Here is a 144179-nt window from a genome sequence, read left to right as displayed (position 1 = left end):
GGATTTTCTTGGCTTTTGCTTCTTTGGGATGTAGTTGGAGTCCACATTGAGTTGATGACATATGAATTCTAGATCCACCCCTAGGGCCTTGTACAGGTTCTAGGCCAAAACATCTACATTGCTCACAATAAAAATAGAAGCAGTTGTACCTTCTCTTGGATAGTGAGGCTTTTGCCGACCTACATATACTTATCCCCGACATCTATATACACCTTGTCCAGTTGTTCACACTGCTTCTTCGATAGCGATTAAACATTGACGGGATGGGTTTTGATCCCCCCTCAACTCACAAATTCCTTGATTTGTGGGGAACTTCACCTTTTGGTGTAAAGAGGATGGCACAGCCCCCATAGAATGGATCTAGGGGCGGTCGAGCATAGCTGTGTACGGGGAGTAGGAATGCACAACTATAAAGTCTACACATTCCTTTCTTCCCCCAATCTCTACTGGAAGCCATATTTTCCCCGTTGGAATCACCATGGATCCATTAAATGCCACTAAGGGGGTGTCATACTTGGATAGACTGGCTTAGGTGAGCCCCAAACCTTTGTACAAATCAGGGTACATAATTTCAGTTCCACTCTCTTGGTCTATCATGACTCTTTCACATCAAAACCGGCAATCCTCATAGTTACCACCAAAGCATTTTATGGGGCTTTATGGTCACTTCTTTGTCTTTCCCTAAGAAACCTAAGAAATCCTCTTCCCATTTAGCTTTTTTAGCCAGCTTCAAACCCATCTCCACCTTTGAAGTGGGTGTGATAGCTAGAATCCTTGGTACTACTGGCCCAAGTCCACTTATGATTTTAATGGCATGCATCACCTCAATGAGGCCCAAAAGAGGAGCTGAGGCCTGTGACTTGTTCGGCCCTTAATCTCCTTAAGCTCGGGGGCGATCATGAGACATGAACTCCTTCAACTGCCTGGCCTTTTCCAATTGATTCAGGTGATCTTTTAAAGTCCTATAGTCCTTTGTGGTGTGTCTTCTTTCTTGGTGGTAGGAAAGATATAGACTTTGGTTTCTCCGAGAGGCGTCCTTGCTCATTTTCCTTGGCTAGCAGAAATAAAGCTCGTTCTTGATCTTGTCCACAATTTGATGAATGAGTATCATGTACAGTGTGTTAACTGCCTTGGGTCTTTGACGTAGCCCTTTTGGGTAAAAATCCCTTCTAGGCCAAGGATGGGGGTTTATCTTGGCTTCTCTCCTTTCTACTACGGGCATTTTGGACTTGGATATGGCCTACAGTTGGTCATTCTCAAGTCTGTTTTACTCCTCCACCCTCTCTATCAGTTTCTGCATGTCGGTAACGAGTCTTAGCGTAAGTGAGATCCTTAGCTTGAAATCAATAAGGAGTCCCACTTTGAAGGCATTGGAAGCTATCTCTCCATTATTTCCTCGGATCTCATTATATAGCTCCCACTAACTCAGAATATGCCCTGATAGTCTCCCTTTCCTTCATAAACATGGTAATCAGTGAGTCAAAAGGTTTTGGGACATTGTTGCACATTACGAATTTAACACCAAATGCTTAGATTAGCTCATCGTATGTAGCTATAGATGAAGTTTTTCTCCAAGCCATCAAACCATCTCATGGCCATAGGCCTAAGGCTGGAAGGAAAAATCTTACAAATCAATGCCTCATTCTTAGAGTAGATAGCCATGCTCTGATTATAATGACTGACATGCTCCATGGGGTCTGACTTTCCATCATAGTTTGTAAACAATGGTTTGACAAACCTCCGTGCAGGTTGGAGTTCTCAATTTCAATAGAGAATGGGGAGCAGGATATTTGATGTAACGCCCTGATCATCATGTCATTCCCCATGTTTTGTGGGGTTGAGAGTTCCTTGCGCTCTCTCACTACCATTCCTTGAAGGGAAGGCCTCCTTCTACTCCCTTCCTTTCGCGGAGGAGACTCAAACCTTCTGTGCCTCCGGGGTGGTGTGATCGATCTTTCACTGTATATCTGTGATGGAGAATTACTCCCATCTTCCTCTCTTTGAAGACTACCCACACTACTCTCTCCTCTTTGGGAGTAATCTTGTATAGGGCTAACAATCCTACAGTCATGATGCTCTTCTTGCCTCAGGGCCTCTCACTGTAAGGCCAATACCTGCTTCCTTAACCTGTCCATTTCTCGATCCCTACTAGAGAGAGAAGGTCTTGCGGAGTTGGCGACCGATCTTTCCCGATGGGAAGGGGATTGCAGCTCCTTGTCATACTTCTACGTGGATTGCTCTCAGATTTCCCTTCTTACCTCAAACTGCAGCTATCTATTCTTATGGACCAATTCTTCCGAGACACTTGGATGAGAAGGGTGGGGAGCCCCATTCCTTACTTGGTTCACCATCTTTCTATTTCAACTAGCTTTTAATCCTTTTGCTTGGTGGAATTTCCCACAGGCAGTGCCAATTCTGGGGGTAAAAAACAAGCAACATAAGAACAGTGAAGTTAATGTTTGATCTACACAACTAATTTCTAAAACATGGGAGGAAAACAACAATGAGAGGTTTAAGCAGTGAATGGAAGAAAAATAATACTAAATCAAGCTTTCAAACGTGAGGGAACAATGTTTCCGAGGTACAAAAGAGGGTTTCAAAGGCAAGAAACTCTAATCACAAACTCTTTAACTTCTCTTTCTCTCTCTAGTTCTTGTTTAGACTTTTTCTCTCTAATTTTCTCAACCCCCTTCCTTGTTGTCCCTCTCCTCCTTTTATAGCCCTCTTTCCCCCTTCTCTCCCCCTCTAGTTGGATCGACCCCAGCTATATTTAGGGGATACATGTCTCATCAACCCCTTGCATTGCCATCTTTTAATCATGTGGTAGGACTTTTGGGGGTGATTTCATTGTTCAAGCTAGTCATTCAACATTTTATGTGGCTGACATTAGGTGAGGGGTATCATTAATGCATAGGTGATTGCTTTATTGGGTTCTGCATTTTCCATGTTGTGTCGGGGCAAGCTTGGAAAGTGGAAGATCTCGGCTGAATTAAGGAGGTTTTATTCTAGACCCCTTCACCATCTTGGGGAGAAGGCTCTAGTTGTTACCTTGGTAATGAGCCTCGGGAAAGGAAGTCATTACGGATCTCCATGGTCTTAGGCCTTCATCCACGGGAACTTGCATTCATCCCTCCACAGTTACTTTGCCCCTAAATCCACTAAAAGTTACTAAAATTACTTGTTCGTTAATAAGTTAGTTCCCCTTCCCATCTTAAATTTTGAAAATTTTCTTCTTATTATTATTTTTTCATAGATTTGATTTATGTATTTTATGTCATATAAGCAATATAAAAATATTTCATATCTAATTTATTTCTTTTAAAGGGTTCAAAACCTATAGATGACAACAAGGGTTGGAAAAAAAATATTAATAAATAAAGAAGCAAGAGTTTTAATCCAAAAAAGGAAATAAAATATTATTTTAAGTTTAAAGTGATAAAAATGATAAACGAAGCTCAAATTCTTAATGTAATAATTTAATATTCTCCAAGAAATTTTGTGTATAAGTAATAAAATATAAGAATAATTATATATAAACTTTTAATTTTAATATCATTTTCAAGTTATACTTTGAAATTTCAAGTGCTTAATTGCAAATATGTTCAAAATTACTTATTCACTAGATTAGATTTCATGCATATGCATATATACGGGTGTGGGGAGTAAAAGGACCCAAGTGGGCCTATGGGCCTTTTAAACTCTTACAGCCAAGGGAGAGTTTCACCTCGGACAGATCCAAGAGAACTCAAGATTTTATTATAAAGGTCAAGGCACAACTCTGGAAAGACTAATGGATAAAAGGGGACATCCTGAATCTTCTAGATGCACCAGTATTAAAGAAAATATCAAGAGTAAAGGCTGCCACCTCCGCATTAAAGGCTCTGCACCTACCTCCCTGGCCGCATTAATGGGGAGGTGACCCCTGAACAGTGAGGTGGAAACTTCTAGTAACTGTTCAAAAAGTATCAAGGAAGGAAGTATAAAAGGGGGGTAAAGGCCAAAGAAAGGAGGGCGGTAGTTAAGAAAGAAATTGAGAAATTGTAATCTTTAAGGAAGAAAGAGAAATAATAAAGAAGTAGTCCTCGGCTCGAGTCCGAGGAGACCCATTGCAATTATTGTTCGTTATTTACCTGTATTTGTTTATAAAAGCCTGTTATCAAGCTCCCAGTACTTCTAACCTAGGTTTCAAGCCCACACTCTACAAATTTTATTGTTTAAGGCTCATTGGGCCTGAGCCCGTGATTGTCTTTGGGTCCAGGTGCAATTGTGCACTTACAATTGGCGCCGTCTGTGGGGAATCTAGTCTAGAAGAGGTAAGGATATTATGGCAGGCTTAGGTGCTCACCATGCAGAGTCACAGGGATCACAACCGGAGGATCATTTCGAGCGTCTTGAGTGTTGAAGGGATCGTGAGGGAAGCGTCCACACAGAATATCCAGGGGCTAGCCATACTCATGGTGGGGGTAGCACTACCCACGAGGAGGGTTCTAAGTCCATGCAGAGGGAAATCAATCGTTTGAAGAGGAAGTTACGCCGTGCTAAACGTAGGTTTTCACCGTCCTCGTCTAATCCTTCCTCAGAGGAGGATAGGGGAGGTGGCTACAGCTCAAGGTCGCGCTCCCCCACCAGTGCAACGTCCTCCGGTGAGGAGGACGACCAGCCAACCCGCAGACGTAAGAAGCTTCTTTCTAGGGGCTTAGACAACGATGCTATGAGTAGGGCGTTGCACCAACTCTCCAAATCTCTGTTTACACGGAGGATTGAGAAAGGAAGGCTTCCCAGAAGGTTTACCCAGCCCACTTTTACCATCTATAATGGCCGGACTGATCCGGTGGAGCACGTGAGTCACTTTAACCAGAGGATGGCGGTGCACTCTCACAACGAGACCCTGATGTGTAAAGTTTTCCCCTCTAGCCTGGGACCTGTTGCTATGAGGTGGTTCAATGGCCTTAAATCGGGGTCCATAGGTTCATTTGGGGAGCTTACTAGAGCATTCGCTTCGCGGTTCATTACGTGTAGCAGAGTACCTCGGCCATTGGACTCGCTGTTATCCATGACCATGAGGGAAGGGGAGACATTGAAAGCATACTCCGACCGTTACTGGGAGATGTTTAATGAAATAGATGGCGACTTTGATGAGGTGGCGCTTAATACCTTTAAGGTAGGCCTTCCTACTGATCACGACCTGAGGAAGTCTTTGACTAAAAAGCCCGTCCGCAGTGTACGTCGCCTCATGGACCGTATTGACGAGTACAAGAGAGTGGAGGAAGATCAACAACAAGGAAAGGGAAAGGAGAAGGTTATCCCGTAAGAGAGAAGGGATTTCAGGTCGGACATGTACCACAATAACAGGCCGAGGAGAGATTACGTTGGGCAGTCCGGCTCAGCAGCACCTCAGGCCGTGAGCACTGTGTTCCGAGAACCAGTGCATCAGTTGTTGGAGAAAGTTCGTAAGGAGCCCTTTTTCAAATGGTCTGGTAAGATGTCAGGGGACCCTACGAAGAGGAATCAGAACCTCTTTTGTCAGTACCATCAGGATGTGGGCCACATTACCGAGAACTGTCGGACCCTTTGGAACCATTTGGAGCAGCTTGTCAGTGAAGGAAAACTGAAGCAGCACTTGTGTCAACCTACTGGGCAGGGCAGCCAGTCCGGCTCAAACAATCAGAGGAACAATTCGTCTCGGCCGGCATTGGGAACAATCAATGTTATCTTCACTGCACCTGGTAGGACCGGCTCAGGTCCCACTAGGGTGATGGCGGTTTCCCATTCTCAGGCCGAGGATGCGGGCAGTAGGCCGAAGAGGTTGAAGGGCACTTTGCCCGTCTTAGGATTCTCTGACGAGGATAAGGTAGGGACTATCCAGCCCCATGACGATGCCCTTGTAGTTACGCTTAGGATAGAGAATTATGATGTGAGGAGGGTGATGATAGATCAGGGCAGCGGTGCAGATATCATGTACCCTGATCTATTTAAGGGGTTAAGGTTGAAGTTGGAAGATCTTACTCCTTATGATTCGCCGCTTATAAGCTTTGAAGGGAGAGCCGTTGTGCCGAAGGGACAGATCCGTTTGCCCGTTCAATCCGGCTCAGAAACGGTTGAGGTGGATTTCATTGTGGTTGACGCGTACTCTCCATATACGGTTGAGGTGGATTTCATTGTGGTTGAAATCTTTATTGATTGTCTATAGCAAAATTAATTCTTTGTTGCCAAATGTGGTGCAATACACGCCATTATAAATTCTAATTGTGTATTGTCTATATTGAAATATATTGAAAGCTCCTTTCAACATTGAGTATCATTTTCTTTCCATCCTCACACACACACACACACACACACAATCAATTTTGCTACATTTTGCTACTCAATCATTGCCTTCCCTCTTTGTATACACCTACGGTTACACTTCCTCCAACTTTTCCCTTCTCTCTTTGACTCTACCTCTCCCAGACTCCCACTTTTCTCTACTTCACCGTTAAACTTCCTTTATCCTTTTCTCTTTTTTATAACTTGATTCTTCTTCTTCCCATTTTATTTGTATGAATTTGATATTTTTTTTCCCATTCAATCCATATTTTTTCCACACAAAAAACTGTGAGTACTCTCTCTCTCTTTACTTTCTTTTAGTGAATTGTTTTTCTTTTTTATAACTCTAATTAAGATGGATGGTTTTTTTTAATATGTGTTTTTTTATTGTGCTTTTTTTTTATTTAAAATTCCCCATTACAAAGTCTTCTCTCTCCCTTTTTTAGCTTTGGTTGAATTTTGGTTTGGGTTTATACTTAGTTTTTTTTTTTTTGAAAATAGGAATTTGAGTTTATATCAAAACACAATTTACATGGCTATGAATTTGAATGTGCCTACCAATTGTTTAAATAATAAATTATGATAAAGTTTATCTTTTATTTTTTTTGGTTTTATTTTAATTTTGGTTAAGATAAATTTTTAATTTTGTGATGAGTTTTGATTATTATGATATCTACTTATTCCTTTAGATAGTTGAAACTTGTAAAGTTTAGTTGTATATTAGGTTAATATAACACAATACAACAAAAATTAGAAAGATATGGTTCACCTTAAAAAATATATTAATCAAACAAAAAAAAAATAATAGAATGATATATTTTGTAGAGATAAAAAGATAAAAGATACTTGCAAAAATCTTTGAAAAAAATTGACAATACTTGAAGTGTTACTTTTTATATATTACATTCTACTATATAATATTTATATATAATCTCACTTATTGCGTTGGTCTGCGACTAGTATATTATAAAAGTTGGATTCTCAAATTGAAAGACGCACACAATGGTGACACGTGTCCTTTAAAAATGTATAAAACAATAACACATACAACAATGGAAGATACACCACGTACAGACAATTATTGGTACATGTCAATTTTTATTGCCATGTGTCAGCAATAAATTCCACCATTGTAATAAATATCCACTGCAAGCTTCTTTAAATACACATTATAAATTGCACCTTTATAATAAATTCTTAAATAATATGTAGTCAAATATTCACTATTAGCTCCTTTAAATACTCCATCAATTTTTTTTTTTCCTTTTTTCCCTTGGAAAAAACTTTACAAAGAATTTTTTAATATATAAGTAACCTAAATGGCATTTTGGGGGGGGGGGGGGGGGTGTTGATACTATTGAGTAAATTAAAAGGAAAGTCTTAAAAATTAATTTGAGTAAAAGTGTAAATGAAAAAAAAAGCATAGATGTCTTTCTCTCTCTCTATATATATCTGTATGTATGTATGTATATATATAATTACACTTCTCATTTGAGTTTTAGGGAAAAAAAACTAAATTATTAACATTTTTATTAAAGTGGGAATTACTATTACACATCATTTAGGGGGATTCTAGATTTAGATGCACTACTCTTACATTTTTGTGTGACACACACCTATACATTACCATTTCTATTTAAGTTTTAGGAGAAAAAATGAATAAAAAATAAAAAAATACAGTGCTTTACGTCTTTTTGAGTTCAAAAGGAAAAAAAAAATGATTTACATGTTAAAAATTTTAAACATAATACATGAATTAATACAATACGTGGATACAATATAACTCATAGCCATAGGTATAGTTAATGATGGGTAGTTATATACAACCAAAAAAGTTAGAGGGTTATTATATCATCATTTGTAACTCATAACTCTTTGATTTCTTACATCTGTGTAACTTATAGCTACTCATCTCCTATATATATATGTGTGTGTGTGTGTGTGTGTGGTAGGACGAGAATTTGAGGATGTGAATCGGTGGACCAAGGACAATGTTAGGAATACGGACCTTGGAAGACACTGACAGTAAATCCTCGGGAAGATATGAGTAGCCCTTTGTAGGTGTAGAGAGATTATAACACCTAAGGACCCGAGGATGCCAACATGTCCTTGGGGGCCAGGAACCAATATTAAGGGCCTCTGGACGTAAATTGAGGATGAGAAGGAAAGTTTGTCATCAAGGTAGGAAGGGAAGAAGACAAATAAAGCATCTATCACCTCTGTATTCAGTACTCTGAATTTACTTAGTTGGCCATATTTATGAGGAAATGACCTCTGAACAGTGCTAGCACAAGTTATAGCTTAATGTAGAAACCTTCTAGTAAGGCTTCGATGGGACAAGTATCAAGGAATTTGAACCTTGACCCTCCAAATGTAGGGCTAGGATACAACTTAGATGTGACTATATAAGGCAAAGAGAGCCCTGGAGAAAAGTGATCAATCTTAGAGAACTCAAAACAAATTGTAATCACTACCTTGGATTAAACCCAATGAGCTCAATACAGATCCTTTGAGACTATTTCTTATCCATAATCGTACATTTGCACTTAAAACTAATTCTATCAACTCCAAATTAACAATTTTCATCAAATTAGGGTATTCAAGGTTGATTAAGCATCCCAACTCTTCAAATTAATTGTGTGAGCAAAAGTAGCAAGTTTTGACTTATAATTGACTTGTCCTACTATTTGCTCGCCACAATATATTCTAAATTTCATTAATAAATTATAATTGCACCATATATAACAAGCTACATTATGAATTCCACTTGCAACAAAAGTATTCACACAAAGGTACGACAACTTATATCTTTTGTCAACTTTTCCTCTCTCTCTCTTTTTTTTTTTTCAAGTTATTTAATCATTTCTCTGTATTTTACCACTCTTCTTTTCATTTTGAAGTTATTTTTCTATTTTATTTGATGAAGAAAATAAATAGAAAGTAGCTAATCTCAAGGTTTTTGTTAATGATGTTCTTCATATATAGAAAATCACCAAGAAATTAAACAAATCCTGAAGTCAGGTAACAGAGAGAGACACGAAAATTGTGGGATTTCAATTCTCTTGATGTGGATGAAATTCTATTATTTGTTGATGCTCTCAATAGATAAACTTTCAAGCACTTTTTTTTTTGGGGGTTAAGTAGCAAATTTGATGCAATTGATGTTATTAACTATCGGTATATACACTATCAGTATCTCAAATTCTTTATTCTTCTAATTTTAGATCTATAATTAGATATATGATTGAGTTTCTATGGTTCATTTATATTGGACTCCTTGTATTTTGCAATGAATTAACTCACTTGATATAGAAATTAAAAAGTTTAAATGAGACACATGTTACAAAATTATATTCCAATTGAATTCCAACTTGGATTCTAATTAGATTTTCTCTCATTTTTGACTTTATATATATATATATATATATATATATATATATATATATATATATATATATATATATATTGCGTAAATGAACCTCTAATAGATAAACATAATATAACGAGTATGTCATTTTTTTTTTTATGGATTTTCTTGTATTAAAATATTATTTCATATTCATATGAATGATTTTTTTTTTTAAATGGTCTCAAGTACTTACGTGTATGTGTGTGCATGTATAAGAGCATTAGCATCTGAAGTTCTAAAAAAAATACTCATTTTACACTGTAATAAAACTACTTAATCTATTTTAACAACTCGTTTAACAATACACCCAACATCTTATTTCTTATTTTAATATACAACTCAATAAAATAATACAATAATTTACTCAATCAAATAATGTAAACAACCAATCTCTCTCTTCCCTCTCTTCCTTTCTGTCTCTCTATCCATAGCAAACCCACAACCGCTGGCAATCATCTACCATTGAAACTCAGCCACCATTAAAACACCACTGCAACCATTAAAAAAAAATAAAAAAGAAAAAGAAAAAAGCCACCAATAAACACCAATGCAACTGTGCAAAAAATGCATAATTGGCTCACAATCACACATTTAGACTTTGATTGGTTCACGAAATGCTTTTGCTCTCAAAAAACAAATATACACAATCACATGAACAAACACAAACACAATCTTCCATTTTTAAACACAACCACAACCTATAGATCCATATGACACAATTATGGCCTTAGTGTCGTACATAGATTAAGTGAGCGTTTGAATTCTGCTGAACGTTTTGCGTCTGGCGTTTATACTTTGTGGGACCCATGCCCAAGATTGAAAAAATGTGTCTGTCAGTGGGCCCCGTGCACTGTTCATAGGACCCACAAGCCTCTTTTTTCAGCAAAATTTTCATTAAAAATGGGTCCTATTGTACTATTTACACATTTAAAAATTATTTTGTTACAGTGTTTTCAGTTTATAGTTTTCATCAATAAGCGGTATCCAAACATACCCTAAGTGTAAGCTTATCAATGTGTTTATAAGCTCTTAGGTACCCTTCCTTTGCAAGTCGAGTTTCAAGGGTTACCATCAAGTCTGTATCGCTAAAGTGAGCCATCATGGACGACGGCTACAGAGCGTGGTGGTATATATGTTATGATCCTAGTGTCCCACATGGATTAAGTGTAAGTAAGCTCTTGGGCACAAACCAGTTTTCAAGCACTTGCAATTCACAATTATAATTTTATAATATATTATAATTATAAAAAGCAACTAAAATAAAATAAAAATACTCCATTTAGTTAAATTAATAAATTATAACAATAAAAAAATTACATCATATGACATAAAGTTAGAGAATATAAAAATAAACACATCATTCACATGAATCATCCAATAACTAAGTTATGTAGTCCAAAAGTCTTGAAATAACATATCTCATAGAAATTCAAAATAAAATTTTAGCTCAATCATTAAACCCTATAGCATAACAAAATTATTTAAATATCCAAATATATTTGATAACTTGAAAGTTCAGTGACTTAAAGTAGTTTAGTGAAGTCTTTCTGAGTTTTTTCACATATACACACGGTATATTTTTTTCTTTTATCCGTAGGTTAAAAAGATTAACCCATGCAACTTATCAGTTTACAATGTTTGATAATGGGTCATTGCATATCTGGTATTTTACATCAAGTTATTCTGGATAATGCTTTAGTTCACGAGTTTCACGGTTTAACCGGTGGTTTGGTATGGATTCAATAACTATGCTAAATACAATTCAACTATATTGTACAATAGTTTTTAAAAATATTTGTAAGACAATAACCATTGAATGCATAAACAAATATAATTAAATAACTTTTTTTTGAGAAAGAAATATAATTAAATAACTAATCATACATTTTTTTCAAATTAATAATAACTTATTATATTTATATGTAATATCAATTAAATAAAAATGTATATAATAAAGAAGAAAATAGTAACACACCTAGGAGTAGGATTGAGAGTAAATGTGAAATTAAGAAAAAAAAATAGTAACTAATATAAGTTTTCACTTTTGAAATATATGAATTTTAAACATACAGGTGTTCACTCTATTCTTTCTAAAAAAAAAAGATTTTCACTCTATTGGAATTGGAGCAAACTCTAAAAGATTTCTTGGACTTGAAAATCTATAGCACATTTATCAAACTACTTCATTACATAGAGAAAAACTAAGAAAACATAGAAGAGAGAAAGAAAGATAGAGAGAATGAAGAAAGAATCATGGATATAGATATAGATTTATCGGTTGTAACCATGGTGTATTTTTTTGCAGATGAAGAAGAAAAGTTTAGGAAAAAAAAACCAGTTTCATTTCTTTGTCAACGGCAACGTAAGTCAAAGTCTCAAAAGAAGGTTTATTTATTTATTTATTTTAGTGAACGAGCAAAAATTTGAATTTTTATCCTTATAAAATTAAATATTTTTTAGAGTAGTGCTATTTACACAACACTTTCACAAACATTTCACAACAAAATTTAGGTGGCAAGTTGTTAAAGGTAGGTAATTAAAGTGATATCAATTATGGATCCAAATTAAAACCATATACAACTTGCCATATAACCTTTATTGTGAAAATATTGTGAAAATGACATTAAGATGATCAAATTCAAGCTTATTTAAGTAGGGTTTTAACAAAATTTAGGGTCAAGGTGTTCAAATTTTTTACATTAGGGGGTCAAAAAAATTATTTATTTTTGGCCAGGTCAGGAGGTCCTCGCCTGAATGTAACGCCACCCCTGGCAATTGATAAATCTATCACTTTTTGATAAATTTAACACTTTAATTTTATTTCTATCCTTTATAATATATAATTTTTTTATAAAAAGAAAAAAAAATTTAGTTATAAAGGCATTAATTGCATTTTATGCGTTCACCAATCAAAAAATACATATTTGTTTTGGTTACTTGAAGAAACCAAGATCTCCAATTTTAATAAATAAACTAGTTATTGGCCCTTGCTTTGCACAATTTTTTTAATTTATAAATATTATAAGTAGATTTGTTATAAAAAAGTATTCTTCATTTAAAAGAAAATATATTATTATTATTATTATTATTATATTATTATTATTATTATTATTAACTACTTTCTATTTTTTTTCGTCAAATAAAAAAAATTCAAAAATGAAAAGAAGATTGATAGTGTAAGTGCACAATTGCACCTGGACCCAACGACAGTCACGGGCTCAGGCCCAATGAGCCTTAAACAATAAAATTTGTAAAGTGTGGGCTTGAAACCTAGGTTAGAAGTGTTGGGAGCTTGATAACAGGCTTTTATAAACAAACACAAGTAAATAACGTACGATAATGACAAATGGATCTCCTCGGACTCGAGCCAAGGACTACTTCTTTATTATTTCTCTTTCCTTCTTCAAGATTACAATTTCTTAATTTCTTTCTTAGTTTTTCGATCCCCCTTTTCTTTGGCCTTTACCCCCCTTTTATACTTCCTTCCCTGATACTTTTTGAACAGTGACTAGAAGTTTCCACCTCACTGTTCAGGGGTCACCTCCCCATTAATGCGGCCAGGGAGGTAGGTGCAGAGCCTTTAATGCGGAGGTGGCAGCCTTTACTTTTGATATTTTCTTTAATACTGGTGTATCTAGAAGATTCAGGATGTCCCCTTTTAACCACTAGTCTTTCCAGAGTTGTGCTTTGACCTTCATAATGAAACTTTGAATTCTCTAGGGCTTGTCCGAGGAGAAGCTCGTCCCCTACCGTATCCTCGTACCCTCTGCCGTATGGGCCAACCCATAGAGTTTAATCCTGGAGCAAGTCGGCCCTCCATGTTACAGCCCAAATGCCCATATGCCCACTTGGGTCCTTTTACTCCCCACAATAGCCCCTCAAAACTCTATTTTTCATCATCCGAGGAGAAAAATAGGGTTTTGATCCAACGAACACCTCCTCCACACTTTCTGTAAATAACCACACGTGTGAAAACCGTTCCGCGTTCCGGAGGGTGACACTTGGCGGTTTTATTTTCAAAAACGCGCGCATTTATTACTATAAGTTATACCTTGTCCCCCACGTTCAACGGTGAGATGGGCATCCAACGGTCCTCGTTATTTCACGAAAATTTGGGCGGGACAAATATAATTTCGAGGCCGCTTCCCACACGTGATGACGCTTCGAGAACCTGCGCCTTCATTTAATTCATCAGGGACTAATCCCATCAAAATATCAGCAATCACCTTTTGTCTGCACAAATCCGTGGAAACTCGCACAACTTCAAGTCTGTAAGTTCTTATTCCTTTTTTTCTCTTGACCCTTTCTCCTCGGACACTGTCCTCGGCTCCCCTTATAATCATTCCCCCTTTTAGAATTTAGCCTTTCGTTCCTTTCTGATGGGAAAGTTCAAGTGTCAAGTTGATACCGCCGCTGAGATGGAAGGCTTTAGAGCCAAGTATAGGATTCCCAGCGACGTAGGTTTAGAATACTGTCCGGTGGAAGCCGTGGCCGGTTCTAGGAAGGCCGGAGAGGTCATCATCCCAATGGTAGCCTTTGTAGAAGGTGGGATGACCCTCCCAATGAAGCCTGTAACCAGGGAGTACCTCCGCAACCACTGGTTGTGTCCCGATTAGTGCGCCCCAAACGTTTTTAGAGTTTTGGGTAGCGTCGACGCTCTGAACGAGCAAATGGGTCTGAACCTCACCTGGCATGATGTCGTCTTTATGTACGAATGTCACAAACTCACTGGGGTCGGTTATTACATCAAATCCCGCTCCAGCGTAGTTAGGTTGATCTCCTGTTTGCCCAAGTCCAACAAAGGCATGAAGGATGACTACCTGATCGTCTTTGGGAACTGGCACGACGGCCCCCATTGCCCAGTTGAGTGGGGAGATCCAGGTGCGACACCTTAGGATTAACCCCCCCACCGCACAACTTCCTCTAACACTCACAAAAATGCGTATTCACATGTATTCATGTTTATTTAAGTTTATTATATGTTGTATGAATCTGACCATGATTGTCTGTTTGGATGTTTTTCTTTGCAGATAAGCAAAACGTACGCCCGCGCTTAAGCCACTGCAACGTTGCAGACTTGAATAGGGTGCTGCGGTCCGAGGTGTTTGTTAGCAGAGACCTACAGCTTAGAGCGGCCCACTTGATTTTGGGATACGATCCCGTCTCCTTGGACTTCCAGGAGATTGAGAACGCCATAATCGCGGGTGACCGAAGGCGTAGGAAAATCAACGTAGCCAGACGTCACTTCTTGGACGATCACGACATCCCTGACGCCCCTCACACCGTCTTGTACACACAGCCCATAGCTGCAGTTCCTCTCGCTGTGCACTCTCAGGCTATTGACGTCCCAGAGGAGCGAGTGTCTTCCTCTAACACATTGGATGAGGAGATAGACCAGTTTCAGCTCGAGGACTCCTCACGACCTTACGGAAACCCATTTGTCATCCTTTCGGACGAGGAAGAAGAAGAAGCCGAGGCCTCTGGGATCGCGGGTCTAGTGATAGCGCGTCCAGACGACAGTTCCATTGAAGAAGATATGGACAAGCTAAAGGATCTTATGACCGACAGAGGCGCCCGAGTGGCAAAGAAAGGGACACGGGGGTCCCAGATTCCCCCGGCTTTACCACTACCTCCTCCTCCTCCAGCTGACCCTAAGCCTCCAGCCGAAGATCCCAAGAAGAAAAGGAAAGCGGAGGTTGAGGGGGCTGGAGGTGAAAAGCAAAAGAAGATGAAACAGCCCGCGCCGGCCCAGCAGAAGAAGTTGGACAAGGGCAAAGGGCGCGCCCGCTTAGTTGAAAACGGGGAGATCAAAGACGAGGCCGAGGTGCGTCGAGCACCAACTACCTGGTCTCCTGACTTGAGACTGGACGGCGCTCCCATTTCCTGCCACTCCAGTATTAGGGCGGTCCAGCAAGGCCACGCTCACCACTTAGCCGAGGTGCTGGAGCGCCCTCTTGTGCTGCCCAGGGACATGGAGTCCTTGGAGAAGATGGGCCAGCCGCAGCTGTTCCTCTCGTTAAAAAGGGGCTTAGCTCTGGTAAGTTCCACCTTACATTTATATTCTATATTTATTTGTAAGCAACTTCACTGTTTTTAACCTCCTAGCATATTTGCAGTCCATACAAGAGGTTTTCGCGGCCGAGAAGTTCGTGGAGGATTCTCAGAAGCGCGCTGGGATGGAGCAAGAGCTAAGACAGGAGACAGAAAGATCCCTAGGCCAGGCCTTAGCAGAGAACGGGAAGATCACGTCAGAGCTGGCCGACTTGAAAAGAGAAAGAGATGGTGACAAGGCCGGCTTGAAGACGATGACAACCCCAAGTGGAGGCGGCGTAAGCTTATTCGTCAAAAGGATGACGAGCTTGCCCAAGTCCAACAGTGCACGCTCTCGACTTGGAAAAGGAGCTTACGCGGGCTAAGGAGGAGGCTCGCGCCCATCGCATGCACTAGAGGCCGCGAAGAAGGCCGGAGATCGGAGGGTGACCAGGAATGCAAGAAGAGCCGACGAGAGGCTTTCGTGGCCTTATGCCGAGAGTACGTCGCAGTGTCCGGGGAGAGGCCATGAATGCGGTAGGGTTCCTCAAGCTTCGAGGCCGAGGAAGCCCGAGAACATCTCGGGCTTCCCCTAGACATACAGAAATTGAAGACCCTCCCGTTGCTACCTCTCCGCCCTTCCTCTTGTAGTGGAAGAGCTCGTTCTTGCTCTCCTATAGAACCCGAAGGTTCCCACAAAGAGAAGGACGAGTGTGGTGGTGCCGAGAAGGAGCGAGATCCAAAGCTGGAGCTCCCCATGCCTTCAACAGACAAAGGGAAACAAGCCTTGTCCACCTTGAGCCGAATTGAAGAGTACCGAGGCTTGGCGCTCCCTTCAAGACCCCCCTTCCCTAGTTTAGGGCCTAGTATAGGAATTTTCTGTACTCCCCTTCTTTGTATATGATTAACGAAGAAGATTTTTATTCAATTTTTGTTCACATTGTCTTGGTTTTACTTTATTCTTTTTGTGCTTGCCATGAAAGCTTTTAATAACAAACAGTTAAAGGGGAAGCAGAATAAATAAGTACAACTCCACCATGCAATTAACTATGACTTCCAAACTGCCGCATAACTTAATTTAGACATTAAATAATACCAAAGTTAGACAACTCATATGACAGTTAGGCCTTTGTAATCTGATATATTGCTTTCAGCAGGATGTAAGGTCCGAAGACCATTCCTTGCAAAAATTTTGCTTAACACTTAAAAATGAAGAACTTGAGACCCAAATTAATAAATGATGAGATAATGATTTCCATAAAAAGGGTGATAAGAATAAGAACAGTGACAAAATATTAAGAATAGTGACAAGGTTTGGTCCGAGGACTATACTTAACCAAGTTTCTATTTGATTTTTAAGAAGAGTAACTTCAAGTGTTAATTTCCCCAAAGTAGGAGGTCCGAGGACCCGGCATAACTAAGGTTCTGTTTAACAAATGACAAGACATCAATTTCCATAAGGTTTGTGGTCCGAGGACTGCACTTAACCAAGTTTCTGTTTGATTCTTAAGAAGAGTAGTTTCAAATGTTAATTTCCCCAAAGTAGGAGGTCCGAGGACCCGGCGTAACTAAGGTTCTGTTTAACAAATGACAAGACATCAATTTCCACAAGGTTTGTGGTCCGAGGACTGCACTTAACCAAGTTTCTGTTTGATTCTTAAGAACAGTAGCTTCAAATGTTAATTTCCCCGAAGTAGGAGGTCCGAGGACCCGGCATAACTAAGGTTCTGTTTAACAAATGACAAGACATCAATTTTCACAAGGTTTGTGGTCCAAGGACTGCACTTAACCAAGTTTCTGTTTGATTCTTAAGAACAGTAGCTTCAAATGTTAATTTCCCCAAAGTAGGAGGTCCGAGGACCCGGCGTAACTAAGGTTCTGTTTAACAAATGACAAGACATCAATTTACACAAGGTTTGTGGTCCGAGGACTGCACTTAACCAAGTTTCTGTTTGATTCTTAAGAACGTAGCTTCAAATGTTAATTTCCTCGAAGTAGAGGTCCGAGGACCCGGCGTAACTAAGGTTCTCCGTTTAACAAACGACAAGACATCAATTTCCACAAGGTTTGTGGTCCGAGGACTGCACTTAACCAAGTTTCTGTTTGATTCTTAAGAACAGTAGCTTCAAATGTTAATTTCCCCAAAGTAGGAGGTCCGAGGACCCGGAGTAACGAAGGTTCAGTTTAACAAACGACAAGACATCAATTTTCACAAGGTTTGTGGTCCGAGGATCCGCACTTAACCAAGTTTCGTTTGATTCTTAAGAACAGAATCGCAAGCGCGTAGATACTCATAACTTTAAAATGTTAACTCGACAAAGGCACATTTTATTAATAATAATACCTTCTAAGATTATTTACATTCCATGGGCGTGGTACAATTCTTTCATCTAGGTCGGCTAGCCGATATGACCCTATGCACACTCTTCAAACAATTCGATAGGGGCCTTCCCGCCGGGTCCTAGCTTACCCCAAGCCCCGGGTTCTTAGAAGTGCCTACAACTTTCCTTAGTATAAGATCACCGTGTGCAAGTGGCCTTAGCTTCACGTGGGCATCATATCCCCGTTTTAGCTTTCGTTGATAATAAGCCATTTGGACCATGGTCGCCTCGCGTCGTTCCTCGAGTAAATCAAGACCTTTCTCCAGGAGTCCATTGTTATTCTCCGGGCTAAAAGAACTTGTCTTCGGGGTGGGAAAACCGGATTCCGAGGTATCACCGCCTCGGCTCCATAAGTCATAGAGAGTGGCGTTTCTCCCGTGGACTGCGCGGTGTGGTCCGATACGTCCATAGAACATGAGAGCTCTTCTACCCATCTGCCTTTCGCATCATCCAACCTTTTCTTAAACCCACGACTATGACCTTGTTAACGGTCTCGGCTTGCCCATTTCCCTGAGGATAAGCTGGGGTGGAGTATCTGTTTATGATACCCATGTCACCACAATATTGCCTAAAGGCCTTGCTGTCAAATTGAACGCCATTGTCGGAGATAAGCGTGTGTGGTATACCGAATCTGGTGACAATATTTTTCCAGACAAACTTCTTGGAATCAATATCTCTGATATTTGCTAAGGGCTCGGCCTCAACCCATTTGGTGAAATAGTCTGTTCCCACAAGAAGCCATCTTTTATTTCCTGCTGCTCTCGGAAATGGCCCCACTATGTCCAATCCCCATTGCGCAAAAGGCCAAGAACTAGAGAGAGGGTTAAGAACACCACCAGGTTGATGAATATTAGGGGCGAACCTCTGGCATTGATCACATTTTCTGGCATAGTCCTGAGCCTCTCTCTGCATATTGGGCCACCAATAACCCTGAGTTAGAGCTCTATGGACTAAGGACCTTCCCCCAGTGTGGCTTCCACAAATCCCTTCATGCAGTTCTTCGAGAAGTGCTTCCGTTGATTCAGGGTGCACGCACAATAAGTACGGTCCTGAGAAGGATCGTTTGTACAGTTTCTGATCCTCGGATAGCCAAAAATGTGGCGCCTTCCGACGCACCTTCTCTGCTTCAGACTTGTCCTCAGGAAGGATGTCGTTCTTAAGAAAATATACGACTGGGTCCATCCAACTAGGTCCAAGCCTTATTAGATGGACGCGAGCCGCCCTGGCGGGGATAAGAGTTGGCTCCAGCAAATCCTCCACAAGGATAATCTTGGGCAAGTCCTGAGCCGAGGACGTTGCTAACGTAGCCAAGGAATCGGCATGAGTGTTCCCACTCCTAGAGATGTGAGCTAAGACAAAGGAGTCAAATTCTGCTTGCTGACGCCTGACCTAGGCCAAATATTCTTGCATTCTTGGATCCCTGGCCTCCATGGTCCCCATGACCTGGCCGACCACTAACTGAGAGTCCGAGAATGCATGGAATTCCTTTCCACCCATCTTATGTAGCATGTTCATGCCTACCAGAACTGCTTCGTATTCGACTTCATTATTAGTAGCCGAGAATGATAGCCTTAGAGATTTTTCAAAGATAATTCCCTCTGGGGATATCAGAACAAGTTCCACACCAGACCCTCTCTGATTAGCTGCCCCATCCACATACATTTTCCAAGTCGAAGGCCCTGCGGCCGTGATCACACCAACTGATTTTCCATCCATGCGTGCTTCCTTGCAGTCTCTTCGGCAATGGTTCGTAAACTCTGCCACCAAGTCAGCGAGGACCTGGCCCTTCACCGAGGTGCGAGGTTTGTATTTAACGTCAAAAGCTCCTAATATGGTTCCCCACTTTGCCACCCTACCAGTGTAGTCGGCGCTGCGTAACACTGCCTTGAGAGGCAATTGGCATGAACTATGGCCGGAAGCGCTTTCTCCAAGAGCAAGTAGCGTACCTCGGCCTCATTCAAAGACTTACTAACATAGTAGACCGGTCTTTGCACCCCACTTTCATTCCTGATAAGGACCAGGCTGACCGCGTGTACGGCCACTGCCAGATAAGCAAACAAGACCTCGTCCGCCTCGGGGCGAGACAAAATGGGTGGCCGAGAAAGGTATTGTTTAAGCTGTTGGAAAGCTAACACGCAGTCCTCAGTCCATTGAAACCCTTTCCACTTATTCAACAATTGGAAGAAGGGACGGCATCGGTCAGCTGACCGAGAGATAAACCTATTCAATGCGGCAATCATCTCGGTCAATTTCTGGATTTCTTTTGGGTTGCGAGGAGGCTGCAAGTCCTGAATAGCCTTTACCTGTGCTGGGTTTACCTCTATGCCTCTATGAGTGATCATGTACCCCAAAAACTTTCCAGACCCAATGCCGAAGGAGCATTTTGAGGCATTAAGGCGCAGCTTGAACTTTCTTAACACCTGAAAGGTGTCAGCCAGGTCTCTCACGTGTGAAGGTATCGTTTTGCTCTTTACCACCATATCGTCTACATACACCTCAATAGTCTTCCCCAATTGCTGTTCGAACATCCTGGTCATCATTCTTTGGTAAGTAGCCCCAGCATTTTTCAAACCAAATGGCATGACCTTATAATGATAATTCCCCGTCGGAGTAATGAAGGCAGTCTTCTCTTGATCCTCCAATGCCAAGGGAATTTGGTGGTAACCCTGGAAGGCGTCCAAAAAACTCATTCGAGGATGTCCGACAGTGGCATCCACCAGTTGATCAATACGCGGCATGGGAACGAATCTTTGGGACAGGCCTTGTTTAGATCAAGAAAGTCCACACACACCCTCCACGTTCCATTATTCTTTTTAACAACAACCGCGCGGGCCAACCACTCGGGGTAGAAAACTTCTTTGATAGCCCCGCCCTTCTTGAGTTTAAGCACCTCTTCCTTCAGCCTCGGAATGTTCTCCCTCGGAAGAGCGCCGAGGTGGTTGCCTTCTCGGAACAATAGCTGGGTTGACATTTAAATGATGACAAATGAAGCTCGGATCGACACCTCGGAGCTTCGTAAGGATCCCACGCAAAAACATCAATATTGTCCTTCGTAAAGTCTAACAATTCGATCTTCTCTTGGTGTGGCAAAAGTATGCCGACTTGGAAGAACCTCTCGGGTTATCGGCTACCGGAAACTTCTCTAACTCCTCACAATGTGTCTCCTCTCCCGTCACCATCCTGCATGAACCGTGAGCCGTTAACCGCTATAAGTCTTTGGTGATTAAAGCCGAAGACTCGGCTTCGTCCGATGCGCATCAGCAGCCGATATGCATTGCCTGGCCACCGATTGGCTGCCGAGAACTTCCTCAACATATTCCCCTGAGGGGAATTTAACTTTAACATGCAAACTAGAGGAGACAGCTCCCAGAGCGTGCAGCCAAGGTCTGGCAAGGATGGCCGTGTATGGAGAGTACGCGTCAACTACGATGAAGTCCACTTCAACCGTTTCTGAGCCGGATTGAACGGGCAAACGAATCTGTCCCTTCGGCACAACAGACCTCCCTTCGAAGCTTATAAGTGGCGAGTCGTAAGGAGTAAGATCTTCCAGCTTCAATCTTAACCCCTTAAATAGATCAGGGTACATGATATCTGCACCGCTGCCCTGATCTATCATCACCCTCCTCACATCATAATTCCCTATCCTAAGCGTAACTACAAGGCATCGTCACGGGGTTGGATAGTCCCTACTTTATCCTCCTCGAAAATCCCAAGACGAGCAAATTGAGCTTCAACCTCTTCGGCTCGGCACCGCCTCCTCGGCCCGAGAATGGGAAACTGCCATCACCCTAGTGGGAGTCGAACCGGTCCTACCAGGTGCAGCAAAAATAACATTAATTGTTCCTAAAGCCGGCCGAGATGAATTATTCCTCGATTGTTTGAACCAGATCAATCGCCCGCCCGCTAGGTTGGCACAGTGCCGCTTCGCTTTTCCTTCACCGACAAGCCGCTCCAAGTGGTTCCAAAGGGTCGGACAGTTCTCCTCGTATGGCCCACATCCCGGTGGTACCGGCAAAAGAGGTTTTGATTCCTCTTCGCAGGTCTCCTCGCCATCTTATCGTGCCATTTGAAGAAGGGTTCCTTACGAACTTTCTCCGAAATCGATGTAATCGGTTCTCGGAACACAGGTGTTCACGGCCCGAGGTGCTGCCGAGGTGGACCGCCCAATGTAATCTCTCCTCGGCCTGTTATTGTGGTACCTGTCCGACCTGAAATCCCTTCTCTCCTGCGGGATAACCTTCTCCTTACCCTTTCCTTGCTGTTGGTCTTCCTCCACTCTCTTATACTCGTCAATACGGTCCATGAGGCGACGTACACTGCAGACGAGCTTTTTAGTCAAAGACTTTCTCAGGTCGTGATCAGTAGGAAGACCTACCTTAAAGGTATTAAGCGCCACCTCATCAAAGTCGCCATCTATTTCATTAAACATCTCCCAGTAACGGTCGGAGTATGCTTTCAATGTCTCCCCCTCCCTCATGGTCATGGATAACAGCGAGTCTAATGGCCGAGGGACTCTGCTACACGTAATGAACCGCGAAGCGAATGCTCTAGTAAGCTCCCCAAACGAACCTATAGACCCCGATTTAAGGCCGTTAAACCACCTCATAGCAACAGGTCCCCGGGCTGGAGGGAAAACTTTACACATCGTGGTCTCGTTGTGAGTAGCACCGCCATCCTCTCGGTTAAAGTGACTCACGTGCTCCATCCGGATCGTCCGGCCATTGTAGATGGTAAAAGTGGGCCGGGTAAACCTCGGGAAGCCTTCCTTTCTCAATCCTCCGTGTAAATGGAGATTTGGAGAGTTGGTGCAACGCCCTACTCATAGCATCGTTGCCTAAGCCCCTAGAATGAAGCTTCTTACGTCTGCGCGAGTTGGCTGGTCGTCCTCACCGGAGGACGTTGCCTTGGTGGGGAGCGCGACCTCGAGCCGTAACCACCTCCCCTATCCTCCTCCGAGGAAGGATTAGATGAGGACGGTGAAAACCTACGTTTAGCACGACGTAACTTTCTCTTCAAACGATTGATTTCCTTCGCATGGATTTAGAACCCTCCTCGTGATGGTGCTACCCCCACCACGAGTATGGCTAGCGTCGGGTATTCCGTATGGACACTTCCCTCACGATCCTCTCGACGCTCAAGGCGCTCGAAACGATTCTCCGGTTGTGATCCCCGTGACTCGCATGGTGAGAACCTAGGCTCGCCATGGTATCCCAACCTTTCTAAACCAGGTTTCACAGACGGCGCCATTGTAAGTGCACAATTGCACCTGGACCCAACGACAGTCACGGGCTCAGGCCCAATGAGCCTTAAACAATAAAATTTGTAGAGTGTGGACTTGAAACCTAGGTTAGAAGTGTTGGGAGCTTGATAACAGGCTTTTATAAACAAACATAAGTAAATAACGTACGATAATGACAAATGGATCTCCTCGGACTCAAGCCGAGGACTACTTCTTTATTATTTCTCTTTCCTTCTTCAAGATTACAATTTCTTAATTTCTTTCTTAGTTTTTCGATCCCCCTTTTCTTTGGCCTTTACCCCCCTTTTATACTTCCTTCCCTGATACTTTTTAAACAGTGACTAAAAGTTTCCACCTCACTGTTCAGGGGTCACCTCCCCATTAATGCGGCCAGGGAGGTAGGTGCAGAGCCTTTAATGCGGAGGTAGCAGCCTTTACTCTTGATATTTTCTTTAATACTGGTGCATCTAGAAGATTCAGGATATCCCCTTTTAACTACTAGTCTTTCCAGAGTTGTGCTTTGACCTTCATAATGAAACTTTGAATTCTCTAGGGCTTGTCCGAGGAGAAGCTCGTCCTCGGCTGTATCCTCAGACCCTCGGCGTATGAGCCAACCCATAGAGTTTAATCTTGGAGCAGGTCGGCCCTCCATGTTACAGCCCAAAAGCCCATATGCCCACTTGGGTCCTTTTACTCCCCACAGATAGAATACAGAGAAAAGAATAAATAGCTTTAAAAAAAGAAAAAAACAAAGTTGACAAAAGATATAAGTTGTCGTACCTTTGTGAGAATATTTTTGTTGCAATTGGAATTTTTAGTTTGTTATATATAGTGCAATTATCATTTATTAATGAATTTTTTTTTTTTTAAAAAGTATAGGAGATGAGTAGCTATAAATAATGAGTTAGAAATGATGAGTTACGCAGATGTAAGAAATCGAAAAGTTATGAGTTACAAATGATGATATAATAACTCACTAAAATAAACATTACTGTATGTTTTGAAAATCTAACTGTTGAATTACGTGTTCTTTACGATTTTAATACATGTGTCAAATTTTGTATTAATTGAATATTTTTACTATAGATTATCAAAAAAAAAAGATAATATTTTTATTATATGATCTATAAACTTATAGTTTATGTTTAATTTTAAATTACAAGAACTTGTAATTTAAACTATTTATTAATGATACAGATATTAACCTTTAATTTTCTAAAAATTTTACAAGCATAGAGGATATAAGAAGAAGATGTAATTCAATGGTGAATTTGTCAAAATTTATTTTTAATAAAAAGATATAGAGGAAGGTTATTGCCTAAGGCTACAACTAATTTTGGCTACAGCTTTAAGCTACAACCAATTTTGTAACTAAACTTTTTTCTTTAACTAATTCTATTCCAAATTAATGTATTTGAATCAGTAAAAGATATCCCTATTTTTATTGATTCCATGTTAATCAAAATATGTTAGATTCGTAACAGTGAACAATAGATTTGCTTACTGTAACTTGTCCTTTTATTGTAGTTAAGAGAGTCAGCCTTCACGATGAAGTCTTGAGTAATGCTCTAATTAGCGCCTTTGCTAAACAGATTTGCTTCATCCTTCATATCAAAACCTTCTCATCATTACCATTTGAGCACTCGCAGTAGTTCTATTTGAATCCAAACTGTTAGCAACTCCGTAGGTACTTTTTAACTATGAAGTCTTCGTAGTGTGAAGATTTATCTTTGTACTTTGTCCCTCTATCTTCATAATGAAGATCCTAAAGTCCATGCGGGCCTAAATGAGCTTCTCAAAGTCTTATAAATATCCTTTGCAAAAAGTGGCATTCCTCCATTAATTGGAGCACGACATATGATTTATTCTTGGCCCCCCATCTGCAGATAGACACACCATGAATATTCGTTTCTCTATCTTCCTGCTTCAGCTGGGATGACAGATTTTGTCCACATAAAAGAAATAAATATGGGGAGACAGGATCACCTTACCTTATAGCCTTCTGGTTGGTTTGATGAAGCATTTTGGTTTTATATTAATCATAATAGAGGTCGAGTCTTGTTGCTGTGATGATAAGTGTCCTTTACCAAAGCACAACAAGTTGTGGGTTTAAGTATAAGAATCAGCCTCTTCAAACAAAATTAGGATAAGATTTCCTACTATAAACTTTCTCAGACCTAACATAAATGAGAGTTTTATGCATTGAATACAACATTTTAAAATAGAATATGTACCAAGGATATGTAGTCCAATGAAATTCATCTCTCGTTAAACCCCATGTTTCTCATTATTAATTTGTTTTTGAATAAACCAACCCCACCTAGTCATAAGCTTTTCTTTCTAGTATCTAATTCAACATCATATGGCTCATTTTCCCTCTCTTTTTGTTCTTATATTTCCGAGAGTAATGATAAGATCTCCCACTTTTTCTTTTTCTTTTTTTTCCTTTCTTGTATTTCCTAGAGTAATGATAAGATCTCGTAAGCGTCCCCCCTACCCTCTCTGCGCGTGATTGAATGGGCACACCAAATTATTCAGAAATTCACTGTTTGAAATTTGGATGTATTTCTTTGGTTCTTATAACCATCATTTTTAAAATGAAAGTTTTAAACTTCTATATTTGTTAAAGAAACCATAATGGCTCGTGGGAAGACATTATTCTGCATCTGCTTGTCACTTTCCAATCTCCGCTGCAGGACATGTACCTCGTGTTATAAATTATTGTGCATCCACTGAAAGAAAATGTAAATTGGCCCCTACTTTGTAAAAAATTGCAACCATCTCATATCTCGGGCCTGAGGTAAGGGGAGAGAAAATTTAGAAAGGAACAAGACGACGACGGAGCATGATAGTAGAGAGAGAGAGAGAGAGAGAGGGACAAGATTCTTCCCATACGTCACTCACCAATAATAATAATAATAATAATAATAATGTAACCCCACCAGTACCAGCAGCAACACCAAGCCACCAACCAGTCTCTCACATGAATGAATGCAGTAAGTAGGTTTTGAACAATGTTGTTTTTTTAATTCAGAGCACAATGAGAGGCAGCATCATCAAAAGCTGATTGAAAGATGCATTGTCTTACGTGTTGCTAAAGAAGCCAAAGATTAACCGTGCACAACATAGTAAAATGATAAAGGATGAGACAAAACATGAAGAGAGGGAAACGGGTCATGTTTATTCCACAGTTTTTCAAAGTTCCATCAGTACAAGTATTGACAAAGGAGAGGGAAGGAGAAATACAGTACCAAAAAAAAAAAAGTAAATTTTCTGTACCACATAGACTCTACTTACTGACCTAGTTGGCTGGCTGAACAACCCTAACCCCTACAGCTTACAAATCCACTTTCCCTTCCCCTCTTCATATTCAGATGATCTGTTAGACAAAGGACCTTGATTTGTATTTGTTGTGTTACTTGTGTAACTCACAAAGTCATTACCTCTGTTATGTTACAGACCATTAGTCTACCCATATCTTTGAAAGTCCTACTTCTTTTCTTTACAAGTAAGATTGGGGTGATGAAAAATGGAAATAAAACCATCACCATTCCAACTAAAACTAATTCCTCCTGCTAATTCAAAATCCTAAGCTCCAAGATCAACTGAGACTGTGCAGGAAAAGAAACTCTGATGGAACACTGATATCTTCTAAGGGTCCAATTTCTCCCATTCATATCGCCCTGGGAGCGGCTTATCACTGACCGGATCAAAGTTGTACCTGCAGAGAAAACCCAAATTGATGAACATTATTTTATATCCGCTCACGGGATGTAAATGGATCTTGAATTTTACAAGCAAGAGAACTTATTTAAATTTTTTTTTAAAACCCGGAGGACAAAATGTAGCATACTTCTCAACAAATTGTCTTTGCTGCTCTTCTTCAGCACCTGCAAAAAACTCATTGATTTCATGTGATGTTGGGATATGCCTCTGCGTTGCATTCTGTGTTCTGCGGTTAGTCTCAGTTGAGCAAGTGGGCCTGGTAGTGGAACCAGGGGTTCTTATGTTATCTGGATCCCTAATCAGACTGCAAGGTGTGGATTCTCTAGTGCTCCTGTCACAATAGAGATTAATTTTAATAAATACAACATAAATAAAACACTACCAGCAACATACACCTGTTGTTAGCATTAAGATTACAGAAAACTCAAAGGCATGGTTTTATATCACAAAAGGTGGCACCTAAAGCTGAGAGTTGAGTTGGACTTTATGATAAAAAAATATCCACATGAAAAAGAATATACCGTAAGTAAGGAATAGTATCTACTATTATTTTTGTGTGTCATCACACTGTTGGTTTTTTTTTTTTTTAATCTTCTGCTCCCCTGCACCAATTTATGAAAGATATAGCCCGCATACATTTCCCAATTGTAATAAGACCCCACCAATCATATACAGGATAGCAACAGAACACAAAGAAGCAAACGTTAAGACGATTTTCTCTCTAAAAAAAAAATCTAGACATGGTTCAGTCACCAAAATTCCATAGAAGACTGCAATTCTGTGGTGCAATTAAATTCTTTTAATTAATTATGTTTATTTTTTGAGCTTTTATTCTATGATGTTTTTAAATGGGTGTTTCCTCTAGTATCAAATAATAGTTTTCTCTTACGTCCGTGTATCACCAGCCTACAGGTTAGTTTGAGTCTAACAAGTTACGGCCAAAGAAAGGCACTGCACAAAAAATTTTGTTCCTTCCAATTAAGTATAATGCAATGGGATCAATATCCTCAAAATATAGGATATATTTCATTTCGAAGCCTATGTGTCAGTACCATCTGAATTTTAGAAACAAATAAAAACATCATTAAGAAGCACAAAGCAGCCTATAAACATTCAAATTAGAACAATCAAATTAGAAACAAACAAACAAACAAACAAACAGTAGCAGCTATTCTTCTCTACTAGCCAGAATATATAATGAAGAAAGCAGCAGTAAATAATAATAGATTTCTGATATTAATACGTTCTTCAAATTTCAGAAAGCCAGTTTTGAACGTTTCACTCAAAAAAAAAAAATAGCGGTTTTTTGTTTCCAGGCAGGTAAAACATTAAAACACAAACGTAGCTTTTTTTTCTTTTAATTTGGGATTATGCTTGGTGGCCCTCATCCACTACTCTTGTTCTTATTACTTAGCAAAGAATTGGGGAAAAAAAACACTACAAACAGACCTTTGAAAGAAAACACTAATAAAAAATGGGAAAAAATCAAAATAAACAGAGAGTAGCTTTTAAAAAATATTGAACAATCAAAACAAATTTTGAATAAACTCCCAAATAAAATAAAATGAAGAAAATTCAAATATTGCTATCTTCAGTTCTGTTAATTTGATTCTCCCCCAATATGAAAAAAGTGTACAATTGTTGCAGTAATTAACTATCAATCACATTCTTCTCAAACCAAAACACATTCAAAAGCCCAACTTCTACTATGCTTTGAAAACCCTATAAGATGCTTCAAGACGTAGAATTTCAAAATTTTGTACTACTAGTTGTATTAATATTCAATTAAGAAGATGAAAACACCCAAGATTAAAATTTTCAAACTCCTCATAATTCCCCACCATTTTTTACAACACCAAACAGCTTAGGAAAAAAAAAACCCAAAATAATTGCTACCAAACCCAGGAAAACGAACTAAATTCAGAAAGTCCCTCCTCCCTTTCTCTTAACCCCAATGAAATAAAAATAAAAACAAGAAAAACCCCATGATTCAAAATCAATTTTCCCAGATTTTCCCTCTTTTTCTCAGAAAATAATAGACATTGAAAAAAAAAACAAAAACAAAAAAGAGGTATCAGATTAACCGAAAAAACAAAAACAAAAAAGAAAAGAAGAAAACCCCATCTCTCTCTGTCTTCAAGCTTAAACATAAAACGAACATAATCTAGAAATTCCCTCCCCTGCGAATAAGATTTTATAATAATAAAAAAAAAAAAAAAAGAAAGGAAAAAGAAACCCTATGATTCAATAATCCAATTTGACAGATTTTTCGCTCGTTTCCTCAGCGCAAACAACAGAGATTAAAATAAAATAAAAAGAGAAAAGAAGAAGAAGAAGAAGAAAGAAAGACCCACCTCTCTCTAGCTTCAAAGTCCAAAACATTTTCTCCGAAAGAAGCTTCTTGAACCCCAAAATCAGTTTTATTAATAAGGTTGTCTTCTTGTTGATTAGTGTCCACCTCACCCACACCCACACCCACAATCTCATCGTGATTCTGGATATGAGACTCTTTACCGTTGTTGTCGTTAGCGGTGGGAGTGGCGGTGGCGGCGGTGGCGTTAGAGCTCTTGTGGCGCTTAGAGTCGTGGTGGTGGTGGTGAGTACCATTCGCAACAACGTTTGGTTGGGGCTTTTGGAGGCGGCGGCTACGAAGCTGTAAATAAGAGTTAGAGTTAGAGTTAGAATTCTGAAGGGCTAGGGTTTTGGCGCGTGTACGGACCCCGAGAGAGGACTGAGATACTTCCATCACTGCTAACTCTCCTCTTGTTTTAGCTTTCCTTATGTACTTCCCCATCTCTCTCTCTCTCTCTCTCAAACCTATTCTATTATCTATTCTATGCTCTCCTCCCTCCTCCTCCTCCTCCTCCTTTTTCTTCTTCTTCTTCTTCTTCTTCTCCTCTCAACTTATTACTGAAGAAACTCTCTCTCTCTCTCTCTCAAAGAGAGAAATTGTTGAAAGAGAGAATTTTAGGGGGACGGTGCTATTTGTAGTGCCCCCAGCCCACAAATGTATATATATATTTTTAATTATCTATCTATATCTATTTTGTGGTATGGTGGTAGGGTTTCGGGAAGTCAGGGCCACTGTACTTTTTTTTTTTTTTTTTTTTTTTCAATGAGAGGGCCACTGTACTTTCATTTCAACTTCTCACGTTTTTCTCCATTTTCTCTCCCTTTTATTTTATTTGAATTTATCATTTAATGCACAATTTCAATATTTTTTATCCAAAAATAAAAATCAAGACAAGAGAGACGAAATTGGTGTTTCTTTGGACTAGGCCACAAATTTCAAAAAAAAAAAAAAATTATAACATATAATGATAAGTTATGATTTTTTTTTTATAGTCTTAATAATAATAGAATGTGTTTAGTATATTAGTATCATTTTACACTCATCAGAATTTATCACTCACTCCCACAAAAGACAAATTATAAAATTTGTTGTGCTTTAACATTATTATTTTATCTTTTGTCCTATAATTAAAATTCCTATTTCTTTATTTAATTATAACCGTTTTAAAATCCTTAGAAAGTAAGGACAAAGAGAATCTTTTGCTCGAGAGAGAGAGAGAGAGAGAGAGAAGACAATCATTATATGAGCAATTATTCAAAAATGAAAGTTTAAATTTCAACCTCCAATACAGGAATATTTAATATTTTTGAGTCAAGGGATGTATTAAAATAAAGGCTCGTTTGGATGGAGAAGAGAAGAAGAGAGAGTGAAGCAGAGTAGATTAAAATTGGTTGAAAATAAACTAATTTTGAGTTAAATTTATTCTACTCTACTCTCCCTCAATCCAAACGGAATATAAATTAATTTACTTGAAAGAAAGATAATTATTTGTAAGGAACATAATAATGAACTATTTGATTATCTCTTATTTAAGAATTTACTATATAACCTACCATTACTGATTACTCCACCACCCCTATCAACTGTGACATTGTTAATGTATAATTGACTTTAATTAAATGATGATATGACGACCATTTCTTGTTCTATCTCTATTAATGGGAAAGGTTGTGGGTGCATATCGCATTTGTTAAGTGGATATGCAAATTAATTACTCAATTGGGTAGGAATTTAATGCTTGCCGTGTCAATAGATAAGGAAACCCTTCTCTAACACTAATACCTATTCTAAAGGTTCATCATAGGGCCACAAAGACAGGGAAGATACACAATGAAAAACATGACTTTCAAATTTCTAAGCACACACAAAGACAATTCTCTAAAAATGAATTTTGCTTATTTTTTTAATTATGTATGATTAAGTAAGTTGATGATATAATTAAACAATACAAATATCACATTATGAGAGAGAGAGAGAGCATTATGAGAGAGAGAGAGAGAGAGAGAGAGAGAGAGAGAGAGAGAGAGAGAGAGAGAGAATTTTAAAAAATTTCTGAACTTTATAAAAAAAAAAAAAACTAAATAAAAACATGAATTGTCATGCTTTTTTGCTATGCTTTAATTTTGTTTGAAATTATGGATTCCTATTAACTTAATAGGTCAATTCTTTTGTCATCGTATAAGAAATATGAGTTTAAACTTTTCCTACATTAAAAATTAATTAATGTCTTAGTTTGACGATTTAAATATATCATGATAAAGTAGACACCATAGATTGATACTCTATAATATTTATTAATTTTTTTTAAAATTATAACCTATTTTCAAGCTAGATTCCCAAAAAATTATACTCATTTTACTTTGGTAGTTATTTATATTCTTAATTTTTAATGAGATCTTAAAAATAATAAAGTTAACATTATTTTATTGGAATAAAGTTTTGCTATTAATACTTTAGAAAATATCATTTTATCAATTTGATGGGTAAAAAGTAGTCAAATTTGACTTTGGATACTTGTCCCATCACTGCCTTACTGGTGGTAGTAGAACAAGGTATGAAAGTTGTGCAGGAGTTGTTCAAGGGTCATTCTTTATTTAATGCAGTAGGGTGGTTTGGCAGGGAGTATTGAATGTGGAGGTGATGGGTGCTTCTTCAAGAAAATAGCTCCTGCTTTTACTTGCCTTGCGTTACATCCTTCCTCGGCAATTGCCTGATTGGCTTTGAGGCTAGACCCCGATCTCCCAAGTAGGGCATGCTCCTAGGGCTCCTCGGGTGAGTCATTCTCTACTCGGTTTATGGTGTCTTGCTACCTCACCTGGGTTGGACCCAAACCGATGAATAGTAAGACCCATCTAACTTCTCGAAAAGCTTATTCACGATGCCCTTTTGCCCTTGGGTTACTCCCTCCCACACTAGCCCCCCGAAACCTCCCCCAACCAAGGGGGGAGGGGAGTTTTGGTGTGACATGAGGAGTTGGCATGCTTTGGCTGCATTCCCACATGAGAACAACTTTTCAATTGTCTCAGACAAGCTCCTGACACTTTGAAAACCACAACGCTACAGTTAATGCTGAAGGCGGCTGCTTGTTCCCCATGTTCTATGGCCATAATTTCCCTAGTAAATAGGAGGGGAAAATTCCGCCCTTTTTTCACCCCATATAAAAGGAGGTGGGGATCATTCCTTTCACTTAAAAAAATTATCACCCCTTAATCAAACGAGCCTGCTTGAGGAGTCTAGCTTCATTTCCCTATAAGTTCTCCCCTTCTTAATGTAGTATTCCTCTTTAAATTCATTTTTTAGAATGGGTAGGTTCGTGGTCAAGTAAAAACCCCGAGAATAGGGAGGCCTTCAAGGCTAAGTATGGCATCCCAGTTGGGGTAACCATAAAGCACTGCGAACTTGGCGAGTTGTATACAAAGAAAGCTATCGGGGAGGTAGTTGTCCCCATGATTGCCTTCATTGAAGGAGGCACGACAATCCCTATGGGCAGGGTCATGAGGGACTTCCCCATTCTCTTCAGACTCTACCCTACTCAGTACTCCCTTAATCTCTTTAGGATACTAGGTAGCGTTGACCGGTTGAAAGAAAAGATGGGTGTTAATTTATCCCATCACGATGTCAATTAGGTATATAGTTGCCAGGATAGTAAGGACACAAGGTTTTACATTAGAATTAGGTCCCTATTGTTAGACTAATTTCTTGTCTTCTTGAGACCAACAAGGGTATGGACGATGATTTCTTAATTATCTCGGGCGACTGGCATGATGGGATACACTATCCTACTCGAGAGGGAACACTTAGTGGGAGATCTTAGAGGCCTAGGAGTTTTAGACCTTTGTGTGTTGTTTAATTGTTTTTTTTTTTTCTATTTATCCCCCTGACTTTCTTCCCTTGATTTTATTGTAGACAAAGATTAACTTACTAAGAGACGAAGCTTGGGGAATTTTGAAGACCTCAACCATATATTAAAGTCTGAGATCTTCCTACACACAGACGGTCAGCTTCGAGCAACTCATGTCATCCTCGAACCATATCAACCTGCTACCAGTCCCCAAAGCACGTCATCAAAGCCCAGGATCCTTGGCTAGCTCGAATTGACGTAGCAGTAGAGGGATTCCTCCAAAGTCCTCTGCCTAAAGGAACCCAACTAGTCGAGCTCTTTGCCCAGCAAGTTGCCCAACTTATAGAAGCTGAGGAGGAACCCATACCATTTGAACAGGAGGCCGAGGCAAAGGAAAATGAGCCCCATTTTATAGACCTTGAGGAAGATTTCGAGGTTTTTTATCGGCCTGACTCGACCTAGAACACTGCGACCAGCTCAAAACAGGTCGTAGTTGAAGTAAGTACCAACCAAGAGGCCACCAACATACCGGAGGGAATGGTGATTCCGAAAAAGACTCCTAACCTCCTAGCATTGTTAGAGTCCCATGCTAGGAAGGCTATGCCTAAGATCCTAATTGTTCCGAGGCCGCCAACTCCTTTCCCCCTCAGTCTTCTCCTTCCGATTCAGTTGACGAAAAGAGAAAAAGGGAGAAAATACCTGGCAAGGAGGTTGTGGAGGAGGGAGAGATTCAGGGCCACCCGCCTCAAGAATAGGCTAAGGGATCCAAGTCTACCAAAAGCCAACAAAAGAGAATTGCCAGCGAAAGCACGGGCTCCGAGGTGGCCGTTACATGTTGGCCTAGGATCCATGCCTGGAATCCCTTCTTGGTCTTGGACAGATCCCCCCTCTCCTCAGACTCCTCCATTAGGGACTTCAATGACAGAAGAGATGGTTTTATGGTTGACATAGTGGAGCAGGCACTCCTCCTCCCTTAAGGCATGGTCGAGCTTTAGAACCTTAAAAAGCACGAAGTGTTCCTATCCTTTAAGAGGATCTTAGCCATGGTATGGTTTGCGAATATCTTCTACTCTTCTTCACTGCATTGTTTATTTTTTATTTTTTTATATTTCTTTTATCATCTCCTACAAGCCTTGCTCACTTTCCTTTGTTTTATTTTTACTAGGCTATGTAGGCATTCTACGTCGCTAAGGAGTGGGTGGACCAAACTATGTCTGAGTGTAAGGAGGAGGAGGTCAAATGACTCGCGGCTATCAAGGCCCAAGCCTAGGCCGAGAAAGAGGCAAATGAGACCTTAGCAAGCTGGACGAGTGTAATAAAGTAAGGAAGAGTGCCAAGAAAGCCATTGTCGGGTTTGAGAATCAAGTACAAGAGCAACTCAGTCATCTCCGAAAGGATAAGGAGCAGTTGGGAGAAGATTAAGTACCAAAAGAAAGAGTTGGAAGCAAATGAGGAGGAGATAATAAAGGTCGAGTAGGTGGCCTACAAACTTGGGCAATTAGAGATCGAGGCACACCTCAAGTGTAAGCTCAAAAAGGTGTGCCGAGGATTCTGTCTTGAGGTCTGGACCGAAGATTTGAACGTTGCTGAAGTAGACCCCTCCTCTGAGTTGAGGGATCCAAGGAATGTCATCTTTCCTCCTACTCTTAAGGGTATGGCCAGTTCATCCGCTTCGGGGGTCTACTTTACGGCTCCTACTTTTCAGGCTTAAACTAAAGGCGAGAATCCCAGGGAGGCAGCTAACAAGGAGGGCGAGGCTGAGAATTAGGAGTTAGGTGAATAGGACAAGACCTTACGTACTTTTTTTAATAGGAATTTTAGTTCTGTATTTAACCTTATTTGTAGGGTTACTTAATCTGCATCTCCTTTCACCATGATTAATGAAAAGAAGACTTCCCTTTTACATATTGTGTGCATTCGTAAGTGCCCTTCTGTTTATAATTAACATTTTCCTATGATATGCATACTCGTATCTTCTCGACTGTACATTTATCCATTATTGCCATTTTTATACATATATGATATATATATGATATATATATATATATATATATATATATATATATATATATATATATATATTAAAGAAAGAATGTCATGTGACTTGAGAAGTCGAACCTAATTAAGGCACTATTTAACCCTTAGATTTTAGGTGTTAATTTATCAAAGGCAGGTAATCCGAGGAATTGAACCTAGTGGAGGCTCTATTTAACCCTTATATTTTAGGTGTTAATTTACCCAAGGTAGGTGATTTGGGGAAATGAACCTAGCTAAGGTTTTGTTTAACCCTTAGATTTTAGGTGTTAATTTACCTAAGGCAGGTGATTCAAGAAATTGAACCTAACCGAGGTTTTGTTTAACCCTTAGATTTTAGGTGGAGGGGATGGCCCCTAACCCTTTAGATTTTCCTTTTTATGTTGATGCGTTTGTTGACAATGGTAATAAATGATTACTTGGATAATTTAAATAGGATTGGAAATGAACGGCATCAATGCTTCTCATTAATAGTAATATCTTTTTAAATTATTTACTCCACAGGCGAAGGAACAAATTTATGTCCAGGTCTTTAAGATGGTAGGCCCCAATTCCTCTACTAATGTAACCCGATAAAGCCCTTCCCAATTAGGTCCTAGTTTCTCCCATGCGAGATTCTTCACGCTTCCAACAACCCTTTTTAGTACCAGGTTTTCCCGCATAAAGGATCTTTCCTTGATGCTTTTATCGTGTCCCTATTTGAGCCTTTGTTGGTAATAAGCCAATATGATGTTAGCAACCTCCCTCTTTTCCTTAACCAAGTCCAGGCTAGTCGAGAGAAGCTACCATTTCTACTTTCATCAAACTGATTGGATCTCATCGTCAAGAATTTGGTCTTTAAAGGGATTACTATCTCAGATCCATATGTCATAGAAAAAGGCATTTCGCCGGTTAATCTCGTTGGTGTGGTGCGGTACACCCATAGGACATGGGGTAACTCATCTACCCGTTTTCCCTTTGCCTTGTTCAATCTTTTCTTCAAACCATCCACTATAACCTTATTAGTGGCCCCGACCTGTCCATTGCTTTGACGATAGGCATGAGTAGAGTATCTATTCTTTATTTCTAACTCATAACAGTATCTTTGGAAGACCTTACTATCAAACTGGAGGCCATTGTTTGATATGAGGATATGCTGGACACCAAATTTGGTAACAATGTTCTACCAAATGATTTTCTTCACATCCTGGTCTTAGATATTGGAGAGAAGCTCTGTTTTGACCCACTTGGTGAAATAATCAATCCTGACGAGGAGCTATCGTCAGTTTCCAGTTACCCTTGGGAACGAACCGACTATTTCCAATCCTCATTGCGCAAAAGGCCAGGGGCTAGAGAGGGTTAAGGATCCCTCCTGGCTGATGAATGTTCAAGGCATACCTCTAGCATTAGTCACACTTCTTTGCAAAATTCTAAGCAAACTTTTGCATGCTAGGCCACCAGTACCCTTGAGTAAAGGCTTTATGTGATAAAGACCTCCCATCGATGTGGCTACCACAGACTCCCTTATGAAGCTCCTCTAATAGGGCCTATACTATTTCGGGTGTATGCACAACAGATAGGGACCCGAGTAGGATCGTTTATATAGTTTTTTTTCCCTCTAGGAGCCAATATTGTGGGGCTTTTCTTTGGACCTTTTTGGCCTCGATTCGGTCTTTGGGCAACGTCCCATTCTTGATAAATGTCACCATTGGGTCCATCCAACTTTGGCTGACATGTACTGCATTTATCCTAACTAGGACTTGGTTGTCGTAACTCGGGGTTGCTAGGTTTTCCACCATTATGATCCTCAGAAGGCTTTCGCCTGGCCAGGGTTGCCAATGAGTTAGCTTGAGTATTCTTAATCTGAGTATTTGTTCTCTGGAGAACGCTTCAAAGTGGGATTGCAGTTGCTTTATCTGGCCTAGATACCAATGCATCTTATGATATTTGGCCACAAACTCTCCTTGGACTTGTCTTATTACTAGTCTTAAGTCACAAAAGACTTTGACAAATCCATATCCTAGCTTCTTTATAGCATTCAGCCCAGCCTTAATAGTTTCACATTCTTCCTCGTTGTTTGTACCTGAGAAGTTCAACCTTAAAGATTTCTTAATAGTTATGCATTTTGATGAGATTATGACTATTCCGACTCACGAGCCTTTTTGATTGGTTGCCCTATCTATGAACAATTCCCAACATGGCAGGGGGTCGCCATGATGGCCACAACCCCTTTGCTAGGCATCCAATGTTCCCCTCTATTCTCCTTTTATGCTTCTTTAGTGAATTCAGCCACCAGGTCAACTGGTATTTGTCCTTTTATAGATGTCCAAGAAAGGTACTAGATACCAAAAGCCCCTGAGATAGTTCCATATTTCTCCATTCTTCTAGTAAAATATGATTTTCGGAGCAAAGCTTGCAAGGGAAATTGAGTAAGAATTGTGACAGTGTGGGCCTGGAAGTAATGGGGGAGCTTTTTCGTGGCATGTATGATAGCTAAGATTGCTTTCTTTAAGGGAAGATATCGAGTCTCTACATCCTGTAGTGATTTGCTAACATAGTAGGCTGGATTCTACATTCCTTCCTCTGTTCAGATCAGGACCAAGCTAACTGCATGGGCTATGATTGTTATATAGGAGTACAAGACTTCTTTCCTAGGCCGAGACAAAATTGGGGGGGGGGGGGTTAAGCCACCTACATCTTTAGATCCTTGAAGGCCTTATCATACTCCTTTGTCCACATGAAATCCTTCCATTTATGTAACAATTGGAAGAAATGCTGACACTAATCAGTCGACCAAGAAATGAATCTATTTAAGGAGGTTGCCATTCCTATTAGGCACTGTACCTCTTTCGGATTTTGGGGTGGGTGCAAACCTTGGATGGTCCTAATGTGGTCGAGATTTACTTCTATTCCTCGATGGGTAATCTTAGAAATTCCTAGATCCTACTCCAAAGGAGTGTTTTGATGCATTTAAGCGTAACTTATGCTTTCTTAAGACTAAGAATACCTCCTCAAGGTCCCCCAAGTGCTCAGATGTTTTTTTGCTCTTCATCACCATGTTATCTATTTATGCCTCCACATTTCTGCCTAACTGGGTTTCAAACATTCTTGTTACCATCCTTTGATAAGTGGATCTGGCATTCTTTAGTCCAATGGGCATTACCCGGTAATGGTAATTCCTAGTCAGAGTGAGGAAGGCAGTCTTCTCTTAGTTGGACAGGGCCAAAGGGATTTGGTGATAGCCTTGGAAGGCATCTAGAAAGCTCATTTGAGGATGCCCAAAGGTTGAATTGACGAGCTAGTCGATCTATGGGACTGGGAATGGGTCCTTAGGGCAAGCTTTATTAAGATTGGTGAAATTCACGTAGATTCTCCATTTTCCCGTCTTTTTCTTAACCACGGCGGTGTTGGCCAACCACTTGGGGTAAAAGACTTCTTTGATAGCCTTGGCCTTTTAAAGCTTATTTACCTCTTCTTTTACTGCATCAATATGCTCTTAAGAGGAATGTAAGGGTTGTTGCTTCCTCGAAATTGCAGTTAGGTTAACATTGAGGTGATGACAAATTAAACCTGGGTCAATCCCCTGGGCCTTGTATGCGTCCTAAGTGAAAACATCTATATTGGTTCTTAAGAAGACCAAAGGTTGAGTCTTCTCTACCAGTGGTAGTTGTGATTCAACTTGGAAATATTTCCCCTCATCCTCCTTGATGAACACTTTTTCTTGCTCCTCACAATGCATGCCCACTCATATTATCTTGTCTAGAGCCCTAGGGTCATCAATTGATAATTTCTATGCGGGGACTTGGATCCGAATGCCTAATCTGCAATGTTTAATGCCTCACCACGGCGACCATGCACTACCTTGCCATGTCTTGACATCCTTGCAACTCCCCTATATGCCATTTAGTCAAGAATATAACCTTCATATGCAAGGTAGAGGACACTGCTCCCATTGCATGGAGCAAGGTTCTAGCCAGAATGACCGTATATGAGGAATAGGTGTCCACTAGGATAAAGTCCAACTTGACTACCTCCTTCCCCACCTGTATTGGCAATCTGATCATTCTTTTAGGAATAACGGCTCTCCCATCAAATCCCACTAAAGGGATATCATATTTACTAAGATCTTCGGGCTTTAATCCCATCCCTTTATACAGGTCTGGATACATGATCCTGGCCCCACTTCCCTTGTCCACCATAACTCTTTTTACATCATAGCCCCCAATTCAAAGCGTGACTACTAGAGCGTTGTCATGAGGTTGGATAGTGCCCATCTTATCAACCTTAGAGAAGCCTAGGATCGGCTCTCACTCTACCCTTCTTCACTTGGGTTCTTGGTATTCATCCCCTGTCATCACCTAAGGAGAGATAGCCATTATTCTAGACGACAGGCTTGCCTCCCTCCTTAGGGTAGCAAAGATGATGTTGATAGTCCCTAGGAGGGGCGAGGTGTTGAGTTTGTTGTTTTTTTCTCCATGACCAGACGGTTGAGGTATAAATTGCTTGAGCTTTTCGGCCTTAGCTAATTGGTCCAAAAAGTCATAGAGGGTCTTGCAATCTTGTTCGGCCGTTTAAAATATGGCTCATTCATGATCTTCTCCAACACCTTATACATGGGCTCCTTAAACGTTGAGTGAATTGCTTGGGGGATGTTTTGGGGGGCTTGGTTGAAAAATTCCCTTCTCGCCCGATTGGGCCCAAAGTGATCCAGTCGAGGGTCCCTTTGCTCGGGTGTAAAGGCCTTCGCTTTCCCTTTACTTTAGGCCTAGTCATCTTGGACCCTTTTGTACTCTTCAATGCTGATAGGCCAAGAATGTATTGGCCCCCTTTTGTAACTTAATCAATTAATTTAGCCAAATGAAGTTAATTATATTCAATTACATGCAATAAGCGTGGTGGCACAAACAAATCACCAAATAGCTAAATGCAGCAAAAAGTAAATTTGACATGAGTGATTTGTTTATGAATGAGGAAAACCACTGAGGCAAAACCCCACTGGGTGAATTTAAGGTCACCACTCCCGAGAATCTACTATTATCAAAACAAGCAGTTACAAGTAAATGAATCCCAATACCTTATACCAACCTACAGTTGAACCCTTACCCCAATACACAATTGGACTTGTAATGTAGTGAGAATCTTTCCTTTCAATGCACAACTCCAAGTACATGACTAACCAATTGATGCATGGATCCCAATACACGACTTACTCTTTTGCACGAATCCAAGTACGTGACTAACACACCGACTTGAAGAAGATGTTGGCTGCAAAGTTATTCAGTTCATCCAACGATGAAGATCAAGAAGCTCCTTGGTTACAAAACCCTTGGAGCAAAGACGCAGTAGCTTCTTTAAGTAATATGATGAACTAGGTCAACTTTTGTCTCCGGTCACACAATACATGAAGGGATGCTCTCATTCCTTTGTGTGACGGCCTTTAAAATAATCCTTATATATGTCCAGGATTGTGAGGAAGAAAGCCTACACAAATACACTTGGATATGAGTGAAAACAGATTTGGAAATATAAATTTTGTAATTCTTGATAGATACTGTTTCTGTCGAGCTGCTGTCGAGCAAACGCATTAAACCTCGATAGATATTATCTGTTGAGCTATTTGTCGAGCTTTAATGAACAACACTTTCTTCACTTGTTTCTTGGACAGTTTTGCATGGCTTCAATAATAGACTTGAACTCTTGTTCTTTGAAGTATTAAACCCATCCTAGATCTACCCAAATACAAGTAAAGTGCGTTTTGTCAAAGGATTAGCCAATATACAATAACATATGTTCTAACAAGTTCAACATATGTCCTAACAAATGCGATCCATCAGTTGATGCATGTCCCGAGCAGGTTTCATGGTTAGGGACTTCCTTAGGTCCGAGTTCATAGAAAGCCCCACTTTGAAGGTTTGGATAGCCACATCCTCAAAATCTCTATCAATCTGATTAAAAGAGTTCCTAGTAGGTTTTCAAGGACTTTCCCTCCCTCATAGCCGTTGAAAGCAAGGAATCTAAAGGTCTAGGAACCCTGCTATTGGTGACAAACCTAGCACCAAAAGCCCTTGTTAACTCCTCATAAGATTTGATAGAATCCTCCTTTAACCCGTCAAACCATCCCATGGCAGTGGGTCGAGGCTTGATGGGAAGACCTTGCACATAAGGGCTTCATTTTTGGAGTGGATGACCATCCTTTGATTGAAATGACTCACGTGCTCAATTGGGTCTATTCAGCCATTATAAATTGTGAAAGCTAGTAGTGCAAAGCGATGTTAGAGCGCAACGTCTTTAATATAGCCGAAAAAAGGTGATCGAGAGATTTGGCATATGGCCTTACTCATGGCATCATCTCCCATATTCCCTTAGAAGGGTGTTCTGCTTCTTTGGTGAGGACGCCTTTCTCCCCTAAACGAGTGAGAGGGTGCCCCATAGGTACTACTTCGAGGACTCTTGGTCCTTCGTCTATAACTCCACTCCCCTTCCAAGCTGGAGCTTAGACTTGGCAAAGGCATTCTACGCTCTCTTATATGCACCCTTCGGTGAAATTGCCACCGTAGATTGCCAACTTCCATCCTAGGATTATGCATCTCCTGGTCAGGTGAGGGTTGCCTCATGGACTGGGAATGGCTTCGACTTATGTGGTTCGAATGAATGGACACGACCCTTACGTTGGTAGATTGGGCTAGCTCACGATCCCTTCTCCGCTCCAAGTTTATGAACTCATCTCTTTGCGTGGATCTAATGAACTCTTGTCCTTTACTTTGAGCAACAGTTGTACCTCTTGAATTTGCCATCTCTTGATTGCTTAGGACCATAAGTGAAGATGGGTGATGACTGTTCCCATAGACGACACTAATTGTAGAGGGTAAAAACTACTGACGACAAGCCCAACCCAATGAGTTAAGGGGTAAGCCCAATACAATTAATTTGGAAGAGGTGGATGGTCAAAGTCAACAGCCTAAGCCTATATTGAGGGAAGAAATGAAAGATAAAGCTAAGGAATGATTTTTGTATATTAAAGGTCTTCCTCAGTCTGTCCGAGGAGCCGAGTTCTAATACAAATGTTCAAAAATTACTATTCTCTCTTTCTCTCACTCTATCTCTCTCTAGGAACTCTTCATGCACTTTTTTCTAAGCCACTTTCATGGGGGACTTGCCTCTCTCTCTCTCTCTCTCTCTCTCTCTCTCTCAACCATTTGACTTCTCAAGAAGCCCATTCACTATGCCCTTCTACCCTCGAGTTACCCCCTCCCAAAATAACAATTTAAATGAAGTTTTCTCTCATTGAAATAAACTTTTGTTTTATTTTATATATAAGTAGCTATTTTATATTTTCAAATATACAAACATTAAATATATTATATATAAACTTGATAAAATTTTAATACACATTTAGTTATATTTATTTGTGAATGTATCTCGTGTATTTGTACGAGATTACAAGTTAGTTATTACAAAGGTTGAAGAGCTAATCCAAATACCTAACTAATAATGGGCATTTCTATCTTTCAAGTCCAGAAAAATAGGCAATGCTTAATTTTGTGTCAACTATGCCGCAAGTACTACCATGAGTGAAAAACATCTAAATGAGACTAAATTTACTTCGTAGATCCAAATTTATGATAATGATTTAATTTTGCAGTCAAGGACCAAGAATCATTTTTTTATTCTTTTTCTTTGAGCCTTACCGTCATTGCAGCCTAAACCAACCTCTAATGTTTGTGCTCAAGTTAAGGGGCAAGGAGATTCAAGAAAGCTTTTGTAGTTCATGAACCAGAAACTACAAATTCCAAATCAGCAATAGCAACCACAAATCCATGAAGTAGAGCCTCTAGTGACTTTAGAACAAATCGTATAATTTGCTAAGGAGGCAACTTACCACCACGTCTACGGAAGTAAGAAGAAGCCTACTTCATCATCACAGAGAAGAGCCAAGGTGGGAGCCAAATATCAAAATAGACCTACCATAATTCAAAGGGAGTTTGAACCCTGGGAGAGTTTGTGGACCGGTTGTAGGGGCCTTTTTTGTTCTGTCTGTGGACTTGGGATAAGGCTGCTTTGCTTTGAGGGAGTTGGGACTGGTTCTCTCCGCAAGATGTGGGCCTTGTAAATCAGTCTGTGCATAAAATAACACACTCTAAAACATCAAAAAACAATAAAGAAATAGCCCAATGATTGTTAGCTCAAGTACTGTTAGCCCAAATATTTAGAGGAAGCAAATAAATACTTGTAGGCATATGAATACATGTAACGCGCACACACACACTTATAAGATGCACTCAGTAGAAAATGGATTAAAAAGATCTCAACCCGACTCACACAGTCTTACTACCTACGGTGAGCACAAAACTATGGAGTTTGAGATATGAATCATCAGGTAGTCATTTTAAGCATTAGGAAGTTTGCAAGAAGTAAATTATTTGCAAGAGAGCGAAAGATACCCTAGAAGTGCCCACTAGCATCTCTATTATTTTATCCGTTAATACTCCAAACGTTTCTAAAATGTCACTTTCTACTTTCTTTCTTTTCTCTTCCTTTTTTATCTTTCAACTTTATGCAAGCATTGTACAAGCAATCACATACTTTAAGGCATCACAACAATGTTGTTGATCACATTGAGTTATTTTACCAGTTAGTGGCATGAGTGGATCTCAATGAACGTGAAGAACAAATGGTAGCAAGGTTTTTGTGTGGTCTGAAAACAACAATTCAAGATGCACTGTCATTGCATTCAATCTAATCAGTATTTGGTGCATACAACTGTAGACGCCGCATTTTATACCCTTTATGACTCGGGCCCTTGTCCCTCAATGATGCTAAAATTCTAAGACCCAAGGTTGGTTTGGGGTCCAATCAGATTATTATTGACTTGAGAGATGTTAAAATGGAAAATATAACTTTTTATAAGCAAATAAATCTATTTTTGGAAAATAAAAGGCCAAGAAAACCCTAGGCCTGTGAACGCAAGCCAAAACTTGCGTATGTAGGTATGATGCATGCGTACGTAGGCATGAACCTACGCACGCAGTTAGAGTTTCAGAAACCTATGAAAGACAAATTTTTTGCATTAATATTGAGGTTTGGAACGAATCCCATATCATCTAAGAGCCGTTCCAAACCCCTATTTTCTCACTTTATAAAGCTATATATGATACATTTTCAAAACACACAGAAAATCCTAAGAGAAAACCTAAGATTCACTAGAAATAGTGAATCAAAGAGGGAGCTTTCACAAAACATCCTTAAGTCAATTTTATTTGATTGAGACCTTTTCTGGTATTGTTAGAATATGGTTTTATAATCTCTCTATAAAAAAGTGGTAATCTTGTTAGATATTACTTTTGCCATAGTATTGCATCTGGGGTATGCGATGTTCTATAGTTTTTCTAGCAAAGTTATATTTTCTAGACTAAATTGTTGGAACAATTGATGAATATAATCAACCAAAGAGAGTTCTATTAATAAAGCTTATTTCTAAATCTTCTAATTGAATAGTTTATGTGTTTACTTACCCAATTGTGTACTAAATTGAATTGGTAGTGGATGCTTAACAATATTCGTGGACAAACCCTAATGCCCTAGTGATTTTAATTATTGAATTTACCAAACTTTATTTTTCCTAAGTTTCAATCATATTTTTCTACATATTATTGATGCTTTTGACGTGTTCTTGTTTTCCTTTTCTCAGTGGAACGACAACCTTAGCTACACTACAATTTCTGTTACAAACTTGAACGACATCATTTCCTTAAAAACTCAATTTTACCCTTCTATCTTAACCACAAAACAGATCCCAATCTTAGAAAATCCGTGTTACTGGTGACCAAACTGTTTGCAGGACTTGCCACGCCTCACTCTTCAACGAAATCTTCTATCTCGCCTCCTTGTGCATTGCCTGAAACGTCATTTTTGCCGCCTAACACCTCACCAAACATGCCAATGGAATTTCTCTCTCTCTCTCTCTCTCTCTCTCTCTCTCTCTGACAGTGAAATAGAGAGAGAACTCTCTTGAATGTCCCCACCCTTAAATAAGCTTTTTAATTATGGAAAGAAAAGAATATATATCAATTGGCCTCTGAAGATTAGGGATGTGTTTATGATGGAAAATAGAGAAAAGAAGAAGATCAAACTTGAAAGAAGATGAAGGTTGGTAAGATAATATAAAAGGTGGATGAAATGAAATGTGTGGACGATAAATTAGAGAAGTAAGAAAAAAAGAAGAATTGGGTTATGTGTGGACAACAATTATTTTTGAATTTTAATAAAAAATTATTATAATATAATCTTATGAGAAATGTTATGTCCATGATATTTTCACAATACTTCTATAATATTATTATTACTTTAAAAATTGATTATAATTATGATTTTTTTATGAAGATTATAATTATGCTTGATTTCAACAACAACAACAACAATAATAAAATAATAAGTATTATTATTATTATTATTATTATTATTATTATCAATAAGAAGAAGGTAACTCATAAGTCATAAGTATCAAAGAATTCTAGTATATATATTTTTTCATTTCTGGTAATTTACCATCAAATTGAAATTTTGATTAATACTAACCAAATACTCAGGTTTTTTTAAAAAGAACTTTTTAACAATTTTTACAAAACACCCTGCTTTATAAAAAGAGCCAATTCCAAACTGCACTTATTAAAACCGCCACTTTTTAAAAAAGCACGATCTCAAAATACTGAACCAAACTCACCCGAAGACTATTCGGTGTATGATCTTTGCACCGAAGAAATTGTTGGATGTGACTTAAAAGTAAAAGAAAGGGTTGCCTTAGTTATGAAGACCAGGAAGACCAAGAAGATTGGTTGCAAAGTAACATTTTCCCATGGTTTAAAAACTATAATTGTTAAAGAATTGAAAAAAGAGACCGGTTCTCGGTTTTTACCATTTTGACCATTTTTTTGCCGGTTTTTGACCGATCCAATTTCGGGTCTGGTTCTCGGTTTAATTGGCTAGTACAGTCTGGTTTTTAATCAGTGCATTTTCCACACTACTGCAACATTGGTGGAGTGGTATGAAACTTGGTGATTGATGGAGGCAGCTGCAAAAATGTTGTTTCATGGGAGGTTGTGGATAAGTTAGGCCTTAAAATTACAAAACTTTGTCATCCTTACAAGCTTACATGGCAGGGATGGAGACAGACTTGGGCTTTGGGGGGCAATGCCCCCCACCCCCAAAAGGTTTTTTATATATAAAACTACTAGATATATATATATATATATAAACACTACATTTTGTACCCCTTATGACACGAGCTCCTATTACCCAATGATGCTGAAATTCTAAGGCTCGAGGTTGGTTTAGGGCACAATCAGATTACAAATTGATTTAAGAGGTGTCAAAATGGAAAATATAACTTTTTATGAGAAAATGAATCTATTTCTGGAAAATAAAAGGCTAAGGAAACCCTCGGCACGCATATACAGGTTTGATGCATGGGTACGCAAGCACGAACCTGCACACGCAGCTAGAGTTTTAGAAACCTATGAAATGCAAGTTTTCTGCATTAAAGACTAAGGTTTGGAATAAATCTCACATCATCTGGAGCTGTTCCAAACCCTCATTTTTCAACTATATAAAGCCTTACATGGTATATTTTAAAAACACACAAAAAATCCTAAGGGAAAACCTAAGATTCACTAGAAATAGTGAATCAAAGAGGGAGTTTTTTACAAAATATCCTCAAGTCAATTTTATTTTGATTGGGACCTTTTTTGGTCTTGATCCTCGAATTTTGAAGTTTACTAATCATTTTTGTTTGATTGTGAATAGATTTGACTAAGGAGAACAGTGAAAATCAAGCTAAAAGAGCTTTTGTTTTGAGGTATATGTTCTAACCTATTTTCTTTCATTTATGCCTTTAATCTTGCTTTTAATATTGTTTCTTTGTTTTGTTTATGTGTTAACATGTTTGTTTAGTTTAGGTTTTAGTTGTTTTCTATTTTAAAGCATGCTAGGTTGCTAGATTTGTTTTTCTTTTAGTTTCTATCCTTGCTTTTTGGGTTATGGTTTCTGGGCACAAGTATGTGTACACATACAATTGGCTTGCGTATGCAAGCCTATGTATGCGCAATCATACTCATGCCCTGAAACCCTAATTCAGGTTTTTTGCTTTTGCTTCTTTGTTTTTTTTTTTCACATAATATTCCTCTGTTTTGTTCCTTTTATGCTTTTTAAGTCTCTGTTCGTTTGTTTAATTACTTGTTTGCTTTTAATGTGCTAGATTAGAGTTTCTTTTCTTTTCTTTCTTTAATACCATGAACACGCATTCATATGTCCATCCATTGATGTATGAGTGCCAAGATGCAGCAAGATAAGTGAGATAAGTCATGTGAAAGTTCATTTAGACTCCTTAAACAAATAGTTTAACCTAATTTATTATCCAGGCGATTACTTAGGTTAATTATTCAGATCTAGGTTAAACAATAATAAATCATATCATGCAAAGATGCGGAAAAGTAAATAACACCACGATACGATTACTCAGGAAAACCAATGAAACTAACCGATTCAAGGTAAAAACCTGGAGAGGATTTGACCTAACTATCCTCAAAGTAAACCAAATCCACTATAAGAAAATTGAAATTTTTACAAAAAATTTAACCCTAAATCTAATGCTACCTCGAGTTGTAACTTACTGACATGACCACATGCAAGCTCCGAATCCACGGACTCCTCTCTTCTTGGATTTACAGCAACATAAGCCTCTTTGCTTGTGACTTTGAGACTCCACTCAATGGTCTCAAATCACCTTCACTTGTTGATCTTGATGCAGCAACTAGTTTTACTAATCCTTGATTGTAATTTTAGCTCTGGTAGATTCTTGTGTAGTTAGAAGGTACAGAACCTCTTAAATCTCACAAAGAGTAACACAAATCTTCTTCAACACACCCAAAACGTGACTAGGGTTTCCCTTTTATATGTGGAGAAGTTTAAGTGAAACCCTAAACGTTTTCGCGGGCTTAGACTTGTTTAAAAATTCTACAGAAAAATTGTGCCTTCAATTTTCGATCGGTCGAGCCTAATTCTCGATCGGTTGAGAAAGTCAGAACCTCACTTTTATTTTCTGTAAATAGCTAGACTTCAAAACTTAAAACACCCCTATTTAAGCATTGCCTAAACACCTAGACTAGACATGTTTCGATCTCGGTTTGCCAACACAATACAATAATTATTCTAAATATTTAATTCTTAAATCTTTAGAACCTAACATCATGCATTCACATGAACATGCATTGGGTATATGTTTGATGATGAATTTGAACATGTTTGCTTGGATGATTTATTCTTTATGCAATCACATGTGTATTTGGATCTTGCCATGTTTGTGCTTCTGCCATGTATACTTGCTGCCTTGTTTTGTTTGCTTCCTTGAATGAGATGTTTATCATGATAGATGTATGTTAGGGTTTGTGATGAGATGATTGCCATGATAGATGTATGTTAGGGTTTGGGATAAAATGTCATGTTGTATACTTAGGTGTAAGCTAGTGTGTGTGTGTGTGTGTGTGTGTGTGTGTGTGTGTGTGTGTGTGTGTTTAAGATACAATGTTGAATGTGCCTTTAATAGGATTAAGACATAGGACACAATGAGTGGAAGTTGACCCACAGGTTAGGCGGTTTTGGGTGCCTAACACCTTTCCAAAATTATACCTAAACTCCGAACCCATACTCTAATAGTAAGACTAGTCATTCCATATAAGGACGCTATATTCATGGTTCTTAAACAATAAAACTAGGTGGTGGTTCCTTGTTTTTCCATCCCGGTCCACTTGGCCGAGGCGTACTCCCCAAATAAGAAAAAGCGGCACCGACCGTGCATTACACCCACAATATATAGTTACTACTTTTAGTAATATTGTTCCATAAAATTACATTTTGCCCTCCCGCCCCTAAACAATATCATTGATTCTTTCAATAATAATGCTACAATCACAAACTTTTTTACAATATTTTTACAAATTATTGAGGTACAAATTATCACTAGTTCATCTGAGCCTCCATTTACATCAATTTTCTACTTACCAATAATCACTCACAATTTCAGTAATTTGCAAAAAAATTTGTAGCTCTAATATTTTTTCTCATTTTAAAGGCCATAAAAAAATTTATACATCTAAAATCTAAAATAAAATATACAGGTCCAAAACAATTAGCTCAACAAAAAAAATTGCCAATAGCAAATATCCAATTTGCCCACTAATCACAAACAACATTTAACACTATTTGAACATTTCCCTACTTCTCCCGCTTCCTTTTCTATCTTTAGTTGTTATTTATCTACCACTGATTACCTATACACCCCCTAAAGCATATAATTACAATAATGTTATGACATGTGCAGTCCAAACTATTATACCACGCCCGCATCAGTCACAAACCCACCACCGCCAGGAACCCACATAACTCACCGATCTCCACCGCTAGAAACCCATATCGCTAGCCGATCTCCACCGCCAGAAACCACAAAAAAAAACCCAGAAATGAGACCAACTGAGAGAGAAAGGCCTGAGATTAAAGGGATTGGAGATGGGTAGGTGAATCGGTAGACATGGTGAGAGAGAAGAGAGAGGCTTGGCGTGGGTTTGAGTTGTTTCAGCAATGGAGAGAGACGAGAGACGAGAGACAGTGGAGAGAAGGAATAATATTTTACAAATAAAATATTAATATAATTTTTACAATTGAGCTACAGTGTGATTCTACATTTAGAATCACACTGTAGCTCAATTGCAAATTTTTTTTGCAATACTCTCATTTTACCAGTTTCGTTGGAGTGGCTTTTTTGAGCTTCTTTTAGACTTCAATTGTAAAAGGGCTTAGATATAGCATATCCAACATTCACTGCGGATGCTCTTAGAAGGAAATAGAAAAAGTTTACCTTTTATACCAAAGAAACTTGGGGCAATCGACTCTGGGGTTTGGGTTTAGTAAAAATAGTTAAAATACCCTTGATTTTAAATATTGATTTTAAAGAAATTTATCTCAAACCATTTTAGGCTTGTAGCAAAAAATAAATAAATAAAAAGAAAAAAAAATGAGAGACATGCGAAGTTGCAATTTTGTCACAAAGATTTAAAAGAAAAGGAAACATGTAATCTTATTAATTACTCTGCTAGTATAATTATTAACTACTGCATGATTCTATTTTTAGGCGATTACCAGAATATAGAAAAAGAAAATGAAGGAAGCTATTATTTCGAGATATATGAATAGAAACGCGAGATATCGTGACTTAATCTAGAAGGCGAAGTCATTGGATTCCTTCATTCAGTGGCCAGGTGGAAAGCCCATTTTGATTTCTTTCTTATTTTCCTTTGCTATTTCCAATTTTTTCTTGGCTAAGGAGCATCCCCCACTGCTCTTCAATGGAAACTGTTCTCACGCGCTCTTAGACTTTTAACATAAAAAAAAAAATTTTGAGGTAACACAAACGATTTCATAATTTCTTTGTCTCAATTTTATATACTTTTTGTCTCAATTGTGAGGTGGCATAGTGTAATTGGCAGAAACAAAATATGGTAAGTCTATGGGTAAGTAATAGACAATTACTTATAATTTTTCAACAAAAATTATAGTAAAGGAGTTTGACTTACTTTTAGTATCTTTTTAACTAGAATCTCTTTTTATTTTAATGAGAAACTGTTATATCATTTACTAATTAAATAAAATAGGGAGATTAAAGCTCACTACTACTTGCCATTACGTATTTAAAATAAAAAGAGACCTCTAGTTAAAAAAATACTAGAAGTAAGTCAAACTTACAGTAAAGAAATTATAAAATAACAGACTGTCAGTCATAATCTGCCAAATAAAATAGTTATGAAAAAGAGTGCGACAAAAAATAGATCCTTGGTAATAGGACCTTTTGATGAGTATAAAGTCTACAAAAAATTTAAAATAAAAAATTATTGGTAAATAATTAGCAATAAGTAAAAATTCAAATAAAAATTAGTAAAATCTCATGTAACTGTGGACAATGTCTTAAGTTTCTGTAGGTAGCATTCCTATTTGAAGAGTATAGGTAGTCTCCTTGAAAAGAGAGTGGCTTCTTCTTACTTTTTCTGTGAATTGAATGACCCTGGTGGCAGTCCATCAAATAGGAAAGTCATTGAATTTTGGTGGAGACAGTTTCTTAGAAGAATCCCATGAGCATGAGCATCTGATCATCTAGGAGTCTTAAGTCACAATCAGAAGTCCTAATAATGTATTGTATTGTTTGGGTAAAACCACTGGTGCGTCAAAATAATTGCAGATTTTGAAATTGTTGAGGAACCACAACTAGCATAGCTAAGTCAAGGGGGTGGCTAGCACCGTAGGACTAGGACTAGAGTCCTCTTGTGGACAGAACAGACTCTCAATATTTTTGGTAGATCACTGAATATGAATATGGCTGCAAAGCAATTTTATAGGATTATCTTCCTGACGTTGCTTGGAAGTTGGAATATTTTCTTCCCTTTGGTAAGAGGTTGGATGATTATCCCCGTGAACCACGATCACGTATCTTTTTGCTTTTGCCTAAGGCGCAAGGACTAGCATCTGAATCTTCAAAACTTTTTTTTAGCCAAATTGAATAGCACTTTATAAAGAATCATCAACAAATGTCTTATATTCGGCCCTCTTAACACTTTATAAAGTTTCTATAAGATATTACAATGCCGTAAACCCAAAAACCAGTGGACTTGAAAGACCTATAGTAGAATTCCCAAAGTTTCATCCACAATACTATTCATCAATGGAGTTTTTAGAATTTTTCATAAATAGAAATTAGCAATAGTCTAGTCAAAAATTCAGTTTATTGATGTAATTCTTGTAATCAAATAGAATTCTTGGTAAATAATAATCAAGAAGAGTCAGAAAACAATTAGACAAGATTAGTTAGTTAGCAGTAAGGTTACAAAAGGTGTCGGTCAGTTAAGATTGCAAGAACTGTTCAAGAAGTGGCCGAATTGGTTACAAGCTTTAGTTGGTTATTTTGGCCAATAAGTCTTGAAAGTTGTTTCAGAGCGCAAACTATTTCCATTGAGCTCTTCACTAAGATACTACAAGACATGATTTTATGCAAGGTTCATAATTTTATGTATTGACAGGACTTTATGTGAGGGACATATTTTTATGTATTGGCATATTTGAGATCAAAACGCACTTTATTTGTAATTGAGTATTAGTTTATAATGAGTTCAAGAAGTACAACAAGTGTTAATAAGTGGTATTATTGAAGACACAAGAATGCTAAAAAAAAAAGATGAAACTGTAAGTCTCGATATATGGCTTAACACTTGTCAACCTATCTAGAATAACGAAATCTCAATACTAGACTTGATATCTCTTAATCTATCGAGTTATAAGAAAACTAAAAAGTAATTTTCTGTTTCAACCCATGATGACTTGATCTTTATAAGGAATCATGCGTTGGGGTTCCAAAGTATATAAAAAACATATTTTATGTCTATCATCATAGACACAGAGAGTTACATGCATAACAGGAGTTGCTAAGACGTTTGTGCGCCTAAGATTTTGTACCAAGATGCTACTGCCTACCAATTCATCAAAGCGAGAATCAAAGAACTTTACAAAGTTACAACAATTAAAAGGGTTGTTGCTGTTAGTCATAAATAGGAGATTTGTGCAAATGAGAAGTTTGTTACAAGAAGTAGTCCAATTGGGGATTGGAGTTGAGCTTCCTTATAGATCAGTTAGTTCCACTGTAGGTAGATACTTTGGGATATGACAAGATTCCTTGTACTTGTTAGCGGATTCTTCAGGAGTGGTGACATGAAATTTATTTGGTAGGATTTTGTCTGCAAGGGTTTTTTCCATCTTGATCAAATCATTGTGTCAAATTTATTTTCCGCTACACTTAATTTAATTTGGTAATTTGATTGTGCCTTAATTGAATTTTCATGTAATTTAATCTAAATAATCAACTTAAGTAATTAGATAATTAGTTCAAGTCAATCTATAACCCAACACTTTGCACCAAAAAGATGGGCTTTGCCACTACCTAAACCAATAGGACTTTCAAAAGTACAAATTAACCAAGAACAAAGGAACAAAACAACATATAAATATTATTATTGATATTGTAATGAGTTACAAATATCAAATTTCAAGATCTCAGCCTCAGGGTGCTTGTACTGGGCTCGACTGGGTGTGCTCCCCAGTTCGAGTCTTGCTACCTGCACTTTGAAACGAATTTCCTGGGCCAGTGCTTTACCCCTTCGCAGGGCTCTCCCGGCACGAACAGTGATTAGTCTCTGGTTGAAAGCCTTGAGGATACACTGTGGGCAACCAAAAAAACCAAAAAAAAAAAAAAACAAGTACAAAACCAAAATTAAGTTACAATACTTCTAAGTTCTGTTACAAACCTACTTCAAGATAATTCATGAGAGGCGGTGCACACTTACAAGCATAAAATTATCTTTCCGTTGATTGGGAATGAAATCTGGTTTATCAGATTATGTGTGTGTTTGTGAAAGAAAAACTGATTCCTATTTATACCCAATCCTTGATAGTTATTGCATCATCAAACAAATTGAAACAAACAAATTCTTTTATGAATAACTGCACACATGCCCATGTGCTCAAATAATTGCTCGCACACTAACATGCCTTTTACGTGCTCAAATTATTGCTTGCATGACAATGTGCTCTCTCCTACTCAAATGACTGCTCACACATTCACCTGCTTCTCATGTGCTTGAATGCTTGAATAATTGCTTGCATATTTATATTCTTTAAATTGGTTTTGCGATCTGTCACACTTTTTAACTAACGAAGGGTTAATTCCCTAATATTTATGGTGACACTTATATTCTCCTAAAGGCTTCATTTTATTGGAACATATCCAATCTGTTTATTATGACATATGAACATTACATTATATATATATATATATATAAAATTAAACTTTGGCCTCCACGTGTCATTATTTTATTTATTGGCTCAATAGAGGTAACTTGTACGAATACTTGTAATCCATTTGAGTTCATAATTGAAGAAATAAGACATAACTATTTCACTTTGGTCTCTCAAATTCTGTTTCTCAATTCCCTCTTTCTATTCTTTTTCTTGGAGCAAGACAGCTTCGAATTAAGTGAAATTCTTTTCATTCCTATTCATTACCCCTTGAAAACCAAATGGATTCATTACAGTTGATATCAGAGTAGTCAACCTAGAGATTGAAAGGAACAAGAGTTTCTCAAATTAACTAAGTCTCTGTAAGTATAAGGTAACAACAAGGCGCTTACCAATGGATAACAAAGGGTTCAAGAACCCAACATAGAGATGGACAACAATAACATCATCATTTTGTGGACAATACGCTTTTAAGGAGAGGGTATAAAAAGAAGTGGAGCGAATTCAGTTAAAATTGCAAGTAGTATTGTTCAAGAAGTGGAGCTAGATTGGTTACACATTGTTTGTCGGTTATTTTGGCCAATAAACCTTGTAAGTAACTTGTATAAATAATTGTAATACATAGCATTTCATAATTGAAGAAATAAAACATAACTTTCTCACTTTTTTTCTCTCATGTTCTCTCTCCCTCAATTCTTCCTTTCTATTATTCTTCACTTTTTTTCTCTCAAAGTTCTCTCTCCCTCAATTCGCCCTTTCTATTATTCTTCTAGATGGTGTTTATCTCAAACTAAGTCAAATTCCTTTTATTCCCCTTAAAAACTAGATGGATTTGTTACAAGAGAGCACAATAGTGTTTTGTAAAAATATTTCATCCTCTCTCTCTCTCTCTCTCTCTCTCTCTCTCTCATGTATAAAGAAATAAAGAGTGGGATGTATAGACTATGGCGTATTAAGAAGTGGTAGATAAAATATATAAAAGAAAAAAATGGTCTTTTTACTTTAAAATTTAGCAAAAGTTTGCAAAACCGAATGTAAATTCTCTAGCTTGATTTGCAATACATATAATTGAAAATAAAAATGGCTTTTACGCCGATAGTGCCATTCATTTTTTTGATCCAATTTCATTTTACTAGGATCCATTTCATTGGACATTTAAGAAAAAAATACATTTCTTAAAAAGCATCTAAGAGTACTTCAATGATTTTTTGGTTAATTTGTGAAGCAATTTGAAAATTTCAGACAATTTTTAAAAATCAACCAAATTTGAACTTAATCATACTAACCTTCACTCACAAAAGAACTAATACATGAAAAATCTAAACATACAATATAGTCGCAGCTTTTTAATATTATCAGAAAACTTCCACCCTAGCACATTTGACCCTATCTACCCTAATAAAATTTCATAATTAAATTAGCATGCATCTTTTTTGTTATTTATTAGAAACAATTATCCACGACTTTAAAAGGGCTTTTTATTTTAGACCATGCTTTGTTAAGTTGAAAAGACAAAAGAGAGTAGCTTCTTCTTATAATTTGCCATTTATATTTTGCACAGTGAGTGTACCTATGTGATAAAGTAATATTTTGGCTAACAAAATTTCTAATGCTTTTAACCCATCGGGTTGGAGATGTCCTTTGGGTTCCTTAGACCCTTTAGGATTAAAGTCTCCTTTGGTCCCATTTTACCCTTTGGGTTTGGTTTGCCTGTTGGTAGATTTTCTACCCGTCGGATATTGGGTCCCCTTTGGGTTAACTACGATGCAACGTCAAATGGGCTCTCAACTCACATTCACAATCAGGACCCATCGGGTTACCAAATACCTATGATTGATTACACTTAGTCCCACACTATTTGTGTGCTCTCCACTCATGCATCCCTATACGGAAAGAACTTGCACACCGTGTTCAAAGATCCTTCTACATATTTGTATCCTTCTAGTATGGGAAGTAAAACCCTAAGATCTCAGAACATTATTTTTGTATCTTCCATACAAGGAAAGATCTTACGTTCATGGGATCTCGATCAGCCCTACTCCACTATATAAGCATCAAGTTTCCTCTTTTCCAAAGTATATGCAATTTCTTAGCTCGTACACTTTAGAGTTATTGGAGATTCTTCTATTATTGATTTAATATTTGGATGGTTTTTGGCCGGTATCCCACATGTGCTCTCTATAGGTTCTCTACTCTTTTTTGTTCTTCAAATATCCTAATTGGCGTGCATGTGGACAATCAACTCATTGAAGATTTTGAGCATCTATCACTATGAAACAAGTTGTTTATGCTTTATAGCATATTCCCTCAAATCAGTACCCATAACTTTCACTAGAAATTTTACTCCTTCGGGAGTAAAGAGTTACTTGCTGAAAAAGATAGATAGATTCATAAAAGTCAAAAACCTTGTGGATTGTTTTTATCAATAAGTTGCCTCTATGATCTCCTTGTTGGGAAATTTAGACTCCAGTTGATATAATTAACAAGTTTTAAACCTAAGTTGTTAATTAGATTTATTATGAATAAACCTTGTTAAAACAAACAAACATCAATATCATGCACAGTAAAAAATTAAATAAGACAAGATATGATGACCCAAGAAAACTAATGAAACAAACTAGTTTCACAGTAAAAAAAAACCTGGGGGGAAACCTTCTCGAAAAGCAATTCACTATAATAAAGAGAAGTTTCAAATCTAGTACAAAAATTTTATCCCTAGACTCTACAATCCCTCTAGATGAACTTACAGCAGAAACCTTCTACCGGTTTAGAACCTTTGAACTCTTCAATATATGAATGCTACCCTTTTGCAAGATCCCAGTATGTGACTAACCAATAATACACGGCTCCCAGTACGTAACTAACTCACCAACTTGAAGAAGATGTTAGCTGCAAAGTTCTTCACTTCATCAATAATAAAGATCAAGAACCACTTGGTTACAAAACCCTAAGGCGCAAAGACGCAATAGCTTCTTTTAGAGAGAATAAGGCATTCGGTCACTTTTGCATGTGTTCTCCTTGTATTCTCTTATGTGATGGCCTTTAAAATAAGTCTTATATACGTTTAGAGTTGTGAGAAAAGAAACCTTACACATACATGTCAACATGGGCCAAAAATCAGATCTAAAAATATGAATTTTATAATTCTCGATAGATACTGTAGCTGTCAACAGCTGTCGAGACCTCGATAGATAGCTATCTGTCAAGAGTTGTTGAGCTTTAATGAATCAACACTTCTTCACTTGTTTCATAGACAAACTTGCATGGTTTTAACACTTAAACTTGAAACTTTGTTCCTTAAAGTATTAAACACATCCTAGATCTACCCAATTACAAGTAAAATGCGTTTTGTCAAAGGATTTGTCAATTCTAAATGACATATGTTCCTAACAAGATTCACATATGTCCTAACAAGATTCACATATGTCCTAACAATCTCCCCATTTGGCAATCTGTGACAAAACTACAACAAACAAATGAACATATGAGAGAAGTCATAAATCACTTAACTCATATTCACTTGTTGAATAAAATAAAATCTATCCTAACACAAACTCTTGAAATACTTTGCAAGAAGAGAATTCATGGCAAGGAAGACTTTGACAACCTTTATTTTTGAAACACTTTAAGCAAAACTCATTATGGCATCTTAGTGTGAAACAAAAATAATAGATTGCATACAAGATTGGGACCTTTTCTGATTCTAATCCTTTTAGTTTAACGTTGCTAATCACTATTATTGAATTATGATATATTTGACTGAAGGGGACGGTAAAAAATCTAGGAGCTTTTTTGCTTTAAGGTATTCTCTCCAGCTTTTCTTTGTATTTTCTATCTTTCTTTTTCTATTTTAATCTTGTTTTTGGTTTGGTTTATGTCTATGCATGTTTACCTAGATTAGTATATAGCTTTCTTTATGTTCTGAGCATGCTAGGTTGTTAGAATTAGGGGTTTCTTGCTTGTACTTTGTTTTCCACTTTGTGTTTCTGGGTTAGGGATCTAAGTAAGTCCCACACATGCATGCCATAAGCATGCGTATGTAGGTTAAATCTTGCATACGCAGGCTTTTGGTTGCGTGCTTGCCCAGAAACCCCAATCCAGATTTCTTGTTTGTTTGATTTGTTTGTTTCACATGTTTTGTCCCTTTTCCTTTAAAGTCTTTTTCCATATGTTTATATGTTTATGCCATTGCCTTATATGCTTGTTGTCTTTAACATGTTTACATTAGGGTTTCATGTTCGTTACTTGCTTTGATGGCATGCCATTCATTCACATGTCCATGCATCAATGTCATGGGTGCTATGTTGCTGAAAAGTAAGTAAAGGGTAAGTCATGCATTAAAGATGTTCATGAATTTGTGTTTTGTTTTACTTTGATGATATGATGGAACATGCTTAGGTGTATGATTTGAGTTTGTAATATGTTGAGGTCTTGCTGCCATGTTTAAGTTGCTGCCTTGTTTTAGATGTATGATGGAGTTTTCATATGCTAGATGAATGTTAGGGTTTCTTGTGCGTGTTTGGCTCCATTTTGCTTTAGGATAGATATGTATATGTTTTGGGATGAAAGATGTCATGTTGTATGTTAGATGCATGTTAGTGTCTGCGTGTGAGTCTAGAATATAAGTGTTGAGTTAGTTTTTAATAGGGTTAAGACATAAGACACAATGATAGGAGGCCAACCTTAGGGTTGGGCAATCTTGGATTCCTAACACCTTCACAAGAGCATACCTAAACTCCGAACCCATACTTTGGTAGTAAGATCAAAAGGTCCTTTCTCGAAAGAACGCTATATATATGGTTTCAAGACCATTGCAAAAACTAGGTGACAAGTCCCCCCTTGTGTCCACAATAGGCATGGCAAAAATTCCTCAAAGGACGTCATGGACAAAAATTACATGGCATGGAAAAAAGAAAAGAAAAAGAAAAAGAAGAATAATTACTATAAACAAAGATAATAAATGAATGGTTCTCTCATTGCTCAAATTGAAAGATAATAAATTGTTTCATAGGGGATTTGGAACGTTCCAATCCTTTCTTAATTCATAAGAAAAGACATGAGAATCATAAAGTGCAAAAAAGTAAAATTTGGAGCATATCAAAATGGTCAGTCAGTCCTTCTTTCTTTTGATTGGACTTTTGTAAGCTTTCTCAGTTATGTCAACCGACTTCATGACAGCCTCTTAAGTCATTTCTTATACCCTAAAGTTTGATGAAACAATTGGAGCCTCTCATAAGGCCATATCTAAAAAAGAAAATAGAGAAGGAGAGAAAGCATAATTAAAAGGAAAAGAGAGAGCAAAATAAATAAATAAATATACAAGAGTTCAAAGACAATATAAAGAGCCTCGATGGGTTGAAAACCGAAGGGAAATTCATGCAAAAGTTAGAGGAATCTTGCTAGGTCAAGGACCTAGGCAAAAATTAGGGATTAGGTGTTTTAGCCAAAATCATACCGAGTAGAAATCCAAAAGCTGGCAACAGTATGAAAGAAAGGTTCATCCACCTTGATTTGATGGTATAGAAAGATGCAAGAAAGACTGAAAGGGATGAGGGCCTCTTTGAAACTAAGGTCAAGCTTCTTGATCCATTCCAAGACCTCTAAAGGAGAGAGTTTTGCCATTGTAAAGCTTTGAGAATTGTTTTCCAAGTTTAGAATGTGTTTGGTGAAGGTTTGGAGGCCCCAATAGTTATTTTAGACTTGAATAAATCCAATTAGGGTTTTTGGCCCTCGATACACGCACATAGAGTCAAGACTGCACACACATGGTCAAGACCTGTGTACGCAGGCTCATCTCTACACATGTAGAAAGGAAGGCAGGGACATATCTTTTTCCTGTTTTGAGTGTGGTTTCTTCCCAAAGCTTCCCCCTTGATTGCTACAACCCAAAAAACTACTCAAGGCACAATTCAAGCTCAGAATTTCAAATATCAAAGATCAAGAATAGTAGAACTGCATAAGTTTCCACAAGTTTGTAATTTAAGTACATATCCCAAATGAAAGCATAAATTTGAAAGATTTTCTTCAACACAACCCAATGTCTCAAATCAATTCCATAGTCCAAGAATGTATGCTAAAAAGAGAAAATAAATAAAAAATGAAATATTGTATGCTATGCAGTCTATGTTTGTGTCTATGTCTGTCTGTCTCTCTGTCTGCAGAATCGCCGAAAGCACCTCTTCCTCAGCTAATGGCTTGGAGTCAACTCTGAACCTCCATCGCCATCACCACCATCATCAACATCATCTTCATCATTACCAACACCTTCACCGTTGTATAGCTGCTTGGAATACTCTGTCACCGCTAGCTCGAGGTTCCCCACAAGCCAAACAAGCTTTTCATGCTCCTGCAAAGTAGGCTGATTTGAAAAAGGACAGTGTTAGGGCAAGGGTTGTGAGATGCAAGAAAATTAAAGGAAGAATAAAAGAGAAATCATAGCCCTTGTACCCTTAAGAAAGGGGTAACCCATGACATTTGTATTACGGCCCGCTGGATGCTTTAAGCAAAGCTGTCAAGACCATAAGCATAGACTGACTAGGGCAAACAAGAAGGGTAGATAGGAGTACCAACAGCAAGGCTAGCTTGACGCAAGTATTCCATTTGAATATCACCGATGTACAAGAGTGCAAAATGATGAATGATTGAAAGAAGATGAGAGAAGCAATAACACATACCACAGCAGTAAGGGAAGGCATAAGGCGAGTTTTGCTAAACTCGTCATAGTCCAACTCATCAGTGAATCACTCAGTGTGGGGGATGCCTTGCCTCCATAGGCCGTACTCCACAGTTGTCTTGGAACGAGGGGCAAGCATGAACTCAAAGGGGCACATCGGAACCTGGGACACATCCACACCCACCAACTGGCAGCACACCCTCTCTGCCAAATAAAGCACCCTCAATCCTGCACATTTAAGGGCCTAGGTGATCCCAAAAGTGATAATAGTAGCTGCCTTTAAATTTGGGTCCACAATAGGATCAACACTGGCCTGGGGACTCCATACAACATGTGACAATACATAGGATTAGAAAGAAAACCCTAAGAAGCATGCAGGGAAAAAATGGGAAGTAATATGTTCCTTACTTACATCATTAGGAGAAAGCCTGTTGAAATGGGTCTAGTTCGAGGTGACGGTCTTGAAATCCACCACAGCTCCTCGAGCAATAAGACCACACTCCACGGTCTAGCACTAAAATGAAGACAATTCGCAAGATAACAGTTTACAAGAGAACATGGTATAGTTTGCAAGAGAACATGATAGTTTGCAAGATATGGATATGACAGTTTGCAAGATGACAGTTTGCAAGAGGATATGCTATAGTTTGCAAGAGAACATGACAGTTTGCAAGATAAAGATATGACAATTTGCAAGATGACAGTTCGCAAGATGTTATGGCATAGTTTGCAAGGTATAGATATGGCAATTTGCAAGATGTGGATATGAATGCAGTTTGCAAGAATATGATACATAGTCTTAGCCTAAATGACATAGGGGTATATGTAATCACAAGGGTTGAGAACACGTGAGCTACAAGAGAAAAGGAAGACAAACTAACCTCGAGAAGCTTCCAAGGAGGAATAAAAATAGTTCAAGCATGCCTGTCCCTTGTTAGCATCCTACGCCCTCTCAAAGTCTCGAAAAAGGGCTAGCCACCTTAAGGACACCATATGTCCCCAGTTGGCGAAAAAGTACACCTCTAGTAGGTACAGAAAAAAGACCTCAGCCATCCTGACACACTTCTCGGCCGTCACTTGTGGACGACGCATGAAATCCGCCTCAAGGTAGGTATAACGGATCATCCTCTTCTCTAAAGCATGTATTAGGGTCCCCCTCGATGTACCCCCTTTATTTTCCTACTCCTTGCTTGGGCTGCATTCCCTAGGTATGGCAATGTCTGTTTTATATTTCTTGTACCTTTCTAGGCCTTACCCTTGAAACGTTGGAAATGTTTGATTTAGTTTCTCGCTCGGTGTGGTTGAATTGTGCATAATGTATGTATATCTATATCTTCTTGTATATGGGTGATTGTGCACTTTGTATGATGGACTCTCATGGCTACGTGAGTGACCATATCTTGTCATGAGAGCTCTTGACCTTGTAGTGTGAGTATGTGCTCAAGGCGATTGTCATAGTTGCATATTCATGCTATATTGTGTGCATGATCATCACACTGTGATTTTCTTGATTCATGTCGCCAAGTGACAGTAGTTTTCCCATGTATGCGACACGCATCAACATGGTTAATGCTTTGGAGGGCTTCGGTTCGTCATAGTACAAGCATGTCGATACGCGCCGTATACATAGATGTGAAATCCTGCCAGTGCGCCATAAAGCACCCTACACAAAACTCTGTCGGATTTTCACCGTGAAAACATCTCCATTGCTGTATTCTCACATCAAAGTTTAATGAGAATAATGTTTGATGTACTATGACGCATCTGAGGTGAAACACAACTGAATTTTCGCCACGAAAATTAGGTGAAATGCTGTTAGATTTTTATCGCAAAAATTTGGCAACGATTCCAAACATACTTGGAAAGCATCGATCAGGACCACACCCATTCCAAATTCAAACCTCAAAGCCCAATACATTTAAAGCCCCAAAATCTAACACCAATAGCTTGTTTTCAACTGCCAATGTCCAAAAATAAAGGTTTTACCAAAACAAAGGATTGTCCTCAGACAGGCGTTATAGGGTGCCTAACACCTTCCCCTCACATAACCAAACTTCTAAACTTAAGAATCAAGATTTTTTCTCATCCACATTGGATTAGGAAAAAAAATCTTTTTCTTAGCCTAGGATTGGTAATAAAATCAAATAGAGTCAGGTAACCAATCTCACCTTAGAAAAAATCCAATCATTGGTGTCGACTTCACTTACCCATGGTAATTTCCTTAAAATCGACTTAAATTCCAGTCATACACCTGAGGTACAACACACCTCCATACCATTCTCAAGACCGAGAGATGGAAAGGCGTGTGAGCTTTGCCATGATGGGTGGTCGAGCAGCCGCGAGGAATTGACACAAGTGACATTTGTTTCCCTATGTATGCAACACGCATCAATATGCTTGATGCTTTGAGGGGCTCCGGCTCGTCCTAGCATGAGCATGTTGGCACTCACCGTATACACATGCATGAAACCCTGCCGGTGCGCCATAGAGCACCAAAAGTGAAACTTTACCAGGATTTTTGCCCTGAAAATGGGGCATCCCTATTGCTGTATTCTCATGGCGAAAGCTTGGTGAGGATAACGTTTTATGTGTTATGACACACCTGTGGCGAATCGCTGCCAGATTTCTACCACAAAAATAAGGCGAAATATTGTCGGGTTTCACCTTGGAAATTTGGCACCGATTCCAAACACACTAATGAAGCATCGATGGAAACCACACCCTTTCCGAAACCAAACCTCAAAGCCCAATTCGTTTAAAGCTCCAAAAGCAAATGCCAATAGTTCATCTTTAATTGCCAATGTTAGAAAATTATGATTTTATCAAAACAAAGGACTGTCTACAGATAGGCGTTGTGGAGTGCCTAACACCTTCCCCACATGTAACCAGACTTCTGAACTCAAGAATCAAGATTTTTTTATCCATCCGCATTAGATTAGGAAAAAAAACATTTTTTTTAGCCTAGGATCAGTAATAAAATCAAATAGAGTCAGGTGACCAAACATACCTTAGAGAAAATCCAATGATTGGTAGTGACTTCACTTACCTTTTGGTAAATCCGATAAAATTGACACATTTTTTAGTCACACACACACCAGTGGTACAACCCTCTTCCACAGCACCCAAGCTCTAGGGCTGGCAATTCCGCAGGCACAAGCGTTGCCGCAGTGGGTGGTCAAACCACCACTAGGCATCGATAGGAAAATTTGAACAAGAATTTTCCCATTCAACTCTTTGTTGGCTGAGCTCTCATTTTGTTTCCCTTCTTTTTTTGGTGATTTTGTATTAGCATGTAACCCATGCAATGCAGGGATTTGTTAAATGTTATTAATTGTGAGAGACAGGGACTTTTGGTGCTCTCAATCAAAGGAGATAGGCATCAACACCTCTCTTTTGGGGTTATGTGAAGTTGTCACTTATTTTTTTATATTACAAAAAATAAGAAAAATTACAAGATACAAAACACATATCTGAATAACCTCAAGTTTTATTGATTGAATGTGTAAATACAATTTGGTAGAAGAACATTACAAGGCTTTGGTCCTAAATACAATCTGTAAAAAAAAAATACAAAGCTTTGGCCCTAAATAAAATCTACCAAAAAAAGGATAAAGCACTATTCTACGAACCAAAATCTATGGTTCGGGGCTAGATTACAAAATGGAAAGGTGTTAGGCACCCATCTAGCCTAGAGAAAATCCAGTCTTCTAGAATCTAATGATCATTTAAATACCTAGTGATATGTAATGATGAATTGCAACATGTATTTACACGATAAATCTAAAATGAATTCAAGAAGTTCACTTTTATGAATCTACTCTCTTTAAGAAGAAAATTCAAATCTATTTTTTAGTTATTGAGAAAACATGAGATTAAATAAAAAAGTTTAGATATGTTTTTATTTATTAAAAAAGCATGATATTTTAATAAAAGATTCAGATTTGGTTTTATTTATATAAAAAAATAACAATTTTAAGAAGAAGATTCAGATCTATTTTTTTAATAAGAAAAATATGAGGTTTGGTAGAAAGAGAATTTAGAGATTCATAAAGGAAGTTCATAAATTATCTTAGATCAATTATGCATGAATCATATGAACATATGAATATATTAAACATGAAAGAAAGACATGAATAATCATGAACATATATGCAAACAAACATGTGAATCATGAAAATATGGAAAGAAGAAGACATAAGACTAAGAACTTGCTTGCATGAATTTATTTTATGAGAAGGGATTACTTTAGAGACCAGAGAGAATGAATATCTCTAAGATCTAAAGTAGGATCACTTAACAGAAAAGAAATTCCAAAAGCAGAGCTTAGGGGTCTAAATGTTGGGTGCCGAATGTTAGGTGCTCTCCTCTATTTTTAGAGGTGCTAGTTGCTTAGAAAATTAGCTAGCGTCACTTAAAAATTAAGTCAAATCAGCTTAAAAATAAGCAAAACACATATGGAAAAAATCCTGAAAAAAAAAAAAAGATTTGGATAAGAGTAAGCATATTTTTTAGATCTGAATACGATTCAGTATTTTGATCATATCTTTCTACTCAAAATTCGTATTAAGCTGAAATTTTGATAGCTGAAGGGAAATTTGATTCTATACAATTTTGACAAAAATAGCCTAGTCCAGTTTTCAACGTTTACTATGCCAAAAATGCCCTAGAACGTGAATCTGGAAATTGCTACTTGATTAACACGTTTTTGAAGTGTTTTCCAAGTCTAATACTGTATTTTGACGAATTTTAGAGTTATTTTCATGATAAAATTCATCCCAAAGTGATAATTAGGATTTTTAAAATAATTATTTTGAATATAATTATCCCAAAATTCTAATTATCTACGGCCTTTAAATTATTAGCTTAATTATTTTAATCCCATGCAAAAAATCTCACTTTAAAAAAATAATTAACCAATCACAAAAATTCATTTAATTAATTTTAATTATTAACCAATCAAAATTGATTTCAATTAATCACATGTGATCAGTTCCACCCAAATGAATGCATGTAGACCGTTAAAACTTGATCTTGTGATATCTTTCAATCTGATGGTCCGACTTGGGAACCGGGCAAATCGTCACTATCGTTATAATCTCAAAATCATTTTTATGTTTTGTGATGAGTAATTTAATGCATAAAATGCAATTATGATTTTTGGGTACTTAGAATGATTATTTTGGTCATCTTCCAAGGTTAAATTATGGGTGCATAATTGAGTGTCTATAGAATGCCCCTTATTGATAGAGCTTGAAAAGTGAATGCCAATGTTTTTTTTTTTTTTTTTTTAATAAAAAAGACACTAATTTTAGCAACCATGATATAATTGAGGTTGAGTTTTCAAAAATTCCTAGCCCTAGAACATAGAACCTTGGGACATAGTATTAGTGCTTTATTGTCTAACAAAAAATGAGAAATGTTGACATCTAGTCTACTTAATGATTGATGAACCTGTGTAGAGGCTTGAATGCCAATGATTAAGAAATATATCTGCTCAATCTAAAATCTGGCACGATTGAGAACTATATTCGCTCAATTTGGAATCTGGAAGACGACTGAGAATTGTATTCACTAAATCCAAAATTGTGGAAGCAAGGGTCGAAATGGAGTCACCACCTAGTTTTTGCAATGGCCTAGGAACCATATATATACTATCCTTTCAAGGAATGACATTTTGATCTTACTACCAGAGATATGGGTTTGGAGTTAAACTATGGTCTTGGAAAGGTGTTAGGCACCCAAAACCACCCAACCCTAAGGTTGGCTTCTCGTCACTATGTCTTATGTCTTGACCCTATTAAAGGCACACTCAATACTTGTATCTAACTCACACACACACACACACACAAACACACACATGAATCTAAACAAATAACATGGCATCAAACATCCCGAACCATACATCTATCATGCCCACAAACAAAGCCTACCATACATCTAATCATGCATCAACATATCATCATAAACCCTAGCATTCATCTAATCATGGCATCAAGGAATCATCATAAACCCTAGCATTCATCTAATCATGGCATCAAGGCATCATCATGAACCCTAACATTCATCTAAGCATGCTTCATCATATTATCATCATCAAACAACAACATATGAATCATCAAACCACAGCAAGGATTTAGGCAACAAGCACATCATATCATCATTAAAAGCATTGCATGTACACTTTGGTGACACTTAACCAAACAAGCATGTTCATTTCTATCATCAAAGTAAGATCATATTACAAATGCATGAACATTACAAATGTATGACTTACCTTGCAGCAACTTAACACCTATAGCATCATGCATGAGCATGTGAATGAATGATAATTGCATTGAAACAAGGAAAACATAAAATAAACCCTAATTCTAACATATGAGACAAACCAAGCAATTAACCATGTGAAATATCGACGTTGAAAGCATAAAAACATGGGAAAAGAATCTAAACAAACAAACATGAGAAAGCAAAAGCAAAACAAACAAAATAAAATATTATGGTTTTTGGGTAGTAGCTTGTGCGTGCAAAAACAAGCTTGCATGCGCACAATCAAGTCTGCGTGCGCAGGCAAGATTGTGCATATGCAAATCTTGCCTAGAAAACCCTAAAAAAACAAAAACAGGGCAGAAGCTCAAGACAGAAATTCTAACAACCTAACATGCATTTAAAACATACAACTACATAAACCTAACATAGATAGACATATTATAACATATTATAAGAAACAAACAAAGCAAACATGAAGATTTAAAGTAGAAAATAAAAGAAAAGAAAAAGAAAGGTTTAAACTTAATACCTCAGATAAAAGCTCTTCAAGTTTGAATTTTTACCGTTCCCCTCACTCAAAACTATTCACAATTTAATAAAACAGTGATTAGTAATCTTATACTCAAAGGCCAAAAAATGCCCTAATCAAAACAAAATTGACTTAAGGGTGTTTAGTGAAAAACTCCCTCTTTGATTCACTAATTCTAGTGAATCTTAGTGTTTTCCCATGTGATTTCTGTGTGTTTCAAAAATATACCATGTAAGACTTTTTATAGTGTGAAAAAAGGGTTTGGAATGATACCCAGACAATGTGGAATTCATTCCAAACCTCAACATAAATGCAGAAAACTTGCCTTGTATAGCTTTTCTACCATAGACCAAAGAGTAGGGGTTGCCCCAATTCATGCACGGATAGAAATTTTGTAACCCCATTAGGCAAATGGGAGCTTCTTGGCCCAGTCTTTGTATATCACTACCATCTTGGCTAGAATGTTCTTGATATTTTTATTGGCTGCTTCTACGCTCCATTGGTATGTGGTCAATATAGCGAAGACTTGTGATGCTCAATGTTGTATGGTTCCATGATTGTTCTAACCTTTCCCTCAAAGTGCAAACCATTATCAGAGATGATCTCTTAGGGTGCCCTATATCGACAAATGATGTTATTCTCTATGAATTGAGTCACATGCTTCTCTTTTAACACGGAGTAAGAGGTCGCTTCCACCCACTTGGTGAAGTAGTCAATTGCCATTAGGATGTATTCATGTCCATTTGAGGCCTTAGGGGCTATCCTTCCAATCACATCTATGCCCCAAACTAAGAAAGGGTCAATCTCCATCATGTTCTAGTAGTACCCTATCTTTAAGATCTTCTTGGCTTACATTCTCCCATTCATATGAGGACCACAAATCCCTTGATGAATTTCTTCCATAACTTTCTCGGCTTCTTTCTTTAGACAATGAAGGTGTATACCATCATAAGATCTCCTATAGAGTTGACCTCCACATAAGATGTATTGCATTGCCATCTTCCTAATCGAACAATGCTCTCTCTTGTCGGCACCATCTGGATATACCCCCAATTCCAAAAATCTCATGATGTCATAATACCAAGGAACTCCTTCCTCCTCTATAACCAAGACTGTAGCTTCGGCTTTCTCTTTGTGTACCGTCCCATAACTTTACTCAATCTCTAAGGGTCATGTCCATACTCCTTCAGGTATTTCAACCATGGAAGCTAAAGTAGCTAAGGCGTCAACAAACTGATTCTGACCTCTAGGGATGATCATGTATTCAATTTTGTCAAAAGTTTTGGTCAAATCCTCTAGATACTATTGATAAGGTTTTAAGTGGTCCTCCTTCACTTTCCACAACCTTTGTGCTTGAGCTATAACCAAAGTCGAATCTCCAAAGACCTCGGCCTCCTTAACTCCCAATTCTTGGAATGCTTCCATTCCGGTGATACAAGACTTATATTCTACCATGTTATTGGTTGCCTTAAAGTTCAACTTAACTGCTAAAGGTATGTGAGATCCTTCGCGAAGGATGGTAGAGTACTCCTATCCCATTTCCATATTGGTTCATGGCATTATCGAAATACATCTTCCATGCCCCTAGCACAATATCCAAAATATCCTCATTCGGAAAGTCTTCTCTACCATCCTCTTCCTCTATGGGGTTCTCGGCACAAAAATTTGATACGATACTCCCTTTGATAGTTTTCCTTGCTACATACTTCAAATCAAATTCGACTAATAAGATCAACCATCTTGACAGTCTTCCACTCAAAGCTGGTTACCTAAACAAGTACCATAATGGATCCATCCAAGCTACTACCCAAATCTAGAAAGGTAGGATGATATGTCTCAAATAGTATACAGCTTTCTCATTCTTATCATCGTCCTCTTGTGCAAGCATACTTCCAACCGCATCTTCTATTATAGAGAGGTAGAGGAGTAATGGTTTCCCATGAATCGGGGGTACCAAGATAGGTGGATGGAGAAGATAAACCTTAATGAGCTCAAAAACTTTCTGACATTCAACATTCCATTCGTGGAGTTCATTCTTCCTTAGGAACTTGAAGATGGGTTCACAAGTGGAAATGAGTTTGGCAATGAATTGGCTAATGTACTGTAATCGGCCAAAAAATCCCCTTGTCTCCCTTTCACTTTTAGGTGGAGGCATTTCTAATATGGCTTTAATCTTTGATAAGTCAACTTCTATCCCTCTATCACTTACCAAAAAGTCTAACAACTTTTTTGCGATTACTCCAAACTTGCATTTCTGTGGGTTTAATTTCAGCCTATATTCCATAATCCTCTCGAAGAACTTCTTCAAGTTAACGATGTGACCCTCTCTCTCCTTGGACTTCACAATCATATCATCAACATACACTTCAACACCATTGTTCATCATATCATGTAACAAGACTGTGGCCATTCTTTGGTAGGTCGCACCCGCATTCTTGAGCCCAAATGACATCATGGTGTAACAATAAATTCCACATTTTGTAGTGAAAGTTGTCTTGGCTATATCCCTAGGATCCATCTTGATTTAGTTGTATCCTTAGAAACCATTCATGAAGGATATCAAGGCACTACCGACCGTGTTATCCACTAAGACATCTATGTAAGGAAGAGGGAATTCATCCTTAGGGCAAGCCTTGTTAAAACCCTAAAATCCACACACATTCTCACCTTCCCTCTTTCTTAGGTACGGGTACAACATTGTCTATCCACTCGGCTTAGTGTATGAGTTTGATGAACCCTACCTTTAATTGCTTGGTGACCACTTCTTTGATCTTTAGAAGCCATTCAGTTTTCATACGCCCCAACTTTTGTTTGACAGGTATCATGTGAGCATGGGTGTCAATGTGATGTTGAGCTATCTTGGGATCAATACCAGGCATATCTACATAGGACCATACAAATACCTCTTAAAATTCGGTGAGCAGCTCCTTGAGATATTTTCTTTCTTTTTCATTTAGGGTTAAGCCAATTTTAATTAAACGTGGATTCTCATCATTGCCAAAATTAAGAGTTTCAAAAGTTGGTTCCATAGGTTTAATTTTCTTTTCCAATTGTTTATTGATTTCATTTAAGTGCAGAATTTCAATATTATGGGACACATCAAAATAAGCTAAATTAAAATTCATCTTATTAAAAATGTTGAAGAGTACATTGGGACTTGCATTACACACTTTCTTTCCCACATTTTCAAAAAACCCAACCCAAGTCCAATTATTAAGTTGCCCCACAATAGGCATGATGAATTCTGCCTTCTTTCTTCTCCAAGGCTTGTTGTTCTTCTCCTCATCCTCCTTCAGCTCAATGAACCAATCCTCCCCTTTTAGAGGTTCCCATACGTGCATAGCTTTGGTTATGTCATATAGAACCTCACCCTCATTAGGGAAATCTCTTCCCACCTCGTCGAAGAACCAGTTGCTGTCATTTTCCCTCCAATAACTTATCACTTCATCATCTCCTTCCTCTTCTTCTTCATTTTGAGTTAGCATGAGGTATTGGTCATCATCAGAAGAAAGGGTCCATGTCGTGTTCAAGCATGAAGCAAGTTGGGGTGACTTGAGTTGCCCACACCTTCGAGGTCCATTCTGGTCAATCATGATCTTCCCACAATCCTGCGTCTCCCAATTTAAAGTAGTCATTAACATGGGCCCTCTTGAAAGTCCATGGTTAAGGAGTTCTCTTCAATTATGGCGTAAAATTGGGTAGAAGTAAGTGGACCTTCCCTTCTGTTGTCATGCGGTCAACGACTTCTTGAGTCAACTCGCTTTGCCCATAGCTAGGCTTGTCTTCTTCATTTTCCTCTTCTTCTATCTTTGAGGGGTGGCTTATTATCTTCTTAAGATCTTCAATTTGCGCTTCCACACACTCGAGTATCTTTTGCAAGAGGACTTTTTCACTTGAAGCATCCATCTTTCCCTCTTGAGGGTTTCCCCTATGAATGTCTCGCCTTCCATTGGACTTGAAGTGGGGACGTGTTCTCTTGAACTTTGATAGTACAATGATGTCTGAAAAGAAGTCTCATTTTATTAAGTCCATGTCCCAATTAAAAGGTTCCTTTTGTTTTAGGTGTCGTTAGAAAAATTCTTTAAATCCATTTTAATGAAGGCCCAAGTACAAAGTCACTCCCTTTCCTCTCATGGACTTTGCCTCTTGTTTTATTGGGTTTTGGTCCATTTACAATAAATTCTCTCATCTTACTCTCATGGGCTTTCACTAGAACGTACTTAGAGATTTTCAACCTTTTGTCTCAAACATGAGCTTACAATATATTCATCACCTTTGGGCTCTTCCTTTTTTCATTTCATTATTCTTTTTGAAGTAGCCCATAAGCTAGAATATATTGTAACCTTCCTTCCAAGGTCCATGAAGTTCTTATCATTTTGGGCCTAGGCATACAACAAAAAGGTCCAAGATTAGGGAAGTTCATATTGACTTTGTAGGATTTTGATGCTAAGTCCACAGCATACTTGTTACCTTAGGCCCAAAGTCCTCTTTTTCAAAAGGGCTTTTTTATTTAAGCTTATGATAGCAATTAGGTTATGGTCTTATGAACCTTTCAAGTCAAGACATACCTTTGGATTTAAGGACAAGCCTCTTATATGTGAGAACTTCTTTTCTTTTACCCCAATTGTCTTAGGGTATGCCATAACTTTAGGGTCATCCTTCTATTATTTACATCTTTTATTTGTCCTTTAGAATTAGGTGAGCACAAGATATATGGTTGAACAAACAAGAGATATATATAGGGTACCCTCTTTTGATAGGATCTAGGATCTCTCTAAGTGTGGGTAGGCCTTCCTATGGCGAAAGTGATATATAAGTAGGTCACTCACAACTAGGTGGGTTTGTTTCCAACCGAGGGCCTAAGTGGACTTTTATGGCTTGGTGGCAAATTGTTAACGAACTTAAAGCCCATCATAGGCAATGGCACACATTGTGAGTTGGTGGGATGAACTTCGAAAGTCTTGGGCCTAAATGGAGCATTCCATCTTCCCACTCATCTCCAACCAAGGTTAAGGGACAAAAGAACCACGTGAATGTGTGTGCTAAAAAATATTGAATAAGTCTTTATTAAGGTTAAGACATAGGACACATAGGAATTAAACTCAAAATTCCTAGTGGAGTCGCCACTGTGGACGCAAGGGTCAAAATGGGTCGCCACCTAGTTTTCACAATGGCCTAGAAACCATATATATACTGTCCTTTTGAGGAAGGACCTTTTGATTTTACTACCAGTTATATGAGCTCGGAGTTAAAGTACAGTCTTGGGAAGGTGTTAAGCACCCAAAACCGCCTAACCCTAAGGTTGGCTTCCCATCATTGTGTCTTATTTCTTAACCCTATTAAGGGCACACTCAATACTTGTATGTAACTCACACTTACACTAACATGCATCTTAGCAAACAACATGGCATCAAACATCCCCAACCATACATCTATCATGCTCACAAACAAAGCCTACCATACATCTAAGATTTTGATAAGTTTTTAAGTTTCGGGATATTTTGTTCATTTTTAAGGTTTCAGGGGTATTTCAATCATTTTTAGGTTTCAGGGGTATTTCAGTCATTTTTTAGGTTTTGGGGGTATTTCGATCAATTTTTAGGTTTTGGGATTATTTTAGTCAATTTTTAGGTTTCGGTAGTGTTTTGGTTAATTTTTAGTTTTCAGGTGTATTTTGGTAATTTTAGGTATTGAGTTTCAGTCATTTTTTAGATTTAAGGGGTATTTTGGTAATTTTTAGGTTTTATGAGTATTTTGGTCATTTTTTAGATTTCAGAGGTATTTTGGTCATTTTTAGGTTTAATGAGTATTTTGGTCATTTTTTAGATTTCAGAGGTATTTTGGTCATTTTTAGGTTTTAGGGGGTATTTTGGCTATTTTTTAGGTTTAGATGGTATTTTGGTCAATTTTTAGGTTTTTGGTGTATTTTGGTAATTTTTTAGGTTTAGGGGGGTATTTTGGTAAATTTTAGGTTATGGGATATTTTGATAATTTTTTAATTTTTGGGGATATTTCGGTCATTTTAAGGTTTATGGGGTATTTTGGTCAATTTTTAGGTTTCAAAGGTATTTTGGCCATTTTTAGGTTCGGGGGTATTTTGGTCATTTTGTGGTTTTTGAGCATATTTTGTCTTTTTTAGGGTTAGAGGGTATTTTGGTAATTTTAAAGGATTTTAGGAGTACTTTGGTCATTTTCAAGTTTTAGAGGCATTTTGATAATTTAGATTATTGGGTGAGTTGAGGTTTACCCATAATAATTGAGTTGGGCTAGAAATAATTAGTTAAATGAGTAATAAATTGGTAAATAAGTTTTATGTACCCCACCCAATTGTGCTCACCCCAAACTCACCCATTTGACACCCCTAGTTGAAATCTAGATAATACGTAGATTAAAAGTACAATGAACATAACAAGAAGATCAGATAGAGCAAAATAAAAGCCCTAAAAGTGTTCCCTTCCATCTCTCTCTCACTCTCACAATATATCTTTCTTGTATTCAAATGGTTTTCACACCCACCAACCCTGCCATCACTAAGATCCCTCACTATAAAAAAAAAAAAAAAAATTACTCAAGTCTCACATACAATCGAAAAAGCCAAATCTCACCCAAAATGCTCAGCAGAATAGTGCACCAAAAAGCTAGAGACTCATTAGAGAGAGAAATTGTTCCCACATGAATCAAGCCTATTGTATTTATGAATTTCTTCAAAATTTCAAACCTTATATTACAAATATTCCTGTGAGATATGCGTCAATTATAGAAACTAACTTGTAACCTCATGCATATGCATGGATACACTTAAAGATATACAATAAGATACATAACATAATTCTTATATATATATATATAATTGAAATACTATTAGAAGTCATTTTTATATTTTGTTAACTCTTTAAAAAAATTTGTGAAGATATTATTAGGTATAAAATATAAATTGTTCATTTATTATTATTATTATTATTATTATTATTATTATTATTATTATTATTGTGAAGCACTTTTTTTTTTTTTTTACGATTCATTTATTCTAGCATAATCTAAGTATATAAGTGTGTGAAGCTCCCTCTTGAAGACTTGAACTCCGGCCCTTACCCCCCACATCCCACAAGCATTTATACTTGTAGAATGACCACTGCACTAAGAGTGCGCGGTGGTTTAATTCTAGAATCTTTAGTTTTTGTACTTAATAACTCACTTGAATAAATATTTATGATATGGTTCTACATTTGATTCTAAAATTAAGAAATAAAACTTTTTGACAATAAATAATTTAGAACACATAGTGCAAAATTAGAACTCTAATTTAGAATTCTAATTTAAATTTATTTCAACTTCACCTATTTTATATATATATATATATATATATATATATATATATATATATATATATATATATGTATATATTGGATCTTTTTGCTTGTAATCATTACAAATCCCTATGTCTTGCATTAATGAAGCCCAAAACCATCATTTGTTTAAGATCTTGAGACAAACACTACAATTTTTATAAACACTGCTTTTTTTATCCTGATTTCTCTAATTTTGTTTCGTGCTTTTTTTTTTTTCCCCCTTTAACATTTTTAATAATGAAAACAATGACCGCTTAACAAAGCCAATCTTAAGTAGGTAAAATAACAATTTTCAAAGTACAAATAGGCAAAGTAAATTCGAGTCTAACATAACAATTTTTATAAACACTTTGTTTTTTTTATTATCATGATTTCTCTAATTTTGTTTCGTGCATTTTTTTTTTCCTTTAACATTTTTAATAATGAAAACAATAACCACTTAACAAAGCCAACCTTAAGTAGGTAAAGTAACAATTTTCAAAGTACAAATAAGCAAAGTAGATTCGAGTCTAACTTCAATTGGATAATTTGTAATAATCCCTTCAATTTTTGCTCTTAAAATTTGTTGTAGATCTTAAAATTTTGCCAAAAGATCCTAGACCAAAATAGGTATCTTAATATTCTAAAAACAACAACAACAACAATAATAATAATATAAGGTATCTTAACAACATGCAACATCCTTTTACAAGTGTGGGATCCAAGCCCATGTGAGATATAAAAAATACTTAAGTACTTTCGGAGTATGGTGAAATTGTGTTCTCTCCTCTCACATTCATGATAGACCACAATATGAATTTAATGAGTAGACTCTACCATAAATACGAGAGGAGAGAACACCATTCACTGTGCTCCAGTTGTACTTAAGAATTAATTGCAAGATATGTCATATGTAACTGTTACATCCAATACCATTTCTGCCTTAATTGCATTGCACATGTTTCCAGTTAGGTTAGATTGGAATTACATTTCTATCAAACGGCGTACATGACCATAGGCATGAAAACATTGGCTGCACCAAAAAAGTATGCCATTCCTCAATGGGGTCCTTGAAATGAGGAAATGGTGATATTTTGATGAGTGTCATAGAGGCTTAACCGTTAAGTAGATGTATTTATACGAATTATTCCACCTAAAAATACAGTACCTCAACCACTTAATCACAACTACCAGGGTACCAAAACCTCACGAAAGAAGTTTTCAAAACCCAACAAATGCAATACGGCCAAATTAACTACCAAATGAGACCACAGGGAAACCTACATTCCCTTTATTACATATATAATAAAATAAAAAAGATAAATAATGAAAGTGAAATAAAAAAGAAAAATAAATAAGTACAAGGTGTAAATTTTTCTCTCCTTTTTCTTTCTTCTTTATTCAGACTTTTACTGCATCTGGAATGAAAGGGCTGATAGACTTTGATAGTGGGAAATTTGTATAAACCAAAAGGCAGTTAACTTACTTCCAAATCTTAACAGATTTGTCGTGACTGGCGGAGGCAACCATCCCTGTTAGTGGTGACTGCGCCAAAGCTGCTATCACACAATCATGAGCTGCAATTGTCATACACTTATTCTCAGCCAGGTTCCAAAGCTCCAAAGACTGCAGAACGATCAGTATGAATAATGTCAGCAATCTACAAGATCTGCTGGAAATCAATTCAGTCCCAACTGTTGACCAATTATAGCCATTTAAGAATTTCCTTTATTTATTTATTTATTGGTAATAAACTGGGAGGCAAAAAAATTCAACAAGGAAAATGCATGTATCATCACAAGGAAATGAAAATACTGGTATACAACAATAACAAAGCAAAAATATCACCTGGTAGCCTCCAATGACCAAGAGAGTGGAGTAGCTTGGATGGAAAACACAAGAATGGTACATGTTTCCACTGGAGCTGAGCTCGTGAATGCAGTCTCCAGAGGCTAAAGACCATACCCTGACAGACTCTTGACTGGCAGATGCCAAATAATCTCCATTTGTGTCCCAACAAATAGAGTGGACATCTGTAGTGTGCCCCTGAAATTCATAAGACCGCACATTAGAATTACTAACTGCATATTAGAATGTGTGAAATCCAATTTTAGAAAACACAGAGAGAGAGAGAGAGAGAGAGAGAGAGAGAGGAGGCGGGGGAAGGGGGGGGGGATGCCTGTTTGAAATGGCAATGTCCTATGCAAAAGAAACAAAGAAAGTGACTAAGTGAACATTTGAAAGAGAAGTTATAATGGACTCCCAACTTTTTCTGAATCTGACAAAGATATCATACCCGTAATGAGTGTGTCTGCCTATCAGTCTCGACATCAAAGATGGACACAACTTTTTCTGCTGCGGCAGCCAGAAGTTGTCCAATTCTTGGCTGAAATCTCACCTGTGCTGAACCTCCCTGATCATGAAACTACAAAGATTCAGAAGGAAAAACAAACCAAATCCAATCAATCTTCAAATATTTAAACAGTACAACAGATAATGAGAAAGCTCCAAAACTAGCCTTGAAAGCACGGGTGCAAGAATACTGATTAATATTCCAGAAACGAATCTCGCTGTTAGCATCGCAAGAGCAGAGAATTTCATTATTTTTAGGGCTGAAATCAAGGGACATTACATGCGAAGCGTGCCCTGTAAATGGCTGTGAGACATAACTTGGCTGCAACAATAAACTGAAGTAAGTGCCCATGATATGTAAACCATAATCTTCATTGATAATTAAATGCCAGAAGGTACAATAGGTAAAGAAATGGCTTCACATCATAAAGTCCAGTAATTTATTCCTACTGTATTTTGGTCTGATGGTATTGACAAGAGTTTAAAATAAAAATACATGGCAAGTAGGCTCTTAACATAAACAGGACGAACACCTCTAGAAATGAATTGCAAATCACCCTCAAAAGGTAATCCAAAATGACAATGTTTGCCCTTACATGTCTCTGAAGGACAGGTAATCAGTGGTGTGTGAAGAGTAAAATCACCTTTTCTCTTCCCCACTTACCTTAGTTTGGACTGGGCATTTGATAGTAATAGTTCAGCCTGGTGGTATAGAAGAGTACCAATGCCTTTTGTCTAAACCATTTTGAATCTAGGTACTCAATAATGTAAAAGTCTAAAGCTATCATTGCTAATAAATGAATAAAAAAAATCATTTTCTTATGTTGAATTATTAACAAAATTTATCATTCATAAGTGATTATTTAGTTTTGATGAAGTCAAATTGCATGAGGCAGCAACAAGACGGTAAAAATGCAGCAACCAGTTGCAGCCATCATACTGAGTATTACTATGAAGATTACAATTGGAGGGGCAACAATATAAATTTCTTAGCAACTACTAACTAATTTAAATAAATTCCTGAAGAGTGTAGAATTTACTTTTGCAGCATCCCAAAGTCGCACGGTAGTATCAAATGAAGATGTTGCCAGCTGTGTTGAATTTGGTCTGAAGCGTACATCAGTAATTATCATACTGTGTTCCTCTGGAGTACTCTCAGTCTGTAGTGTCTCCATGTTCCAAAGAACAACCTACTGACACGAAAAATGATAAGCATACAAATCTGTTTCTTTTTTCTTTTTTTTGGTGGGTGTGGTTGGGGGGGGGGGGGGGGTGCATGTGTGGGGTCAGGGAGGACTGTAATTATATAAAATCTAATTGTTGCAGTTGTCCGCTGAAATGAAACATGTCGATGAGAGCTCAATTACAAAAGTCTGTGACTAGCTAAAATTAACAAACACACACACTCATGTAGGCAAAATAAACAATTAGTTATATATTTAAAACCTAAAATATAGATCTTCAAGTAATAATGCCAAAACAAATGAAATCCACTCGAAACTCCAGAAAATTAACATTTGTGAAGTTTTTATAAGACTAGAAGAAGCTTCAGCTTTAGACACATCTCTCAAAAGATTCTAACCATTGGTAGAGATGTTTTTAGATACTAAAATTAAAAATTCAGTTTTGTCAACCTCTGAAATATATGCTAGATGAAAGCTATTTAAGATTAATATGCAAGGAAAACATTTGCTATGTCACAGGTCTTAGGGCACATCGAACGACCTCTTGGTATTACACCATATCTTACCAGGATGGTGTAGTGGTGGCCTCAATATTCTGATTCGTACTTTTATTTTATATGTAAAAATATTCAGATTCATACTAATGATATTTATAGCTTTTCATAGAATCTTTACCATTATGGGCACTTTCACCATTTTTCACTGTCACCACCACACTTTTGAGCAAAAAGCTAATGAGAAAAAACTGCAAACCATTTATCCAATTCAAAAAGAAAAAAAAAAAAAAAAAAAAGAAAAAGAAAAAAAGAAGAAGAAGCAAAACTAGCATGGAGAAGATAAAGGTAAGAGATGACTGCAGTCTTTCCTATCCAATCATGTAAAATAAACATGATAATTTAAATTTTAGGGTTTAACAAAGTAAATCATATAAGGGAAATGTGCAATATTTTTACTTTGTCATGAATTCTCTTTTTAGAAACATTAAGCAATGTGTTGTGCACACATCGGACGTGCCTAAATACTAGTACTCAGTAAAATCAAAACATCATCTACGAAAATAAATATATTCCAAGGAAGGGCAATAGATTTTAAATAGTTCATTTTTTTGTATTTTTCTTTTTCTTATTTTTTATTTTTTATTTTTTAAATTTTGATAAGTTCTTTAAAAAAAAAAAAATTAAGCAACATGTGCACACACATCATGCGTTCCCAACTCCCAGGATTATATAAATCAAATTATAATCCAAGAAAAAAAAATCATGCATCTACCTAAGACCTACCCTAAGAAATGTGTAATCAAAGTATAATATTAAATCGGAAGCAAAGAGCATTTCCTGAAATTATTATGTAACTGCAATTTTCATCTTTCAAAACAACAGTTAACTACTCAACAGGGAAGTTGACTAAAGACAGTGACACAAGGGGAGAACTGTGACCAAGTAGACGTTATGATATGGGAGAGACTGCAAACTCCAAATAATTTTTTTTTTTTTTTTTTCTGAACAACTCCAAATAATTATTAAAGCATAGGAAGTCATGTTTGTGTTTCAACTTTTGCTACATGTATTCCACAATATCCATACTTAAGATTCTAAGTATGGGCATTGTGGAACACAGCAAAACTTGAAATGCAAACATGACTTTTACATGTTTCAATCTTAAAACTTGGAATTCATTCCCTTGCCTGCTAAAATGCCTTATACCTTCTTGTCATGCCCAGCACTGGCCAATAACTTCCCATCTGATGAGAAATGACAGCAGACAACTTTGCTGTTGCTTTTACACATGGAACCAACTTCATTGAAAGAAAAACCTAATATGGAGGAGACACATTGTTGGCTTCAGTCAATTTGAATAATCATCACTGCTCAAACCATGAGATCATAGATTACCTTTCGAAGTTTCTGCATGATGTTCGGAAGGGTTTCGTTTCATTGCACCAAACAAATCCCTTCCATCCCCATCGTCATGTGAGAGAAAAGATTCCACATTGTCATCTAAAGAGCCAACATCTCCGAAATGATCCATGTCATCCTGTAATTAGGGACAAAGTCATGAACACACCTTTAAAGAGTAACTCATCATGCACCATTTTGGCTATTTTCAGAAAGGATACTATACAACATAACACAACTGAATGGGCGCAACATTTTCTTATCTTTTTCTTTTCCCTTAAACTATGGAAGTATGGAGGGAGAGGATAAGAGGGGAAGATAGAGGAGAGGAGAGGAGAGGAGTGGAAAAGGGGAGTAAGTACCCCTCCATCTTATTTGGATGTTTCAAAAATTAAAAGGGCAGAGAAGAGAGTAGATGTGCCGCCCCTTATTTTATTGTAGGGTTAGAAGGCGAGGAAAGAATCATGTATAGATAATTTGGCAATTATACCCTTCTTTTATTAAACTCTACTTTCAAGAAATATTAATGGGCATGGCAAAGTAGAACGTACATATAAATTCATTAAACTTGAGTCCCTTCCCCTCCAAATTCCTCCAAAGTGGAGGAACTGATAAATAAATAAAATAAAATAAAAGAAGAAGAAGAAGAGAAGGGAAGTGGGTTCCCCCTCAATCCTTTCCCATCTCCTTCTAAAACTATATAAAACAGGTAGAATTTAATCCCCACCCCTATTCCCCTCTACTAAACTCTCCCCCCATCCAAAAAATAATGTTAAGCAAGGATCTAAAAGTATCCAAACCAAACGAATGACTGACGTGAGCAATATAAATAGCAGTCATGTGGAACCAAACCAGCTATGCCAGTTCATTCTAGATTCTAAATATTTTTTTTAGAAAAAAGTATTCCACATTTTGGAATGTGCTATCCAAATCAGTTGTAGCTCTATTAGACATTCCTCCCTCCGTAAAAAATTGGGGTGGAGAGTTGACATCATGGGTTCAAGACCCAAGGCCACTTGTGAAAAACATATTAACTTAAATCGCAAGCAATGCACGCAAATACATGTTTTGTTGAACCCTGAGTATGCATATTTAAAATTTTCCCATCAGGTGTGTAGTATGCAGGTTGGAGTTTCTCAAAAGTTAATATACCAGCTGGTTTGTGGATGATGCAAGAGCACCTGCTCCATCTGCACCATACATCATTAAACCTTTTGACACGCTACCAACATTCTGCAGATTACCCGCCATAGCAACTCCATCACCAGGAGTATGAGTAGATGGAGTTGATGGTTGAGAGTTTGGCGAAGGACCAATTGTATTTCCTGTTCCAGTACTGTTAGCAGCTCCAGAAGATGAGGGCCCTTTCCGTTTTCGGTTATTCTATTACATAACAAATAACCAAGTCACTAATTGCAAGCAATAACAAATAAAACATTTATAAAAAATATATATACTGTAGGATATAAATTTTTTAACATAACTGCAGCTAGAGTTAATGGTAAAATATGAAACTTCTTGTAACTAAGAACTGGATTCCATTGAAATTTATAATTTTAATGGTGATGAAAATAAGTCTTAATAGCCTTATGTCAACAGAAGTGAGCATAACCTGTTGCACTTGCTGTGGATGCAGAGGATCCTGTTGTTGCTGAGAAGAAGACTGTTGCATCTGTGGCATGTTAATCTGCTTTGAACAAGCCAAAGTTTCACACAAATGTCACCAAAGAGACATCCAAATGATATGCAGAAATAGCAATAGAACCCAGCCACTACTAAAACCAGAGAGTTTCTGAGTAAAGAGGACCATTCAGGATCTTCTCAAGCTGGCCATGGGGTTTTGTTTTAAAATCTACCATGCCAAAGTAGTGGTAAACAGCAATGCAGAATTAGGCAGTATTCTTTCACAATAGGAACTAATTTCACTTTTCGAACCCACTAAACAGCATCCAGCATAGTTCAGCCAGCTGTACGATTTTAGCCTGACTGTTTTGAGATTGTCACCTTCATTTAAAAGAACTTAAATGGTGCACATACATATAAGGATTTGTTGCAACTTGTAAAATAGACCAAATCAATTTGAAATTGAAAAAAAAAATTTGTGCATATGACAGTAACTTTTCACTTTTCGTACAGAAATGAGAAATCTCATCAAAATTCATAAAACTGATGCTCTGATAATAATTAAAATTGACATTTTGACAAAGTTGGAGCAGTAAGACAGGCAATTCTCATATCACAGGAAATTTTCAAAGGGCTACACCCTAATTCACAAGATGTATATTATAGCCTAGAGGGAAACCACTGCGGTAAAGTACAACTTATGCATGAAAATTCAACAGACCTAGAAACTTAATAAAACTTGATGAAGTAACTGGAAACACAGCTTTGATCCATTCATGGAATCCTTAAAAAGAAAAACCTTTTTTTCAATTTCCTTTATTTTGTTACAAATATAATAAATTCCTGTATTTTGGTAGCAAACAAATGAAGTTTCACTAGTATACTTCTCAATTTTCCATTCCTCCAACTTTAATTGCTCATTTTAACTAATACTTTATCTTTCATATTTATTCACATTCTTCAATGTCAATTCAAGGGTTGTGGTAGACTAGTGACCCAAAAAAAGGGACGGTTGCAATAGGTTGACAACCAACATAAAATTTTGTCACTTTATTATTAATCGGAACCTTTACACACACAAGTTGGGATGTTTTCTTATATACATGGGGCTGACCCTGATTAGTTCTTGAGAATCCATTGGCAACCCCAAAAATTTCAAGACCAATTGCTACATTTTTATTGCCTCAAAGAGGAGTTTGAGGGTGACTGAGAGGGTATTGATAGTGGAGATGCTATCGATGGAAATTTGAAGGTTTTCGAGTTGAGATTATTGTCATTGTGGGGTTGACATCGGTCAGATAAAAGGGTGGAGAAGTATTTAGAGCGGTGAGCATGAAGGAGAGGTGGTGTTTTAGGAGAGATCTAAAAGTTTTAGTATTGGTTGCTGTTTAAAAAAGGAGTCATCTAGAATGTTGTTAGGTGGAAAAGGGAGGGTTTGATGAAGAGGCAGGGGATTACATCAACGGTGCAAAGAGTTATTTAGAATGCGGTGGTGCCAAATGAGAAGACAAACATTGAAGAGGTTTGTTCAGTAGCTAGGGTTTAATAAGGGAGGGAAAAAACTGGAAAGTGATAATATACATACATATATATAATATTATTTGGATTTTAATATAAATAAAATATTATATATTTTTTAATTGACAAGCTACACAAGCAACAAATGGTTTGAACTCAAGACTTCACCCTTTAACTCATTATTATTATTATTATTATTATTATTATTATTATTATTACTATTACTATTATAATCCCCTTCATCCCACTATTATGGGAAGAGCAAGTGTCATTTGAGCTAAAGCTCAGATGCTTAAAAATTTGAATATTTCAAATATATTTTTAATATATATGGGTCGGGTTCGAGGTGGGGGAACTAATTCATAGCTCAAACCATTGTGGGTGGAAAATGGAAAACCTGCTCCCACCCCATGGAAGATGCTTTGACCCTTAAATCTGCAAGTAGGCAGAGCAGGTACCCATGGGCGAAGCCCTAGACTACTCCACCACAATGATTAAGCTTGAAATTGAGCAGCCTTTAAATTTCAACTGAATAGTACTTCAGATGGATAACCTACAGGTATCCATTTAATACATACTTTAAATGGGTAATAAATGGGGTTGTAACCGTTAATCCCAGTATCTAAATGGGTTGGTTATTACTCACCTATATTGAGACGGATAGGGTGGTTTAATGAGCTTGTTTTAAATGTTTGCCACCCTAATTGGAACTAAAAACAGAACTCTTAATCATGCAAGAAAGAATACAATGAATTATAGCATTTTTACAACATGTATCATGAAGGCTATCCTATTCTCATAGGTGGTGGGAAGAAAATCTTACCTTAGATGAAGTTGATTGCATTGGAGAACCTATAGATCCATCATTTGCAATCGGTTGGCCATCTTTTGCATTCAAAGTTCCCCTGGATAATCCTCTAAATCTTTGAGGATCCATATCTCCATAGATAGGTGAACTACCAAGATTTCCTTGTGCTTGCACCTGTGCTAAGAGTTGTTGCTGTGGCAAAAGCTGAAACTGATTTGTATTCTGTAGGAAAGGCTTTTGAACTTGTGCACCAAAACCTGGTCGAATTTGGTCAATGCCCTGAATATTTTGGCAAATACCTCAGTTAGGAACTGTGAACCAACGAAAATCTGCATGAAGCTCTAGGGCATGTGTGGTCCAGTGGACAACTTACAGTTAAAGGCCACCCCTTCAATGGAAGACCACCAACTCCAGGGTTCAATCCTACTAAAAGCAAAGAAAGGTACAAATTATAAAAATTACTAAGAGAATGACTTGAAGTAAAATGGAGCCTAAATTTCCTAGGTATCATTTCTTAAGGTAATCCAATTTGATAAATACAGAACATCGTCTATAAAGCAGTAATCAGTTTGTCTATCTGGGGTTACCACACAGTTTAATGGCACAAAACTTCCCCAGCTGAGCCAAAATTTTAGTTACTCCAGCCCATCTCGCTAAGATACTGCCGTTGGTGTATAGTGAACCATCTATCCCAGAAGCTTACGTCATTGGTAAGCAGGACAACAACGCATATCATGCATACACTACCTTTTCTCTCACACAAGCCCAAATTTAAATGTGAAATCCGAAATAAAAAAAAAGGAGGCCGAGGTAACTCCAAAACTTAATTAAAATGAGTTCAAGATTTAAACACAAGATATGCTAGAAAAATCTGGCTCTAATACCATGTTAGTAAATCCATCCATCCATCAGTGCCTTTTCCATGAGGAAGTGGGCAAACAACGCATATCATGCAAACATTAACACTTACAATTACTAACTTATAGACGATAAAAAAGGAGACCTTTCTAAAGAAGTAGTGCTCTTTTTTCTTCACAATCATTCAATGGGGCTCCTTTGTAATACAAATGTGTTTTTTTTTTATCATATACATTTTCAACTTTCTTAACTTGAGGCAAAGTGAAGAAACATTGTACAAAATGCAATATGAAACTCGTCTCTCAGAAAATTGTATAAACATTGCACATCATTGCTCACGATAGTCATGTGACTCATGCATGGCATGTTATACATGTTTCCGGACTCAACATCAATTCTTGGATCCACCACCCTTTTCTCCAAATTGGTTGATTATAATAGACATATATATGAGATGACAAAGGTTTAGAATAACGAAATAATACCTAACTGAAGTTTCTTTACCATGATGGGAATTAACAGAAAAATAGTGATGCAAACATGGAATGAAATTTTAAAGCCTAAGAATACCAAACTCAATCAAGATACCCTCCTAATTTTGAAGAAAGCCTTAATCATCCTCAATGGAAGAAAATTGTGACACCCAAAAATGGAGTCTCTAAAGAATAATGGCACATGAAAATTAAGCATGCTACCAAGAGGTAAATGTACGGGTGGGCAGAAACACAAAGCTGAGGGCTCTACCAAGAACGCTCATATTCTGGCAAAAAGGTTTCATTTGAATCTATAGCACCAATTATCTCAAAAAACTTGCACCTGTGGTAAAACTAACACCCCCCCCCCCCCCCCCCAAAGGTATCCTTTCTAGTACTTACTAGTTGAACTGCCACCCTATAGAAACTCAAATCTGTCAAAAGTTCTTTTTATTTTTATTTTTAATTGTGGTATTTGTGCTGTGAATGTTTATCCTCTCATACCGGGTCAGGTAATCATACCTGTATTTCCAATTCCAGGTTTTGACTGCATGATTCCCTGGGCATACATTGGAGAAGGATCCATAGGCAAGGATCTTTGAGTAGCACCAATGTTAACTTCACTTTTGATATCCTAAATGCACAAAATGAATCAATGACTCAACCAGCACAAAAAGAATTAATAGCCCAACCAAATTACAAAAGAAAAAGAAAGGAATAAAAGAGGACAGAAATGTAGCATCATCTAATCCAAGTAATTACGGCTGTCTGTTGAGTTCGTGCCTGGATTTGCTGCAATGCTGCATTCACACTTCCAGAGTTTCCTTGGACCAACTGACTGTTTCAGAAGGGTAAGCCAAGAGAGATTTAAACTACCCATATGTAAAATATCAATTGAATATTTTATTTAAATAATATCTACAGGTAAAATTTACCCAGGATGATTTGTTGTTGATTTCAAAAGGGCCATCCTAGCATCAAGAAGTGGTTGGGATGTTTCCGAATCCATTGGATTACTATGCTTCAAGCGTTCCTCATACATTTTGGCAGCCAATGCGCTAGCAGTCGACTGCCCAAGCATTCCTTCAGAATTGATAGCATTTCCCGGGCTACCAAGAGGAGGATGGCTAGGATCCCTTCTTTGCAACTGAGCTTGACGCATTAGTTGCAACTGATGCATTTGCAGTTGCTCTTTTGTTTTAACTTGTTGCCCCTGCAAACCAGCCCCATGGTTAAGGAAAATGAACAAAAAGGAGATAGGCATCAGATGCAGAACAAAGAGAGTTTATAAGTATAATATATATATTAAAGAGCCACCTCTATGTAAGCTGCAGCGGTGTCAGAATGTTTGTCATTCGTTCTGGAGATAAAAATGTCCCAGAAAACAGACCACCATTCAAAAAGAAACCCCCCAGGAGCATCAATTGCTGCATATTGAACCTAATAGTTATATACCCTTAAAACATTCCAATCCATTTCTCAACTCACAATCTAAATCAAAGAAGCTAAATTCTGTACTTTCTAATAAAATCACACAAAAAAACTAAACTTCCATTACCTACGGGGTCCGGCGCAACCTTCCCTTCAGTCATGAAGGATTTCGCTGTGGCGTGCAATTTTTTCTTCATCAAATAATCATATATATAAACATCAAGCCTAGCCATTTTTAGCCAAAATAACAAACCAATTATCAGAACAATCTTACACAAAAAAAACAACAACTAACATAATAGTAATAGTAAGCAAATCAATCATACATTTTATCCGCTTCCCAATTACTCTGCGCCATTGTTTTCTGCTCCAAAACAAGCCCAAACTGCCTAGAACCAAAAGATCTCAATTCAATTTCTCAATAACCACCTCCGAACTAAATCAAAAATCAAATTGAATTCACAAGCAACCTCGAAAGTAAACGGATCAAATCCAACATTACAATTCTGAACTTTCAATGTAAAATTCAATTAAAAAGTTTACAATTTTTGAAGTAAATTTGATTTGAAAACTAATAAAAATTTCGAAGAATAAAGATATAATTCTACTAAAATAAAAATTAGTAATTGGATTGAAAGTAAACGGAGAAATGGATCAAATCAAAGATTACCAATACTGAAATTTGAATGAAAAATTCAACTTTTGAAGTATATTTGATTTGAAAACTAATAAAAATTTCAAAAGAACAAGGATATAATAATTCTACTAAAATATAAACAACAACAACAACAACAACAAAATAAAAAAGTAATTCAATTGAAAATGAGAAATGAATCAAATCGTACATTACCGGTCTTGGCCTTGGTGCGGAACGAAACGCTTACCAATGAACAATTTTTAACTCAATTTTGAAAACTAATCAAATGTGTTGCCAATTTGGTGCTATTAATTTTTGAAAGACTAATAAGGTCTCTGTGATCAGAAGGCTGTGGAGTCCGAACTTTGAAAGGTTCGCAAGCAGAACAGAGCACGAAGCTTAGGTTCGGAGCCGGAGGCTGAGCTTTGTACGGGTGCGCAGCTGAGGTTCGGAATGTGGGGTTAATTTGAGTAACAAAGTTTACGTGGCGGTTTAAAAGGAGTCCCTATGTTAACCTAGTGTATCACTGCACTTCGCTTCTCTTCTCTACGTATTAAGAGTATTCAAAAAATTAATTACGGTTCAAGAAAATGTAAAACATACTCCTAATTTAATTAGATAATTTTTAAAAAATAAAAAATGTGAATAAATCAATTTAAAAATAAATAGGAGAGTGGTTATATATTTTAGGCAATATTTTAGTGAGAATTAGAATTGTATTTTTACCAAATTGTCTTTTAAATTGTCTCTACTTAAACATAGGACTTTAGGGGACTTTTTGAACTAAAAAATAAGGAATTCAAATAGGGGAAGCCTCTTAAATAGAGGTGGTAAAATTGGACACGACCCGTGAACCTAACACAACACGTCGCGAAATTAGCAAGTTAAGAGTTAAGGTTTAATGAGTTCATGTTATATTCGAGTCAACATAACTGATCCGTTTAATAAATGGGTTAGGTTAGTGTTCAATATATAGAACCCGTTTGACCCGTTTAATTAAATGACATTTTACTAATATAGCTATCAAACCCAAAGTACATAAACTTATTAGTTGTTGTGGTTTATTTTTTTTTGACATATTGTGATTGATTAATTGTGATATTTAGATATGTTTTAGTTTTGAATCATTATTGGTGATGCAATTACTCGTTAATTCTGAATTTTATATTAAAAATATTTATTTGTTTGTTTTTCATAATTTTTTTTTCATTTTGATAAAATTTGATAAATAGGTCAACATGACTGACCAATTTAATAAATAGGTCGTGTTAAGGTTGAGGAATCTTGACCTGTTTAATAAACATGTCGAGTTAGTGTTGACCTATATAGTCAGATACTCAAGAGTTGACACGACACAAACCCGACACGCAAACACAAATTGTCAATCCTACTCTTAAATAGTAATATAGATATAGAAGTAGTATAGATATATCTCACTTAAATTTGATAAATTTTTTTCCTAAAAACTAGCACACACTAAATCTAACATTTTACTTCATTTCAAATTCTAAATCTTAATTTCTTAAAAAATCTTTCTAGTATAACTTCACTAACAATAGTTTAATTCAAATTAGAAAAAGTATGTTAAACTAAAAAAAATAGAGCCTCATTGCACGTGCTTAAACAAAACTAAGTCACATTATTATTATTATTATTACAAAATAAAATAATCATGTGAGTAAAATAAAATTAACCGTACGTAAATAAATTGAATAATTGTAAGAAAGGATAGGAGATGGAGAGGATAACTCTAACTCCAAATTTATATGGAGATGATAAATATTTTCTTAATTTTTTTTTTGAGATAAATATATTTTCTTAATTTGATATCTGATTCTAAGAGTTCGAGTTTGAGTGTGGTGATTGGAAGAATCAATCAGGGACGTGCAATTTATGCTATGGTTTAAAAAAAAAAAAAAACAAAAACAAACAAACAAACAATTGGACAGCTCACAGCTCACAAGAAGTCGTAACTTGTACTCGGTAGTGTACTATTGCCATACTGTTGGATGAGAAAGTAACAGATCCGATGAGCCCTACAAGATAGCTGGGCCGAATCGCCCCAATGCGGAAGAGCCTGTGATCATCTAAACAGGCTTGGCCTCATATTTCTTTGTTTTTTCTTTTTTTTTTCCTCCTATGATAGAAAGGGAATATATATATACACACAAACCTTTGAGCATGCACTCACACACGTGCTCAAAATTTTTTCTATTTTTTAGGTAAAAATTAATAATTTATAACAATTAGAATTAAAAATTATTGCATTTTTCAATCACAAATTTAATATTAAAAAAAAAAACTAGAGCTATGATGAGTAGTTTGCATTTGTGGGTGATATAATTTTTTCATCATACTGCTAGGTTTTTTTTTTTGGTAATTGGCAAAAGTAGTAATTTCAAATTATAATTATTGCAAATTATTAACTTTTACCCAAAAAAATAAAAGAGACTAGTATGAAATTATTTATAATCTTAAAAGATAGTCACTTAGTAAAAATAATCCATTAAAATAACTAAAAATGAATAAATAATTAAAATTGTATTAAAATTTTTAAAACACCTTGAATATGGAAAGTGTAAGGCCACAATTCAAATTCCCAAACCACAACTAGGAGGAAAATGGGCTTAAAAGGCCTTTCTTCACAATGAATTTGTAGAGGATGGGTTTATAATTTAGATTTTAAGGATGGCTTTAGACAATCACAAAAAGAACGGGCTTTGGGCCCAATGGAACAAAACAAAGAATCGTTTGCAAAGAGTAATATTGAGAATTCCTCCTCGGACTGTTTCCGAGGACCGTTTCTAATAGTATTTCTCAAGTGTGGATACAAATAATGTTTATCATACACTTTTTCTTTTTCAAAAGGCCTCCTTTCTTCTTCGTATGCCTTCCCTCCTATTTATATTCCTCCTCTTCTCTTCATCATCTTCCACTTTATGGCCGCGACCCTCATTTTTTGGATACTTGTCCCATCCATTCTTCCCTAAAGCCCGCTGGGATTTGGGACCAAGTTCCAAGCTCTATGCTCGTGTCCCATCCTTCCATCTCTATTGCCGCCGTATTATTTACAGTGGTCTTTAATATATGGGCGGTGGTAGCAGCTTTACTTTAGACATTCCACCGCTCTTTCTGCTGTCCTCCACGTATACTGTGTATCCTCGGCTTAACATTCCGAGGACAAATCGACTCCTCGGACGGTATGGGACACTTAAACACTCCACGATCATTTTGATGTTTTCGGATTTGGGTTTCTAGCCCAAAAGACCTTTGTTGGGCCGTCCATTATAAATTACTGGGCCCAATACCCCTACAATAGCCCCTCGAGATTCTTTATTTTTCTCTCACCTCGGGAGGAAAATAGGATCTCGATTTAAAAGACCTTTTCACCCCCGCAGATTCTCGGAATATTTACTAACGGAAATAACTTCTGAATTACCCACCGCGTGTTCCCGATGCTTCGGTATGCGAAACGCCCCCGAATTTATTATTGGCGCTTCTATGTCCCCCACGTTTCATTGATATGACATATATCCAACGGTCGAGATCGATTCCCGTGTTGAGGCGGGAATTTGCCCGCTTCAAAACACCTTTTGACATATAAATACTAATTTTCTTCAAACTTCCTCACACTACAGAAACCTGATAACGTACCTGCCACACTTTCCATCTCCCCGTACTCTCTCTTTCTATCGAGTACTCTGTCCGAGGTGACGTGCTTTCTTCTTTTAAAAGTAAGTTCTTCAATACTCTTTCCCCTCCTTATCAGCTTTTTGTTTCTTTTCCTTCCTGTCTTCTCCTTTCACTGTGTCTTTCATCCTCGGCGTAGTTAGTTTTCTTCCCACCTCCCCTTTTTTTTTAAAAAGAATGGGTAGGTTCGCGTCCCTGGTAGATTCGAACGAAAAAATAGAGCAGTTTAAGGCTAAGTACAAAATTCCCTCGGATGTATCCATTACGTACTGTAACGAGGAAGAGTATTATACAAAAAGAAAAACGGGGGAAGTCGTAATCCCGATGATTGCGTTCATCGAAGGGGGAATGAAAATCCCCATGGGAACCGTGACTAGGGATTATTTTAGGGCCTTTAGATTAGCTCCCACCCAGTGCGCCCCAAATGTCTTTAGGATCCTAGGTTCCATAGATGCCTTAAATGAGAAGATGAACTTAGGGCTCACTCACCACGACGTGAACTGGGTTTACAACCTCCATTACCTAAGCAAAAAAGATGAGTATTACCTAAAATCTAGATACCCCGAGGTTAGGCTAATTCAATGTCTGCCCGAATCAAATAAGGGCCTAAAAAACGACTTCCCGATCATATCAGAAATTGGCACGACGGCCTCCCCCGTCCGACAAGGGAAGGGACTCCAGGTGAAATTTCTTTTACATACTATTATCCTCTCGTCTTTTTACTTATTCTTACCCTCTCTTATTTGGACAACTCTACGTATCCACACGCCGCGGATCGTCATCCCAATCTCGTTGACTTCGGACGGTTGGATAGGATCCTACAAGCCGAGGTTTTTGTGCATACCGACGGTCAACTCCGAGCAGCTCATCCGATCCTCGGCTACAATCCAATATCCAAAGCCTTTCGTGCGCCGAAGTGCGTGATCAAAGCCCACGATCCTCGTCTTCCTCGGACGTTGTTGCCGTCGAGGGTTTTTTGCTACCGGAGGGGACCGCCATTCCTCAAGGCACCTTGGTCACCCAACCAATCCAACCACCACCATTCGTTCCGGTTGGGATTCCCACAAGTGCCTCTCTCCACAAATTTAACATTTGGGGAAGCCGCGCCCTCTCACTCCACCGTAAAGGAAGAAGAAGAAGAAATAGTTGAGGTATCGCATTCCGAGGACGATTTTGAGGTTTTTAATCAACCCTACTCTCCCGAAGATTCAACTTCCATCCTCGGCACCTCTACCCATATCTCAAAGGCTACCACCGAAGAACTTGACACTATGGGCATCCAACGAAAGACTAAGCCCAGTTTGAAGGATGTCCTTGAGGGCACCGATAAGGCCCCCGAGTCCAAGAACCACCAAAAGAGGTGCGCCCTCGGACTCAAGAAAAGGGTGCCGACAAAGGCCCCGAAGCTAGGCTTCCTCCTCCTCCCCCATCCTCCCAAACCCAACGCACCAACATAGCCGATCTCAAAAGAAAAAGAGATCAGCCGAAAGGAAAGGAAGTGGTGGAGGCAGGGAAGGGCTCGTCTCCAAGGAGACCGAGGTGGAAAAGGGTGCAAAGCAGCCCGCACCATACGTACTAGGTCGGAAGAAGAACCGACCAACAGCGGTCGTACGCGCCCCGTATGGCTTCCCGACCTTTCTATGGACGACGAGGTCATTACCGTGGATGCGTCCATTAGAAATTCGATGAAGGGACAGCGGCATGCGTCGCGTATGCTTTGGAGCAGTAATCGTTGCTCCCCGAGGATATGATTGAGCTGAGAAAGAAAAGGGACCACACCGTATTCATGACTTTGAAGAAGGAGCTTGCAATGGTGAGTTTTCTTTAAAACCTTGACTTTTGTTTTTATTTCCTATATATATCCATATGTCTAAGTTTTATATGTTTTGTTCGTAGGCCGTTCAATCTGCCCACAGGGCAGAAGAGATTGCCATTAATTCCTACAAGTCTCTGAGGGCCGAGGAGTCCAGGCGTGAAACTGCTCAAAAGATCTCGGACCTTCATAAGAAGAAACTGCAGGAGGTCACAGCAAAATTGGCTAAGGCTGAGAGTGCCAAGGCGGGCTTAGAGGCTGATCTGAAAACGACGACTAAACAGGCCGAGGATTAATGCCTAATGCTTCGCCAAGCTGAGGATAACCTCTTAGTAGCACGAAGGCTCGTAGAGGATCTTAAGAAAGATCTGAACGAGTCTGAGAAGGCCAAAGAAGAAGCCATCAAGGGCAAAGAAGAGGCCATTGAGGAGAAGAAAAAGGCTGAGAAAGCAAAAGAAGAGGCCGAGAACTCGAGGGACCAAGCCGAACAAGACGGTTATAATATAGGCGTGAAGGAGGTCACTGAAACCTTCAAGGCTCAGGTTCCCGAGGTATGTAGGCACTACTGCCTCCAAGTGTGGAATGAGGCACTTTCCCAAGCTGGGGTTGATGCCTCTTCCACTCTTTGGAAAGTAGAGAGTGTCTACTATCCTCCCGCAATTCGCGCTTCTTCCATTCCCGACACCGCACAAGAAGCCGCCTGTGGATCATCCGAGGATAAGGGGGTGATTTGGCCGAAGACTCAACTCTTCCCGAAGATGCCCCCGAACAACTTGACCCTGCACAAGAAAAGGCAATTGAAGACGTACAGCCTTCAAGTGATCTTCGGGAATCTTCAAAGGATGAGTTGGGTGATCAAGCTAACCCAATAACCTTGATAGATGATCCCAAAGGCAAAGGAATTGCCGTTGAGTCCTCGGCTCAGCTTCCATCTCCTCAAGACCCCAAAGGCCCTCTCAAGATTAAGCCGAAATGTTGACTTGCTTGTTGTCTTTCCTTTCTTTATTTTTATTTTGTCTCCAAGTGTAATACCTAAGTATAGGTGCAAAAGTACTATTTTGGAATTTAATACAAGAATGAATGTTTGTTTTTAGATGATTCTTATACATATATTTTTTTTTTGTTTTTATGCTGATCATATCATTCCATAAATATCATCTTTTTGTCTTTTACCAAAGTTATTAGCAACAACTTGAATTGAAATTTGATACTCCAAGGAAGGCTTAATTATGCCGAGAACTGCATTAAGTGATGCAATTTTGTTTCTTCGTTTTGGATCTCTAGTTTGAACTATGTAAAGATAAGGCATATAGTCTATGCAAATATCTGATGTATTAATTTTTCTCAAGTAAATGATCCGAGGATCCAACAATACCAAGCTTCAGCTTGATACTTTAGACAAATAAATTTAAAATGTTAATTTTCCCAAAGTAGGTGATCTGAGGACCAAACGTAACTTAGGTTCTGTTTAACATTTTAGTAAAGAACATCAATTTAGACGAGGTATGTGGTCCGAGGATCCAGGCATACCAAGTTTTCAGCTTGATACTTAGGCGAATAAATTTAAAATGTTAATTTTCCCAAAGTAGGTGATCCAAGGACCAGACGTAACTTAGGTTCTGTTTAACACTTTGTAAAGAATATCAATTTAGACGAGGTATGTGGTCCGAGGATCCAGGCATACCAAGTTTCAGCTTGATACTTAGGCGAATAAATTAAAAATGTTAAATTTCCCAAAGTAGGTGATCCGAGGACCAGACGTAACTTAGGTTCTGTTTAACACTTTGTAAAGAATATCAATTTAGACGAGGTATGTGGTCCGAGGATCCGTGCATACCAAGTTTCAGCTTGATACTTAGGCGAATAAATTTAAAATGTTAATTTTCCCAAAGTAGGTGATCCGAGGACCGTACGTAACTTAGGTTCTGTTTAACACTTTGTAAAGAATATCAATTTAGACGAGGTATGTGATCCGAGGATCCGTGCATACCAAGTTTCAAATTGATACTTAGGCGAATAAATTAAAAATGTTAATTTTCCCAAAGTAGGTGATCCGAGGACCGTACGTAACTTAGGTTCCGTTTAACACTTTGTAAAGAATATCAATTTAGACGAGGTATGTGGTCCGAGGATCCGTGCATACCAAGTTTCAGCTTGATACTTAGGCGAATAAATTAAAAATGTTAATTTTCCTAAAGTAGGTGATCCGAGGACCAGACGTAACTTAGGTTCTGTTTAACACTTTGTAAATAATATCAATTTAGACGAGGTATGTGGTCCGAGGATCCAGGCATACCAAGTTTCACTTGATACTTAGGCGAATAAATTTAAAATGTTAATTTTCCCAAAGTAGGTGATCCGAGGACCGTACGTAACTTAGGTTCTCGTTTAACACTTTAATAAAGAATATCAATTTAGACGAGGTATGTGGTCCGAGGATCCAGGCATACCAAGTTTCAGCTTTATATTTCGACGAATGAAGATAACGAATATAATGTATTTTACAACAAAGAACGGCCGAAGTGCCTTTTATTTTGTAATATTACCTTCGTAGATTATTTACATTCCGTGGACGTTGTACAACATTTTCGTCCAAATCCTCCAGATTGTAGGCCCCTATTCCCGCTACCGAAGTAATACGATAAGGTCCTTCCCGCTGGGCCCCAATTTTCCCCACGCAGGTTCTTCATCGTGCCCAAAACTTTCCTTAGTACTAAGTCACCCGGTCCAAGAGGTCGAAGTTTCACATGAGAATCATACCCCGCTTGAGCTTATGTTGATAATAAGCTAGTTGAACCATGGCGCTTTCTCGCCGTTCCTCAACTAAGTCTAAGTTTCTCATTACCGCATCATCATTGCTATCCGGAATAAAGGAGTTTTTCTTCGTGGTTGGGAACCCGCTTCTAAGGGGATTATCGCCTCGGCCCCATAAGTCATGGCGAAGGGTGTTTCTCCCGTGGATCTTCGTGGTGTAGTTCTATACGTCCACAAGACATGTGGCGCTTCTTCCACCCACCTCCCCTTGGCGTCACCCAACCTCTTTTTAAGTCCGCTTACTATTACTTTGTTGACAGCCTCGGCTTGCCCATTTCCTTGGGGATAAGCCGGAGTGGAATATCTATTCGTAATGCCAAGATCACAAAGAAGATTTCCGAAAGGCTTTGCTATCAAATTGTAAACCGTTATCCGAAATGAGAGTATGAGGAATGCCGAACCCGGTAACGATATTCTTCCATACAAACTTTTTTGCTTCCGTGTCTCCGATGTTTGATAATGGCTCGCCTTCAACCCATTTGGTGAAGTAACTGTTGCCACGAGAAGCCACCGTCCGTTTCCCGTTGCTTTGGGGAAGGGTCCAACAATGTCCAAGCCCCATTGGGCAAAAGGCCATGGGCTAGATAGAGGATTCAGACTCCACCCGGTTGATGTATATTTGGAGCGAACCTTTGACATTGGTCACATTTCTTTGCATAATCTTGCGCTTCTCTCTCGCATATTTGGCCACCAATAGCCCCGAGTAAGGGCCCCGTGAGCTAAAGACCTTCCTCCCGTGTGACTTCCACAAATCCCTTCGTGTAACTCTTCCAAAAGTAGCTCCGTTGCCTCGGGGTGTATGCATAGCAAATATGGTCCCGAAAAGGAACGTTTGTACAATTTTTGGTCCTCGGATAACCGAAACGAGTGGCTTTCCCGCGAACTTTATCCGCTTCACCTTTTCTCCAGCAGGATGTCATTCCCGAGAAATGTTACTATTTGATCCATCCAACTAGGCCCCGTCCTAATTTGAAGAATTTGAGTGGAGTTACTATCCGTCCCGGTGGGTTTCAACAGATCTTCAACGAGGATAACTCGTGGTAGACTTTGTGCCGAGGACGTCGCGAGCGTGGCTAATGAGTCGGCATGGGTGTTGCCACATCCGGATACATGCAATAGTAGAAATGACTCAAATTTAGATTGCATATACCGACCCGGGTTAGGTATTCTCGCATTCGGAATCCCTTGCTTCTAGCTTGCCTTCTACTTGGCCTACCACCAATAGTGAATCCGAGAACATCCGCACCGTCTTTCCTCCCATTTTATGAACCATGTTCATCCCCGCGAGGACGGCTTCATACTCGCTTCGTTGTTGGTGGCCGAGAATCCCAATCTCAAAGATTTCTTAAAAGTAATTCCCTCCGGGGATATCAAAACTAGTCCGATACCCGATCCCCTCTCGATTTGCCGCTCCATCAACATGGACTTTCCATAATGGAGGCCCTTCACACGAAATCATGCCTACCGATTTTTTACCCATGCCTTCTTGATAGTCTTCCAACGAAGGCTCGCAAATTCCGCCACAAGGTCCGCGATGACCGTCCCTTTATAGAGGTGCGGGGCATATACTTGATATCGAAAGCTCCTAGGACAGCTTCCCCATTTGGCAATTCTTCCCATATAATCTCGCACTTCGCAGAATTGATTTAAGAGGGAGTTGTGTAAGAACAACAACCGTATGAGACCGGAAGTAATGGGGAAGTCTTCGTGTAGCATGTACCACCGCCAAGATAGCTTTCTCCAAAGTGGCAAATAACTCGGCTCGGCCTCATGCAGAGATTTGCTTACATAATAAACCGGTCTCTCGGATGTTATTGTCATCTCGGATAAGAACCAAACTAACACGCATGGTTAGCCACCGCAATATATGCAAACGTAATCTCATCAACCTCTCGGTCGAGACATAACCGGTGGTCGCGAGAGATATTCTTTTAGCCGTTGGAAAGCTACCGCGCACTCCTCGGTCCATTCGAAACCCTTCCATTTATTTAATAATTGAAAGAAAGGCCCGCATCCGTCCGCGGACCGAGATATAAATCGGTTGAGAGCAAGAATCATACCGTTAGCCTTTGCACTTCTTTAGGATTCCGAGGTGGGTGTAAGCCGTTTATCGCCTTAACTCCGAGCAGGATTCACTTCAATTCCCGGTGAGTCACCATATATCCTAGAAACTTGCCCGACCCCACACCGAAAGAGCCTTTAGAGGAATTGAGCAGCAATTTATCCTCTCTTAGCTTCGAAAAGTGTTGCTCGCATCTTCCGTATGTGCAGAAACTTCTTTACTCTTTACCACCATATCGTCCACGTATACCTCAATATTTTTTCCTAGCTGTGCCTCAAACATCCTCGTCATCATCCTTTGGTAGGTAGCCCCTGCGTTTTTCAAACCAAAAGGCATTACCTTATAGTGGTAATTTCCCGTAGGAGTGACGAATGCAGTCTTCTCCTGGTCCTCAACGGCTAAAGGTATCTGGTGATAACCTTGGAAAGCATCAAGAAAACTCATCCGAGGATGTCCAACAGTAGCATCAACCAATTGATCAATTCGAGGCATCGGGAATGAGTCCTTTGGGCAAGCTTTGTTTAAATCTGTGAAGTCTACACAAACTCTCCACTTCCCATTCTTCTTTTTCACCACCACCGTGTGGGCTAACCATTCAGATAGAACACTTCTTTGATAGCCCCCGCCGCTTTGAGTTTGAGCACTTCCTCCTTTACGGCTTCGGAATGTTCCTTCGAGGACCTCCGAGGAGGTTGCCTCCTCGGCACTACGGTTGGATTGACCCTTAAATGATGACATATGAAGTTCGGATCAACCCTGGGCCTCATACGCGTTCCAAGCGAACACATCCATAATTTTCTTTAAAAATAAAATCAGCTCTGTCTTCTCTTCCCGTGGCAATTGAACTCCAACTTGGAAGAACCTTTCGTGATCATTGTCTATGATAATTTTCTCCAATTCTTCACATACTGCCTCATCTACCTCGGCTATGGGAAGAGACATTGATTGCTATGCTTCACCGATAGCCGAGGACGGGAGTCCGGTTCGGTCGACGCAGAATTGCGTCGTGACACACCGTCGAGCCACGTACCGACTCCCAAGTAACTCCACCACCTGGTCTCCCGTAATGAAATTTGATTTTGACATGCAAGGTTGAGGAAACAGCCCCTAACGCATGCAGCCAAGGTCTTGCCACAATAGCCGTATAGGGAGAATAAGCATCGACCACGATGAAATCTACGTCTACCACCTCCGACCTGATTGCACAGTGCGTCTAATCTGTACCTTTGGAACGACGTCTCTCCCTTCGAAGCTTATCAAGGGTGAGTCATATGGCATAAGATCTTCAACTCTTAACTTCAAGCCTCTAAATAGGTCAGGGTACATGATATCTGCACCACTACCTTGATCAACCATTACCCTCTTTACATCATAGTTCCCTATTCTGAGAGTTACCACTAAGGCATCATCATGAGGCCGGATGGTCCCCATCTTGTCCTCTTCAGAGAAACTTAGGACTCGGCAGGATACTTGCCTTAATCCTCTTCGGCCGATCCCGTGACTCCTCGGCAAATGTTCGAGCAACCGACATTACCCCGAAAGGAGCCGAGCCGATCCTACTGTGTGCCGCAAAAATGACATTGATAGTACCTAGAGGAGGTCCGGATGAAGGACCATCGTGGTTTGCCACTCCCGATTGGTTTCCTCGCCCGTTGGGTTGGTACGAAACCGCTTCAAGCTTTCCCTCTTTAACCAATTGTTCCGTATGATTCCACAAAGTGCGATAGTCCTCGGTGGTGTGACCTCTCTCCCGGTGATAATGGCAGTGGAGATTTTGGTTGCGTCTCAAAGGGTCTCCTGCCATTTTATTCGGCCATTTGAAAAAAGGTTCATGCCTTATTTTCTCCAACGGCCGCACCGGCTCCCCGAAGACGGTGTTGACCACTTGTGGGGGTATGTGACCGGCACACTGGAAAAATCCCGCGTAGGCCTGTTGTTGTTGTATCGGTCCGACCCGAAATCCCTCCTTTCTTGTGGGATAACCTTCGCCTTGCCTTTTCCCTCCTCGCCGATCTTCCTCAACCCTTTTGTACTCGTCGATGCGATCCATCGGTCGACGTACGCTTCTTACAGTGCTTCTTCGTCAAGGATTTCCTCAAGTCATGCTCCGTTGGTAGGCCGACCTTGAAGGTCCTTATGGCTACATCGTCAAAGTCTCCGTCGATTTCGTTGAACATTTCCCAATATCGGTCCGAATACGTTTTCGTGGTTTCCCCTTCCCTCATGGCCATAGATAGTAAAGAATCCAATGGACGAGGAACTCTACCGCACGTGATAAAGCGAGAACCGAATGCTCTAGTAAGCTCTTTGAAAGAATCAATGGAGCCTCGCCCTTAAGCCGTCAAACCATCTCATGGCTACGGGCCCTAGGCTAGAAGGAAAAATCTTGCATAACAAAGTTTCATTCCTGGAATGCACTGCCATTCTCTGGCTGAAATGACTCACGTGCTCCACAGGATCCGTCCGACCATTGTAAAGAGTGAAGGCCGGTTGTGTGAAGCGCCGAGGTAACCTCCCTTCCTCCAATCTGCGCGCGAAGGGTGATCTGGAGATTTGGTGTAACGCTCTTCCCATTGCGTCATTTCCCAAGCCCCTGGGGGGGTAGTCTCTGCCACGCCTTCCATGCATATTGTCTTCCTCGGAAGAGACATATCCACCTGGGGGAGTTCTGGATCTCCGCTCGTAATTGTCATCCTCGGATCCTTCCGAAGAGGGGTCAGAGACCGGAGGAGTTCTCCTTCTCCTCTCGTGACGCAGTCTCCTCTTTAGGCCGTCAATCTCTTTCTGCATGGCCCTGGCATTCCTCTCGTAAGGAACTCTACTTCCTCCTTGCGAATGACTAGCACTTCTGATGGTGTGTGTAGTATGTACACTTCCTTCTCGGTTCTCTCCATGATCAGGACGTAAGGAGTGATCCTCACGCTGGGAGCCAACGGACTCTGCACTGCGTGGTGGTTCCGATCCTACCATGATGCTCTAAACTTCCTTAAAAACTAAATTCCCACAGACGGCGCCAATTGTAAGGCCACAATTCAAATTCCCAAACCACGACTAGGAGGAAAATGGGCTTAAAAGGCCTTTCTTCACAATGAATTTGTAGAGGATGGGTTTATAATTTAGATTTTAAGGATGGCTTTAGACAATCACAAAAAGAACGGGCTTTGGGCCCAATGGAACAAAACAAAGAATCGTTTGCAAAGAGTAATATTGAGAATTCCTCCTCGGACTGTTTCCGAGGACCGTTTCTAATAGTATTTCTCAAGTGTGGATACAAATAATGTTTATCATACACTTTTTCTTTTTCAAAAGGCCTCCTTTCTTCTTCGTATGCCTTCCCTCCTATTTATATTCCTCCTCTTCTCTTCATCATCTTCCACTTTATGGCCGCGACCCTCATTTTTTGGATACTTGTCCCATCCATTCTTCCCTAAAGCCCGCTGGGATTTGGGACCAAGTTCCAAGCTCTATGCTCAGGTCCCATCCTTCCATCTCTATTGCCAGCGTATTATTTACAGGGTCTTTAATATATGGGCGGTGGTAGCAGCTTTACTTTAGACATTCCACCGCTCTTTCTGCTGTCCTCCACGTATACTGTGTATCCTCGGCTTAACATTCCGAGGACAAATCGACTCCTCGGACGGTATGGGACACTTAAACACTCCACGATCATTTTGATGTTTTCGGATTTGGGTTTCTAGCCCAAAAGACCTTTGTTGGGCCGTCCATTATAAATTACTGGGCCCAATACCCCTACAGAAAGATTAGTAGCTTTTGAATACACTAACTTGTAACCTTATGCATATCTATTGATACACTTAAAGATATACAATAAGATGTATAATATAATTTAAATATTATTGATAGTCATTTTTATATTTTGTTAACTCGTTAAAAAAATTTGTAAGAATATTATTAGGCATAAAATATAAATTGTTCATATTGTTATTGTTGTTATTGTTATTGTTATTATTATTATTATTATTATTATTATTATTATTATTATTATTATTATATAAAACCGAAGCTTTTGAAACTTCCATAATTTTCCACGTCATCATTATTTTTGCAACATTAACATTATAAAACAAAAATTTTGAATTTAATAACTATTTCTCTCTGATACTCTCCTTCCTTATAAAAACCCGATCAATTCTTTCTCCTCTCAACTTCGTCTGTATCACAAGCGCAGCACAATCCAAAACCAAACCAAAACAATTAACATGAGCACAAACCCAAACCAAAAGTTTCTAAAAAAAAAAAAAAAAAAACCAAAATAATCCCATCTCCCTCTTCGTCATTGTCCTCCTTATTCCATAAATTTCTTCAAACACAGTACAAGATCAATGTTTTAAATACCGTTCTATTCCAGTTGGAATTTTTTGTTCCGGTATAGGTAACCCCACTATTCTATTTCGTTCCAAAATTCGGGTTGTACCAGCGTTCCGGCTGAAATTTTGTCATTCCAAACAGAATATGAATTTTTGAGTTAAATGAAAAATGTGTTTTCACTGAGTAACTTCTTTTGGATTTGATGGTGTGGAAATTAGAAAAGAAAACTGATTTAAAAAAAAAAAAATTTGAGTGAAGAAGATGAGACGAAGGAGGAGTGTTATAGATTTGCAGATGCTTGAGTAGTTTGAGAAGAGGAATGAAAAGAGTTTTAAAAAAATGAGATGACATTTATGACACTTGGGAGAGGTAGAAAGGAATTTTCTAGGAAGGTGCTTCCTTTACAATGCCATCACATGCCTTTTTATTCACAAAACTGGCATTACATCATTTTATAAAAATATTTCTTTTAAATGAATAATCAGATAATCATTTTTAAATATTTTAGCTTAACAATAATAGTAAATAAATTCCAATATAAAAAAATAGTAAACAAAAAACTTTATTTCAATTTGGGAAAAAAAAAAACTTATTTTAGCCCAAAAATAGTAGAAGTAATAACCATAGTATTATTGTCTAAAGTCTAACTAAAATGCACCAAAAAAAAAAAATTTGCATAGGTGATAGCTTAAACTCTTCATTCATTGTTTTTTTTTTTGTTTTTTTTAAAGTAATAGCTTAAATTCTTCATTCATTATTGGATTTTTTTTTCATAATCAATAGTTTTCTTGTGCATCGCATGGGTTAGCGACTAGTTATTATTATTATTATTGTTGTTGTTGTTGTAAGAGCATGAAATCTGAGTTAGTCAAGCTCACTTAGAATAGTGAGATTGATGTTCCCAAACCTAGCCCAAATTAATAAATATTTGTAAAGAGAGTGGAATGAACAAGTTGGGCCTCGCTTGAGGACAAAGATAGAGAAGGAGGAGGCAAAAGTCTGAGATTTAAATGTGTAGATGGATTCTTACAAGCTTGCCTGAGGACAATGTTCTTGGGTTGTTACAGGCACTATTCACTCTCATTCTCTCAATTCCTGCTCTGGCTCTGGCCCCTTTTCCTTAATTATTTCCGGATCCCTTTTATTTGAGAATCCCTTTCTTTTATATACTCTATGGCTTCTTGCATCCTAGCCCTCCATTTTCAATCCTCCTATATCCCCTTAGGACATTTGTCACACTAGACTTCTGATGAAGGTGGTGGAAGGAGCTGTTGAGCTGTGGATCTACTGTTCAGGTCACTTCTTCATTGATGCAGCTGATAAAGCTGTTGCTAGCCATTTAATGCAAAGGAGTAGGTGAGACTTTACAAGAAACCTCTTACAAATATCTTGTTCATCCCCTAAGGCATCCACCTTCACCTCTTACAACCCCCATGGACACTCTGTCACTCCCCATTCTCTCTTCGATCAACCATACTCATCGGGTCATGGATGCTTCTTCATGAGGAACAACTGAAGGCTACAATGGTGCTTCCAATCTTTGGTCCTCGGGTCCCCACAATTATTATTACTAGCTTTTAAACCCATGCAAATGCACGAGAATTACATAAGTACATATATTTTCAGGTTCTTGGAAAAAAATACTTCTATTTTCAACAAAATAGAAATAAAAATATTGAAAATTTTGTAAGAGTCCACAAATAAATTTTTGTACATAAAAATAATTAGAATCTGAGAAAGCAAATATATTCAAATAATTTTAGGTAAATATTTGGAGAAACATTTTTTTTCAAAAGTCATACTTAAATAAATTTAATTAAATAAGTATATGTAGCTAATGCAATTGAATATATAAATTTTAAAAAATAACACTTGGTATGAATTTCAAGTTTAAAATGTATATAACACTTAGTATGCTATCCATAAAAATGTGTTGTCTTACAAGTAGATTTTCTCTTAAGCCTACTCTAAACAACTAAAACTGTAACATCCACTATGATAGAGAGAAAAATATTTCTAGCAATTGAAAAAAAAATCCAGCTAAAGAGAATGGTGTGTTCATCCTTCCTTGGAAGCAAATTGGTGGAGAAGCAAGATTGTTGTCCATTTCACATCCTTCGTCTTAATACTTCTTCAGCTAAATAAATTGAACCCATGAACCTAAGTTTAACAGGAAAAAAAAAAATCAAAGAGACTTAGACATCAAATTTAGCACTAACTTTGATAAGACAATTTTAATTATAAAAGTACAAACCAACCTCAAGAATATCTCATCATCTCCCAATCTAAATAAAGCTTGCTTAAGTTAATGTGCATGATAGTGGATGACAAAATCTTTGGTTTACGCAATAGTGAAAGACTAATGATTCCATAATGGCATAAGACTTGATATGTCATACTAAACTTTACCTTGAAACTACCCAACTACTCATCTAAGCCCTTTTTTCACTAACAAAATAAACATTTCCAAGATGCATGATACTAAGAAAAAGTATGTAGTCCTTTCCTTACCTTGCATAGACTATACACTACAAAAAAATCGTCCTATCCCAGCGTTTTTTTCCCAGCGCTTTTAAAAACCGCTGTAATAGATAAGCCTGTACCAGCGTTTTTTGAAAGCGCTGGTATAGGAAACCCTATTACGGCAGCTCAATATCGGCGTTTTACAAATCGCTGCAATAGGAGGTCTATAGCGGCGGTTTTCAAAAACGCTGGTACAGGATGCCCTATTGCGCTGGAATAGGGTTATTGATTCCCCTTCTGGGAAAGACCTATCCCGGCGCTTTTAAAAGCGCTGGAATAGGGTCTACCTATTCCAGCGCTTAAAAAAGTGCTGGGATAAGCCTTTCTCTATAAGGGGATGGATAGACCTATCCCAGCGCTTTTTGAAGCGCTGGAATAGGTGAACCCTATCCTAGCGCTTTCAAAAGCGCTGGGATAGGCCTCTTTCCATAAGGGCATGGAGAGACCTATCCCAGCGCTTTTGGAGCGCTGGAATAGGTGGACCCTATTCCAGCGCTTCAAAAAGCGCTGGGATAGGCTTCTCTCTGCAAGGGAATGGAGTGACCTATCCCGACGCTTTTAAAAGCGCTGGAATAGGGTCTACCTATTCCAGCGCTTCCAAAAGCGCTGGGATAGGTCTCTCCATTCCCTTATGGAGAGAGGCCTATCACAGTGCTTTTGGAAGCGTTGGAATAGAGTCAACCTATTCCAGTGCTCCAAAAGCGCTGGGATAGGTCACCTATAGTGTATTTTTTTAGTTATTCAATTATATGGGTCTTAATGGATAAGCCCACTAATGCCCACTAAAATCCATCTAAAATTTAAATAAATAACGTAAAATCTAATTTTTAGAAAATTAACAAAATACCTCTTAAACTAAAAAAAAAAAAAAAGACCAAAATACTCTCGAAACCTAAAAATTACAAAAATACACCTAAAACCCAAAAAATGACCAAAATACCCCCAAAGTCCAAAGAATGACCAAAATATAACCTAAAAATGACCAAAATACCCCCAAAACGCCAACAAAAAAAAATTGATTGAAATACCCCTAAAACCGATAAAATGACGAAAATGCCCCCAAAGCCTAAAATTTACCACAGTACCCCTGACATCCAAAAAATGACCAAAATACCCCTGAAACATAAAAGATGACTAAAATACCCCCAAAACCTAAAAATTCCCAAAATACCCCTGAAATCCAAAAAATAACCAAAATACCCCCCGAAACCTAAAAAATGACCAAAATACCCTTGAAACCTAAGAAATAGCCAAAATAACCCGAAGCCTAAAAAGTGATCAAAATAACCTTGAAACCTAAAAATGACCAAAATACCCCTCGAAGCCTAAAAATTGAGGAAAATAGTCCCGAAACCTAAAAAATGACTAGAATACCGCATAAACCTAAAAAATGATCAAAATACCCTCAAACCTATAAAGTGACGAAAATTCCCCTAAACCTTTGAAATGACCCAAATAAACCCAAAACCTCAAAAATGGCTACAAACAACTTGTAACCTCTAAACTTACCAAAAATACCTTGAAACACCTAAAACGACCAAAATACCTCTAAACCTATAAAACGACCAAAATACCCCTCAAAGTATCTAAAATGACCAACATACCACTAATCCTATAAGATGAACAAAATACACCCAAAGCCTCTAAAATTACCAAAATAGGGGTTTAGGAGGTATTTTGGTCATTTGTTATGTTTAAGGAGTATTTTGGTCATTTCTTAGTTTTAGGGGGGATTTTGGAAATTTTTTAGGTTTAGGGTGTATTTCTATTGACTTACAGGTTTAAGGGGCATTTTTGTCATTTTATAGGTTTTGGGGTATTTTGGTCATTTTTTAGGTTTTAAGGATATTTTGGTTATTTTAAGGTTTAGGGGTTATTTTGGTCATAAGTAGGTTTTAGGGGTATTTTGGTCATTTTTTAAGTTTCAGTTAATTTTTAGGTTTCAAAGGTATTTTGGACTTTTTTTTTTTTATTTTGGGGGTATTTTGGTCATTTTTAGGTTTCAGTGGTATTTTGGTCATTTTTTAAGTTTCAGGGGTGTTTTAGTCATTTTCTATCTTTTAGGAGTATTCTTGTAATTTTTAGATTTCAGGGGTGTTTTGGTCATTTTATTGGTTTCGGGGGTATTTTGGTCATTGTTAGGTTTTAGGGGTATTTTGGTCTTTTTATTTTTGTTTTAGGGGTATTTTGGTCATTTTATGGGTTTTAGGGGTATTTTAGCCATTTTATGGGTTTTAGGGGTATTTTGGTAATTTTTAGATTTTGGGGGGTATTTTGGTCATTTTTTGGATTTTGGGGATATTTTAGTCTTTTTTTTTGGGTTTCGGGAGTATTTTGGTCATTTTGTAGGTTTCGTGGTTATTTTGGTAATTTTGAGGTCTTGGGGTTTTTTGGTCATTTTTGAAGATTTTAGAGTACTTTGGTCATTTGCTATTTAGGGGCATTTTGGTAATTGGGTAATTGGATGGGTTAGGGTTTACCTATAATAATTGGGTTGGATTGGGTTTTGGTTAAAAGTAATTAGCAAATGAGTTTTAATGGGCAAATGAGTTTTATATGTCCAACCCAATTAAAATATTAAATCACCAATTAATATTGTTGGTCCTCAAGTCTCATCTTACATTTTTTTTTACCTATTACATTATATTTTACTAATTTTTAGTGAGGAATTATATTTTATTAATTTGAAGTATTAAATTAAAATATATTAAATTAAATTAAATTTTTTTAAATTGAATTATTAAAAAATATTTTTATTAATTAATGTAATTCATTTTATGAATTTGTATTGTTAAATTATATTTTATTAATTTGAAGTATTATATTAAATGTTATTAATTATTAAATTATACTCAATTAATTTGTAGTATTAAAATATATTTACATAATTGGAAGTATTAATTATATTGTTATTCATTAGTAAATTATATTACTGGGTTTGACAATTGTAGTATTAAATTTAATTTTAGTAATTTGAAGTATTAAATTATATTTTTTAATTATTAAATTATATTTTATTAATTTGAAGTATTAAATATTATTTTATTAATAAAATCCTAAAGAGCTATTAAGGCGGGCTTGATTTTCGCCACAAGAAGTTATATTTCCGTCATAATAAACCTTAGCCTACTCTTTCTTTATTGCAGCAGCTTTAAGTTTGCTATAATAGGTCAAAATGTTGTCACAATAAAAATCTGTTGAATTCCCTCTAAAACTCTTTAGTTCCCACCAAAACACTTGGTAAAAAATTGGGTCTCTTTCTCACTCAAATCAAACCATCTGACTCCCAAACACTCTCTACCTCATTCTCCCTCACTCTCGTTACTGTACCCTCGCCACTCGGACTACCGAACCACCACTGTTCTCTTCGCCGCCGGTCCAACAGTCCTCCGATCTAGAGAGGAACAACCTCATTCTCCCTCACTCCCTCCCTCACTCTCCATCACACTCCGTCGGCCTTGCCTTCTGCCGCCAACACCACCACCTCCAACAACACAGCCACCGCGGCCATCCTCAGTCTCCTTCCCTACCTCAGCCGCCTGACACACCCTCGACGGTATACCTTCCACTCTTTATTTATTTAGCACTTTTTTGTTTTTTTTTTCCATAAAATATTTGTTCTGGGTTTTTGGTTTTTGATTTTTGAATGTGTTAGGAATAGGATCGCTCTAGTGTGCTTAGCATTGGATTGGCTCATATTATCAATTATTTATTGTTATTAAAATTGGTGTTATTTTGGTTTGTCATTCTCAAGTGTTCCCATTTGTTGGATAAAACTTTTCTCATGCCTCTCTGAAGGACCTCCTTTTAGATTTATCTGATATAATAGAATAGCTTTTTGAAAAACTTCATTGAAAATGCAAATCACAGTATACATTTTAAAGTTTGAATACCTAAAACACTCTCAAGTTTTTGCTAAATGACAAAAACACCGGCTAGCAAATAACCTCACTGGTCACCCTCAAGCTTGCTCTCTGTCCAATGGCAGAGACACGTTGAGGCTGAGGGGGCCATGACTGCCCCCCCCCCCCTCCCAAAAAAAACTTAAAGCTTAATGTAATTTTAGCAACTTACCTAATCTGCACCACCATATAGTTGCAGATCACTAGCTTTCGCTGGCAGATGCATCTGGGTAGGCACCGGCTAATTAAGCAATCTTCACAATTTTCTTGGCTCATCTCCTTTAAATCTTCAGCATCCTAATCTTCTACCTTTTTTCTTCCACTTTTTCTTTCTTTATTTCTTCAGTTCTTCCGTCATTTTTGGGAAGCACAAAGAGTGACTTGTTGATTTTACAAAAGCAACATTTATTAGTTACCCATCTACCTCCACCACGTGTATGGTTGAAACTAGAAGTGTCAAAACTTAGACTCCCTAGGTGGTCAGGTAATGGGATGGGTCATATTAATTTGTTGGCTAAAAGCAAACAAAACCACTCAGCAAAAAATCAAATACAATGGTTCTCCTTTGATTACATCAAACTAGCATACGTGTCCATTCTTTCTACAACCAAAAAATAAAAAATGGGAAAAAAATTCCAATTTTTTTTTTAATTCACATTTTAGGTATACTATGAACTAATATGCTGTTCACCTTTAGATACTACCATGTGGCAATATAAGCTTTCTCAACAAAAAAAAAAAAAGTAGCAATGTTAGTTTAATTAGTGAAGGCATATGATATTTGAACTTTATTTTTGAACTTCATTTTTTAGCTGGGTTTTTGTTTGAACTTGAAATACAAGAAAGAAAGAGATTCTCTAGGAAAGGCTTAATTTATTTTACGTTAAAGCATGAAACATTGATTATAGTAACTTTATCTCTCCTTTTTAATTTTGGGAGGATCAATGGTATTATGACTTTTCTTTTTTTCACCACTTTTATGACTTCTCTTTTTTATCTTTATTTGTTAAATGTACATAACAAACTATTATTATACTTAATAAAAATATACAACAATACATCATGTAATTGGTTGTACTTAATTATATTATTTTATATATTGAAATTTGGATCATGATTTAGCAGACAAACTAAATAGTATACTAACTGAACGCTAAGCCCTTTTTGGTAATTTGAACCGAAACAACACTTTTAAACTAATACTGTTCACAAAGTTTGCCAAACATTTTATTGTGATTTTCAAAATTATTTTTTCAAAAGGCTTATTTTAAAAACGCTATTTTTGAAAACGCACTTTTTTAAACAGCTTATCCAAACAGACCCATAATACCCGATATTGCTCATAGATTTTTGAGGGTCTTGGTGTTGAAACCCGAAAATGTGCTTGAAATATTACTGGGTTTTCAATGTGAGAGTGGGAAAGTTGGGATTAAAGCTAGAAAGGTTGAGTCTTTGTGGGAAATTTTCAAGTGGGCTAATGAACAGGATAATAGTTTTAAGCATCTCCCTTGGTTGCGTGAAGTCTTGGCCTTGTTGCTTGTCCATGTGGGGATGCTTAGGGAAGCTGAATTCTTGCTTTGTAAAATTGAAAGTCAAGGAATTTCATTGGATAGTCATGAAATTTTTGGTAATTTGAAAGTTGGGTTTGTTGTTATATTGATAATTAAAAAAGAAAAGGTAAATAAATAATAGTGATCAACTAGTTGGGATTGTTGTGGCTTATTAGATGTCCAGCTTAGGTTCCACCATGTTGGATGTTAGATCCTATATGTAAGTCTGACATGATTACATGCATATTGTATAGAAATTAAATGATCCACGTTATTTGACTCTCCATTTATACGTGTTAGCATATCTAGTTCCAATGTTATTTTGTAAGTGTCATTTTAATTGTAGGCAGTTATCCTTGACATGATTACTTTCAGGATGCAAATTGTGGTAACACTCTGCTAATATCTCTCGAAGAGCTTGTTAAGGATGGTCTGTTCATGAAGGAGGAGCTATCTAAACCACTGTGAGGACTTTTAACTTATGACTGCACCAAGACATTAAGCTATGGTTCTTCATTTATGTCTCTCTGTTTTTGGCAGTCAAGTGTCAAGATACTCATGATGACTAGATTTTTAATTTGTAATATGATGAGTTTCTTCTTTTGGTTGTATTTTTATTTGGAGTAATTGCAATTTGTTCTGTGTTTACTCACGGAAAAAAAAATTGCAATTTGTTCTATTATTTATATTAGGAAGCACTTCATGATGTTGGAGTTGGACAAAATTTTGGTCTTTTCTCACTATGAAATATGAATATAGTCACTGACATCAATTTCAGCATGATTGTGTGTTTTTTTTTTTTTTTTTTAAATTGTAACATAATGTTTTATGCAGTTAACCTTTTTTTTTTGTGCCCTTTCTTTTCCCCCCTAGTTTTGCATCTCTTAAATTGTATATCTTAAAATATTGTAAGAAACTCACACTAAATGCCCTTTACAACTTCAGAGTTTAGAGTTCAGACAGTTTTGTTTAACCTCTTTGGATTGCAAAATGCAGAACATGCATACATGGACATTAGAAAATGAGTGGAAAGGATTTTAAAGAATTGTAAATATGTAGGAGTAAACATTGGTAAGTGTAGGTGCTAGTAAAAATGAACATGCAAGGCAAGTGAAAGTGCAAGAATAAAAATTTAAGGGCTCATGAAGGCCAAACAGGATCATAACTGGATTAATGTTACATGTTAAACAAAAGCTTATCTACTTCACGTCAAAAAACATTAAATCACTTACCAACCATTATATAAAGACATGATTGCATGGGGAAGAGGAGAGTGGTAGGCAAAATGAGCATGTATATAAAGACTTTGTTGTCTTGACATGGTACAATCTAGTGCTTCAAAGGACCACTCTAGATTGGTGGTCTGCACCAATTAGAACCTTATATTATGATTTGATTAGCTGGAAATAGATTCAATTTGTGGTTCATAATGTAGCATAAAAAAAGTTCTTGCTAAAAATTATGGCCTTGTGGGCATTATTAGAATTGTTTATAAGACCACTGGCTGTTTTGGTATCCCGTGGGACTGAATCTATTGGCTGCAATACATGCATCTCTTTTAAAAAGGTATTTGTTTTTGTATTCTTTTTTCTTTTTTGGGGGTTACTTTTTTAGAACTTGGTCCCCTTTGTCTTGGTATTTCTAGTACAACCATTAACTTTAATATTTTTATTTTTATTGTCATAATGTTTATTTGGTTCTCTTCACCTAGACTCTTGTAATTAATAGTAGGACACTTCACCCTATATGTTGATACCCCTCTATAGATTTATGGGTAACAGTCTAGGAATTAAGTATATAGTAAGATTATATTGGGAAATTGAATATACCATATTAGGGTTTGTTGGGGGCAATATTATAAATTTGGTGTAAACTCTCATTTTCCTTACTTCTTTGTGCTAATATTGACAAACAACGTAAATCTTTGTGCTAGTAAAAAAAGATATAGATTATTTTGGGACTAAGGCTTTGTTGTTGCTTCATGAGCTAATTTCTGCCTATATAGGTTGCAGGAGTTGCTGTGATCTTTGAGGTGCAAAGAAGTGCTAGATCAAAAGCCAAAAAGGAGGAAGTACGCAAACAAGAAGTTAAGGTGATATGGACAAATATATTTTATGTTAAAAAAATGAAGTTTTTTTTTTCTTGAAAAATGTCAAGATTACAAAAAAGGAAGTTGAATATCGATTTGAAAGAAATATTAAGATACTATGATTAGATTGGAAGAGGGTATATATAATAGTAATTGGGTTAGTAACAAGTAAAGTATAGATTTTGGAAAGTCCCACATTACAGTTAAGTATAGATTTTGATAGGTTTATTTTGGGTCTGGCTATCTAATAGTAATTGGGTTAGTAACAAGTAAATACATGGAGAGAAAAGGTGGAGTATTTTACATTGGGATTACTGTTTGTTTTGTGAATATTGTCTTCTTGTTGTTCAATTTGTTGTCAATTCCTCACATTTTGTCTAAGTAAATTCATATAGTATGTTGTGGTGGGTTGTTGATTTGTTTGTTTTGTGATTGTTACATTTTTGAAACTCGATGTGCAATGGTGAAATTGTAGTGTAGGTGCGCTTCATAATTTGACACATATCAATGGATAAGAGTTGGATGGACGCTAAAAGAGGTTCTGAAGAATACTTCCATGGGCTTAACTCATTTGTGGAGTTTGCCGCTCGCACGGCATGTCGAGGAAGATCTCATGTCCTTGTAGGAACCGTAGGCATAGACATATGCTTGATGTAGAGGTCGTGCGTGATCACCTGTACTCATTTGGGATGGTGAAGAATTATAGAACTTGGGTGTTTAATGGGGAATTTGAGTCTACACAAACCACTACTGAAGGTGGAAGTAGTTGTGTACATGAAACTTTGGATCAATATGGCGATTTCCATGGGATGCTGCATGACTTACACCCCATGCATGATATGGCATCGGCTTCAATGGACGAAGGTCCTAGTGTGCAACAAGGTCCAGATGGTCCTTCTGTGCAACAACCGGTTGAAGGTCCCAATGATGATGCAAAAAAGTTTTACGACCGAATACAAGATGTGGAGAAACCTTTATACAAAGGGTGTACAAAATTTAGCATATTCTCAGCCATTGTGGTTTTGTACCACTTAAAGACTCTTTGCGGTTGGACTAACAAATCGTTCACTCTGTTGCTTCAAGTCTTGCAAGATTTACTTCCTTCGGATGCTAAGTTGCCAAAAGATTGTTACGAGGCTAAGAAGATAATTACGGATTTGGGTTTGGGTTATGAGAAGATTCATGCTTGTCCTAATGACTGCATGCTTTATTGGAAGGAAAAGAGTAACCTTGATGCTTGCCCACATTGTGAGGAATCAAGATGGAAACCACCCGAGTCGCCTGTAGTTGATAAGACAAAAGCTTCATCAAGTAAGATCAAGAAGAAAGCTGCAAAGGTCCTACATTGGTTCCCTTTAAAGCCAAGATTGCAACGACTCTTTCTATCATCCGAACTAGCCACTAATATGAAATGGCATGCTACTAGTCGAACAAATGACGGGGTGATGAGGCATCCCGCTGATTCTGAAGTTTGGAAAGAATTTGATGATAAGCATGTAGAGTTCGCATCTGACCCCCGCAATGTCCGACTTGGGTTAGCAGCAGATGGGTTCAACCCATATGGAAACATGAGTACCACGCATAGTACATGGCCGGTTGTGTTGGTTCCATACAACCTCCCTCCGTGGATGTGCATGAAAAGGTCTTCCTTGATCTTGTCACTTGTAATTCCTGGTCCAACCTCACCTGTGATTGCTATAGATGTGTACCTACAGCCCTTGGTAGAAGAATTAAGAGAGCTGTGGGATGTTGGAGTCGAATCATTTGACGCATCTTCTAATACCAGATTCCAATTGCATGCAGCACTAATGTGGACCATAAATGATTTTCCTGCATACGCTGACATTTCCGGTTGGAGTACGAAGGGTTTGCTTGCATGTCCATGTTGCATGAATGATACTGAGTCCCGTTACCTTAAACATGGCCGGAAAGTTTGTTACATGGGACATAGGCGATGGTTGGATAACGATCACGAGTTCCGTGAAGATGATATAAATTTTGATGGGACTAAGGAGTTTAGAGTGGCTCCAGTGACACCATCGGGCTCAGAGATCATGGACCAAACAAAGAAGTTAGTTGGACGTTGTCTTGGGAAGAAGCATCAGGCTCTTTATAACAAAAGAAAGAGGGGGGAGGAAGATCCGTGTGTCTGGAAGAAGAGAAGCATTTTGTTCACCTTGCCCTATTGGGCTGATCAGAAGTTGCGTCACAATATCGATGTGATGCATACGGAGAAGAATGTTACTGATAATATAATGGCGACGTTGCTAGACTTAAAAGACAAGACAAAGGACACCTACCAAGCACGCCTTGACTTAAAGGCCATGGGTATACGAAGTGAACTTCATCTAGTCCACAAAGGGGTTGATACGGTTGAGATGCCGCGGCTTGTTATAATATGAGTACAAGTGAGAAAGACGGCTTCCTACAAGTTTTGAAGGATGTAAAAGTGCCCGATGGGTATGCTTCGAATATCTCACGTCGTGTCCATCTCAAAGAACGCAAGATTTCTGGTTTAAAGAGTCATGATGACCACATCTTGATGCAACAACTCCTTCCAATAGCTTTGCGCGGATCATTGCCGTCACAAGTAACAAGGCCTTTGATGAAGTTATCATGTTATTTCCGTGAAATTTGTTCGAAAACACTAACTGTGCCGGATCTTGAAAACCTCGAGAAAGATATCGCAGTCACGTTGTGTGAATTGGAGAAGATATTTCCTCCATCATTTTTCACCGTTATGGTACATGTAGTCATGCATTTGGCAAGGGAAGCAAAGCTTGGTGGACCAGTTCATTATCGTTGGATGTATCCTATTGAGAGGTAATCCTAATATTTGGCTTATGATTGATTTGGTATTTTAATGCATGGTATGTTGTTCAATTGGGGAGTTCGGTATTGTGCCTAGGTACCTATCTCGACTTAAGTCTTACGTGCGAAATAAAGCCGCTCCAGAAGGATCTATAGCTCAGGGGTACATAGTTGAAGAGTGCTTAACATTCTGTTCAAGGTACATGCATGGCATGGAAACAATTTTCACACGACCTATTAGAACGGTGGAAAATTCTACTGGTGCGGTGTCTTACTTCACACCAGGTCAAACAGAATTAATTCAAGCTCATCGTTACATTCTTTTCAACTGTACCGATGTTGGACATTTTCGCGAGTAAGTTATATTGATTCAATTAGTTTACGGTCGTACTCTATTACTGGAAATACTGTTTTATTATGACTAACACAAATGCATGCACAGTATGCACAAACATGTGATCGAGGATGAACTAAGAAAGGCCTGCCGTCGTATAACCGATGGTGTCATTCATAAGCACCACATGGAGAAGTTTTGTGGCTGGTTTAGAGATCTTGTAAGTATGAATGCTAGTGACTTTTTTCATGGTTGTATATGGGAAGTAAAATAACTTACTTATAATATGTACGTATAAACGTGTTAGGTTATGTCCATGAGTGATGCTGACAGGCAGAAACTTAGCGTTACTCTTAGTACAATTGGTGCATATCCCTATTCCAGAGCCAAGCGGATGAAGCACTATGTCACCAATGGTTTAAAATTTCGAACTAACGATTCGGAGAAGAATAAGAAAACTCAAAACAGTGGAGTAAGTGTCATGACTGATGGTGGCGTTGCTTACTATGGTATTGTAACAGATATTATTGAGTTGAATTATTCGGATAAAATAAGACACGTGCTATTCAAATGTAAATGGGCCGACGTTCATAGTAGCCGGGGTACAAGATTGATGAGTTAGGGTTTCCACTTGTGAATTTTACCCGCTTGATACATGTGGGGGATGAACTGATGGATGAGCCATATGTATTGGCATCTGAAGCTTCACAAGTGTTTTATGTAGAGGACAAGAGGGACAAGGATTGGTTTGTAGTTGTTAAAACTAAAGCAAGGGATGTGTTTGACGCGGGCAGTGGTCCCTTATGTGAGGATGATGGTGATACTTATTGCGAAAATGTTCCGTACAATATCATCGGTGACAATGCGGCTTCTGACAACATTGGTTTGGCTCGACCTGATGTCCAAGGAACCACAATTGATGCAATGCTCATTGAGGAGAACGAGAAGCAAGATGGGGACTTCATAGATGATAATGACTTTATTGATGACGAAGTCAGTTATGAGGAGTATAGCGACAATGAGTACAACGACGATTAGTAGTGTAACGTAGTAAGACCATCTTTTGAATTAATAGGTTCCTATTTTAACACTTTAGATTAGAATATGCATTTTCATTGTCACCTATACTGTTTTTGGACTTAAGTAAATGAAAACTCAATTGATTCCATATGTGTGGCTTGGTAGTGTGCTTGTGAAGTGTTGCATGTTTAAAGCGTTTGTTGGAGATTTTATTCATATATATATATATATATATATATAGACATATGTATATGTAACACTATGTTTTTTATAACTAACAAGCTTGCATTGTTTAGGTACTGCACACAAGAATGGGGAGGAAGCGGCGACTTGAGTTTGTTGAGCCTGGTGAGAGCTCCTCACATGTGGGGTCGAATGACGTACCATCACGCCAACAAGCTCCTCCAGCTGATGATGATAGACGACATTCCCGTGGGAGTGATGACGAGACACAAGCACCAGTCGTTGTATTTCTAAATTTGTACTCAATAGCATGATTATGAAATTCCATTCCTATATATCTGTTGTAAATCTGTTTTGTTTGTAATAAAATAAAATCCAATTTAAGTAATTTTCTAAGATAATCAAAAGTTTATAGGTTCACTATTAATGTGTTAATAAATATGTTTCTAGGAAAATTATTATAAATTATGACACATACCTAAACATATAAGCCCATAGAGATCAATATTAACATGCTGATCCAAACATTAAGATAGACAGTTTTTTGGAAATTTTGGGTCTTTGTGCAATTTGAGAAACTTTTGGGGTCAAAGTGTTATTTTTGGAGTTTTAGGAGTTAAAATGTAATATTGATAGTTAGTGGGTTGAACTTTGATTTTTTGAAACCCGAAGGGTCAAAGTGGAAGTTTTGTGAGTTTAATGATGGCGGGCCTTCTCATTTTAGTGGGCTGATTTATTTTTTGGATGTGGGTTATAAAGCTTTTAGTTGGGTTCAGTTAATGTGTCGATGTGGGCTTTGTTCTAAGGTTTGGACTTTGAAGTATGGCTAATATTTATGTACTCTTAAGTTTCTCTTCTCTTTCACCTTTACACATTTAAGGTCATTACCATTATTAAGCCACATTGTCAAACTGCAAAATCTGGTTGAGAAATGCTTTCGTAGAGGCCTTAAAGAACCATGTATGTATGTCCATCCAATCCTTCATGGGTTAGAAATTGTAAAACTGTATTGAACAAAATCATTATAACAAACCATTATTAAAAACCTTGAACATGTTTTTATTCCTTTCATTATACAATTTATTACTACTCTTAGGTTTGGATTATAATTCTTCTTGAAGGCTTTTTTTTTTTTTTTTTGTAAAATGGGGTATTTTTGTTTATTTCTAATGAGTAATGACCCATATGGTTGATTCCCTTTGACTGAGCTACCAAGGTACATTATGCTATACACGCCTAAATGTACTGAACAAAGCAATTGGCATAAGTAACAATCCCTTTGTGTATGAACCTCATAATATATATTGGTACAATTGTACAAATATATTCATACTCTACAAGCAATTATAGTCCCAATTATTTTTTTGGCCTATTATTTCTCAGAAGCAGGTCCACATGTGATCTGAAGTTCAACCAATGAGTTTGAAGAAATTTTTTTTCCTTCTGACTTTTTATGGCACATAATTTATTACTAGTTAGCTTCATCATTAGGGGTATTTGTTAGTATCTCATTGTTTTAAAGTTTAAATTCACACTCCTTCTTCATTCCAATGTTATTAATATTTGCATTAAATATCCTTATACTAATAAGGATACAATATAACTTTACTTAAATGATTTTTGGAATATCCAAGTATCCAAATGGCTAGTTTCTTGACATTTCATTATTTTGTGTTTCATTGTAATGCAACTTGGTGTTTTAATAGATACTGAGGATGTACCGGCAGCAGGAGCGGTTATTATGCCCAATAAACGTGGGCCTAATCGATTTGATGATATTTGGAATATGCCACCGGGCAAAAAATTATTCTTGAAGATAAATGGAGCGCGCCAGCCAATCGGGAAGAATGCTGGATCTTTTGCTAGGTGGCTGGGAACATTGGCTAGAAAGCCTGATATGTGCCCAATCAATTACCGAAAATGGCCTTCCATGCCACTACAATACAAGAATCGGTGTTGGGAAGCCGTTCAGGTATTAGGCAAAAAGCAATGGAGCCAAGAAATGACCATGAATTTTCTTTAAACATATATCAATTGCTTCAATAGTCATGATTTTCTTCTTCTTTTTTCCTTTTATCTTTTGGTTCAAAATAAAATTCAATCTGTCTAAATAAAATTATATAAAGTTATGCAAACTACAATAATAGGTTCTATAGCTTAGCTTGTTGAGTTAGAATAAAATATTTTGTGGATTTCAATAAGTGCTACTTGTGGTGATTATGCCATTTACCTTGTATAAATTTTTCATAAGCATCTCTTACACTTTCTTTCTCATGGAGATCATTACATAATAAAATATATCAGCGAAAAGTGGATCAAAATCATAGTGAAATGTTTTTTGAGAGGAGTGTGCATCTCTGATTCCCCTGTAATCAGTTTGGATTTAAGATTTTCTGTTTTAATTGGTTCATCTTGTCTATACTCTAACCTATGTAAAGTTAATCTTTTAATTTTCTATATTATGGATTGATCATGCATTGGCTCTGCTTCCTTGAGTTAGCACCTTAAACCTAGATTGTATTTTTACCACACAATTTTAAAAGTGCTTTTGTGCCTTGAAGTGACCTTCTTGTCTTAGGTTGCTCTAGAAATATTATCTAGCCCACATTGTTCTTCTAGTGTATATTTATATTTGTCTTATGTAGGTTACTTATGCCCCTAAAATACTACCTCATAAGTCATAATTCATTCTCCTATAGATTTAATTAATCCATAAATTTTATTTTATTTATGGATAAAATGTTATAAAGATTTTAAAGTATCTTCCCTGACACTTTAAACTTCTTATAAATTATGAAGCAACACAACATTTTGGTATCAAAATCTCTCTCTTTCAAATTCTTCACTCTTTATTACTTGTTTAAAGCTTTATGTCAGTTTGCTATAATGTTAAAAATGTGACCTCCTAAGGAGTTAATTCAACTTTACACATGGTAGGCACGATACATAATTCCTACAAACCGCATCCCACTTGGCGACCAAAGGAAATGGGCACTCTCACGGATTGGGAAGTTGTGGAGGGGCCACAAATCAGAGTTGAAGAATAAGTACTACAAGCAGGGCACAACTAAGGAAGAATTACTTCAGCTATCACTGTCGGAGGTTGATGACACTCAATTTCATGGCTTGGTGGAGTATTGGTTCTCTGACAATTTTAAGGTAGTAATAGTTACAGTAGTATAGATGTTTTGCTTTTATAGGTTCCATGCTCAAGATATTATATATTAGCTTCTTATTGTAATTGGTAGTGACTTTATTGAAATGTTTGTAGGAGTTGTCAAAAGATAACAAACTGCGGCGTGAAAAGCAAACAGAGCTACATACGCTGGGATCGAGAAGCATGGCCCAGACGGCAGATATCATGGTAAGAACAATATTTTGTAGCATTAATAACATGCTTAAAATAACAAAGCTTATATCATTTTGTGTTGTAAAGTAGGAATAAATGCGATTCAACACCATCGAATCGACACCCTCGCTTTAATATGCTGAATGTACTGACCATGCTGTAGGCAACAGAGAAAGGCAAACAACTAGAGAGAGGTGAGATGTATGTAGTGGCGTATTCTCACCGTGATGGTACTGCTGTGAATGCCACTGCGGAAGCGAACATTGTAAGTTTGTAACAAATTATTCTTCTAAATTTAAATTTATTGTATTTTGAGTTGAAAAGAAGTTCTTTGATTAACGTCACATGGTAGGGACTTTAATTAAAGGGGAGACTGGTTTCTCATTGCCCAACCTTGTCCTTGATTAGGTTGTTGGGATTATTAGATTATATTAGATTAGGGTCGTCCAATGTTAGGAAACTTTTGTTTATAACATTTTTTTTTTTTTTTGTAGTTAATCGAACCTGCATCTGATATTAATTAAAATGAGAATAAAGACATATCCTTTTAGGACCTATGAGTTTGACCATATTTTTCCCCAACCAACCAAAATTGCAGTAAACAACACACTTACATATATTTGTAGAAAGCTGAAATATGGCATAGAAAATTGGGAACTGCCCATATGGTACCCTTTGAATTTTTCATCCAATTTATGGCTGGGAAACCAGAAATTTTTTCATATTTTCCAACTGCCCACACACACAGCTCATATTTTTCATCCAATCTATCTACTTGTAAAGTTTGAAGTTGAGTTCACATGGAGGTTCAAGAGTTCAACCAGTTTCCATTCTTTTAATTAATGTATTTTACAATAAATTACAGCTGAAGGTATTGTTAACTAATCCTCACTAGCATTGTCTTGTCTTGGAAGAAAAAGGTCATTCTCTAAAAACAAAACCACTACTATTTCTAATTATCAAAAAAAGACCCACTGCTATTTCTAAGAAACTAGTAACTAATCATATTCACTACTACCCTAGTAAACTAAGAACTGGAGCACTCGATCTGAGATGTGACACACTCAATTTGAAAGGCTATGACAAGCTCTTCTTACAATGAGCTCTAGTGAACTCTCCAATTATACATAAATTTTTAACACTAATAGGTGCACAGTTCATACCATTTCATATAAAGATTTTTTTGACCAAATCTCACAGAAAAAGCTAATCGTACCAGTCAAAATTGTACAGCCTCTTTTATAATAACTCCAACCCAACTTCTATATATATAAAAGCATATTACTCATGTTTGCATGTGTATTATTGCCCTCGTTGCTAATATGCTGTCTTGTTTATTTGTGAGTACTAGGCAAAGATGAAACAGCTTATGGCAACAGGGTCACAGTTGCAGGGAAACGACATTGAGGCTGGCATACTTTGGCAGCCCGATGATGCATTCGGACAGGTTATCGGTGCAGAGAGAGGTGGTCGTGTCAGAGGGGTAGGCTTTGGTCCAACCCCCTCTGGCAATCGTGCAAGGTCAATGGATGATAGTACGCCACCTCCAACATCTATTGCAACCGACCAAAGAGTTATGGAGTTGTCTACTCAAGTAGAAGCAATGAAGGAGAAATGCACTCGTTATGATGCCCTTGAAGCTGAAATGAGGTTAATGCGGAGGGTGTTGACTCGATTATGCCCATCGTTTCCTAGTTTGTCTATGGTAAGAAATTTGAATACAAAGTATGTTGTGTGTCATATGTATTAGATATATGGTAATGTAAATTATGGCCCCATGATAACGGAAAACACCATGCTTTTCTTTCCTTCAAAACATAGTAACATCTTCAATAATCCAAAATTTGTACCATGTAAGTGGAATGCCTTATTGAACAACTCATTGAAGACTATATCCATTAGGGTCAGATATAGTACAGTTTTGTCTCTTGTTTAGTTCAATCTCTAGATTTGCGCAGCAATTACACAATTACTAGGCTTAAACAAAGATATATATTGGCAATGGAAGTTTTAACGTTATATCTTTCTCATTGGTCAATAAGTTATATAAGTTATATCAATAAGTTGATATAAAATGTGCTACTGTTTGTGGGTATTTCTGTGTCTGAATATGTGCATTTTTATTTTGAGTTTGGTGATGTTGAATCCAAGTTGTAGCTATGATAGTAGGTTTGGTGGTAGGTGTGGGTGTGGTGATTAGTTTGGGTTTTGATTTGGGCATGGCTTTGGGTATGGCTTTGGTTGTTTCTTTTTGTCTCTTCTCCACTCTATCTAGTTGGTTGTGGGGTGCCTGTGTGTATATGGTTTCCAAATTTAGTGGTGGTGATGTTGTGGGTTTTGATTAGTTGCGGTATTGATGGAGGTGGGAGTATGCTCTTCTCCACTCCATTTCTATCTGAAGGTGGATTTGAGGAGTTTAGGAGTGAGCTTGCTGAAATCTAATGGTGGATTCATGGTTGTGTGGTGTTTGTTTTCAGGCATATTTGCTATGACTTTTACCAGTTTGTAGGAAGTGACTTCTAACTGGTGGGATAACTGTAAAAAGCTTCATTTGTGTATGTATCTATTGGGTTTGTAAAAAAAAAAAAGTTAGGGAAGACTAAAACTGAAAATTGATGCCAAAAAAAAAATTAGTTAGAAACAAAAAATGAGAATAAGATTTGAGTATAGAAAATGAATCCACACTTGCCATAAACCAAACAGGGCCTAAATGTCTCTTTAGGCAAGAGGTCATTTACATATTTGGTTTGTTTATTAAATCCTCATTTGAACTTATTTTAGTTGATAATTGTATTGTGGTTTTCTGACTGGGAGCTTGGAAAACATTTTCCTTTTCTTTGCATTGATGGTTGGTTTGTACTTATTTGTAAGTAATCACTTATTGAATCTTTTGCATAAATTGCTCATTAATCACTTTTTGACAAATTTATTGAGACTAATACCCAATTGATATGCTTAATTGAAATAGTAGTGATATTGTGTCATTCAGCTACTAACTCTGTTGTTTAGTACGCTAATCCATTGTGTGTTTCTTAATTTGTAGGATGTTGATGATGATGGTGGTGCTGGTGATGGTGGTTCTGCAGTGGATATCGAGTCTCTCGGTGCTTAGCACTTATCATTTGATGATATGCAGTAGGCGATAATTTGGCCATCTATTTTGGAGTAGTTACTGTGACATTTTCATATTTATAATAAAGTTTCAAACTTTGATATATATACACATCATAGTTGGAAACTTTATTATAACATTCTATATAGTTAGAATGTATTTTTTTGTGTAGGACATTGTACATAGTTGGAAACTTTATTATAACATTCTATATAGCTAGAATGTATTATTTTGTTCATAACATTCTAGACACTTGGGATGTATTATTTTGTGTATAATATTTTAGACATTTGGGATGTAATTATTGATATGGTGTAATTAATTATATTTAGCTTATTGGTTTAATGTGGTATTGTATTTGCTATTGGAAAATATGTATTGTATGTACATTAAAAAAAAAATACAGGTGCTAAAAATTACAGGTGCTAAAAATATTTTTAAAAAATTAAAAAAAAAAGGACCTATTCCAGCGTTTTGAAAACCGCTGGAATAGGGTTGGCATAGGGGTATATACATATGCCCTATACCAGCGCTTTTGAGAATGCTGGAATAGGTACTGCCTATGCCAGCGCTTTCAAAAGCGCCGGTATAGGCCTTTTAAATAATACTCATTCAAGACCTATACCAGCGCTTTTGAGAGCGCTGGCATAGGCGTCCATATGCCAGCGCTTTCAAAAGCGCTGGTATAGGCCTGGTTGGTGCATACTCATTCAAGACCTATACCAGCGCTTGTAAGAGCGCTGGAATAGGTATTTCCTATGCCAGCGCTTTGAAAAGCGCTGGTATAGGCCTTTTAAATTTTGTTCTTTCAAGACCTATAGCAGCGCTTTCAAAAGCGCTGAAATAGGTATTGCCTATGCCAGCGCTTTCAAAAGCGCTGGTATAAGCCTTTTAAATTATGTTTATTCAAGACCTATACCAGCGCTTTTAAAAGCGCTGGTATATGTTACTACCTATCCCGGCGCTTGAAAAAAGCGCAGGTACAGGTCCAGCGACCCTATACCGACTGGCACTGCGCGGCGGTTTGAAGCGCCGGGAAAAAAAGCGCCGGGATAGGAATTTTGACCCTATACCAGCGTTTTTTGGGGCTGTCCCAGCGGTTTTGAAAACGCTGGGATAGCCCTGTTTTTTTGTAGTGATAGAAGTACCTTTAAAATTCAAATGTAAATATAATGTAAAGCGAAAAGTTCATACTAGTAGTTTGATGTCATATTTGCATATTACCTGACTTGACAAAGAATTTTGGGATGAATCCTATTAGAGCCAACACTTCTTATATTGGTTAATAGACTTTGAAGGTCACCAATAGCACCTGTACTCACCCAATCCTGAATTTGTTTGTTTTCAAAAAGTTTCTCAAGCTAGTTGCCAGTTGAGAGCACAAAAACACTTTGAATTCCCATATGCTTCAAGAGTTACAAAATAAATAATAGATACAAAGGGAAAATTAAGTTTTCTTGACCTTTCCATTTAATTTAGTAGCTCGTCTCAAATAGTAGCCAAAGGTCTTATAAGTCAAGATGACTGATTTGCATTAACATGTGGAGGAAAATATATCATTGTAAATACAAAATCCTGAGAAGAGTCAACTGAGGTGCTAGAAGCTACATTAATGATCGGTTTGCGGGAAAAAAAATGTACAATGATCATCATATATAATGACATAAGACTAATAGTTTACACAATGGTTAAAGACTAATGATTCCATAATGACATAAGACTTGATATGTCATATTAAACTTTACCTTGAAACTACCCAACTGCTCATCTAAGCCCTTTTTTTCACTAACAAAATAAACATTTTCAAGATGCATGATACTAAGAAAAAGTATGCAATCCTTTCCTTACCTTGCATAGACTATAGAAGTACTTTTAAAATTCAAATGTAAATATAATGTAAAGTGAAAAGTTCATCCTAGCAGTTTGATGTCATATTTGCATATTACCTAACTTGACAAAGAATTGTGGGATCAATTTTATTAGAGCCAACACTTCTTATATTGGTTAATAGACTTTGAAGGTCACCAATAGCACCTGCACTCACCCAGTCCTGAATTTGTTTGTTTTCAAAAAGTTTCTCAAGCTATTTGCCGGTTGAGAGCACAAAAACACTTTGAATTCCCATATGCTTTAAGAGTTACAAAAGAAATAATAGATACAAAGGGAAAATTAAGTTTTCTTGACCTTTCCATTTAATTTAGTAGCTCTTCTCAAATAGTAGCCAAAGGTATTATAAGTCAAGGATAACTGATTTGCATTAACATGTGGGGGAAAATATATCATTGTAAATACAAAATTCCTGAGAAGAGTCAACTGAGGTGCTAGAAGCTACATTAATGATCGGTTTGCCAAAAAATAATGTACAATGATCATCATATATAATTCTGAGTGTAACTTTGCTTTAATAATAGGAAAAAAAATTCCAAACCCAAAGTAATTCTTCAAGCACTTTGATGGTTTGAGGGGGAAAAACTTAAATGCCATGAACACCACAATTGAGAAACAACAACAACAATAGAGATACTCTATAATGTGCCCCATCAAGATTGATAGGAAAATCATATATTCTTATCCACTTCAATCGGTTTCTCTAACAACACAAATTATTCAATAGACTCTGGATGTTATATATGAGTAACAACAACATCAAAATTGGAACTTGGCGCTTCTTTCCACTTTTTTACCAATATGTGTGTACACAATGTTATTCACCTTTCAAGCATATGTGAAAATATCAACTATTTGAATGATAAAAAGTAAACCATTGCATTTCCTAACAGAGTTATTATTTCTATTAATTCTTTTCGTTATTATTTCAAGTTCTTTGATTTTAATATTGTCAACAGACCTATCTTCAATCAATTCTTTTCGCTACAAAATGCTTATAGTTTTATTAATATTATTATGCAAACATCAATGCTCGAATGAAAAGCTTAATTTTTTTCAATGAAAAAAAAGTAACTGAAAACTATAGGCACTAACTTAATCTTATCAACTTCTTCTTGTAGTTTCCTCAACAATAATGCTTAATAAACTCAATCCAGTTCCTTTTACTTTTGTTTTAGAATAACCCAAACATAACCTTTTCTATCCCAAGTTCTTTGTAGGATTTCATTGAACACCTAGTACTCATTTTAATAACCCATCTAGAACCCAATCACTAATACAGCTCCCCAACCAAAAAAAAAAAAAAAAAATCTAATTAAAACAAAATTAGTCAACATTTATAAGGTTCATCCACTTCTTATGGATCTCCCTTTTGTTTAATTTTTCTTCCTTCTTTTTAAAATTTTTATTTTTTATTTTTTATTTTTTTTATTTTTATAGTGGAAGTTCACTCAACATTCTCTAATTTGTTTTCAATATGCAACATAAGAAGTAGGAAAACAACAACAAAGCAGCATTGATCACATGAATAAGGACCTGAATAGGCTTGCTCTTGTGACTGCATTAGTAAGTCATGTTATAAATGAAAAGAAGTAACTACATAAACTGAGAAATCAACACAGAACATGTAAGGAAGCCAAATGATTTAATTGATTAAATAGCAATATGTTATAGCAAAAAGAGTGTTGAAATTACAACCAACAAAAAAAAAGTAATAAATTTACTATAAATTGATAAATATACAAAATATAGAGATGAAGGATAACAATGCAACAACACTCATCAGGGTTCCAAAGGTAAGCTCTGATTAATCACATCAAGTGCAACAACAGAAACAGAAAGCTACATGATAATTTTTGGAATCTTGCAGAGAAATCTGATGATGCGAAGAAAATCAGTAGGCTGGATGCTTCGGACTTGAAAGGACCACTTGCTCTCTCAACGGCTTGAAAAAGAAAGAAAAGCGATCAAAGGTGACCGGGGTTGCCGGCCAAGAACCCTCCGATGGCGAAGTTAGTTTTTCTCTATATTTTTGGAGTTCCAACTTTTTGGGAGTAGTAAAAAAAACGTACCTTTGCTTTGTCTGAATGAGCGTTTATATAATGTTCTAACAGACGGTTATCGCACTTGTAACCTTCCCTAGATTCAAGGAGGTGCAAGAATTTAAAGATAACTTCCATAACCGTTTAGGAGTTATATACTTCTTACACAACGATTACCGAAAGTTATGCGTGAAATAAGGAGTTGTCAAATTACACTGGGAAATTTTCCCAAGTATGATATCCTCATCCTAGTATCTTCTTGCCGAGTGTACTTAGCTTAGAAATAGGGGTTGTTCCTCCTACGGACAAATTTCCTTTAAGACGAGATTGTGGACTTTGGCCGAGCGTCTCATTCCCTGGTCACGCAGACCTCGTCCAAGGTTCTTCCTCTTTGGACGAGGTGGTTATAGGTAAGGTTTTTCAGGGGTTCTTGCAATACTAGCTGGGTTACAGACGACCTCTATGGACGACTTCAAGATAGGCTGTATCGTACACTATCAGTTGCCCCCTCATCCAAGGGTCGTCTAGAGCTCTTGGTTTTTGGACACATGTTTCAACCCCACGTGTCTCGATCTCGATGGTGGGGTTCCCATGGCTTCGGATTGTGCCACGTGTCATCACTATATGGGTTAACCATTGCGTCGATTTGTGTTTTCGGGAAGTTGCCATGTGGTTCTTCCTGATTGAGCACGTTGTTCCAGGTTCCATTTTTCAACGCCTATAAATAGTGGATTTCCTCCCATACCCTCTGCATTTTTCAAATTTTCTTGTTTGAAATTTCTCGTCCATCGCCTCGTCTAGAAGTATCCCAGCGTCCCTAGTTTTCCTTCGTCTAGAGCCAGGTATTTTCTCTACACTCGTCTTTAGGTTTCCCTTAAATTTCCACAATGTTAGAAGTTTTTTCTTCGTTTAGTAATAGTGTTGATAGAGAGATAGACGAATACCACAACTTAACTAGTTACAGTGGCTCTAGCAGTAATAGCAGTAGTAGTGGAGGTAACACCACAGACGAGTACATTTTTAGGGTTCCTGGGGTTCCCTTGGAAGTCTTCCAAGAGGAATTTAGGACAAGAGTGGCGTCTGGGTCTGGTCCCTCAGGGGCACCCTCGTCCACTCAAAAAGACGAGGTTGAGACCATCTATAGCTGTGCTATGGGGGTTCTTACTAAGACAAACTAGAGGAAATTAACATCTCTTAGGAGCTGGTATCAGATTTTAGATGAGCTAAATCCTAGGTTGGCCGTCCGTGATGAGTGGTGTTGCCAACCTCACTTTGGCATAGAAGTTTACGAGGCCTATCTTCTAGGAGGTCTTAGATTGCCTCTCAATGCATTTGCTAGGGAGTTGCTCACTAGATTGGGTTTAGGGTTGTGTCAGTTCAATCCCAATGCATGGAGACTCGTCGTTTCTATGCAATTTTGTGGAGAGAGGTTTTCGAAGGGGATTGTCCCTTTACCGTAGACGAATTCCTTTTCTGCTACAAACCTTCTAAAATTAGCCAATCCCGTGGCTTTTATCAGTTTATAGCCAGGAGAAGAGATTGTAGGATTATAAAATCGTTGGTTACATCAGATAGGAATTGGAAGACGAAGTTTTTCTTCATCTCAGGTTTTTGGGCAGGGCACCCTGTTGAGGTGGGCAGGGATCCATTTGCCCCATGTACAGGAGAGTTAGGGAACCTTCATCCTGAAGGTATGCTTATCATTATTGTAGAATTACCGTTATCATATGTCTTTCTATACTAACTAAGCTCCTCGTCCTTACTGCAGGTGTTAAAAGGCCGTCTTTGAACAAGTTTTATTTAGGATGTGTTCAAAAGGCTCGTCTTCACCCAGAGAGGGACTTCCATTCTTTGGTTACCCTTCAACGTCTTGCGACTTGGGGACTTGGCCCTGAACCCTCTTCAGAAGCCCTAGCTCATGAAATTACAATTCGTCGACGTAAGTTCTTGCCCTAAGATTTCGTCTTCATTTTGTTCATCTTGCCATTGCCATAATCATATCGTCATAGGTACATATATGTTGACTTATTCGTTTATTTTTTGCAAGAATGGCTACTATGAAAGAGAACAAAGGCAAGGGAGTTGTAGATGAGGCCAATAGGCAAGATGCTGAAACTAGGGCTTGTCCTGCTGTCGGTGACAAGAGAAGCCTGTCGAAGGCTATTAATCTTGAAAACCTCCCCAGCCGTCTGAAGGAGAAGAGAGCGAATCATAGGAGATCGTCCAAGCTTGGGGTCGTCACTCCTACTGTCCCTGTTCCTCCTCCGTCTCAATCGCCGTCCATCCAGATCCTCGACATGGAGTCGTCTGAGCCTACCCACACTCCTTCGTCTAAAACTGGTGTTCCTACCTCATCCCAGCCTCTTGTGGAAGTTGTTTCAAACCTCCTCGAGAGTGAGGACTTGGCTTGGGAGAGGTTTTAGAAGGCAGTTTCTGGCGAGGACGTGGTTGCGTGCTATAACATGTCCTTGAGAGAGTTTGAACACTCAGGTATCCACGACCTTTTCAAGGTAATTAATATAGACTTCTCTTCATTTTTTTATTATTATTATATATCTTCCTCGTAATACGCTTATTTCGTTTGCTTTATACGTAAATTCGTAATTACTTATGCAGACTATGTCAAAGTTCATAGCCGCGTCCAGACAGGCTACTGAGCTAGATAAGACGAGGCTTTTATTGGAGAGGAGGATATAGGAAGTCAGGGACGATTGTAAAGGCTGGGCTGAAACAGCGGCTAAGGCTAAGGAGGAAACCAAGGGTTTGCTGAACCTCGTTGAAGAGCTAAGAGCTGACATAGTAGAGAAAGACACTTGTCTTGATCACTTTTAGAAGAAGACTGGCGAGTTAAGCAATTCTCTTGAGAAGGCTAAGGAAGATGCTATGGAGGAATTTAAGGCCTCAAAGCAATTAACCGACCTTCTGGACGCCAACTATGTAGCAGGATTTGAAGATTTTCGTATGGAGGCGAAGGAGAAGTTTCCCGAGGTTGATTTTAGCTCTATCGTCCTTCAATTAGGGGGTGCTGCTAGTTCTTTTCTTCAGACTAGTTCTGAAGATATCAATATTAAAGACGACGCCTCGACCAAGCCTACCCAGGACGACCCCAATGCCTGATGCCCCCGTTACCTGAAGACTTTTTAACTCTGTTCAAAGTGTTCTTTTTATTTCTTTGCTTTGGTCCACTGTGTCTAGGACATTTTTCAAATGTATTTGAATACAATTAATTCGTCCAACATTTTCTGGACAAGTCTATTTAAAATTGCCTTTTAAGGCTTATTTCGCAGGGGTTTTCGGACGTTGGTCGTTTACCCTTGTTTTAAATTTTGATGAATATATACTTTTATCCAATACTGAATTTTATTGTATGGACGAATCTATGCTCTGTTTTCACCATTAGATGTTATTGGCTTTTTTAAACAGTGGGTAGTGTTGTATGGTTGTCCATGAATTTTTCTTATGGACGTCTTTTAATTTTCCTAGTGTAACTCTTCTCGGGAATGGCAACGATGACCATGCGTCTTTTGCCTCGTCCATGGGCTAGGCAGTTGGCATTTGTCTTTTTCATAGACGTTTTAAGTGTTTTTTCCTCGTCCTAGAATCTGAGCGTCTTGGCTAGATGCTCATCTATGGACTAGCTTCACTGTGTGCCTTTTATGCCTTAGCCTCTTTACTTTACCCTCGTCTTGAGGAAAGCTTACGAACATTACATCCTTGCATCCAGAGATTTTCATTCATCTTAGGGTTTCGCCTCCCTTGTAGGTGTTATAATGGGAGTTAGATTTGTGCGTAAAATACACTGAAAATCCAAACCATATTATTACATGAACATTGTCCACAAATATGGCACATGCTTAGAAGCTTAGTGCCTTAAGAAAATACCAAGTACATAACCTCGTCTTTCGTAAGCTGGTCTATAAGTGGTGCAAAAGTTTAAGAACTAGTGCACTTTTTATTCTCAATACACACCATAGTAGTAGTAAGAACGCAATAGTAAATATAAGCAAACACCCAGATCATGGCTGCAACTTCATCACTGACTTTCCTCGTCCTTACTTATCACTGATAGTACCTCCTCAGGTGCTCCACGTTCCAGGGATACTTTAACTTCCGCCCGTCCAGAGCTTCCGGGTAGTAAGACCCTTGCCTCTTGTAGTTGATTACCCTGTAGGGTCCTTCCTAATTAGGTCCCAATTTTCCATGAGCTGGGTTCCTAGTTGCCAAGGAAACTCTTTTGAGAACAAGGTCCCCCACACTAAACCGTCTGGGTTTCACCATGGCATCATGTTGTCTAGCTATAAGATTATTGTATCTTGCTGTCCTTTGCTCCACATCCATTCTTACCTCATCAATAAGATCGAGGTCGAGACGAAGTTGTTCCCCATTCTCTTTCTCCTGATACTCCATCACTCGATGATTAGCCATATGAACTTCCGCTGGTATGACAGCTTCACTTCCATAGGCTAGTTTAAAGGGGGTTTCTCCTGTCGAAGTTGGTACGGTCGTCCTATAGGCCTAAAGAATACCTGGTAACTCATCTGGCCATATCCCCTTTGCCCCCTTAAGCCGAGTCTTGATGATTTTCAACAGGGATCGGTTCACTACTTCTGCTTGTCCATTCACCTATGGATGGGAGGGTGAAGAATAGTGATTCTTGATTCCAAAATGCTTGCAAAAGTCCCTGAAGGGTGCGTTGTCAAATTGACGTCTGTTATCCAACACTAATACCCTAGGTACTCCGAACCTACATAGAATATTCTTTCACACAAAATTTTTAACGTTTTACTGAGTGATTGCTGCAAGAGGTTCGACTTCTACCCACTTGTTAAAGTAATCGATTCCTACCACCAAAAACTTCATTTGTCTGGTTCCCATGGGGAAAGGACCTAGGATATCCAGTCCCCACTGCACAAAGGGCCACGGGGCCATCATTGGGTCTGGTACTCTGATGGCTGTTTAGGTACATTACTATAGCGCTGACACTGGTCACATACCTTGACATAGGCCTTACCATCTGCCTGCATTGTAGGCCAATAGTAGCCGGCACGGACGATCTTATGGACTAGTGATCTCGCTCCTGAATGATTTCCACATGCTCCTTCATGAACTTCCCTCAAAACATAGTTTGACTCGTCAGGAGCCAAGCACCTTAAGTAAGGTTGAGAAAAACCTCGCTTGTACAACACTTCATTTATGATGACGTACTTGGTTGCCCTGACCCTCAACTTCCTTGCTTCATCTTTGTCTTCCCTCTCGTCTACCCGAGCTTTGTTTGGACGAGGTACCTGATCTGAGTAACGATGGTGGCCCGCTTCTGAGCCCTCTGCCCTTTTTCTTTTCTTGGCTATGATAGCGTCCTCAGCATTCATGAAATTCTGGGCCAAATGGACGAGCTCGGCCATAGTCTGCGGTTCCTACTCGAAGAGCTTATGAATGAACAGGTCAGAATTGACCCCATTGTGGAAAGCGGCCAGCAACAACTTGTCATCCATTTCGTCCACCGTCAAGGCTTCCCTATTAAACCGAGTAATAAAGGATCTCAGGCTCTCATTTTTCCCTTGCTCTATAGTCAGCAAACTAGAAGAGGAACGCTTGTGGCGCTGTCCTTCAATGAAATTATTGACAAACAACTTACTCAACTCTTCAAACGATCCCACCGAGTTTGGGGGCATTTTACTGAATCACACTGGCGTTGGTTCCTTAAGTGTGGTGGGGAAAGCTCTACACATAATCTCGTCCGGGACCCCTTGAAGGTGCATGGTCATCTTGAAAGTAGCAATGTGATCGTACGGGTCGCGATTTCCATCATACGAATCCAAAGAAGGCATTTTGAATTTTGGAGGTAGGGGATGACTGTTGATGGAAGCTGTGAAAGGGAAGTCCGTTCGATGAACCATATCATCCACTGGGTTTGCCCGCCTCATGTTTTCCCTCATCTCATCCATGGCTTTTCTCATCTGGTCCATCTCTCTTTCTAAGTGTGGCATTCTTCTTGAAATGGTACGCCTTGTCTGATTCTCGGACTCGACATTTTCTCCTCCACCTTCCTGACTCAGGGCCCGTCCCTCCGTGTGCCCATCTTGGCGTTGCCTCCTAAGGTTGATCTCCCTATTCAACTCCTGATTCTAACGTGTCAGCTCTGCCATAGCGGCAGCCATGGATTGTATATGTTGAATAGAAGGCGGTTGCATGACAAGCACTAACCTGCGATCGCGAAGGGGATTACTAGATGCATCCTTACTCTCCTGGTGGCCTAGGCTGGTAGCCTTTGATCTTGTTCGAACCATTCAGTCTTTTGTCTGGGAAAGGCTAATCCTTAACAACAAAAACAGAATCGAATGAAAAGAACAGCGAATAGTGTTTGTTTCTTTTCCCACAGACGGCGCCAACTGATGATGCGAAGAAAATCAGTAGGTTGGATGCTTCGGACTTGAAAGGACCACTTGCTCTCTCAACGACCTGAAAAAGAAAGAAAAGCGATCAAAGGTGACCGGGGTTACCAGCCAAGAACCCTCCGATGGCGAAGTTAGTTTTCTCTCTATATTTTTGGAGTTCCAACTTTTTGGGAGTAGTCAAAAAAATGTACATTTGCTTTGTCTGAATGAGCGTTTATATAGTATTCTAACAGACGGTTATTGCACTTGTAACCTCCCCTAGATTCAAGGAGGTGCAAGGATTTAAAGATAACTTCCATAACCGTTTAGGAGTAATATACTTCTTACACAACGGTTACCGGAAATTATGCGTAAAATAAGGAGTTGTCAAATTACACTCAGAAATTTTCCCAAGTATGATATCCTCATCCTAGTATCTTCTTACCGAGTGTACTTAGCTTAGAAATAGGGGTTGTTCCTCCTACGGACGAATTTCCTTCAAGACGAGATTGTGGACTCTGGACGAACGTCTCATTCCCTGGTCACGCGGACCTCGTCCAAGGTTCTTCCTCTTTGGACGAGGTCGTTATAGGTAAGGTTTTTTAGGGGTTCTTGCAATACTAGCTGGGTTACGGACAACCTCTATGGACGACTTCAAGATAGGCTCTATCGTACACTATCAGAATCAATATCGTATTTCCACATAATTGTCAAAAATTTGAACCACAGGACCCTCAGAACCTCTCTAAAGAGCATAAATGATTCAAGGCAAGATTTCTACTTATAATCACCTGTCTGACATGATGAACAACAACTTTCTGCTGATTGGTTTCCCTTAGTCTTTCAATAGACTGAAACTTCCCTTCCAAACATCCTTCATGCATAACCATCAGTTTATTGGCTACCTGCATAGTTAGAGAAAGTGCACAAACAACATAAAACATTGTTTGGATCTCATAGAGTATGAAGCTGCTCTAATTTTATTTTTGATACATCAATATAAGTTTACAGTTCCTTATAGATAAATGCCATTAATTAGAGTTGTGCAACTAAAACAACCAAAATAATTTAAACTGACAGGACTCCAACAAACCTTCGATTTTGCCTAAAACCCTTTTCACAGATCCACCTCAACTTCACAGAACATACCAACTAAGAGGACAATAGTCTGCAACAAACCTTTCATATAGTTATATTAAAGTCTGTTGAAGTTAAAAGGGAAAAAATATGAAGCTATTTTATCAAATAGTTTGCATGCATATAACAAAAGGCAAAATTTGAGAGAGGGAGAATGGGGTGGTTTTCTAGAGATTCTATACCCATCTAATATTCATGTAGACAAAAAGAAAACTATTTAAAGAATAAGGAGAAAAGAACATAAAAAGGACAAAATACCTTGAGACATAATGAGATTGGGTGAGTCTTGCAAAAACCATTAATCTGATTCATTTTGCAATGTATGAAACAAAACAATTAAGCTGAAAATAATATAAAAGGGGGAATTTGTAAAGCTTGCTGTTAATTTGCCGTTACTCATTGTAAATTTACTTAAATAAAAAAAACTTAAAAGAATGGCATGAATGTATGTTCTTCTGCAAAAAATCCTAATTCAAAGCCTAAGATTAACCTAGATACCTATATCAAAACTAAGCCAACCAAAACCTATATAACGCACAATTATTTATTTATCTAAATTACTGGTAGTGGTTTTAGGAATATGACAGTGACGGAATGGTGTAAAGATAACGGGTGGCGGCTTTCGTAGGGGGTGACCCTTAGATTTTCTCTCACTTAATTTTGTCTCAAATTTAAACAATGCAAGTAGAACTATCTCTAGCAGAGTTGTTTTTAGAACCCATAAGATGATTAACCAAACAACATTGTGAAGAACAAATCAAAAATCAAAAGCATATCAGAAACCGTAAACACGATTTATTTTAAAGAATTTCATATTCAAAAAATTACATACCCAAACCTAAGCCTAAATAAAAATCAATTCGATCGAAATCCCCAAGCCTAAATCATATTTAAACGATAAAATCTTAAAACAAATCAAAAAACCTTATCGGTAAAGGTTTCAACGTCGTGATAGAATGGTAGAAAAAATAGTGAACCGGTTTGCTTAATCAGCCATATGATAAAGTAGCATTATTGCTTTTGCTTGTTTGTGTTGAAAGAATGGGTTTAAGGTTTGGTTGAGGGGAAAAGCCTTTATTAAAACCGTAAATAACCAAAATGCCTCAATCAAAACAAAACAAATACCAAAACTACCAAACATAAATCATTGTTATCGCAAGATTTTGGTTTTTCTTTTAAAAATTTATAATAAAAAAATTAAAAAAAAACAAATAAAGCAAAAAAAGAAAACTCACCCTATAACAGTGTACCATCGGTTGAGGGACACAAATTTTTTGGTAATTAGAGTCTGACAGTGGTGCTGGCCTGAGATGTCTCTCCATCTCCCCTGCGCCTATGCTTTTTTGTAGTCCACGACAAACTGTAAAAAAAAAAAAAAAAACAATGACAGAACCGACTATTTTGTTTTTATAAGAAGTGAACCAGAGATGATAATTTGAGACAAAAGCATCAAAGAAAGAGAATAAAGCCGTCTTTTTTTCAAAAGGGGTCAAAGAAGAATCCTAGACATCTCAACAGGGGAAAATCAACGGTGAGAAGTTTCAGAGCACAAAAAACAGTAGAGAGTTTTTGCAGGTTTATAAATTTGACCAAATCTAACCCAAAATACCAATCTAAATCATAATTAACACCCAATTGATTCTCCAAATAAAAACCGATAACCCTAAATTTTTAAATTTAAAACAGAACTTTACCAATAGCGATTCTGATAGTCGGATAATGAGTGGAAGCTTACGATGATGGTAGAAGATCTGAGTGGAACCCTTCTCTCTGTCTCTGTCTCTCTATTTCTCTGTCGATCTCTCTTTCTCCTTTCTCCGTGTAGCAATTTTTTCTTAAGCTGTTAGTTTCCTTTTATACCAAGATGCTCCCAAACAGTGTTTTTAAGTGAAACGTTATAATTTATCGCTTTTAAACGGTGCTGTAATGTTACCAAATAATGTAATTTATCATTTTTTAACTTAAATGTGGCTGAATTTTAGATGAGTATTTTTTCTACATGGTAATACCTTCTTAATTGCAGGAAAAGTCTTTTATTGGTTTTGTTTTATTTATTTATTTATTAATCATGAGTTTATTCATGTTTAAAAGGCTTAATTAAGTCTAAATTCATATTATTAACCAGAAAATTTCATTAACAAAACTTAGCATTATGTAATTTTTTTACAATTACATGGATATACTTAAAAAATACACATTAAAATGCATAGTATAATTCTTATATATATAATGTAAATACTATTGATAAATAGTCATTTTTATATTTTTTTTAAGTCTTTAAAAAATGTTGTAAGGATATTATTAGGTAGATTTATTCATGTTTAAAAGGCTTAGTTAATACTAAATTTATATTATTAACCAGAAAATTTTGATTAACAAAAATTTGCATTATGTAATTTTTTTACAATTGCATGGATATACTGAAAATACACATTAAGATGCATAGCATAATTCTTATATATATAATTTAAATACTATTGATAACTGCACGAGAAATGGTTAATTGTAGTGATACTATTGGCCAATTTCTATTTTGTCTTTTTGGGTTTATCACAAAGAGGATAGAATTAGATAAAACATTAAAAATATATATTTCATTTAACTACAAATTTTTGATAATCACAAGGATAAGGTTGATTACACTTTGAATTTTCCACAATCTATAATCATTGATTTTGGCAAACCATTAAGGAAATCATAATTGTAAAATTTTTGCAAAGCTTAACAAACAATTAATAATGGAACAGAATATTGCATCTTATTATTTAAGTGAAGCTATAATCAGAGTAAAAAAATACAATAAAAGAGACTTAAAGAAGCCTATGCACCAACTTAAACATTTCAAGGTCGATTGAGCATCTTTTGCACGTCACTACAAATTCTTCATAATCGTAAGGATAAGGTTCATCTTGGTTCCAATGTCCCATTTCAATTTTGTGGCATGCTTGAAAATTTGGAATTTTATACATGTCGGTTCTTGCAATAAGTAGTTGAAGCATTTTTCAGCATTTGACAAGCCAATGCTTCCCATGTTCATCATTTAAAATTTCCAAAAGGTCATCAATGCCTTCATTATTTGACTCACAAAGTAGCATGATTTCATAAATATAAGGTGCAATAACATTGCCACATGGAAGAGTTTTTTCAATTATTATTTCTCCTACAACGACTTCTTCATTCAAAAAATATTAGTAGCTTCCCACTATCAATAGCACATAAAGATTTTCTGCTTCATAACATGAAAATATTATGCTTTTTTCTTTGTCATATAGTAGAGCTGGATGATTGAAATACGGAGTCAGCTTAATTTGTTGGAGGATTAATTTCTTTTCTGTTAACTTCTTGAAGCGTTTGCAACTAATTAAGACAAAGGAAAAAAATTAAATTAATAGACTGAATTATTTATATAGAGGGAAATGAATAAGTAGATACAAATTGAAGAAATAGTTTTTTTTTACCTTAACTTAATGTTTCCTAAGAGTGTTGCCAAATCTTTGCCCACTTTCGAAAAGATTTCAACCCATATGTCATTAGGAAGGTTTTTTAAAGTTTTCATATTGATGTTTTGTTTGAAATAGTATTATAACATTTCATCTACTATTTATAATAAAATCATTTTTTAAGGTTCATAGTATGATATTAAATAACAATACATAATAATCACGTGTTTAAGAATTTTGAAATGATTATACATGAATTTGATGGTGAAATGGTTCAATTCATATAGAATTTTGTATTGCAATTGGTTCTTAATGAATTTTCATTGTTTCTATCCGTTAATATTAATACTTTATAGTTAATATTAGTGGTTAATTAGGTTCATTGAATTACTGTTTTAGTCCACTAACGATTCACAGTATTAGAAAGTGCAATGATTCGGATCCGAGGAATATAACACAAACCAGTTCAATGAATCAACAAAAACGAAAATAAATGTAAAACATAAAGGAATTGAATTTGCTTAGAAGGAAGGGAAAAAATTCATAACATAGAGAAGAAAATTGATCAAACTTATTAATTATTACTTATTCAATCGTACAATGAGAAGAATCTAGAAACAATGACAAAGATAGATTCAAAATTGGGTCACTATTTTCTTCAAATTTATATTCAAATATTGGTAAATTATTAAAGAGTGACAAGAAATGTGATTCATTTAAATCACTCAACATATTATGTATTCAATTTTAATTAGTATATATCTAGTCATTATGAGTTTAGTCCTGGATGTTTATGTGTGATCTTATTATTATATGTTTAAAGTGACAAAAAAAATGAAAAATAAAATAAATACGATTTATTATCATGTGATATGGTGAAACCTCCCATCGAATTTGACTCTTGTCATAATTTATAGTTTGGAAAAAAAATTATCAAAGACTTGTGGAGTTACTGTTCAATGTGACATGAATTATTTATTTTTATTTTTTTGGTAAGTATGTGACATGAATTATTAATTGATATGATATAATTCTTGTCATGTATAAGTCAGTATAACCTTATTGGTTTCTGTTCAAATTGACAAAAATGAAATGAAAGAAAATAAGAAATCTAACCTTTTACAATGCAACGTGGCAAACCTAATTAACTACTATGTAACCATGTCATGGTCTAACTTAAAACATAACTACGAAAACAATGGTGGAGTTATTACTTGATTTGTAATGTTATAGTCCAACATGAAATAGAAAATAAAAATAAATAAATAAATAAACTGAAAAAAGTTGTTTAGTTACCCACTTGATTTGAGGTTATCAGCAAATATAACAAATTAAGTTACTGTTACATCTTGATTAATTAACTATTTAAATACAATATGATTGGAATATATAATATTTACTTTATAATGATTATTTTTTATCATTAGACCAAGATATTAATGAATTAAAATAATTTATTTATTTATTTAGTTGGGGCTTTCATGCACTAAGAAAATAATCTTTCTGAACATAGATCTTTTTTATAATTTTTTTAAAAAATAATTGAATGGTTACAAAAATTACAAAAGCATAGTCATTGAGTTACAAAATACTCTTGGCTTATCTTAAACTTATAAATTATGTTTTGTCTAATGACTATGCTTTTGAATTTCATATTTGATTTGTCTTCTTTTCAATATTTACAAAATACTCCTGGCTTATCTTAAAATTAAAAATTATGTTTCTTCTAATGACTATGCCTGAGGTAAGGAAATCAGTAGTTCTAAAGACTCAATTCGTTGGCAACAAAGTTTTCAATATTATGACAATCTTTTGTGGGGAAAAAAAGCACAGCAAATAAGGACATAAACTGTGAAAACATAAACGACCTTTGTCAAGACAATAAGCTGTTTACAACATATACTATTATGCAATCAGGGGAAACCTAATTAACATAGGCAAACAAAAAAAAAAATTATGAAACATGAAATAGGAAATAAACAGATAACATCGATCATAGGCAAACAAAAACACTTTTATAATTAAAGAATAAAAATTGTTCACAAAAAGGACAGACACAATAGGACTACAAAAGAAAGGAGTAATCAAATCTTAAGAATGGTTGGAATTCGTTTTGCAGACCATAAACCAAGACCATTAAAATTCTGAGTTTCCTTACAACTTGTTATGAAAAAATAAACATGCAACATCAATGATAGGAAAACAAAAAAATTTTATAATTAAACAATAACAATTGTTCCCAAAATTGATCGAAAGTATAGGCAGATGAAAGAAAGAAGTAATCAAACCTTAGGAAACATAAACCAGGACCATTAAAATTGCGAGTACAATCCGAATCTATAGAAAACCTCTTCTTATATAAGATACAAAAATACCCAAATACATGCATCATTGATACCCAGAGATTCTTATCAAATTCCATAGCATTCATTGAACAACAGGGGAGTTGTATATGAAGGTTATTATTGGAGAAGGGGAGATGAACCTTGAAATACACAAGTGTGGGGAGATGAACCTTGAAATACGTAGATGTGGAAAAAAAAAAGCACATCGGAATTACAATTGATTCACTTAAATTTAGACAAATAGAACCACATGAATCTTGACACATGGCACAAAATTAGGACTCTAATTTAGAATTGCAATTGGAGTTTCTCTCTGTTTCACCTATTATATATATAAATATATATATATATATATATATAGATTATTATTATTACTATTATTATTGTAAAGCATTTTCTTTTACGATTCATTTATTCTAAACTCTCTGAATTTTGTATCTAATAACTCACTTCGATGAATGTTTATGACGAGGTCCCACATTTGAATTTAAATTTAAGAAATAAAACTCTTTAAGAATAAATAATTTAGGACACATGACGCAAAATTGGAACTCTAATTTAGAATTTTAATTTGAGTTTTTCTCAGTTTCACCTACTATTATTATTATTATTATTATTATTATTATTATTATTGTGGGGGTAAAAGGCCCAAAAGGTGCTTTCGGTCCATGGCTTTGTCTGGGGACCATTACCCGTCCAAGGACGGATTTGTAACGATAAAGATGTCAGATTTGGAGACCCAAGAGTTAATTGTGGCAGAAGAGGCTAATGGAAGCGATCCGAGGAAGGATATATCCTCGGCCAGCCAAGATGGGGGTCAGATGGTAAGACATGTTGACTGGAATGATCCTGTAGGAGGTTTTGAAGATGAAGAAATGTTTCATGGGGGCACGGAGAGTAAGAACAGTTGAGAAATATCTTAGAGAAAACTGCTACCATCGCATTGAAGGCTTTATACCTAAGTCTCTGGCCATATTAATGAGGAAGTGATATTTGAATAGTGAATTTCAGCCTTATAGCTATAACCCAAAGACTTCTGGAAGGAGTGGATGAGACAAGTATCAACATTAGCAGTTTGGACTTACATGTGGAGAGTAAAAATGAGGGGCGAGGGAGAGTATAAGAACGAAGGAGGCCCCGGAGAAGAGGGAATCGAGAAACAGAAAGAAAAACACTGTAGACTGAATATTGTTAATTAATTTTTAAGTGAAGAGAAATATAAGCACTTGGTTCTCGACTTAAGTTTGATGATAAGTTTCATCTCATAAACTTGTCCATCCTTATTGTTTCGTGATCTTGGGTCATTGTTGTTATCGTTTAAGGTCATTAGAATTAAGATTTCTGACTCACACTCTATAAATTTATTGTATTGGGTTCTTTGGGCTTATACCCTCCTTCTTGTTGGGCCTAGGCACGAATTGCGTCCTTACAATTGACGCCGTCTGTAGGAAATCTTGGATTTTTAGTGATTCTGAAGTCTGTTTATGGCAAATTCAAGTCCACACCAAGTAAAGTCTAGGGCGTCTCAGCATTAAGATGATGTTCACACTATTGAACAAGGTGGAGATCGAGAGGGAAGTGTACATACCACCCATACGAGTAGGAGTCAGTTACGAGGTGGAAGCAGAGTCTCCCATGAAGAGAAGGCTAGGGCCATGTAATTGGAAATTGACAGTTTGAAGAGAAAGTTACGTCACGAACGACAGAGGCGGATTCAGTCCATCTTTGACTCTTTTTCTAGTGAGAACGAGAATGAAAGGGATAGCTATAGGCGAAGGTCGAGAACTCCTCCCAGTGAGTCTTACTCGTATGAAGAGAGTGGCCCCCATAATCGCAGGAATAAGAATTTGTCCACCAGGGGTTTAGGAACTGATGCTATGAGTAGGGCATTGAATCAAATTTCTAAGTTTCCCTTCACACGTAAGATTGAAGAGGGAAAACTTCCTCGGCATTTCACTCAGCCAACATTCACCATGTATAATGGTCGAACTGACCATGTGGAACACGTAAGCCATTTCAACCAAAGGATGGCTATGCACTCAAAGAATGAAGCGTTGATGTGCAAGGTTTTCCCCTCCAACTTGGGGCCTATTGCGATGAGTTGGTTTGATGGCCTGGGATCAGGGTCCATTAATTCCTTTAAGAAGCTTATTTGGGCATTTGGATCTCACTTTATTACATGTAGTAGAGTCCCTCGGCCTTTGGATTCTTTGTTGTCCATGGCCATGCGAGAGGGAAAAACCTTAAAAATGTACACAAATAGATATTAGGAGATTTTCAATGAAATTGATGGGGATTTTGATGATGTAGCCATTAGAACTTTCAAGGTCAGCTTACCCGCCGAACATGGCTTGAGGAAGTCACTAATTGGGAAACCAGTTAGTAGTGTGCGCCGGCTTATGGACTGGATTGATAAATATAAGCGAGTTGAGGAGGACCAACAGTTAGGTAAAGGAAAGGCGAAGGTGGTATCTCAAGATAGAAGGGACTTCAGGTTAGACAAATACAATGATAATCATCCTCGGGGAGACTTCATTGGGGCTGGTATTGTGCCACAAGCCGTCAACATGGTATTCTGAGAGCCAGTTCATCAGATTCTGGAGAAAATCAAGAATGAACCATTCTTTAAATGGCCTAACAAGATGAAGGGAGACCCCACAAGACATAATCAGAACCTTCATTGTCAGTACCACTAGGAGCGTGGACATACCATCGAGAATTGCAGAAATTTGTGGTATCATTTAGAGCAATTGGTTAAGAAGGGAAGGTTGCAATAGTTCCTATACAAGTCCAATGGGCAAGTCGGTCACACAGGCTCAGGTACTCAGGGGAACACCTTTTCGAGGCCTCCGTTGGGCATCATTAATGTCATTTTTGCGACCTTTGGAAGGGTGGATTTGTGTCCCTCTTGAGTAATGACTATGGCTCGGCCACTATCTAAGAACTCTAATCATGGGCCGAAGAGAGTAAAGGTTGCACTACAATTGGCATTGAGTTTCTCGGAGAAGGATAAGTTTGGATCTATACAGCCACATGATGATGCTTTGCTGGTCACACTCAGGATAGGGGGATATGACGTAAGGTATGTTATGGTGGATCAGGGTAGTGGGGTGAAAATTATGTATCCCGACTTGTATATAGGTTTAGGATTAAAACCAAAATATTTAATTAGTTATGATTCACCTCTAGTTGGTTTCGATGGGAAGATGGTTATACCAATGGGACCAGTCAAGTTGCAGGTACATACAGGGTCAGAAGTTGTAGAGGTTAACTTCATAGTGGTGGATGCATATTCTACATACATGACCATTGTGGCGAGACCTTAGCTTCATGCCATGGGGCTGTCCCTTCCACTTTGTATTTGAAGGTAAAATATCCATCCTGGGACCGGTTTGAAGAGTTGATCGAAAGCCAATCTACGGCGAGGCAGTGTATGGTGGCTGCAATTAGATATCAGTCTAGAGTTGGGTCATCGACATCAGATGATCATGATTTATAGCAATTAAAGGAGTCGGGGTTATCTAGGGATCTAGCGGAGGAAGCAGAGTGTGAAGCTTTAGAGCGAGTTGCTATAGGTGATGATAAAGAAAAGTATTTTCAGATAGGCGCCCAACTGC

At 37.5% G+C, this 144179-nt stretch overlaps 3 protein-coding genes across 3 annotated transcripts; 1 reads left to right on the top strand and 2 right to left on the bottom strand.

The window, feature by feature from the left end:
- Positions 1-26521: 26521 nt before the first annotated feature.
- LOC142626140 (cyclin-dependent kinase inhibitor 5-like) lies at positions 26522-30102 on the bottom strand. Its single transcript, XM_075799926.1, has 3 exons — positions 29446-30102; positions 27219-27422; positions 26522-27086 (listed from the first exon to the last, which is right to left on the bottom strand). Exons 1-3 carry the CDS (start codon positions 29883-29885, stop codon positions 27017-27019), a joined length of 714 nt encoding a protein of 237 aa, XP_075656041.1. The 5' UTR covers positions 29886-30102; the 3' UTR covers positions 26522-27016.
- Positions 30103-76091: 45989 nt separating this feature from the next.
- Positions 76092-88326, bottom strand: LOC142624614 (transcriptional corepressor LEUNIG_HOMOLOG). Its single transcript, XM_075798261.1, has 18 exons — positions 87965-88326; positions 87446-87504; positions 87247-87344; positions 87006-87115; positions 86624-86901; positions 86451-86526; positions 86211-86322; positions 84731-84783; positions 84373-84636; positions 82021-82095; positions 81561-81791; positions 80406-80547; positions 80217-80326; positions 78370-78519; positions 77496-77651; positions 77274-77390; positions 76826-77023; positions 76092-76603 (listed from the first exon to the last, which is right to left on the bottom strand). Exons 2-18 carry the CDS (start codon positions 87475-87477, stop codon positions 76460-76462), a joined length of 2346 nt encoding a protein of 781 aa, XP_075654376.1. The 5' UTR covers positions 87478-87504; positions 87965-88326; the 3' UTR covers positions 76092-76459.
- A 24798-nt stretch (positions 88327-113124) lies between these two features.
- On the top strand, positions 113125-114930 carry LOC142625115 (uncharacterized). The gene has a single exon (XM_075798817.1). The coding sequence runs from the start codon at positions 113125-113127 to the stop codon at positions 114928-114930; it is 1806 nt and encodes a 601-aa protein (XP_075654932.1).
- The last annotated feature ends 29249 nt before the right edge of the window (positions 114931-144179 follow it).

The sequence above is a fragment of the Castanea sativa genome, chromosome 2 (genome assembly GCF_040712315.1).
Source record: "Castanea sativa cultivar Marrone di Chiusa Pesio chromosome 2, ASM4071231v1".
NCBI classification, from domain to species: Eukaryota; Viridiplantae; Streptophyta; class Magnoliopsida; order Fagales; family Fagaceae; genus Castanea; species Castanea sativa.
This window is presented reverse-complemented; position numbering and strand designations above follow the sequence as displayed.

Excerpts from the sequence above, each read along its gene's own strand:
- LOC142626140 (XM_075799926.1), bottom strand. The coding sequence starts at position 29,885 with ATGGGGAAGTACATAAGGAAAGCTAAAACAAGAGGAGAGTTAGCAGTG. Across the intron at positions 27,423-29,445 it reads GACTTTGAAGCTAGAGAGAG|GAGCACTAGAGAATCCACAC; the intron begins GTGGGTCTTTCT and ends CTATTGTGACAG. Across the intron at positions 27,087-27,218 it reads CAAAGACAATTTGTTGAGAA|GTACAACTTTGATCCGGTCA; the intron begins GTATGCTACATT and ends TTTTCTCTGCAG.
- LOC142624614 (XM_075798261.1), bottom strand. The coding sequence starts at position 87,477 with ATGGCGCAGAGTAATTGGGAAGCGGATAAAAT. Across the intron at positions 86,902-87,005 it reads CCGCTGCAGCTTACATAGAG|GGGCAACAAGTTAAAACAAA; the intron begins GTGGCTCTTTAA and ends GCTGGTTTGCAG. Across the intron at positions 77,652-78,369 it reads GACTTTGGGATGCTGCAAAA|CCAAGTTATGTCTCACAGCC; the intron begins GTAAATTCTACA and ends TTATTGTTGCAG.
- LOC142625115 (XM_075798817.1), top strand. The coding sequence starts at position 113,125 with ATGTCGAGGAAGATCTCATGTCCTTGTAGGAACCGTAGGCATAGACAT.